The sequence below is a fragment of the Pantherophis guttatus genome, chromosome 1 (assembly GCF_059756535.1).
Source record: "Pantherophis guttatus breed Tessera chromosome 1, ASM5975653v1, whole genome shotgun sequence".
Taxonomy (NCBI): domain Eukaryota; kingdom Metazoa; phylum Chordata; class Lepidosauria; order Squamata; family Colubridae; genus Pantherophis; species Pantherophis guttatus.
In genome coordinates this window covers 189,640,697-189,784,875 of record NC_142063.1, presented here as the reverse complement: position 1 = coordinate 189,784,875, position 144,179 = coordinate 189,640,697, and the positions used below count along the sequence as shown (strand labels likewise).

At 37.6% G+C, this 144,179-nt stretch overlaps 4 protein-coding genes, 1 long non-coding RNA gene and 1 pseudogene across 6 annotated transcripts; all 6 read left to right on the top strand.

Moving 5' to 3' along the window:
- Window positions 1–14,784: 14,784 nt before the first annotated feature.
- On the top strand, window positions 14,785–55,236 carry RHAG (Rh associated glycoprotein). 2 transcript variants are annotated; one of them, XM_034432532.3, is made up of 10 exons: window positions 14,785–14,802; window positions 32,688–32,871; window positions 38,305–38,455; window positions 42,817–42,964; window positions 44,990–45,156; window positions 48,812–48,949; window positions 49,560–49,681; window positions 50,559–50,632; window positions 50,986–51,059; window positions 55,030–55,236. In XM_034432532.3, the coding sequence occupies exons 2-10, from the start codon at window positions 32,708–32,710 to the stop codon at window positions 55,108–55,110; spliced, it is 1,119 nt and encodes a 372-aa protein (XP_034288423.1). In that variant the 5' UTR covers window positions 14,785–14,802; window positions 32,688–32,707; the 3' UTR covers window positions 55,111–55,236. The 2 variants fall into 2 exon arrangements, with proteins under 2 accessions (XP_034288423.1, XP_034288422.1); XM_034432531.3 differs by lacking the exon at window positions 14,785–14,802 and adding an exon at window positions 25,417–25,611.
- A 5,939-nt stretch (window positions 55,237–61,175) lies between these two features.
- Window positions 61,176–66,315, top strand: LOC117674489 (cytochrome P450 2K6-like). Its single transcript, XM_087888062.1, has 5 exons — window positions 61,176–61,481; window positions 61,950–62,112; window positions 63,139–63,288; window positions 65,023–65,183; window positions 66,058–66,315. Exons 1-5 carry the CDS (start codon window positions 61,299–61,301, stop codon window positions 66,313–66,315), a joined length of 915 nt encoding a protein of 304 aa, XP_087744188.1. The 5' UTR covers window positions 61,176–61,298.
- Window positions 66,316–78,768: 12,453 nt separating this feature from the next.
- LOC148116701 (uncharacterized) lies at window positions 78,769–91,897 on the top strand. The gene is made up of 3 exons (XR_015731219.1): window positions 78,769–78,929; window positions 79,304–79,445; window positions 91,350–91,897. It is a non-coding gene; the product is annotated as an uncharacterized LOC148116701 (long non-coding RNA).
- Window positions 91,898–103,368: 11,471 nt separating this feature from the next.
- On the top strand, window positions 103,369–104,657 carry LOC148116700 (uncharacterized; annotated as a pseudogene).
- Window positions 104,658–109,079: 4,422 nt separating this feature from the next.
- Window positions 109,080–125,493, top strand: LOC148116699 (cytochrome P450 2K1-like). The gene is made up of 9 exons (XM_087882248.1): window positions 109,080–109,467; window positions 112,388–112,550; window positions 113,887–114,036; window positions 116,524–116,684; window positions 117,315–117,488; window positions 118,782–118,926; window positions 120,210–120,394; window positions 121,207–121,348; window positions 121,964–125,493. The coding sequence occupies exons 1-9, from the start codon at window positions 109,285–109,287 to the stop codon at window positions 122,149–122,151; spliced, it is 1,491 nt and encodes a 496-aa protein (XP_087738374.1). The 5' UTR covers window positions 109,080–109,284; the 3' UTR covers window positions 122,152–125,493.
- Window positions 125,494–128,559: 3,066 nt separating this feature from the next.
- Window positions 128,560–143,773, top strand: LOC117674515 (cytochrome P450 2K4-like). The gene is made up of 9 exons (XM_060689069.2): window positions 128,560–128,832; window positions 130,073–130,235; window positions 130,713–130,862; window positions 131,164–131,324; window positions 131,571–131,744; window positions 133,597–133,741; window positions 142,137–142,321; window positions 142,887–143,028; window positions 143,385–143,773. The coding sequence occupies exons 1-9, from the start codon at window positions 128,650–128,652 to the stop codon at window positions 143,570–143,572; spliced, it is 1,491 nt and encodes a 496-aa protein (XP_060545052.2). The 5' UTR covers window positions 128,560–128,649; the 3' UTR covers window positions 143,573–143,773.
- The last annotated feature ends 406 nt before the right edge of the window (window positions 143,774–144,179 follow it).

Sequence of the window (144,179 nt, the reverse complement as noted above, 5' to 3'; positions counted from 1 at the left end):
TGGGGCAGGGTGTGAGGAGGAGGAGAAAGAAAAACAAAAATCTTTGGGTGTTGGCCTGCATAGTGAAAGAACTATGACCCTATTTCTAAATTTAAAATCATTAAAACAATGTGTCATGCTGCAAATTCTCTTCCTCCTTACCCATCTTTTTATTTTATAAAAAGATTAACAGAATAACAGAGTTGGAAGGAACTTGGAGATCTTCTAGTCTAACCTCCTACTCAAGCAGGAGACCCTATACCAGTGATGGCTAACCTTTTTGCCATCGTGTGCCAGGAAGGGAGGGTGGGGGAGGTTCGAGTGCGTGCACATGCCCACATCCATAATTCTGTGTGCCCTGCCCTGCACATACATGCATGACTCCCCTCCCCGCCCCCTGCTCCTGGCACACAATGGCCCGGTAGGCCCATTTTTCTTTCTCACCTGGCTCCAGATCCTCTCTATGCATCTGGGGAGGGCAAAAACAGCCTTCCCCATCCCCTTGGAGGCCCAAAACGGCCTGTTTCCCAACTTCCGGTTGGACACGAAGTGACATTTTTTGTTGTCCCCAGCCTCCAGAGACTCTTAGAGAGGCTGAGCTGGCATGCCAGGTGACATGGCTCTGTGTGCCACCTGTGGCATGCGTGCCATAGGTTCGCCATCACAGCCCTATACCATTCCAGACAACTGTCCAATCTCTTCTTAAAAACCTCCAGTGATGGAGAGCACTCACAACTTTTTTTTTTTTTTTTTATTGAAAAAGTTTTCAAATACAAATTTTTCCCCCTTTTTCCCCCCCTCCCCCCCCTCCCTAACCCCCCCTCCCCACCCTTCCCCCCCTGTGACTTCTTCGTAACAAAAAAAAACCCTAATTCATAACAGATTACTTACTCCCTCCTCAAAATACTGACCTTTACTTACTAAAAGTATTATAAATCCCCCTTTATCCATACATTTCAGAGAAGAAGAAGAGAAAAAAACAAAAAAAAAAAACAAACACATTATACTATAACTATTATAAAATAACTTCTAATTTAGCATAATAGTGTTTTATATCTATACATTATTGCAACAATTCAAAACCACCTTCCACTTTAAAACTATACGATAAGTCCTACTTTAATAACATTTCAAAGCGTGCTCCCCATAAAATCTAATTTAACATTTATTCCACTCTATCCATTTCCTCCACTCCCCTAAATGTATCACTTAAAAATCCCTTTTCTTAAACTAATCAGTCTGTAGCTAGCTTATTCACCCACTGTCTTACAAATTTACCATACACAACAATTCTTGATATCTTTAATTCACTGCCCACACTACTTAAAAATATATATATATATATATTCCATTATATCTAAATAAAAAAAGAAAAGACAATAACTTTAAATTTATTGTCCATATAATATCTTCTTGAAGTCTTTCCACTGGATTGTTAAAACCAACATCCATAATAGGGTAACATAGCTTGCTGATGCAACAGTTTATTCAAGATCTCCAATCATATCTGCCCCCATCAGTAGTAAACATCTTCTTATATATATAAAAGTAAAAACAACCACCCGAGTGACATTATAATTATATTCCATATAATAATAATTGTGGGTTTCATCAGGATTATTAATTTCCATCATCGTATTGGGTAACAACCCGATCTTCTGCATGTCCTAATGTGATTCTCTTGCCTTATAATTCAAAATAATTATAATATATTTATCAACACAAAAAGAAGTTTCAAAGTAGATAATTCAAAACCATCAATTTGAGGCTCTTTCCATGTCCCAAAATTACGGCAATGCAGAGATCTGCCACTATCCTCAGGATGATATTGACCAATATGTCGCCTCCTCTATGTTTTCACATAATCATTCATATTTTAAAATCACTGGCTTCACTGTTGCTTGGGTTAGAAATTTCTATTTTTGTACAACCTATTTCTTTTTTTTTTGTTTTCTTTTTGTGGGTTTAACTTCCATCCTAACTTTTTGTGTCTCGCGTTTCTTTTTTATCCCTTGTATATCCTCTAATTGGTTTCCATGCTTGTCCTTGCCTTGATAAGTCATCACATTAAAATCAGATGGCACTTCTCTCAAATTTGTAGATAATCCAGCTGGGGTATCCGATAAATCCAAAGGCAATTTATCTGGTACAGTCTCTGTCTTTAGTTCCAGCTCCTTCTGCTTATCCTGTATTATATCTGAAGACGTTAAATTCATTTTCAACCTATTTTGATAAAATTCTTCTGCTCTTTCAACAGTATTTAACTGGTATCTTTCTCCTTGATATCTCAATATAATACCAACTGGGACGTCCCACCGGAATTGAATATTTCTCCTTTTTAACTCAGACACCAGAAAGCCAAATTTCTTCCTTTCCATTAATATCTTAGGTGGGAGTTCCTTGTAAATCCAAATCTTTCTTCCATACAATTGCAAATTAGAATTGAAGGAATTTTGCACAATTTTATTCCTAATTTCTTTATCTGAAAAATAGATTACCACATCTCTAGGCAATTGCCTTTGCTTGGCAGTCCAGGAGTTTATTCGATAAGCTCTGTCAATCCTACAAAACACTTCCTCAGGTTGAATCTTTAAAATCCCAGCTAGAAATTCAGAAGATATTTTCCTTAAGTCATCTCTATTATTTTCCTGCAAACCTCTAAGTCTTATTGCATATTCTGTGAAATTATATTGTATCTTTAGAACCTCTTTTTCAATCCTCTGTTGCAGATTTTCTACATTACCAGACTTTTGGTCAGCATCCATTTTAAATTTTTCTTCTGAACTATAATCCTGAATATTTAACAAATCATTTTCAATTTTTTGAATTCTATTGTCCAATTTGTCTTGAATTTCATCCATTTTTGACTCTAGTAAATTAGTATTTGTATCCAACCGAATCATGAATTCTGACACTTTTAAAATTTTTTGCTGCAAATAGTCAAACTTGGATTTCACCAATTCCTTAGTTTCCTGCTTAAATTTTTCAAGTTGCTGATTCACAATCTCATCCCTTCTTTCAATCTCCTCTAAGAGAAATTCTATTATATTAAAATCAGGTTTCTGGGACTGAAGAGTTAAAACTTGTTCCTTTAAATTCTTAGTGGGGGAATCCCCCCCACCTATTTGTTTGTCTGACTTCACAAGCCTCAGTGCCATGTTTCCGCCTAAGCAGGCTTTGTTAGAAGAAAAAAAAAAAAGAAAAAAAAACACAAGACAAAAGACTTCCAGCCAGCAACAATCAAGCCTCCAGGGGAAAAAGAGAAAAACAAAAACAGGAGCGGAGTTTTGTCTACAAATGTAGCCAGTGGTATTTATTCCGCTACATTATAATAATAAAAAACGGAAGAACTTTCCCTCTCAAACTCTTCTCCAGCCGCGGCAGACGCCATTTTAAAAAAAAACTTTTTTCCTCTTTCTCTTCCTCTATTCTCTTAAGTAATTTTTAAAAGATAAGTAAAATACTTGCGCTTCAGTATTACAGGTCCAGCTCACATTTTCTTTGAGTAATCTGTCAAATTCGCAGGCTTGCTTTTGACGCCTGGCTCTGCATTAGCAGAGGTCTCCCAAAGCCCGGAGCAGCGGCTGGGGATATGGGGCATCTCATCCGCTCCATCCCAAAAGTAAAAGAAAAACTTTTGGGACTCTGCAGAGAGTTCTACCCACCCCTGCCGGCTCTATCTCCGTTTCCTCATGGGAACGGAGTTTTTTCGAGCCGCCGTTCCGTTGTGAAGGCGGCTCTGACAGGCTGTGGAAGCTGACGATCCCGAAGGAACGTCTGGCGGCGGCCAGCAGCAAACAGGAAGTCCCGAGAGCACTCACAACTTTTGAAGGCAAAATGTTCCACTGCCTAATTGTCAGAAATCAGAAATTTTTTTCTTAGTTCTAGGTTAGATCTCTCTTTGAGAAGTTTCCATCCATAACCTCTTGTTCTGCTTTTGGGTATTTTAATTTAATTTAATTTAATTTAATTTAATTTAATTTAATTTAATTTAATTTAATTTAATTTAAATTAATTTAAATTTAAATTGGGTACTTTACTTTAAAAGAGGTTGACCCCCTCTTCTTTGTGGCAGTCCCTTAGATATTGGAAGACTGCTATCATGTCAGTCCCAGTCTTTCTCTTTGTTAGAATAGACATTCCCAATTTCTGCAGCTGTTCTTCATATGTTTTAGCCTACAATCCCCTTATCATCTTTGTGCTCTTCTCTGCACTCTTTCTAGGGTCTCAACATCTATTTGTATCATGGTGACCAAAACTGTATGCAATACAGTTGGTTTCACCAGTGCAACATAAAGTGGCACTAACATCTCATGTAACTTTGAATACAGAAGATAAAGATTACAAAAAGTAAACAAATATTGAAATAAAAAAAGAATTAATAAAAAACCTCCAAATGACTAAATGATACTTTATACTTTTTCAATTTCTCAAAATAATTCTGCTACCATCCAGGAGACAAAAGACAGAATACTTTTGCCTCCTTCTTCATCAAAAGGGGAATATCACAACCAGGCTATAGTAGATATAATTACAGTTAATCCTGGAGTATTTGATACTGTGCCGATTATTGTTAAATAGACTCAATAGAATTTCTTATTATATTAGAAAGGATGTTAAAATTTGTGGTTATCATTAGATTTGCCATTAGATGGCAGTAGCACTTCTCACTCAATGAGCAAAACATTACAAGGCATTGGTAGAATGCATGATTGTACACACTGACTGTTTCTCAAACTTGGCAACTTTAAGATACATAGACTTCATGCCCCTGAATTCCCTAAACAGTTGTTTGAAGAAGGTGGAGAAACACTGCCTAAACAGAGAAGCTCAACTGATGGAACTGAGCCAGGTATTCTGATCAAACTTAGCCTATGTCCTAATTTGAAAATGAGACAAAGTATTTGAGGGAGTGGAGACATTGGGAGAAAGCACAGCTGCACCTTCAGAGGAATTCTTATTGAGTCTGGCCAAGACAGATTAGTAAGAATATTTTTTAGTTTGAGGTTTTTAAAGTGTACATTTTCCCAAATCCACAAAATACCTTAGACAGCCAGGAAATTCCAAAGTTGTAGCTAAGTTGAGAATCAAAGCAATAGTGCAGAAAACAATCACAAACTATTCTCTATAATGATCAAGAAGACTACATGGATTTATCTATAAAATCACCCAGAACTTTAAAGAAGTTTTTTTCCACTGTGATATCATCAGCAAAATCATGTTGGCTTCCATAATAGCATAATTATGATTTGGCCAAATAAGAACAAGGAAAATATGATGGAAGGGGGAAAAATGTCAGAAGAATGGCATCAAGAAGTTTGACTCAGTTGGAATTAGTCAGAAAAGAGTTATTTGTTCCCTAACAAAGAAACTCATTTGCTCACTTCAACTTGGCTTTGAGAACCAATAAAGAATTTGTTGTGGAACTGGTGAAGCCCACACCAATCAACCAAAATAAATTTAAATAGGATTTTCCCTACATGGAAAAGGAGGTAGAGTTAGATGCTTGGTTACTGCAAATAATATTAGCCTACAACCTGGGATTTTGCATTCTAGAATAGCCAAACATAACACACCAGGGGAAATTTTGAATAGTTTGGAGAACCGGCAAATACCACCTCTAAGAGTGGGATGGGAATGGAGATTTTGCAATATCCTTCCCCTGCCACGCCCCCCAAGCCACGCCCACAGAACCGGTAGGGAAAATTTTTGAATTTCACTCCTGACTTACAATTATTGTCAATCACCTTTATTATCACTGGGAGAAAAGTGGCTAAGTTTCAAATCAAAACAATTTGTGGCATAACTTCCTTTTATTTCTAAATTACACAGGCATAGCAAGTGTTCTCTCAGAAAAGATATAAAAAGAAATAATTTATTTTACTGACAAATTTACTAACTTTAGGAGGAAGGTAGAACCAACAGCCAGCAATGTGCTGAAAACGGTAAGATAATATAAAAGTTGTTAATAGATATTGCTAAAGGTGTCTCCTTAAACCTGTTTTTTTCATAAAACTCAAGATCGTAATGTTTGAGGTATTTGGATAACATAGGCTCCAATCATATATAGCATTTAGGGCATTATCCCCAACTTCAGAAAGAGAATCAAATTACTCTTCTCTTGGCCTCCAAGGGTACCACTTTAATCAGAAAATTTGGACTTTCTAAAGCCTTGAAACAGATGTGCAGCAGAAGATGCCAAGGACATGAAGAATACTAATTGGAAGAAATTTTGTACCAGTTCTTCAGCACAAAGAAATGTTTTGAAAAGCAGGAAGTGGTAGAGAGCTATAAACAACTCTCAAATTACATTCTGGCAGGATTTTGAATTATTTGGAATGTTATGATGTCAATGCTAGAACTGAAGATTTGTTTTTAGCTTGGCATTCCTTTATTTTATCTGATTTATATCCCATTATACTCTAGGGGCTCATTTTAGCTTTGGGTAGTTTTTCTGTGAACCTTTCTGAGTTGTTGAGTTGAAATGTCCACCCATCTTTGAATCCGCAAAAAACTATAGAGCCATGAAATTTGCTGCTGCTCCATTGCCTCTGTTTTGAGTCCTTACCAAATAGTGCTATCTTAATTATGTAAGTAATAAGCAAATTGACTAATTGATTCCAGATGCCCTTCCTCTTTAATATGTGACAAACTGATCATAGTGCCTAAGCAGGAATGAGGTGGATTTGTCAGTAGGATTCTACTCACCATTTCCATATTCCTTCCTGGTCCTCTTCTTTTGTGCCTTATTTGGTTATAATCCCAGTTCAATAAAATAATACTTTAAAGAAACAGATAGGTGTCAGAGTCACACTCAAAAGCAGTACTTTTATCTAGAATGTACCTTCTTTTTTTTAATGTATGTAATAAATGCTGGCATACAGATGCTTGAGTGTTCTAGTAGAGACCATGTTTCCCCAAAAATAAGACCCTGCCTTACATTTTTTTGAACCCCAAAATAAGTGCTTGGCCTTATTTTCAGGAAGGTCTTATTACTGCGCATGTGGACTGTCTGCGCATGTGGTTAAATATTTTTGGGGAGGGCTTATTTCAGGGGGGGGGCTTATTTTAGTGCATGTGCTCAAAAGCTTGATTGGGCTTATTATCAGGGAATGTCTTATTTTCAGGGAAACAGGGTAGTTAGGGAATTGGTCCTATCATGTCATGTCAGTTCATTATTATGCCATTTAAATGTTCCACTATTAAATATCCTTACAAATAGTTTCACATGCAAGTGTCTAGCTCTTTAGTAAGAGACCATAATAGAACGAGAGCAAAGAAGGCTGTCTAATGGTCAGAGCACATTTGAGAGTTCACATCAACTTGGAACAGCCATTTAGAACCTCCCATCCATTTCTGATCATCTGACACTGCTACTAATGTAATGTATAGTATGGTAAAGCTTAATATAATTTACACATCCTGTGGCTCTTGGGGTTGCTTTTAGACAAATGAAGAATATAGAATTTTAACACTTTTCTAACTATTGACAACTTAAACTGTCTAACTAATAGGCTGGGGATAAGTTAGAGGCAACATTATGGGGATATGGCAGAAAAAGAAGATCCAAAACATATTTGTACCGTGGTTAGGTAAACATGCAAAAAGATCAATTTGATTCTCCTCCAAATGGATGGATTTCAACTCTGGAATTTTCTAGCCAACGTGGCCATTGCTAAGAATTCTAAATGTGGAAATTCACAAATTTGGAGAGAAATCTGAAGATGGTGCAAACTGGTTCAGAGGATAAATGAGACTAAACAAATAGAATGTTTATTATAAGCAGGCCATTTGTTTAAAAATGCATTGAGAGCTAGTTTGGCCTACTAGTTAAGGCACCAGGCTGGAAACCAAGAGACTGGGAGTTCTAGTGCTGCTTTATCACGAAAGCTGTCTGGGTGACCTTGGACCAGTCATTCTATCTCAGACCATAATGGCAGGCTCAGATAACAAGCCAGTTGGTCAATTTCTGTCACAACCAATAAAACTCTCTTGATTAGCGGGGGGGGGGGGAGGAAAAGGATTCTGCAGGTAAATGCTAAAAAGAAAAAAATAATCAATTTAAAAATGCATCATAAGTAACTTGCCAAAAAGCCACCCAAAGGTCAATGCTTATTTCAAATTTTATACAGGAATCTCTTCCACTGAAAAAATTGTGAGCTTATTAAATGTATTGTGTATATTAGAACAGATGAAGCAATATAACAGTATGTCTAAAATACAGACAGTGTGTGTCTGTTTAATTGATAGAAATGTGCATGTGGTTATTATACCTGAAACCATAATTAAATATGCAACCATGTATGTAATTTAAGTGCTATCAATATAGTATCCTTCAATAGCTGTTGATACTGGAGCTTTTTCTTGAAAAACAAACTTGTGTCTTAGAAACTTGGAGAGGGAAAATGAGGACATAAATTTAATCTCCTGCCAAATGGCATATTATTTATTTAATTTTAGGATTAGGTTTTAGTTATAGTTTTGAAATTCACTGTAAGCTCTGTCATGACTTAGCTAAACCTGTCTCCTTTATATTTAAACAATGTGGTGGGAAATCTTCCAACAATGCTAACAAAGAAGCTATAAAAATGTAGACCAAAATCTAGTCACAGAGAAAAGTGAGTTGTGGATAGTAAGTAAATATAAAGACTGTATTTTCTTTCAAATCCAAAGTAGATTCCATGTATTTTATCACGTTACAAATCACTGTTGGAATATTCTACGGAGATACTATATATTACTAATTTGTAATTTGCATTGCATCAAAAACACTCTAATGTTTTATTCTTTACACAGTACATGGTATGAAGGGTTTCTGTGCACCTGGCCCAGGTTGCTTACTCATTTTATTGGTAGCTGTAAAAGGGGATAAGTAGTAATATTGTTTTGTACTTTTGATTACACACATTTTAGTTTCCTGCAGAAAATCCTGTATGGCTTAATTTCTGAGACAATGACACCTTTGTATGAACTGAAATATTATATGTTCAGAATAGAATACTATTGTCATTTAGGACTTTTGTATCACGATGTGATTCCTATTACAGGCAATAATGAATATATTTAAGATTTGTTTTAGAAATGATTCCTAGTTCTGTACCAAGGAAAGAAAATAAAAGATCTTCTTGCTAGATATGTTTATAAAAACTGTTTATAAAATTGAAACAAGGAATCTCAAATATAATATTAGCTCTTGCAGTTTATAGAGGATAAGTAGCACCATACTAATATATTGTGGCAAAAGCTATAACCTGAAAAACTAACAACTTTTTGCTAACATGAGTTTTGGTGGACTGAGGAGTGTACTAGCACATGGGTCATCAGATTCCAAAATATGATTCGGCTTTTCAAATATCCCATATAATTTATTTTATCGCATAGAAATATAGTGCTGTTGAATGCTGGCAGCTCATTAAAGCATTCTATTCCCTCTGAAATAGTTTCTCATTTTTTTATTATTAAGATTATGTGTGCATGTGGGTATTTAATAAATCAAGAACTGAACAGTGAACTGAGTGACTTTTAAGAATTCTATAAAAGGCAGACAACCTTATTGAATTATGAGGAAACAAGACAATGCACCCAATCAGCATTCAATTTGGCAAATAATATCCCTGTCATGCGGAGGAAGTTGACTTAATGCCACAGGGGAAATTTTGATTTGTTTTGTGGCATATTTGTACATAGCCTTAATACAACTTTATCTTCTTATCATTTTATCATTACTTGCAGAAGCCCTCCCAAATAATACAATTGACTTGAGGAGAGAATTAATCTCATTCTGGGTGAAGTCACAATCCCAGATTTTAACCTGATGACACATCAGCAATATGTAGAATATCTCACACTCATTGTTGAACACAGTCATTTAAAAAATGAGAGGCAAAGTGTACATTCCTACACACCTAACATCACTTATATAACATGAACTGTAGTGCCTTTGGATTGGATATGGTTACTGATTAAGTATGCCTGAGATCTGGTAATGTTGCTTGGTTACTTTGGGCTGCCCATAGACCAGAATGTCCACAGAAGCTGGAAAGTCCATTAGAATAATAAAGAAAACATCACAATGCAATTTCTGCCTCTTAGGTCTATGTATGCAACTTCTCAATCCATATATAGAAGGCTTGGAGTTTGTGTTAATGTTGCAACGCACATTTTGCTGTTTCTTCCCCCTATGTCTTTGTGGATGCCAATGCCTGTATGTGTTGCAGTTCTTGAACTCTCAATAAAATTAGTTTTTCCTGAAATTTCAGTCACACAGAAAAACTTGCTCTGATTCAAGTGTCCTTTGTTCAGTCAATTAAAAAAACCACATTACTAATCAAGTATGTAAGGGTAACATTTTATTGGCTGTATTTAAAATCAAACCATGTTGTTTCTCAAACATTAAAAAAAGCCATAGACAAAAATGGTTCAATTCAGCTAAAATTACTTTAAGTTACAATCTAAAACTACTTATTTTTAATTCAACTCATATTAAATTGAAGTAAAATGTCAATGTGTCACTTTATTCTTTATTTAAATTATTTTTTTTACTTTTTGAATAATGTTCAAAGATGTTTACCTTTTACAATAGTAAGAAATTGAGTAAAATGGTGGCTGACAAAAACTCTTCTCTATTCAATGTTGTTTATATTGACTATAAAGCCTCAAAAGGAGACAGCACCTAACTGATTTAATTTGTGCTGATCTCAGAAGCATGGGTACATCTAGGAATGCTTTCTTCAAGGACTTTATTTTATTCCCAGTCTAGCCAGTTGCACTGGAATTCCCATATGGTTTCCACATGCAAGTATTTAGTAAGGCTAGAAACTAGGAGACTATGAATTCTAGTCCCACCTTAGGACAAAGCCAGTTGGGTGACCTTGGGCTAGTCACTCTCTCTCAACTGTAGGAAGAAGGCAAAGGCAAACCACTTCTGAAAAACCTCAATCAGAAAACTGCAGGGACTTGTCCAGACAGTCGGCAGGAGTCAACACTGACCTCAAGGCAAAAGCAAACAAACAAAAAAATTCCTCTGTCAACCTGGCTTAAGCTCTGGATCAGCAAAATTTGGGAAGTGCTGCAGTGGTGGGATTCAACCGGTTCGCAACACTTCAGCTGAACCGGTCGTTAAATTGCTCCATTGAGAAAAGAGGCAGTTTTCATTGAAACAACCTATCATTTCAAAGTACATTTCTTTTTACAAACTTTAGCTGTGACCAACAGAGTTGGGAAGGAATTTCTGTGTTCAGAGTTGCTTTCATCAGGGTGGCTTTTTTTTCCTTTGGCCTTCTGTAGAGAGATAAGAAAGACTGACAGCTGTTTAGTTCATTCACATTAATGTTTATGTGCACACACAAAGTTTGTGTTCTTTAAACCCATCCACAACTGTTTTTGGTGCCAGAGTCATTTGGGTCAAATTTATAGGAAGAGCAGGCCTGTCACTGAGAGTTTTCTGTTACAGACTTTAAGTCAGGGTTTTAAAATTACTCTAATTATTTCGCAGAGAATGAAAAATATTATCGCGGATTACATTCATCCAGACCAAAACAGATTTATCCCCAAAAGACAAATTAAAAACAATACAAGAACGATAATCAATACCCTCGAATATTATGAACAGAAACCGGACGAACAAATGGCATTACTTTTCCTTGATGCACAAAAGGCATTCGACAATCTCAATTGGACATTCTTAACATTACAATTAGAAAAAATGAGAGCAGGCAACAAATTCTTAAATATGGTTAAGACAATATACTCCAACCAAATGGCGAGAATATGGATAAATGGTGAGACAACGGATCAACTTCAAATATCTAAAGGGGTGAGCCAGGGTTGTCCCCTATCCCCCCTACTATTCATATTAGCATTAGAAGTATTATTGAACGAAATTAGGAAAGACAAAGAAATAAAAGGATTAAAAGTAAAGAATCAGGAATATAAATTACAGGCGTTCGCTGATGACGTGGTATTTATCCTAGAGTGACCAAAACAATCGGGAATGAAATTATTAAAGAAAATAGAACAATATGGAAAAGTAGCAGGATTGAAAATTGATGAACAAAAAACAAAACTACTAACGAAAAATTTGATGAAAACTCAGGAGAAAGAATTGGAAAACATATTAGAAATACAGACAACAACAAAAATAAGATACCTAGGAATCTGGCTCACCAACAAAGTATCAACACTCAAAGAAGACAACTATAATAAATTGACCAAACAAATTCAAAAGGACCTAGAGATATGGAGTAAACTACGATTATCACTTTTAGGTAAAATTGCCTCCATCAAAATGAATATTCTGCCGAAAATATTGTATCTATTTCAAGTAATACCAATAAACCCAGGGAAATCATACTTTAAAGATCTCGATAAAATGATATCAAAATACATCTGGCAAGGAAAAAGGGCAAGAATCAAATTGAAACATCTTCAAGACACCAGAGAGAGGGGTGGTCTAGGGTTACCGGACTGGCAAATTTATTACAATGCAGCATCAGTTACTTGGATAAAAGACTGGATAACATTAAAAAACAAACGTATGTTGGCACTAGAGGGATTCGACCTGTTGAAAGGATGGCATGCATTCTTATGGGAGGAGAAATTCAGGCAACATGAACATTTCAGAAGACACTTTATCAGAGAAGCACTTGCAAAAACTTGGACAGAAATAAGGAGAAACCACTACGACAAGGTCCCGAGGTGGATCTCAACCATGGAGGCCCAAATTTATCCAAACACAATGGACATAGATAAGATGAGAACATACAATGAAGTACTGAATAATGAAGAAGAACTGAAGACAAGAGAGGAACTGAAGGAACAGGGTACAGACATTGATTGGTGGCCATATTTACAAATCAAATCATGACACAAAATGGATATGAAAAAATTTGGAATCCAAAAAGAACAGAATGAATTGGACAAAATTCTATTGGGATCAGATGATAAATTAATAACCAAAATTTATAATTATTTACTAAAATACAAATTAGAGGAAGAGGTGGTAAAAGAGAATATGATCACGTAGGCAAAAAATTTCGGATACAATATTGAAATCGATAAATGGGAAAAAATGTGGAAAGTAAATACCAAACTGACAATGTCTGTACTCTACAAAGAAAATACATACAAAATGTTCTACAGATGGCATCTCCCCCCTGCATGTTTGGCAAAGATGTTCCCCAACACTACACAGGACTGTTGGAAATGTAGATCACATAAAGGGACATTCTATCACATGTGGTGGTCATGCCAAAAGGCAAAAAAATTTTGGAAAACGATTCAAAAACAGTTGGAAGAAATTACCATCCAGAGAGTGCCATTAAGACCAGAAACATACTTATTAGGAATACTAACCAATCATTATGAAAAGGAAATACAATATTTGATAATCCATATTCTGACAGCTGCAAGAATCATGTTCGCACAAATGTGGAAATTGGAAGATACGCCATTAGAGGATAAAATAATACAAAAAGTAATGGAATGTGCAGAGATGGACAGGCTTACCAAAGAAATACAGGATAAGGAAGACACAGAGTACTATCTAGTTTGGCAATGATGGTACGATTGGCTAGAGAAAAGGAAAACGAAATAAGAAATAATCAAATAGGACAGGAAGGGAATACCAACAAAGGAAACCAAAATTAAGAAATAATCTTAAAAGATCGTTATATAATGAAGGATGTAGATATATATATATAGAAATATAAAATACCGAAGTAATTTTCTTTTTTTCTTAAGGCTCAAGTTGTAAGACTTGATTTTAATGTATAGTTTGTTTATCTTGTGTATTGTACGTATGTATGTTTTTGTTTGTTTATCTTTAATAAATTTTTTTAAAAAAATCTATCCCCAATTCTGGGGCTTCCATATGTCCAAGGTACATTTCTGGTCACATGAAATAACTACAACTGATGTATAATATGGAAGTCCCAAGACTCTTATTAATCCATTCAATGTTATGCAGTATATACACTTTGAAGTTCTTTCTCTTTCTTTCTCTCTCTCTCTCTTTCCTCGTTCACTTGTTTGCTTACATATTTGCAGAGTTTTCTTGTGATCATAACTTCACATCTCTAGGCCCTTTATAAAACAAAATCTTAAAAAGCTAACATCATTATAACTCATAAAACAACTATAACATTTAAATGAGCTCCCTGCCCATTTGATAAGAAGAGTAGATGCTAGTCTCCAGTTGGAAAAGCCACATATTAACTCCTTTCCAAAGGGGGATTAAAGTCGGGGCAAGCTGGACCTTGGAGAGAACAATTCCGGGAAGTCACGACTCTACCAGTTAGTTGTTTTAGCCCCAACTCCTTTCACCTCATGAACCAAAGGAACCTGGAAGATCCCCTTTCAAGTAGGCCAGCCAGATTCAAATGGGAAGAAATAGGACCCCTTCATGAAAAAAGTGGGGGAAGATTTCATAATCTTCCACAAACTCTGAGCTTCTGCATCCTTCCTGTATGAATTTTCCATTTCTGACCTTATCCCTAGTCTGGTATTTCTTTCCTATTTTCTAACATGTTCCATCTTCATTGGCATATAGGCTAAATTCAAATTTCATAAAAGGAAAACTCTCCCATTATCATAGGTTTCAGATAGTTTCCAAGTCACAGTTCTTGCATTAATTTTTCTGCTCACTGCTTTTGGTAGGAACACCCTATAAGAAGTTTCCAATCATTTTTTTTCTTTCAGAATTACATCTATGGCAAGACTGTTTTCATCTTGGGTCCTGGAAAAAGAAGTTACAGAAAATGAAACTACACCTACCCAAATCCCATTCAATCTAGCCATTCTGGGTTATTCTCCTCACATGTCAAAGTAGGTGAAGTCTGTCTTAGAAGCAATGCCTTCTCTACTTCTGTGAAGTTTGTAGGAAGTGTAGGAAGAATGTTCTTATCAGTTCAGAGCAGTTCTCTAACAGTTATTCAGTCTATGCAGTAGGAGTAGTACTGACACAATCATCATGAACTTGTTGCAAATAGTCTCCTTTGCAGTAAATATCAGATGTATGTATTTAATATTTGTTTGAGAGGCAGGACAATCTTGTAGGCAGTTCTGAAAGTTCATTAGAACAATCTGGTTTCAAACTCTAAGTATCCACTGAAAGCTTCCAAGAATTAGGTGAACTAGACAGGTTTATTTTTATCTAGCTGTTATCTACATTATTTCTCTGAACATAGCTCCCCGTTTCCTCCCAGGAGATAAGAAAAATGCCTAAATCACTGATTTGACTTTCTTGAGATGGACCATTGATCCTGAAATACTACTACTGCTACTGTCGTACTTTGTTTCCTGAGAAGGGGTTCCTTCTCTAGATTAGAACTGAATATGGCCTACAGAAATCTGGGGATTTAATTTAATTATGACAATTTACACCAGATACCAATATATGTGTATCATGAATGCATTTCTGCTATTTTTCTATTTATGATGCCCACAAAGGCTGTTAACAGTCCCATAATACCAGGTTAAAAGCTGGTAGCAAGAAAAGAAATACTGTAGTAATGAAAGAAAACTTGTTTCTGTCTGAATTCAAACCAGCAAAATCTTGCTACTTGAACTCCCAAGACCCTCCTATGATAATGGGCTGCAGCAGTGATTAGGAGCCAAAGCTGGGAGAAAGCAAGAAAAGAACTTTAATTGTAAAGTTGGTTGCTGTGTTTGCATATAACTGCACTTTAATGCTTTAACTTGGTAAACACCATTACGTTTTTGAAAAATTATATCTAAGACAGAAAAGTAAATGGTTGTTTTGACAATATGTAACCATCTGTGTGAAGAAGAAAATGGAATCAAGCCATATGCATAACCAATTCAGTTAATCATCTGACAGGTGATGTGAACTTTATTTAATTTGGGTAGTTATTGACTCAGTGGTTCAGTGCATTTCTTCTGAATGGGGCAATCAATTTAACTGCTGAAAATAAAGCAGCTATGGAGGGCAATGATCAAGGATTGAAAGGAAGGGGTTGTCCCTGCTTAGTGACACTTGCCAATTGGAGCAGAGGCATTAACTAACATTTACCAGTTGTCATTTCTTCTCCCATCATTCAGTTTTGAGGCAAAGCAAGAAAGCCTCAGTTGCATTTGCTGCAGACTGGGGAAGCATTGAATATGTCATGCATTCCTGTTATCTTGAAAGGGTGAGTAGCTTCTGCTTATGCTGGGGCAAGCAAGAAATGCTGACCAGCCTACTGGGAGGACGGAACATGGAAACATCTCTGGAAACTGGAGTGAAAAGAAACTAAAACAGATTTTAACTCCAAAGTAGCTTTGGGATTTAGAGCTAGTTTGATGAAGTGATAGACCAGGAGTGGGGAAGTTTAGTCCTAGTTCTTCTTAATCATGGAAGCCAATGGGAAGTCTCTGGGCCAATCACTCTCTCTCAGCCCTAGGAAGAAGGCAAGGCCAACCAATTTCAAAAATGTTGCAGGGAAAAATCACATGAATTTGTCTATACAGTCACAAGGACTGATCTGAAGGGGCAGGGGTGGTGTTGCGTGGGGGTGGGAGGAGAAAACTTTGGAATTATTGCACAAATAGCAGCAGGAATGCCCTTGACCTAGTATGTTATTCAACTTCTACCAGCCTGTGGATTGATTGGCAGACAAAAGAAGTTTTGTTAACTATCTGAAGGATTACAACATGAATTCGGCTATTATATGCCACTCCCATGGCAGTTAGAAGCTTTGCAGTTTTATTGATCCTATTAAATGAGAAAAGCTGAAGCTGAGAGGCCCATGTAACTGGCAAGTCATTAAGGCTTCAGGTGAATCCAGACAGTCATGTCATACTTCAATTCTCCTTTAATTCATTTCATAAGAGTAATTTTATCTCTTCCAAAGCAGTAGAAACCTGGTTCATCAGTCAAAGATGAGAGGGTTTTTTTGTCATCCATCTACACTTGTTAGTTACTATTAGGTCTAGCAGAGATCACCCATCAGAATGGGGCTTAGCGGTTGGCTGTGTGAAATTGAAAGCCCATAGCGCAGTACCCTTCTTCATATAGACCTTGCATTAAAATTCAGTCATCCCATTCTGAGGTTAATATTATTATTTCCTACTCTCCTACTAATTAATGGTGCTGGTATAAATCTTTACTCTGGGAAGGTGGAGGAATACCAAAGGTCAGTTGAGAGAAGAGAACCCTCAACAATGTGTCTATGACAAATGTCAGGTTTTGCAAACATGTCCTTTCATTTCCTGAGGCTTTAATTCATTCCTACCAAGAATTTATATATAGCCTACACACAGATTCTCACTGCCTGTTTAGCTGCAAATAATTGTTTAGATATGGGTGTCTGTGAGAAAAACAATGTGTTATAATGCAAATTCCGTCCCTTTTGTCAGTGTGTTGCAACACTCCAGGCAAGTATGTAAGTGATGGAGTTTAAATTACGTTAAGTTGAACTTTTTGTCCTTTTGATGAAACATCCAGCTTCAGCACATGTTTCTGTGCCTAGACAATTAATATGACTAATAATGCAAATAGTGGATAGTTTGCTAATAAAGTTCCCCTTCCCTTTCTATTACCATCTGTGATCCATCTTTCTTGTATCTGAAATGAACAAGTATGCAAAGCATTGTATGATTCAGTGGGCAAAGAATTTTGGATATAACATAGTGCTTGCACAATGGGAAAACATGTGGGCAAAAGTTTTTAAATTTACACTAAATTATAATCTAAAAGATTTTTTAAATAAAATGATGTTGGTATCTAACACTGGATAAATTGTCAAGAATGTATAAAGATACTTATTTTTATTTATTTATTTATTTGATTTGATTTCTATACCGCCCTCCTCCTGAAGGACTTAGGGCGGTGCACAGCCAAACAATAAAATACATACATACAAAATTTAAAAAGCAAAACTAAAATCAAATTAAATAGTTTTGGCCCAGACAAATTAAAACCCCAATCAATTTAAAACCATTTAAAATTTAAATATATAAAATACTAAAAAATATTAAAAATTAAAGATTCTTTTATAAAAGAGGGAGAAAATTAGGCCAGGCCCGCCTGGTGAAATAATAAGGTCTTTAGAGCGCGGTGGAAGGTGCGCAGATCCGGGATCCTCCGTATCTCCGGGGAGAGCTCATTCCAGATAGTAGGTGCCCCCACAGAGAAGGCTCTCCCCCTAGGGGCCGCCAGTCGGCATTGTTTGGCCGACGGCACCCGGAGGAGCCCCTCTCTATGGGAGCGTACCGGCCGGTGGGAAGCTATTGTGGTAGTAGGCGGTCCCGCAACATTCCTTAAAAAGAATGTTGGAAATGTAATGGTAAAGAAGGAACATTTTGCCATTAATGGTGGACATGTGAGAAAGCAAAGAAATTTTGGAGTAGGATTCACATCTTAATACAGAAGATTCTTAAAGTGAATATAAAGGTAAAACCACAGATTTTTCTTTTAGGCTTAATGGATAAGGAACTTGAAAAAAAATAGGACTTCAATATTATATGTGTTGACATCAGCAAGAATACTTTATGCACAGAAATGGAAGGATACTTTGGTTCCCACAATGGTTGAATGGCTGCAAAACTTGATAGAGTGAGCAGAGATGGTTAAATTGACTGCTTTGATTAAAGAAAAGAATATAATTAATTTTGATTCTATTTGAAACCACTTTTGGACTTCGTGTTTGAGGTGGGGAAAAAAATGAAACTTTGATTTTAAGTTTTGCTAATTAGATAGGCTTGTTGTTATAGAATTGTAACAATAGTTGTTATAAAATTATGATTTGAAAAGTTAGAACAAGGAAAAAACACCAACAGTTTAAGAAGAAGAACAGAGGCCCTGTAGGCTTGGAACACAATCCAAATACAGGTAGTCCTCAAGTTATGACAGTTCACTTAGCGATGATTCAAAGTTATAACGCCCCAAAGTACTTATGACACAGTCCTGAAGTAAAAATGTTGCAGCACCATTTATTTATTTATATTTATTTATAATTTAATTTGTATACCGCCCTTCTCCCAGAAGGGACTCAGGGCGGTGAACAGCCAAAATTTAAAAAACATACAAATGCAAAAGTTAAGATAATTAAAAGAATTAAATCATTGGCTACCCAAATTTAAAACCCCAAATCCATAAAATTTAAAATCCCAATTAAAAAAAACCATTTAGGCTAGGCCGGCTTGATGAAATAAAAACGTCTTCAGGGCTTTACGGAAGGTCCGGAGGTCCGGGATCAATCGTATTCCAGGAGGCAGCTCATTCCACAGGGCGGGTCCCCCCACAGAGAAGGCTCGCCCCCTGGGGGCCGCCAGCCAACATTGCCTGACCGACGGCACCCCGAGGAGGCCCTCTCTGTGAGAGCGTATTGGCCGGTGGGAGGTTATCGGTAGCAGCAGGCGGTCTCGCAAATACCCTGGCCCTAAGCCATGGAGCGCTTTAAAGATGAGAACCAACACCTTAAAGCGCACCCGGAAGACCACCGGGAGACAATGCAGCTCGCGCAGGAGAGGTGTTACGTGGGAGCGTAACACGTGGCAGTTGTTCACCTTTACCATCGACTGCAGAGACACTGCAATATTCCCTCTGCCTATTCCCCTCCCTCCAGGGATCTACTGTGTTTCCCCGAAAATAAGACCCTGTCTTATATTTTTTGAACCCCAGTTTAAGAGCTTGGCCTTATTTTCGGGGAGGTCTTATTATTTTGGGGTGTGTGGAGCAAGACGGGGCTCCTCTTGCTGTCTTTCCTGATTTCCAGCTCTGCTTCCCTAACCCTAACCAGAAGAAATGGCGGGGACCAGCTGTGCATGCGGTTAAATATTTCCGGGGAGGGCTTATTTTCTGGGAGGGCTTATTTTAGTGCATGTGCTCAAAAGCCTGATTGGACTTATTATCAGGGGATGTCTTATTTTTGGGGAAACAGGATAACAGGCACTGGCACTGCTATGCTAACTCACCGGCTCTTCCCCACCCTGTTTCTGATCACTCACCTTCTGAAGATCCAGAGTTCCAGAACAGTCTGACCACTCTGTCTCTCTCCTCAAGCAAGTTGTCTCCTCTCCAGCCTCTCTGCCATGGGGTTGCCTGCTCCTGGTGCTCCAAAAGTGGGATGAGCATGCCCTGCCCAGTTTGACTGACTCCCCGAGGCTGCCTGTGCAGCACACCTGATCTGCTTTTGGAGCACCGGGGCAGTGATCACGCACTGCTTGAAGCCTTCCATCCCTTTGCAAAAGCTTTTGACACAGAACAGAGGCCCGAAGGAGTGCAATCTCCTGAAGGAGGCCTGAAGGAGCAGACAAAGAAACCATAGCAGAGAGGCTGGAGAGGAGATTGCTTGCTTGATCAAAATCTTCTAATGGTAAACGAATCTCCACAGGCCTAGTGCCTGTGGAGATCCAGTGGGGCAGGATAGGTAGGGGAAGCACAAGATATCTCAGTGGGTCAGGGAGGCCTTGGGGGTCAGAAGTACCATGGTCTTCCCTACCCTAAGACAGGTGAAAGGTGAGATGGAATTCATCTGGATGACCTGGAAAATTTACTAAATGGAGCATAACAACCATATCACAAAGATCCCTACAGAATACACACTTCAACAAGACATGCCCAGGGATGCTTTTCAGAGGAGTTGTAGTAAACCTATGTTCCAGCAAAGCAGTTGGGGAAACTATGAGAGAATGTTTCAAAATCATTAGACAGTTCCAGGGTGGCAAATTATTATAATTTTTTTGGCCTTTTAGATTTAGGGCATATTGTCACTGCACACTTAAGCTGCTAATATCCTGTACTCATGACAATTCAACTATAAGGAGGCTTAAAAAAATCTTGTATGGACTGAAATACTTTGCAACCAGACAGAAGCTCCAGGACCTTATTTATTTTGTTATACATAACTCTAGTTAAGAAGAGGCCATAAGTCATTGGTTCATCCAGTAGCACCTGCTTCAAGATAAAATTAAATTTAGCAAGAATATTGAGGAAGCCATTGCAATCTTCACCTTAGTTGGCCCAACCTTCAGCTGCCAGGCAGCTTTAGAGGTACACTCAAGTATCTGAAATACTGTTTTCAGGAACTGAGGTAGTGTTGTTTCTGACAACGTAGTTGGGGTATGGTTTTGAGCACCATATAAAACTGAGCCTATGACTCAGCTTCTAATAGTTTGATGGTGGTGGGCAACAACCTCTTTTCTTTTCAGTAGAATACAATAAAATACTAGCAGCACTTCTTTCTCAAAGTATGATTAAAAGTGCATATCAGATTCAGCTGAATCCCAAATAGTACTAGATGACTTTGGATTGATTTAGTGTTGGCATCAATCAAAGTGAGTCTTTGAAGAAGATTAATTTTCAGTTTTCCTGAAACTGCAGTAGTTGAATTTATGTAAACAAAGATGAAGGAAAGGAGATTTCTCTATATATGACAGAAGTATTGTATAGTTAGCTCACTTTTTATTAGTTTTGTTTCTTAACTGTTTGCTTGTAAAAGTGTAGCATGGCTGCTTAGCTAAGAAATACTGGCTATTCACATTCTACTTTCTATGCCAAAATATGTTTCACATCTGTTTTCCATTCACATCCTATTTTAATTCTATTAGGAAATAAATTAGGAAAACAGTCTTAACACTCCTTTTCATTACTCATCAATCTGTAACCTCTTTGCTTTTTTTTTTGTTTGTTTTTTTTTTCGAAAACACACAAGTTTCTTACTTATGATGTGGATGATTTGCCAAAGGACTCCCTTAAAAAAAAAACCATTTTGATAAGCTTTGAAATAACAGAATAGAATAACAGAATAACAGAGTTGGAAGAGACCTTGAGGTCTTCTAGTCCAATCCCTGCATGAGCAGGAATCCCTATATCATTTTGGATAAATGGCTGTCCCATCTTTTCTTAAAAACCTCCAGTGATGAAGTATCCATAACGATGTTGGTAGCAACAATTATATTGGCAGCAGCAAAACTGTCCTTTTCAGTGGAAGATTGCAAAATACAGCTGCAGCATTGCTAATCTCTCTTTATTACAACATAAAAAGAATATTTTGTTAATTCTGATTTTATTCCCTGTTCCTCATTCCTAGTGCTTTAGTCCATATTTGAAAACCATTAACAGATAGAAGAAATATGTACCATGGAAATTTTTTATATTATTTCATAAATATAAATCCTAAATGCCTTTCCATTCATTTTAAAAGGAACTGATTTTCCAGACTCTTTTTGCAACATTGATTAGTCATTAAAGAACAGGAAAGCTGACCCTCCAAATTATGTTCTAGGTCAAAAGGAAACACTGGAGTTGACCTTGAGACTTTACTGTTGTCATACTGACAACTACGCAACTTATATTTGGGGTATCTAGAGACTCATATGCAGTCAATTTAGACCTTAATTTAGTTTGTGTGTGTGTTTATGTGGGATGGTAGCAGAGGTGGTATTCAGCAGGTTCTGACCAGTTCTGGAGAACTGGTAGTGGAAATTTTGAGTAGTTCGGAGAACTGGTAAATGCCAAATCTGACTGGCCTCACCTCCATCTATTCTCTGCCTCCTGAGTCCCAGCTGATCGGGAAGAAATGGGGATTTTGCAGTAACCTTCCCCTGGAATGGAGAGGGAATAGAGATTTTACAGTATCCTTCTCCTGGAGTGGGGTGGGAATGGAGATTTTGCTGTATCCTTCCCCTGCCATGCCATCAAGCCACACCCACAGAACTGGTAGTAAAAAAAATTGAATCCCACCACTGGGTGGTAATGGTTCAAAAATGACTAACAATTCACAATTGTACTACACTTTGGTCATCCTAGCTCTGCTAAGAAATTTGTTATTCCTCCAGATTTTTGTGGGCAAGACCCTGAAAGCCTTTCACTGTGATAGTTCAACAAGTTCCTATGTTTTCAGGATCATTCAAACTGTTTCATAGATTTTTAAGAAAGATTATCTAACAAAGCTAGTAACTATCTTGTATTAAGAACAGCAGATATGGATCTCACACAACATACTGTTTTACATAAAACAGTAATTCTAGCGTTTACCATTATACTTTGAATATCCTTCTTATCTTCCCTGCAAATGAAACAAATTCAGCATTCAATGCACTTTGGGTCCCATCAATTAAGAAATAACATCTAGCAAGACCCAGGAATTGTGCCTTCTCTGTCACAGGACTTCTGCTCTGGAATAATATCCTCCCAGAGATCCACATGTCTCCTATTCTGCTGGTATTCAGGAAGCTATTGAAAACCTGTTCTAGGTCTTGGGAAGGTTGATGGTTGAGCCCTTGTTGATTTTTTTAAAAAAATTGTTTGCTTATATATCTATTTGTGAATGAATTATTGTTATTTTACTGTTTTGTTCTTTTTAATTGTAAGTCACGGTTATTAGGAATCAGTAGCCTCTAAATTGATTAAACAAATAACTACTTTTTAGTTCAAATTTGATAATCCTACCAGTTTTGGGGTCTCAGTCTAATATGATAACAGGTGCATATCAAATTCAGCTAAATTGCAAACCATTCTGCATGAGTTTGGATAGATTAGGTTCTAGCCTGAAATAATGAGTGTGTTTTGAAAACACATGTACCATGAATCTTTTTGAACCTACCTTAAATGATTTGGGACAGTACAGGAGAGCCAGGATGAGGAGTTCGCCATATATAACACAGGACTATTCTAAATTTAGTTTGCTTTTTATTCAATGTGACTTCCAGGAGTAAAAGTTTTTTTTTTGTTTTTTGTTTTAAAGTGGTGCTTGAATTGAATTGTAGAGCTCTGTGAAAGTATAGCACTGATTGCTTAAGATGGGAAATGGGAATATTTAAATCCTTCTTTTTCTACCATTTATTATATATTATATAAGAAAGAAAGAAAGAAAGAAAGAAAGAAAGAAAGAAAGAAAGAAAGAAAGAAAGAAAGAAAAAGAGGAAGAAAGAGAAATTTAGAGTGTGTGTCATTTCCAAAGCAATTTCTTTTCTTTGCTAACACTGAAATTATACAAGGGTCCTAACTTGGATCAACTTTTTATGCGGTATGCCATTTCATAATTAATCCTCCTCTATTCAAATAAAGAGGTCTTTATTTGAGCCCTCCCCACCCTTCCATATAAATACTGTTCTTGTATAGTACCACATTTGATCCATTAATCTAAACCTTGATTGCGTGAGCTAAGTCAGTTCTATGAAAAAAAATGAAAGTTGTCAGTATTTGTTTTAAAACAAAAGAATTTGAAATGCCTAGAATAAAAAAAAATTACTGTCTATTTATTTGAAATTAATTGTGAGATTACTTGATTTCTAGTTACTGTCTAGGCTGCTGATTCTAACTAAATTCAGACTTGTCAAATGAAGCAGCCTACAAAATAATGTGAGTTAAAGCAGGGTGCTATTCAAATTGAACAAATTGATGGGGGTCTTTGCTCAGCCATATTATAAATTTTTATTCATTTTAAAACATTCCACAAAATAACAGAATAACAGAGCTGAACGGAACCTTGGAGGTCTTCTAATCCAAACTCATGCTCAAGCAGGAAACCCTATACCATTTCAGGCAAATGGCTGCCCAGTCTCTTCTTAAAAATCTTCAGTGATGGAGCACCCACAAGTTCTGGAGGCAATTCATTCCACTAACTAACTAACTTTTCTTAAAAGCTTCTGTTTACAATTTCTGAAGGCACGTTTTTCCACTGATTAATTGTTCTAACTGTCAGGAAATTTCTCCTTAGTTCTAGGCTGCTTCTCTCCTTGATTAGTTTCCACCCATTGTTTCTTGTCCTGCCCTCAGGTGTTTTGGAGAGTAGCTTGACTCCCTCTTCTTTGTGGCAGCCCCTTAGATTTTGGAACACTGCTATCATGTCACCCCAGCCCTTCTTTTCACTAAACTAGACATACCTAATTCCTGCAAACATTCTTCATATGTTTTAGCCTCAAAATATTTTAAAAGAACTGGTTCAAATATCATTTCCACTGTAATAAATTTTATTTTATATTTAAGTGTATATTTCTGTACACTTGCATATTAGAAAATAAAAAAGGAAGCTTACACTTTTAAAAAAGTGTTATCTGTCTGTAGTAGAACATTTTTGTCTTATCTTTGAAAACATATGGTTGTGGACACAATGTGTAGCTTTAACACTATTGAAATACTTTTTGGAATTTGCACTTAGACACAAATTTATGTATTAATTTAATTTGTTATATATTTTAAACAAGATGTATGAGAAAGTATTCAAACATATGATATTAAAACAATACAAGTTAGAGTCATTTGATTTGTTTGAACATTTCCTTGCATTATATAGATATAAAAAATTCTATTCTGGAAAACTTTTGAAGGAATGGATATAAATCTTAAAGTTGAATAAGAAAAAAGTTTTCTAAGCAGGAACCATTTAGTAAACGTAAGTACCTCCTTCAGTAGGCTTGACGTTTTACAAGCAGGAGGTTATGCTATGTCATTATGATGCAACTCAGCTTAAAACAAACAGCAAGTTGTAGGAGTTGTCCTTATCATTCTTTGCCAAACTCCAGCAAGGATGCCCCGTTCAAATTCTTTCTCCACCAATATGCGGATCAGGTTCCCTGTTCTTGCCATTCTTTTACAAGTGATCATTATCATTTTATTTGGAATATTTGTGAGATATCAACCAGCGGACAGATGGAGCGAGCCATCAGTCAATATAGGATTGTATCCAAGTAAGTGGCTCCATTGGTTAATAAACTATAGCAATCTGGTAAAAGTTAGCTGCCTTTTGGGTTTTCCTAACTGTGCATAACTTAATTAGGAGCTTCTTGCACTCTCATTCATTGTATCCTTTGTACATCCTATACTTGGAGGCACAAATCTCATTCAAAAGCTAAAGTTTCCTTCTGAGGCAAGCACGTCATTCTGAATAAGCGGCACAGTGCAAAATAATGCTTACATGCAAATATGAAATACTCTAATGGGAAAATCTTGGTACAGATGTGATGCTTCTGCTAATTTTGTTGTTAGCTAACTAGCCACTTGACATATTCTTTCTGAATATGTCTTAACTTCCCATTTCTAGGAAGTTCATAGAATTTTATGAGTGGGTATGTGTTGGAATTTGAATTTCTCTGACATCTCATAGCCTGCCTTGGACTCCTATCTTCCACTTATTCAGAGACATCTGCTGACTTGCAGATTAAAATGACAAGGATATCTTGCCATGGAGTAAGTGTCCCATGTCCTTCTGGCACATTGGCCAGAATGGGGGACTTCTTTATTTCTGAAAATGTAAGATCCACAAATGAATTCTTACAAATTATATTGAAGGAGCTTTATGCTAACTATAGTCTGGCACCACGTCTATGTATTAATGTATGCCATTAGTCATTAAATATGGTAGGATAAATATTTACCTACATTTTTACTATTTAGGCTAATGTTCTAGGATGCTTTGTATATGTTTTTAAGATATTACTACTCAGATTTATTATTATTGTTGTCTTTGTTGAATGGGGATTCATTCTGTGAAGAAGGATGAACCTACTTATAATTGGTACAATTCTCTTTTGAATGGAAGGAACAGCACTTAAGCCATATGTAGGCAAACTGCCCTTTGAGTCAATCTATATGGCTATGTGGTTTGCTTGGCAGCAAGGCATAAATAGTTTGCCACTGTCGTCTTCTAAGACTATTTCTCAATTAAATATGAACAAAGTCTGACTCTGCTTAGTTTTTCAGCTAAAGTTGGCCAAGTAAACCAAAACATTAATGTAATTAGGACATTTATCCTGAACATGCTCCCATTGATCCAGGAACATACAAAAAACTAAATTACAACATTTTTAGAGGAAATGTTTTTCAATTCCCTCACCTTTATATGTGATATAGTAGCTTCAGACATCACCAGCCAACAATGGAATAATAAATCTTATTCCTCTAACATACTTAGATTGGGATTTAGGTTGCATTTTTTCTCAGAAGCTACCTTATATGAAATGAGACATTTTATGTATCAAACCCAGAATTATTTTTTCTGTTTGATAATGGTTTACCAGGATTTCAACTCAAACCCCTTTTTTAAAAATGTCTTGCTATTTATTCCTTCTAATTGAAGAAACCATAGATAGAAGATATGTTCTTCTGTTTTAAAATATATGTTCTGTCATTTCCACCTCCCTTCCATTCAATTGTATCTAGTTGTCAGACTGTCTGGACAAGTCTCTAAGTTTTGCAGTTCTCTAGGAAAGGTTTGCTATTCCTTTCTTCCCTGAGACAAAGTGACTAGTCCAAACTCTCTCAGCTGGCTTAGTGTCTAAGGCAAGACTAGAACTCACGGTCTCCCAGATTTTTAACCTGAAGTTTGAACCTCTACACCAAACTGGATACTAAATATAGACCTCCCAAATTCATATTTTTAAAATCATTGTTAAAAAAGTGGAAGTGTTATTTTTGCATTAATACATGCATGACTCTTCCAAGAAACAAATGACCTCAGATCCAGACAAGTTTCACTCTATGTGGTAATTATTGCTTAAGACTTGTCTTATCATCAAGACTTTATCTACAAACCATCTTGTAATTTCCTTAAATATTATTACATACATACATATATATTGATTTGATAATTTGATAATTTCTGAAATTCAGAAATTTGATAATTTTTGATAAAGAAAATGCTCTGTAAATTTTTGGTATTAAGGCATATTCTGCTTCCATTCATGGTTCTTTAAATCAAAGCCACTGCATCCATCTCCCTCTCTTTCTTTTTAAATATAATAAATGTTGCTTCCTTTTCTATGGTGTTTACAGTACATACAATACTTTTTGTATATGGTTAGATTGTCTAAACCAGAGGTCTCCAACCTTGGCAACTTTAAGACTCGTGGACTGCAACTCCCAGAATACTCAACAAAGCTGGCTGAGGAATTCTGGGAGTTGAAGTCCACGAGTCTTAAAATTGCCAAGGTTGGAGACCCCTGGTCTAAACTATTATCTAAATACTTTGCAATGCAGATAATTATTTCTAATTGCCATTGTGTGAAACTGTACACCTTAGTGAGAATTTGGTATGAGCCTGCAAGTCTTACAAATATGCAGTGAGGCACTGGAAGAAATGAGAAATTGTGAACAACTACCTGCCTTCAAAAAAATTTGAGCCCTCAAATTGTTAAAACAATCATCATAGTTAAAAAATGAAGAAAAAAAGAAAATGCCCAGTAATTTAAAACAAATTTTCTTCATTCAAATCTTTTAACTGATTCTTCAATGAATTTTATTGAAAGCAAGCCAGACTGATTTTTTTTCTTTTTGCCTCTCACCTTTTTTAAAAAAACCTCTCTTCAGTTAATTGCAAAAACATATGTAATACAGTGGCTACAATGAAGTTCATGCAAGGCTAAAAAGGATAAAATTAAGCTAAACAGTTAAATACAGGATGCAGGAAAAGGCCTCTTCAAAGACAAAACGTAAAAGCGGAGAAGTAGATGATATAAACTGATTTTGGAAGGTACTGTGGTAGACTTGACTGAGGAAAGCAGAAGTGGATGACTTGAGGATTTGAACAACCATCCCTGATAGAGCGGTGGAGAGTGATTGCAGATGCTTCCTCCTGGGCATCAGAATTGTGAAGTAGCATCTCTTCAAATTTGGAGACAAGTGGAATCTGGGAGAATGGTGATTCATAGAGATGCTTGAATATATTAGAGCAACTTGACAGAAGGAGATGTGGCTGGAAAAGAATAGTGGATATGAAGTTATTTTGTCAAGACCAAGCATAGGAAGAATAAAGAGGTTTGGTGGGGTTGGGATGCTGAGGATGAGAAGAAATGGAGTAAGTTAGGCATCCCTATATGTTACCTAAAAGTAGGAGGTGTAGGGAAGTAAGGAAATAGAGAGGAGAAATAGTATTGAGGTAGTGATGAAAAGATAATGTGGGAAGCAGAAATGTTATCCTAAAGAAGGGTGCATTGAAACTTGAGGCCAATCAATGCTTCCAACCTTCTAGATCTCATCTCGGCAACGAGGTAATGGGGATTTAGTGAACTCTGAATTCCAACTCTGCCTGATTTGATCGTATATACAACAGACGCCCGAATAGGTGAGGAGAGGATGTTATACTATCTAAAATGTGTTATTCTGGTTACCAGGCACTGAACCAGCCATGAGTTTAGGAAAAGGAAGGATGGATAAGTATCAGTTGTCCACACTGATCTGGGATAGGCTAAATTGTATGCTGCCTAGGGTCATTTCATGTGAGATAAGTGGCCTCATAAATTTACTAAATAAATACATAAAAATAGATATGTAAATAACTGGCTGTAAATTCTCACTCATAAGCTTAGCCTCAAGGAACAAGTTGAGGGTGTTGATATTGCACTGGGTTTATTGCTGCACAGCTTCATTCCTGCCTGAGCTGCTGAACCTCATCATAGGGCTGGCATTGAAGTGCCCACCCTATTGGTTTTGAGAGACATCTTGAGGGGTGAGTTCAGATGTGTCATGGCTATTACCATGTTTTCCCCAAAATAAGACATCCCCTGATAATAAGTCCAATCGGGCTTTTGAGCGCATGGCAATAAGGCCAAGAGCTTATTTCAGGGTTCAAAAAAATATAAGACAGGGTCTTATTTTTGGGGAAACACGGTATGAACTTACAAACCTTGTCTTCCATGATCATGGGCTCAGATGATGATGGGATAACATATTTCAGAGTAACTGAAATGTGACAGGAGACATTTTCCTCAATACCTTGTCATAATCAGATCATTCTCTGGTTAACTTGTCAGCCAGTGCCAATGACCTCCATAGGAAGGATGGACCCATTTGATTGGCCCACCCCAGGTGCATAATTGGGTGGGTTTGCAAAGGTTACTTGGGGATTATTTCAAGTTCTGCTCACTGTACCAAGGAAACACAGTGGTTTACCAGAGGTCCAGAATATGAAACTGCAGAAGAGATTATAAATCTGCAGCCTACATTGATGCTGATGAAGATGAATGTGACTGAACATGGGGAAGAGGTCAAATTCTAGTCTACATTATAGCAAGAAAAACAGTGGAGTGAGGTTTCTTTCCCCTTATTGTATTTAGTAAAATAGATTTGGCAGAAAATTAGGCCAAAAATTAAATACTGGACCACTGCTGTAATGAATTCATACAAAATCAAAAGGATGAAAGTGTTTATATTCATTCAGAGTTGGATGTTAGCTGGAGGAGAGCTGGCACAAGCCTTATTTAATGAGCTTATCTGGAATTGCTTTGACCCTATGGTTCCTAAAGGAATAGATAAGCTTAGTGTCCTTTTTGGGGTACCACTTCTAAATTACACCCCTACTTTCACCTGCTTAATGTAAACCTCCAGAAAAGTTACTTGAAACCGGGTTCAAGTAATACTTAATGCATTCTTGATCAAGATGATTGTGTCACCAGCCAGTAGTGCATTCCCTCCTCAAGAAGCTATTGTTCAAACCTATTTTTCTGAATAACCAGTAGCCAGTCTTGAATCTTCTTTTCTGAAGAAAATTTGTTGAGAACTTAGTGAGATTACAACTGCACAAAGCCCTGAATGAAATGGATTATGTATACCCTTTCAGTAGAGATTATGTTCTATGCATGGGATGGAAATCACATGGGTCAGCCATGATACTTGATTTTGGTGGGGCCACAATATTCCTTTTTGCAATCAGGGACTTCTTGGATTCATGGCCCCATGTACTCTACACAAGACTGCCTTTGAAGATCATTCAGCTTGTCCAGTTAGTTATGCATACATTCATTTTTGTAATACTACAGGAGTTGCATTGGTTGCTGATTAGCCTGGGGTACAATTCAAACTGCTGATTATAGTTTTTAAAGACCTATATGGTTCAAGGCCGGGATATCTCTGAGAGCACCTCAGAGATGGATTGAGGCTGTTTATGTAGTGAGAATGCTTGCTGAGGATCCCAGAATTGAAGGAATGTCCAGACTGCTTTATTCCTATGAAGCTTTTTGAAGAAAAGAGCGGCCCTTCGTTTGTCGTTATAGAAATGGCTAGTTTATACTATTATGGAAAAGTAAGAAATCGAGGTTCGATATTAATGCTTTATTCTATTGCAACAGAAGGAGTCAGAAGTCAACGCCTTTTTTTAATTTTTCCCTCTCTTCTTCACATCTCTTTTCCCCTCCTCTACTATTTGCTTTTGTATTTTTGTATTTTATTCTATAAAATAATAAAATGTTAAAATGAAAGAGTGGACTTTCAGAGGAGCATTTGTAGATAACATGAAAGGACACAGTACCTCAGAGATGCTCTGAGCTTAGATGTTGTTAGTTATTCCTTATATCTCTTTTCTTACTTGTATTGTAATTGTATTCTTTCTCTCTGCCTCTGCCTCTTTCTCTCTCTATATGTATGTTTGCATGTGTATAGAGTCACTCAGAGTCTTTGAATTGGAATAGCAAATAAATCAGAGTAATATAACACCATCTGCTGGCTCGAGTTATGATTTAATTACTCTTATGTAAGTCAAAGAGCAGGACGGGGGCATAGAATGGAGAGAAAAGAAGATAGCTCTGAGGATGTTTCAGATATTTCACTCAGAAATATATAAAGTATCTTCATTCTGTGTAGGAAGGGAAAGAAGGCAGGAATGATGTTTGAAATCAAGACAGCAGAAAGTTCTGGTAGCAGGAAGACTACTTATTATATATATATATATAAAAGCCACTGAAGGGAAGACAGATTTTGTGCAAAGAACTCCTGAGCATCAGTTAACAGCTTGGCCAATATGGAGCATGAGAAGCTGGGAGTTTTGGAGCATGAGAAGATGGACTCTCCCAGTGCTTTTTGAGGGTGTGAATGATGGCTTGGAGGGTCAAGAAGAGGAGAAGTTGAGAGAAGCAGTTTGAAGACTAGAAAGAAGGAGTCTGATGGGAGATGGAGAGGAGAAGTATTACCCAAGACTCTGTGTCAAGGCAATTACAGTGAGCTTATTTGCCAAGGGAGCAGTTATAGTTGGGCTGTTTAAACTTGTAATGACCTTTAAAAATATTTTGCACCTCTAAGGTGGTTCATTCAATAGCCCAATGTGTTTAAAGTTGTTTCTGTTACTCTTCATTGCCTGTTTGCTGTTTCTTAATAAAGTAAATAAAATTCTACCAGGTTCTCACTTGAAAGTGGCTTTTTTCCCTTATTCAATACCTCTAAAAGGCAGAGAAATTGCTCTTATTGCTCTTAAATTTCAGACAGCTAAGACCACCTACCCTCTTTCAGGATAATCCATTCCATTCTAAACACCCCCCCCCATTTGCTCCTGAAACTATCAGCACTTCATGGCCACTGAATGTAACTGCTTCTTATGAAAGATTTTTTAATGGATAAGGAAAGGCGCTTTGTGAACATTCGTGCTACATAAGCAACCTCCCTCCTTCCATCCCTCCCTCCCTCCCTCCCTCCCTCCCTCCCCCTTCCTTCCTTCCTTCCTTCCTTCCTTCCTTCCTTCCTTCCCTCCCTCCCTCCCTCCCTCCCTCCCTCCCTCCCTCCCTCCTTTCTTTCTTTCTTTCTTTCTTTCTTTCTTTCTTTCTTTCTTTCTTTCTTTCTTTCTTTTTCTTTTATGATAATGTTACCAGAAATAACTGTCCCTTTTCAAACTTAGAAAAAGTGGAATGAAGTTGCCAGGAGAAATTTATTTTAAGCCGCCCTGAGTCTCCGGAGAAAGGCGGCATATAAATTGAATTAATAATAATAAATAATAATAATAATAAATAAATAAAATTTACTGATGTTGCCTATCATAACATTTTTCTCAATATTTTTTCCCTAGTCTTTCAGGATGTTCATGTGATGATATTTATTGGGTTTGGTTTCCTGATGACCTTCCTGAAAAAATATGGCTTCAGCAGTGTTGGCATCAACTTGCTCATTGCTGCCTTGGGCCTTCAGTGGGGCATACTCTTACAAGGATTTTGGCACATGGCATCAAATAATGTCCATAATACCATTGAAAGGTAAGGAGCATACCCTGGGAAGCACAAGTGACTTGAATATTAAGATTGGTTACCAAGAGTTTCCTACAAGTAAATTTTTAATAGAATTCCCAGAAGTGTTGTGCTACAGACAGCACTGTGGTATAAATCATAGTGAGCTAGAGATGGTGAATGGTGTTAGATTCGCAAGTATATTTGTCTTAAAAACATTATGTCCCATATCAACTTCTTCAGATGTTCAGTCCTTCTAATGATTTTTAGACTTATTTCCTCCATCTGAGATAGAACCTGTGGTATCTAAAGAAATCTAGGAACCGTAGTTAAGGAACACATTCTCTAAAGAAATATTCCTTCTACTTCTTGGCTTTTAGCAAGGATAGGAACCTCTGACTCCACAGACATTACTGTATTGAATTATACAGTATCTTCTAGAAGCAAGGGTTACTGCAAGTTGTACTTATTTAATACCAGGAAGGCCTTAAAATTCACCACTTCTAATTTAAACACTAAGTAGGTAAACAAGCAAATAAACAAACAAAGAAACAATAAATATTTTCTAAAAAGCAACACTAGTATTATGTAGCATATTTTAAGCCTTTCATTGGTTTGGCTGAACTTCCTGAAATGTTGGTCCTTTTTAAATTTATTTTTGGAGTACAAATCTATCACTGCTAAAAGGACTGTCAATGATATATTTCCTGAAGGGGGTGCTATGTTCATTGAACTTCAACAATGTTTTTGCTAAAAGAAAAGCAAATCCATTGCCAGGAAAAAAAAATTTCTGAAACTGGAAATGCAGGGTCCAGCTAGTAATTTCATTGTTATGACTATCACATACATTAGCAATAGGCACTGGTATACACCAATTTCTTATCTTTGACTATTTCATGCACTTTTTAAAAGGAAGATATTGCTTTCTACATTTAGAGATAGTGTTGTGATCATCAATGTACTATTCATATTGTCCCATCATGTAAGAAAAAAACTTGCCTAATTTTCTAAATTAAAACCATCAGCCAAACCTTTCTGCATGTCCAGATAAGGGCATTCTTAGTTTACCAAAAACTTCTCCTGAAGTTAATTGTTGGAAGGTGGTACACATTATACAGTATTCTGCAATAAATTTCCGGTGAATAAAAAGAGTTGCAGACATTTCAGGACCTCACTTTTCTAAAAAGACAATGATAGAGAAACTTCTGCACCAGATTATTTGCAATTATTAAAAACCTGTTTCAATAAGGTATTAGAGTCGTCATCATTATTAAGCCAATATATGGTATTTTTAAATCTATATTCACTGGGTTTTTTTCAAGATGTTCAGGAGCATCTAGACATGATAACAGTTTTTTCCTGCTACTGTTCCATCTCACCTTTTTCCAAATTTTCCTTGTAATATCTTCTGCAGTATAGTATTAGCAATAGCACTTAGACTTACATACTGCTTCATATAGCGCTTTATAGCCCTCTCTAAGTGGTTTACAGAGTCAGCATATTGCCCCCAACAATTTGGGTCCTCATTTTACTAACCTCAAAAGGATGGAAAGCTGAGTCAACCTTGAGCCGGTAAGGATCAAACTCTTGGCAGTGGTCAGAGTCAGCCTGCAATACTGCATTCTAACCACTGCGCCATCATGGCTCTTGAAATGTAAATTCCAAGGCAAAGAAGCACTTTATAAGAGAAATGCAGAAAGAGAATAAAAAGAGAAAGAAAGCAGTTATGTACCTCTTATAATAGCTCATTTTGGTATCCAAACTTTCTTATGATCAAATTGCTCATTATTTGTTCAGAAGGTATTATTTACACATCATCTTATGGCTTTAATGCACCATCAGATAATGAATAGGAGCAAGAGTACTCATCCTAAGAATAAGATCCTATGCTCCTTACCCAGCAATGATACTGAGTCAACAACCGTTTTTAACTTGGATTCAGACCAGGAACTCCTTCATCTAGTTCCTGAGAAAGCTGACATCTAAGGCCAGCATCAGAAAATAAAGCAGTATAAAGCCAGCTAGAGTCCAGCAAGCTTGATTTAAGGAGCATCCTGCTGATTGAAGTCACAGTAGATATGTAGGATGCCACTTGAGCTTGGAAAAGTAACTAGGACAGTATTGACCCAGCAAGGTTTTCATGATTCTCTGTCTTAGAATACACAATTACAAAACTTTCCTGAAAGCAGAATTCATTTGTTAAGTTTTCATTTCATTTCATTTTATTAGATTTATATACCGCCCTACTCCCGAAGGACTCAGGGCAGTGAACAGTCAGAAAGATAAAACACATAAACTATAAAATTTAAAAGACAATATAAAAAATTGTTTTGGCCCAAAACAATTTAAAACACTCCTAATGTTTTAAAACCAATTTTAAAAAATTACAATTAAAAGGGAAGTTAGGCCAGGCCAGCCTGTTGAAATAAATAGGTCTTGAGGGCACGGCGGAAGGTGCATAAATCCGGGATCATCCGTATCTCCGGGGGGAGCTCATTCCAGATAGCAGGTGCCCCCACAGAGAAGGCTCTCCCCCTGGGGGCCACCAGTTGACACTGTTTGGCCGACGGCACTCTGAGGAGCCCCTCTCTATGTGAGCGTACTGGCCGGTGAGAGGCTACTGGTGGCAGAAGGCGGTCCCATAAGTACCCTGGTCCTAAGCCATGGAGCGCATTAAAGGTAACCAAAACCTTGAAGCGCACCCGGAAGACCACCGGGAGCCAGTGCAGCTCACGCAGGAGAGGTGTCACATGGGAATGCCACGTCGCTGGGAGTTTTAGCTCCTCTTTTCTTTCTTTCTACCTCCGGTTGAGTTTACTTGTATGTCAACCAGTGGTGGGATTCAATTTTTTTAACAACCGGTTCTGTGGGTGTGGCTTAGTTGGGGGTGTGGCTTGGTGGTCATGTGACCGGGTGGGCGTGGCTAGCTGGTCATGTGACCGGGTGGGCGTGGCTAGCTGGTCATGTGACCGGATGGGCATGGCTATCTGCCTAGGGACTATTCAGAGGGCTGAAAAAAGTCATTTCTGACTGGTCCTCGTACTTTTGACCGGTCCTCGCACTTATGACCATCCTCACATTTATGCCCATTGCGGCATTCTTAACAACTGTATCACTTATTTTTCTTCATCATAGTGACAAGCTAGAGCAAAAACGTAAAATGTGAGGACAGTCGTAAGTTCGAGGACTGGTCAAAAGTGCGAGGACCAATCAAAAATAACTTTTTCAGCCTTCTGAGTAGTCCATATGCACAAAAGGACTACCCAGAGGGCTGAAAAAAGTGATTTCTGACAGGTTCTCACACTTTTGACCGGTCTTCGCACTTATGACTGGTCATCATTTATGCCCATTGTAGCATTCTTAACGATCGTGTCACTCATTTCACAACTGCTTCTCTTCACCATGGTGACAAGATAGGGCAAAAACATAAAATGTTAGGACAGTCGTAAGTTTGAGGACTGGTCAAAAGTGTGAGGACCAGACAAAAATAACTTTTTCAGCCCTCTGAGTAGTCCATATGCATAAAAGGATACAGCAATAGAGAGGGATGAAGGAAGGGAAATTAGAGTAGGAGTGAGGGTAAGAGAGGGAGGAAGAGAGGAGGAGAAGGAAAAAGGAAGAGGAAGTAGGGAGGAGAAGAAGAGGGGAGGAAGAGAAAGTAAGAAGGAAAGAAAAGAGAGGGGTGGTAGGTTTGAGGAGAAAGATTGCTGTACAATAAAAAAGATGAAAGGGAAGAAAGCCAACCCCAAACAAATATAAAGATATTAAGATAAAGAATGAATTGTTAAACTTTAAAGAATAAAAGAGAACAAATATGAATAAATAGCAATAATTAGAAACACACATACAAACATACAATGTATTTTCTTTGAACAGAGTATTTGGCCGGTTCACAAATTTAAACAGTGTTTAGTCATTTCAATTAAATTTACAATATCTATATTTCCTTTTTGCCATATTTATTCCTCATCTATTTTTTAAAAAAACCAATATTACCCTTCATCCTCATCTCTAATCTTAATCAAATTCAATTTTTCCCTTCTATTCTATATTATACCCCTTCCCATTGTCATCTATTTTTATATCCATCCGCACATTGGTTAATTATGTAATACAGCTGTTTAATACAAATTCAACATTTCAATATAAATCAATTAGTTATATACCTATCTTTTTTGTATATTAATCAATATGAACATGAATATTCCAATTATTTTCATGCAATCCAATTTCTTACAAATCAATTAATTATATTTACCAATAATAATAAACCAAATAATTTCCCCTAAATATTCCTCCAAACCACAACTTAACCATTTCTGCTTTCAACACAATATACAATTAATAGTATCTCAATTATTACAATTCCCTAGTTAAATAGAGCTTTTTTTTCTTTTGTCTTTTAAAATCTTGAACTCTCCTCTTTTGCCCTAAATTTCCCATTGTTTGCACCTACCTTTTTTGGTGAGGAGAAAGAAAAAGAAATCTCTCTCCCTGCCTCATTTTGTCACGTTGCAGCAGAGCCTGCTTTACTTTCATTTTCCTTTTAGCTAGGGGAAAAAAATCTGCTTGAGCACTCTTTGCAGCAAGCAAAGAGCTTGCAAAACAAGAGCTTGCAAACGAGCCTGCAAAACAGCTGAGAGCGAATCAGCTGAGAGTCGGAGGCCGATCTAATCATGCTAATTAACCTATGCTGAAACTGAAAGAGGCTGTTTTTTTCTTGCTGTTTGCTTGCAAGTAGGTAAGTGCTGCGAGGCACAGGTCAAAGGGGGGCCCACCCTCCTTGCCACTTAGCCCCCCTGTCACCCCCCTTTACCTTTAGAGTTTCTCTTGCTGCCCCCCTTGCCATTTACCGCCCCCCTAAGGCATCCCACTGCCCCCCAGGGGGCGGTACCGCCCACTTTGGCAACCACTGGCTTAACTACTTAACAACCGGTTCTACCAAAGTAGAATCCCACCACTGGGTCTACCCATTTATATTTGCAGGTGTCGGTCTACTCATTTCTTTTTCTTTTAACACTGATCAGCTGTAGGGTGGCTCTTTGAAGCCCCGCGGCAGCTGCGAGGCCAATAAAATTATAAAAAAACACCGAACCGTTTGTTAAATTGCTGGCTCGCCCACCCCTCGCCCAGTGGTGTGGAGGGGCGGGGCAAGGGGTGGGGCGAGCCAGCAATTTAACAAACGGTTCGGCCAAACCCCCTAGAACTGGCAGAATCCCACCACTGATGTCAACCAATATATTCAGTCAATGAACAAGCAAAGATACAAAATTTATCACTTTGAGAAAATACGAATGGATTTAAAACAAATAAAAACAGTAATTCATGAAGCCAGGGTAACTATTTTAAATAAAAAACATGAATAAATAACATTTATTTTGCATCTTTATGTGCTTTATTAATAGTCGCTATCTGAATAGATATATAACCTATATGTTTTGATTTTTTTCATTAAATCAAAAGTATGATAACTGCAGACTTCAGCACAGCAGCTGTTCTGATCTCATTTGGAGCCATCCTGGGGAAAACAAGTCCAGTTCAGATGTTGATTTTAACAATATTTGAAATTACTATATTTGTATGCAATGAACATCTTGTGGTGAATGTGCTAAAGGTAGGAATTTTCTGGCTTCTATTTTACTATGATCTACATGTCATTTTATAAGGGGACCCTGTCTTCTAGGTCACTTTTTTATTTTTTGGTATGCTGGCTTTAAGACCTTCTCTGACAATGACTACCTTGTCTTTCTTGCTTTGGAAGAACATTTTGAATTGAGTGCTGCATTATATTTCCATGAAAAGGAAATGCTCAGTTCTGAGAAATTGTATGGGTCTTTTGTCTTTTTCCCCATGAGAAAAAAACAGCTTTAATGAAAAACAAACCCCACTGGGTGAAAATCAATCAGTAAGAGGGAGATGAAGATTAAAAGTCCACCAGGTCTATTCCACTCTGGATTAGGGATCATCAGACAGGTTTTTTTTTTAAAATATCCAAGATCTATTACCATACCATAATAGAATGCATTAAGAATGAATCAACATTTCTGCAGACTAAATTAAAGAAACAGATCTCTTCTTTAGAAATCTGCCCTCTCCATGCTCTTTCCAGCAAGAGAAGGCACTTCCAACAAATCCAAGAAATGGATGATTCTAGAACTTGTTAAGTAATTCCTAACCCATCTTCTCTCAGGGACAGCCAACCAATATGTCTCCCAGTTTATTTACGTATCAAATTTATATCATCTCACAAATGTGATCCTGTGCAGCATAGAATAAAACAAACAAAATAAATCTAAAACAACAATTTAAAACAATTCAACATAAATATAAATAAGACCATGGGAGCATCTTACGCACAATACAAACATTTCATGGTTGCCATTTGTCAGTTTCATCTATGAAAACCTTCCTGTTGGTTTTCCTGTTCTAAATGGAAATACTGCATTCAGAAGCAACCTGTGGCTGAACACACAAAGCTGTATACAAGCAGAATTTGATTGCCCTCTGCTTTCTCTGCTTTGTAAGTATCCAGAGGGCATTCAAATGACCACTTTTAAAACATAATGCAACAATAATGGTATTTAGAAGGAAATCCTGTCCCTACCGAGCCAGGACAAGAAAAAAAAATGCCAAACATATGTGGTTGCTTGAAGTAGAGGTGAAATTTATTTCTGAGAGCACAATATAGGAAGAGTACCAGATCAGCAATCGGAGGTAGATACCCTGAGTCCTCCCCAGGGGTGAAATCCAGCAGGTTCTGACAGGTTCTGGAGAACTGATAGCGGAAATTTTGAGCAGTTCGGGAGAACCGATAGCGGAAATTTTGAGTAGTTCGGAGAACCGGCAAATACCACCTCTGGCTGGCCCCAGAGTGGGGTGGGAATGGAGATTTTGCAATATCCTTCCCCCAGGAGTGAGGAGGGAATGGGGATTTTGTAGTATCCTTCCCCTGCCATACCTACCAAGCTACACCATGCCCACCAAGCCACACCCACAGAACTGGTAGTAAAAAAATGTGGATTTCACCACTGGTCCTCCCCCGTAAGTTCCTTATATAGGAAAACCTTGCCTTTGTTCTAGGCAGAACAAACCTGCCCATTCTAGGATCAGGTGCCTGCTGAGTTGTAGTTTTCCATTTATTTCCTGCTCAATTAGCATTATAGATAGAAATGGCAATCTCATGGAGGAAAGGATTTTTTTTTGTTTATTAATGAGTGCAATCTCTGGCATCCTGAAAGGAATGTTTACCTGAAACAGTCAAAGGCTGCTGCCTTTGATCCATTTCAACCTCTTTGTCAAGTTTTTTTACCTTTTGTTTTAGTATCATTTCTCATCCTTAGCTTTGTGGCTATGAGATTGGGACTGAGGAATAAGAGAAGACTGAATGTCAGGGAAGATTGGAGAACGGGACAAATGTTTGCAAAAGATGATGAACTGAACAAAAGCCAGAGACTTGGGATTAGAGCTCCAGACACCAAACACAGGCATCACATCTTTGCATCCATCTTTATTACCTTGCTGTGGCACAAGATCCCACTCCTAAAATTCACAACTTTCCATGACTACAGAGATCCTGGGAAAAACAAATTTGGGCAAATTGAAAGACACAGCATGGATTCCTTATTTGCCCAACAAATAATGAATTTCACTCCTGCAAGTTCAGGTGGTGATAACACCAAGACCACTCCCACCAGCACTGACTGGGCAAGCCACTAGAATATAAAATGTAAGCAAACCTCACTCCCACTAGCCAGGGGTGAAATCTAAAATTTTTTGCTACTGGTTCTCTGGGCATGGCTTAATTAGTGGGCGTGGCTTGGTGGTAAGGTGACTGGGTGGGCGTGGCTAAGTCAATGTCACTTCTTTGCCCTTTTTTAACCTACAAAACACAACACAACACAACTGGCTCAGTTGTGGGAGGGGGGAGAAAAAAGAAAAAAAGACACTTTTTTTCTTTTAAATGGGTCTGACAATCCAAGCTGAGTTGCCTGATTAGCAGGCAACTCAGCTGCGATCATCAGAGCTTGGATCCTCAGAGCCATTTAAAAGAAAAAAAAGGCTCTGATGATCACGGGGCTCAACTGGGCATGGGGGGCGGGGGAAGGGATTTTTGCTACCGGTTTTCCGAACTGCCTGCTGCCATCACTACCTACTCGTGCGAGCCGGTCCGAACCGGGAGCATTTCACCCCTGCTACTAGCACTGATGATGTTACCTAGTTTGGATAATGAAAGGTCTGCAAGACAACAACCAAGCTTAAAATTATCTGGCCAAGATTTATAATTACTAGAGGAGGTTTTTGTTGCATGTAGTGTTGTCTCAAGAAAAATAATCTGCAACAGAAAATAGTGCGTAATTTCCCCCTGAAACTGAATAAATTAATTGAATTGTTTCAACATGGTAAGCCCAATCAAATATTTCAAACATTTCAGTTTAATTTCAATTAATCTCCATCTGGTTTTTTTTCTCCTATTCAATCATATCTGATTCTTGGAGACTGCTTGGACAAGTCCATGCATTTTTCTTGGCAAGGTTTTTCAGAAGTGATTTGCCATTGCCTCCTTCCTAGACCTGAGAGAAAGTGACAGGCCCAAGTTTACCCAGCTAATTTTGTGCGCAAGCTGGGCTTAGAACTCATGTCCCCTCAATTTCTAGCCAAATTGGCTCTTCCAAGTCTGATATTTTCTGGATAGTTTATGCCCATTCAAAGCAGAAATAAAGGTTTGATCTTCAATTTTAACTGTTAGCTTTAACAATTTTTAACAGACAGAACACTGTCTGACAGATACACAGGTACAGATTAGGTGGAACTTGATTCAATAGCAGTAACTGTAAGAGGGATCTTGGAGTCCTAGTGGACTTAAATATGAGCCAGCAGTGTGCTGCAGCTGCCAAAAAAGCCAGTGCAATCCTAAACTGCATTAACAGAGGGATAGAATCAAGATCACATGCAGTGTTAATACCACTTTATAAGGCCTTGGTAAGGTCACAATTGGAATGTTGTGTCCAGTTTTGGTCACCATAATATAAAAAAGATGTTGGGACTCTGGAAACAGTGCAGAGAAGAACAACAAAGATGGTTAGACGCTGGAGGCTAAAACATAAGGAAGAATGGTTGCAGGAATTGGGTAAGTCTAGTCTAGTGAAAAGAAGGACTAAGGGTGACATGATAAAAATATTTCAGGGGCTGTCACAAAGAAGAGGGGGTCAACCTATTTTCCAAAGCACCAGAAGGCAAGACAAGAAACAATGCATTGGAAGTAACCAAGGAGAGAAGCAACCTAGAACTAAGGAGAAATTTCCTGACAGTTAGAACAATTAACCAGTGAAACACCTTGCCTTCAGAAGCTGTGAGTGCTCTATCACGTGAGGTTTTTAAGAAGAGATTGGACAGCCATTTGTCCAGAATGGTATAGGGTCTCCTTCAAGGTCCCTTCCAACTCTGTTATTCTGTTATTCATGTAAGGTATTCCAGTAATTTCAGTGACCTAAAGATGGCACTAATGCTCTATCATGAACCTATTACGTACCTTTAACATACCAGATCTGATAAAGAACCCCCCCCCATTTTACTTACTAGAGAAGTACATTGTAAACTGTACAGATATCATCTAATATCCCAAATCAGCCTCTTGGCATTAAGCATAGGTAAGAAAAAATTCTACATACCACTTTGCATAATTGCTCTGATACAGTGACACCACTGCTTCAGACACTGACATACAGATGCAAATACATATTTGTTTATTAAAATCCATGTATGCATATGTCTAGAGTCATTGACTGAGATGGATGGCTATAGAAATGGAACAAATAAGTAAATAAGTAAGTAAGTAAGTAAATAAAAAAATAAATATGTGCATTTACTTATTTATTTAAATTAAAATGTGCTGTTTGCTGTTCGTTTGGAAGGCAATGGTGGAATGGTGATTCATTGTAGCTAAGTGCTAAAGAAACTCATGCTAATATTTTGCAGGCCACAGATACTGGGGCATCCATGACTATTCATGCTTTCGGAGCTTATTTTGGGTTGGCTGTAGCCAGACTCCTCTACCGGCCGGGCTTGAAAAATGGACATCCTAAAGAAGGTTCTGTTTACCATTCAGACCTATTTGCTATGATTGGTGAGTGAGCACTTCATTGTTTGGTAAATTCCATGGAGCTGTTTTTAGCTAATTAATTAACTTGTTTTTAATAACATTTTAATAACTATCTTGAACTGATCAACAAATCACAAAATAAAAATGACTGCAATAGAAACAATCAAATATCAATTAATTAAAGGCAGAATGTACAGCCCTTTGTGTTGAAATGTTGGTAGAATGAAGTGAAGGGGGAAGGAAAGCCTCACATCCATCCATAGGCCTACTTCTTTGAAGTATTGCCTCATTGCAAGGGGGGGGTCATGTACCCCGTGTATTTGCGTATATAGGTTATGTTTTTCTGAACTTTACCTCTTTTTTTCCTAGTCAAACAGGTTCTTCATTCTAGATGCCTTTTGTCCTAAATGAGACATCGGCACTTAATAAGTGATCTCAAAGTAACTTTGACTCAGATTCATTATCATCTGGATGTTGTGTTAAAGTTTGAAAACATGACATGTAATGTAAGCAGCAAAATTTTCCCCAAAAGCTGTAAAAGTGAAATATTACTTAGACGGTTTATATTTACAGCAGGAACTCAAAGCTGTTTTTCCTCTCCATCTATATCTGCCCAATTTTAAATGATACAGGTAGTCCTCAGGTTATAATTGATCATTTACCGGTAGCAACCATTGAAATGTATCACCGGGGGCTATTTACAACCCAGATTCAAAGTTCCAATGGTTTGCCCCACAATCACATGATCGAACTTCAGGTGTTCAGCAATCAAGCTATATTTATGGCCAATTGTAGCATCCTGCAGTCACATACTGTAACTGTTGTACAGCAGTTTTGCTAAAAACTAACATTTACTTCCATTTTTTAGCAAAACTGCAGCCATAGTGAACCACTGGTTTGCTTAACCACCACAACATTTGTTTAACAACTGCAGCATTTGTTTTACAACTATGACATTCCCTTAATGATTGTCAAAAAAGAGGTCATAAAATTGGGTTGCTTGCAGAACCAAACGGTTTACAACCATCACAACTCACAATCATAATGGGCAAGCTCCATTACATAAATTGAGGACTATATGAACCTGTCATATTTGGCATAGTGGTTAAGGACCAGGCTAAAAGCCTGGAGTCTGTGAGTTCTTTTTTTTTTATAAAAAGATTTTTATTTTTTTAAAACAAACATTACATCATTTATCATTCAGTGTGTCATCTGGGTACAAATTTTGTGTCATCATAATATTTATATTTCTTTGCTTTTACATTTCAATTTAATATATCTCCTGTTAACACGTTTTCTTCCGGATTTATTTAATTTTGTACCACTTTTTGTCCATATTCATTTTCTATCCAATAATAAAATTGCCCCTATATATTGTAATATTCTGATTCTTCCTTCCCTTTAATTGCTAATGTTTATTCATTTCTGCACATTCTAATATTTTCCTAATTACCTCTCCCTCTGTAGGAATTTTTGCCGCTTTCCAGTTTTGTGCAAATACAATTCTCACTGCAGTTATTACATGAATAATCAAATATACATTTTCTTTATTAATTTTCTCAGGTAAAATACCCAACAGAAACAGCTCTGGTTTTAAATCAATACGTTGCTGAGTCATTTTCTCTAATCAAATCCAAATTTTTGCCCAATAATTTCTCACTTTTGCACATGTCCACCACATATGGTAATACGATCCTGGTGTCTGGTGACATTTCCAACACTTTGTTGATTTATCTTTAAACATTTTTGCCAATCTTTCTGGTGACATGTGCCATCTATAAAACATTTTATACAAATTCTCTTTGCATGCTGTTGCCATTGTTAACTTATAGTTTTTTTCCCATAGTTGCTGCCATTTATCTAACTCTATTGAGTCTGTCAGTTCTTATCCTGCCTTAAGCACAAAGCTAGCTGGGTGACCTTGAGCCAGACCCTCTCTCTGAGCCCTACTAAGCAGACGAGGGAAACCACTTCCAAAATTTTGCCATGACAACTGGTACAAAGCCAGGCAGTTGCCAGGAATCAAGACTAACGCATTTCCTTTTTCAGGTACTCTTTTCCTTTGGCTCTTTTGGCCCAGTTTTAACTCAGCCATTGCGAAATCAGCAGGGGAGCAACAGAAGGCAATCATGAACACATACTTCTCTTTAGCAGCATGCACCGTCACCACATTTGCTTTCTCTATTTTGGTTGAACACCGAGGCAAACTGGACATGGTAAGCATTGGCTTGAACTCCGGTGATAGACATCTACTTGAACTAACCAACATGCTTTACAGCATAATAATAGAGTTTCTCAAAAGATTGCTACATCTTATTAATCCAAGCCAAGCTGTTCCAACTTGAATTTTATAAAAGCACATAAGAACATATGTCTTCTACAAAAATACTGTGTGGCACACTAGGCACAAAAAGTAATTAGCTATATGTTAAGGATTTGCTAATGTGTTGATAGAGATCTGGGCACTTTGAAAATTATTTGGAGGAAGTGCTTCAGATCTTGCCTAAGCAGAGCATCTCTCTCCTGGACAGCCTGAAAAGAAATATGTCTGCTCTAAATGTGGCATTAATGATGCACTATTTGATAATTTGAATAATTAAAGCAGCACTTTTTCATAGCTCATGCAAGCTTGAAAAAAAAAGTGCACTTTAATGACTAGCAGGCAAGTATTGTGCTTCCATGTGGTTTAAAATATTTCTTCTGAAACTATCTTAGAGGTTTAAACTTCAGCTGGATAGACATCCTACATTACAAATATTACGATGAAATTCTGCAGGAGGTTATTTTAAAGATAAATTTAGAAACTCTGATTTAAACAGTTTCTTAAGTTTAAAAGTTTAAAAAGTTTCTTAGATGAGTCGTTATTTCTTGTTTGTGTCATTTTGCACAAGTCACATTTAAACAACTTTTCACTTTTCCCTCCCCCACTTACATCCCAAGCATAAGATAGCTTTCTAACTACATTTTCTCTCAGAACACTAATTTCTGAAAGTATCATCTTCAAAACAGACAGAAACATGAGCATTTGAGAAGTGCCTAAAAACAACAAAAACAAACAACACCTGCTTGAGCAAATAAGTTTCAGTCTGCACATTGGATCAGGATGTGCAATAAGAAATTATGATGACCAAATTCTTTAAGTATACTTACTGATGACAATTTTTTGCAAAATATTGCCATTGCCAATATGAATCTGCCCAATCCTTAAGATTGGTCTATGTCAATGATGGCTAACCTTTTTGCCATCGCATGCAGGAGAGGGGGGGCGGGGGCGGTTCGCATGTGCCCACACCCATAATTCTATGCGCCCTGCCCTGTGCATGCGCATGCAACCCCCCTCCCCCCTGCTCTTGGCACGCGATGGCTAGGAGTCTCTGGAGGCTGGGGACAGCAAAAAATGTCACTTCCTGTCTCACCAGGAGTTGGGAAATGGGCCGTTTCAGGCCTTCGGAGGGCCTCCGAGGGAGTGGGAAAGGCTGTTTCCCTACTTCTGGTGGGCCCAAAAGGTCCGAAAATCAGCTGGCCGGCACGCACATGCACGCCAGAGCTGAGCTGGCATGCCCACTGATATGGCTACATGTGCCACCTGTGGCACGCGTGCCATAGGTTCGCCATCATGTGTCTATGTGGATGCTTCTGTAATACATCACACACAGGGACTTCTTGGTGATGGCACCTTAATTCTTGATTGCTTTCTGAAGGAGGTTCAAGCAACTGTTTGCGCTCTTGTTTTGAGATTACTGAACTTCAATTGAAGGTAGTTGCTGCTGTTTTAATTTGTTATTTCTCATTTTATTTCTACTATATACCCTGTTTCCCCCAAAATAAGACATCCCCTGATAATAAGCCCAATCAGGCTTTTGAGCGCATAGCATTAAGGCCGAGCGCTTATTTCAGGGTTCAAAAAAATATAAGACAGGGTCTTATTTTTGGGGAAACACGGTATTTATTTATTTATTTATTTATTTATTTATTTATTTATTTATTTATTTATTATATTTATATACCGCCCTTCTCCCGAAGGACTCGGGGTGGTGAACAGCCAACAGATAAAACACAAATACAAAATTTAAAAACAGTATTAAAATCCAATTAAATTAATTTGGCCCACAATTAAAAGCACCCCTGTATTAAGACCCATAATTAAACAATTTAAAAATTAAAACAATTTAAAAGAGTTAGGCAAGCCCGGCTTGCTGGAATAAAAACGTCTTTAGGGAACGGCGAAAGATGCGAAGATCCGGGATCCGCCATATCTCCGGGGGCAGCTCATTCCAAAGGGTAGGTGCCCGCACAAAGAAGGCTCTCCCCCTGGGGGCTGCCAGTCGACATTGTTTGACCGACGGCACCCTGAGGAGCCCCTCTCTGTGGGAGCGTATTGGTCGGTGGGAGGCTATCGGTGGCAGAAGGCGGTCTCGTAAATACATTTGTTTTCTGTGCTATTTATTTCAAGTACTGTTTTATTGTTATTTTATGGTGATCCTTTTGTTTTCAAACCTCTTTGTAAAAGAATGAATTTACAGAATTTAAATAATCAAATAGAAAGTATTTAGCCATGCTTTCATTATTTCATAATGTAGTTGTCAGCTCTGCCTGATTTGGCTTGGTGCCTCACAGGCATCCTGCCATCAAAGGCTGGAAGTGTGTGTGTGTGGGGGGGAGAGGGGGGAGTCGGGGAAGAGGATGAAAGGGCAATAAATAAAACAGTGTGTATACGTGATGGGAAAACAGGAGGGGGGAATGACAGGTACAGTATCTCACAGCCAGGCACCCTGATAAATATTTGGATTACCCCCAAACTTCTCAGTGTTCTCAAAATGACTTGGCAAGCTCCAGTTAGCTAGAAATGCACTGGTCACAGGGGGAGAGATGGGCTGTGGTTGAATCTTTTTTTTGGTATCTTGCAAGCATGGCAGAATTCAGAGCTGGCTTGATTTTACAACCTACACTGTTAGTAAAAGAACCCTTTGCTTTAACCAAATGGAGTCAAGGGCCTTTTTTTCCCTAAGGAATCGGATTGGGGCAGGTCTGACAGTAGTACTCTTGTACTTCAATAGCAAGGATCATAATAGTGGCTACCCTGCAATTACATACAGTACATTTGATTGATTGATTCTATATCATCAAGTCAGGGTTGATTCTTAGCGACCATACAGATATCACAGACATATGAATATTTGATGTGTGATATCACACAGATATCACAGGGATAGGAATAGCAAAATTCCAATAACCATGGATTCCAAATCAACAGGATTGTTATCACAATGATATCACTTGGATAATGAGATTTTCCAATAGGGAAAGTAGAATTCTTGTTGATTCCACTGTTGTTTAGTGAGCGTTTCTTGCCATAGAGAATGAGAAACAATGAACAGGGTGAAATTGTTTCTTTATCCAACAATTAAAAGTACCACGACCCTACTTTTCATTACTTTAATTCTGTGCATATTTAACATATATGAAACTCCCAATTTCATTTATAAGAGTTAAATCAGAAAACAAATTATATAAGGTTGTTGAAACACTGCCAAGAAGAGAGCATGTATTCATAGATTTTAAACTAGTGGCAGGTCATATATTCTGTATAGATCAGTTCCAGGCTGCTTCTCTAATAAATGAAACTTGATCAGTAGAAATACAGATTTGTGGTTCTGGAGATCCATGGGTTGGTCTGGTGTTCTTATAAGGCAGTGTTCTTATATATCTTATTTCAAGGGTCATACATGGAGGCCATCATGAACTGCTGCACAATTCCTATGGTACAATCAGATCATTTAAAGCAAATTGATATCCTGTGCTTCAGCCAAAAATCCTTTCCCTTGGCGTTAGAGATCTCCTCTTACTGGTCATATTTTATGTCTCCCGCAGGTACACATTCAAAATGCCACCTTGGCAGGTGGTGTTGCTGTGGGTTCATGTGCTGACCTGGACATCCTGCCTGTTGGGGCTTTATTAATTGGTAGCATAGCAGGAGTCATCTCAGTTCTTGGATATAAGTATTTATCTGTGAGCATTTTTTGTAAAGAAAAGTAATTCTCTCTCCTCCAAGTTCCCAGGATCTGTCAGGTTTGTATCAGGGACAGAGACTCCCACACAGAGAAGGGCTACTTTCAAGACACACTTGAGAGATAGCTTCTTCAGCAAGGATTTTCTGCACCCTTGAGTGGGATAGTAAAAAACTATACTGAATAGGCTTTCTTAAAAGTACTCAGGCCTTGAGCTATATTGGCATTATGGGGAATAATTGCATTTGGAAATATATAAGTAGCCAGTGCAACTAGTAGCTTTGAATTGTAGTTATAAGTAATATTATACTATGCACTTTCAATCAGAAAGAAGTCTGTGGAAGACCTTGATTCATGTCTGTTTAAGTGAGACGGAGTGTTGGGTTTTAAGTCTATTCTATTAATCCAGTGAAAGCCAGAATACTTGCATCCCATCCCATCTGTTTGTAGGACAGTCTCAAATCAATGTTTAAAGAAACTGCATTGCAATATACTGTACATATATTTTATAAAACATGCTAGCTTGTGTAGAATGGAAAGTGAAAAAGAAGACAAGCCAGCTTTATTTTCTTTTAATGGTTATTACAAAATAATCTTTTGTTCTCTTCTAGCCATTGCTGGCCTCAAAGCTGAAAATTCAAGACACCTGTGGTGTCCATAATCTACATGGCTTACCTGGGTTATTGGGAGGCATTGCAAGTATCATTGCAGCTGCTGTGCAGGTTAACAGCAAGTAAGTTTTTTTAAAAAATTGTATTTACTGACATTTAACTGACTAGACAGATTTATAGACCACTTTGAGAGAGACATTCTCACCAAGTAGATTGCAAAAATATTTCATCTGGCAATATATTTTAAACAGTTTTTCTCTGCCAGTAAAACAATCTTTATAATAAGATTGATAGCGATGCCTTGGCAAAACCAAAGAACAAGGCTCAAAGTAATCAAGCTTTCCAACCACAAAAGAAGAAATAAGTTTGGTTGGTAACCTGTTTATTGTTTAAGCGGCCAGTCAGGGGTACTGGAATTTGACCAAGCCCAAGGCCAGTGTTCCCCAAATTTAGCAACTTTAAGATGAGTGGACTTCAACTCCCAGAATTCCCCAACTACAATGACTGTCTAGGGAATTCTGGAAATTGAGGTCCACTCATCTTAAAGTTGCTAAAGTTGGGAAGCATTGTTGTAAGTCATTAATCATTTAGTAACATCAGCACAGCAGTGTCTGTGAGTCCTTTGGGCAGGAGGGGAACTGAAACTATATGAGGTCTTGAGGAATAAAAAATGGTAGGAAGGGGAAAATAGAAATGAAAGAAAGTCCCTTGTGATTTGCATTCTTTTCCCATTCATCAACCTTGCATGTTCTTAGAGGATCATAAAACATTTGAATGGGTTGTTTTGCAAAACACACTGGCAGAAGGGTTAAAGCAGATGCACCTTCAAAGTCTTTCCTAGTAGTCTGCATGTGGTATACACTTCCACAGCTGTTTGTTGCTGGGTTAGGTAGAAGTGACTTTTGTGTGTACACATACATCTGAACAACCAGACATAGTCATCAAAGAAGTCTGCATGAGGTTTCCAGATGACAGAAAGCTCATTTGTTCTCTTTACAGTGTATCTGTTGGGATGCAGGCTGCTGCTCTAGGCTGCTCTGTTGCAATTGCTATAGTAGGAGGAGCATTTACAGGTCAGTAAAATAAAGACATCTCTAGGAAATGGTGAACTTCATGCAGATCACAACTTTTGTAGATGAATGGATGGATAAGATGCAGATTTATAGATTTATATCTTCAAAAAAACTAAACAAGAATTTGCAGAATTGTTCCTTCTTAGGTGTTTACTTAATGAAATAACATGCCATTATAACTAATGTATTGTTTTTAGAAAAAAAACCCCATTGCTTGGCTAGTGGAGAATCATTTGCAGGCCTAGAATACAATTGCTCCTCTGTTTTCAGTGTTGTATGCAATCTTTATGTCTCTTATTATAGAAAAAGGTCCTCACTGATAACCTTCAATGTGTTTCCTCTTCATGATACAGGATTAATAGTCAGCTTGCCTTTCCTGGGACAGCCACCTGATCAGAACTGCTATGATGACTCTGTATATTGGGAGGTAGGACACATTTCAAACAATAGAGAAGAACTGCATTGTGGCAACATATACACATTTTTCCCCACTAGGATGTCTGTTAGCTTCCGATTTTTATCACATAGAATCACATTTTATCTCCTGATTCTTAGAATTGATTCCAGATTTTGTTTTGCTGAATGGAGAATTGAAAAGATAAAGAGTTGCTTATGTTAGGATCGACTATAGTTCTATTCTTTTCACAGCTTTGCTAAGGTTATTCTGGGTTGAAAACAATGTGATGAGTCAATTTTTAAAAATGTTTTTACTGTCATGTCATGCTCATCCAGATTCCAACAGCACAGATGTGGTACTATAGATCTTCTTTAATCAATGCTTTTCTTTCTCCCTCTCTCTTTTTCTCTTTCTTCTAGAATATGTTTTTCCCCAATTCTATATGGGGCTGCCCTTGAAGACCACTCGGAGGCTTCAGCTGGTGCAGAATGCGGCCACGCAGGTAGTGATGGGCGTGTCCCGACACTCCCATGTTACACCTCTCCTGCGCGACTTGCATTGGTTGCCGGTTGCCCTCCGGGTGAGATTCAAGGTGCGGGTGATTACCCATAAAGCCCTACATGGCTTAGGCCCGGGATACTTGGCAGACTATCTGCAGCCAGCAACAGCTTCCCATCGCCCGGTGCACTCTCACAGGGAGGGCATACTCAGGGTGCCGTCGGTCAGACAGTGTCAGCTGGCGACCCCCAGGGAGAGAGCTTTCTCTGTAGGCGCACCCGCCCTTGGAATCAACTCCCTCTGGAGCTCCGGGTCGCTCCCGACATTCGCTCCTTCCGCCGTGGGCTGAAAATGTGGCTATTTCATCTAGCCCCCCTAGACTGATGGGGTTTTTAATAGAACTTAATGGGGTTTTATTTGATTTTTTGTCAATTTTATCATGGACTTTGTTTTGTTTATTGTTGTGAGCCGCCCTGAGTCCTGTGGAGATAGGGCGGCATATAAGTCCAATTAAATAAATAAATTTCATAGTCCTCTTATTATTTTCCTTACTATTCTGTCCCATTGTGCATTTCATGGTTGTTCCAACTGTTCCAACTCTTTCCCATTCTTATTTTTCTGTTTCTTTCAAAAACCCATTTCTTAATATACTTTTTCCATTTCTCACAAAACTATATTTCAAATCTTGTACATCATATTATTTACATACACACAGAGGCTTGAATAAATGAACACATTGGCTTCCCTACAACTACATTTCAAATGTATCATGAAGGGGGGAGGGGTGTTAAACTTTTCTTTCCCATATACCAACTGCTATGTCAGGTCCTGTTTCCCCAGTACTGCTACTAACCTCCTCAACTACAGAAACATCACATGAATGATGTGAGGAACAGGATATGGAGTTTGTTGTCTTTCAGTATTCTTGCTCTCCTTTTTTTCTGTACTTCCTCATTTGTGAACTTGCTGAATTCATCAACAGTGGCGCATGTGGCTTGATGCCATCTATCATCTAGTAATCGATGTGATTTTGCAGCATAAAATTCTGCTCTAGATGATGGCCAGCTATTTCTCTCTGGATAAAACAGACTTATGTCACCAGTAGTATGATACTATCAGGTTTTGGGATGAGATAAATTTTTGGCCTATTTTTTAATAAATATTTTAGAAATTGGGCTGTATTTTTATCAATACAGAGAAAATAGCTTAATTACACCTCCTGGAGGCTTAGCATAAGTATCTGCTGTTTAAATTGGTGTGTGTAAGCTTTAAAACACAACTTTTCAACAATGTGGTTTTGGGAAACCAAGGGGGATATAAACATGCAAAGAGGATCAGGATTGCCTAGTGCAATGGTTGTCTATCTCTTCTTGAGATGTTTCCAAAACTTGTTTAAGTTAATGTTTATTTCTAATGACAACCATGTTCCTACAGAGGGATACAAAAGGGAATAAAGGATGGAATAGCATTTATTTAATCAATTTGACAAATGATCAAAATATCAGAAACATAAGAGACAATTCTTCAGCTGTATCACGAATAATGGTGCAACTATGGCTACTTTGATATATTGATACAGTCATGGCCGTAAATGTTGGCACCCCTGAAATTTTCCCAGAAAATGAAGTATTTCTCACAGAAAAGTATTGCAGTAACACATGTTTTGCTATACACGTTTATTCCCTTTGTGTGTATTGGAACAAAACCAAAAAAGGGAGGAAAAAAAGCAAATTGGACATAATGTCACACAAAACTCCAAAAATGGGCTGGACAAAATCATTGGCACCCTTTCAAAATTGTGGATAAATAAGATTGTTTCAAGCATGTGATGCTCCTTTAAACTTACCTGGGGCAAGTAATAGGTGTGGGCAATATAAAACTCACACCTGAAAGCAGATAAAAAGGAGAGAAGTTCACTTAGTCTTTGCATTGTGTGTCTGTGTGTGCCACACTAAGCATGGACAACAGAAAGAGGAGAAGAGAACTGTCTGAGGACTTGAGAACCAAAATTGTGGAAAAACATCATCAATCTCAAGGTTACAAGTTCATCTCCAGAGATCTAGATTTGCTTTTATCCACAGTGCGCAACATTATCAAGAAGTTTGCAACCCATGGCACTGTAGCTAATCTCCCTGGGTGTGGACGGAAGAGAAAAATTGATGAAAGGTGCCAACGCAGGATAGTCCGGATGGTGGATAAGCAGCCCCAAACAGGTTCCAAAGCAATTCAAGCTGTCCTGCAGGCTCAGGGAGCATCAGTGTCAGCGCGAACTATCTGTCGACATTTAAATGAAATGAAACGCTATGGCAGGAGACCCAGGAGGACCCCACTGCTGACACAGAGACATAAAAAAGCAACACTACAGTTTGCCAACATGTACTTGAGTAAGCCAAAATCCTTCTGGGCAAATGTCTTGTGGACAGATGAGACCAAGATAGAGCTTTTTGGTAAAGCACATCATTCTACTGTTTACCGCAAACGGAATGAGGCCTACAAAGAAAAGAACACAGTACCTACAGTGAAATATGGTGGAGGTTCACTGATGTTTTGGGGTTGTTTTGCTGCCTCTGGCACTGGGTGCCTTGAATGTGTGCAAGGCATCATGAAATCTGAGGATTACCAACGGATTTTGGGTCGCACTGTAGAGCCCAGTGTCAGAAAGCTGGGTTTGCGTTGGAGATCTTGGGTCTTCCAGCAGGACAATGACCCCAAACATACGTCAAAAAGCACCCAGAAATGGATGGCAACAAAGTGCTGGAGAGTTCTGAAGTGGCCAGCAATGAGTCCAGATCCCAAACCCATTGAACACCTGTGGAGAGATCTTAAAATTGCTGTTGGGAAGAGGCGCCCTTCCAATAAGAGAGACCTGGAGCAGTTTGCAAAGAAAGAGTGGTCCAAAATTCCGGGTGAGAGGTATAAGAATATTGATGGTTATCAGAAGCGACTGATTTCAGTTATTTATTCCAAAGGGTGTGTAACCAAATATTAAGTAAAGGGTGCCAATGATTTTGTCCAGCCCATTTTTGGAGTTTTGTGTGACATTATGTCCAATTTGCTTTTTTTCCTCCCCTTTTTGGTTTTGTTCCATTACACACAAAGGGAATAAACATGTGTATAGCAAAACATGTGTTACTGCAATACTTTTCTGTGAGAAATACTTCATTTTCTGGAAAAATTTCAGGGGTGCCAACATTTACGGCCATGACTGTATATGAAATCAACAACCTGGTATAAAAGAGGTACAGTCCTACTGGGACATTTCCTCAACAAATTCACATTTGATTAATTTGGGCTTATAAAGTAGAACAATGCCAGTTCCCAATGGATTATGTCTAGAGATTTAGTAATGCAGAGAGAGAGAGAGAGAGAGGGAGAGGGAGGGAGGGAGGGAGGGAGGGAGGGAGACACTCAAAAGCCTCAGTTAAATTCAGTTGGGGTAAAATCAGGTCAGATAGTTAAATATCACCTACTTGCATAAATCTCTGTATGCTATTCCTTCTAGATTCCCATTCAAGGAGGAGCACCTCTGGGAAGCAATATAGATTATGAAGAGGATCCCAGCAAACTCACTGTAGAAGCATAGAAAGAATTATATATGTGCATTTTTTCCATATGATGTTTTCAATATCTGATAAAATATCCATCACATGTTATTTTTTTCTTTCTATTTTTATTACGTTGCTGAAAAATAAAGCCAGAAAAAACCTTTTATGGACTTTTTGCTGAATAACGAAAATGTGCTTGTGATTTATGGGTTTGATGATTATGGAAAGGAGAGAGTTATAATGTAACTTTAGAGACAGAGGATAAAGTCCAAATGCATCTATAAGTGCTGTAAAGAAGATTAGAACTTATTTTTTAAAATAACTTGTCTTTTTCTCTTATGTTTCTTTCCTTTCTCTTACTTTATTTTCTTTATTCTTCAAATGTTGTTATTTTGTAAAAAAAAAAAAACTTCAATAAAAATTTATTAAAAAATAAGAAAAGAGATAAAAAGCCAGAACAAACCACAATCCTATATTTTTTCAGGCAAACATTCTGAGAATTATTTTGCAGCTCACACTGCATAACTTACTTTATGTATATTGCACTAAAGTATTCATAGCTGGAGTGTAAAGTCCAGTGTTATTGCTAGAAAACTTTCTGCATCAACAGTCATTTCAAAACCTGACTTTTAATCCATAAAAGTTTTCAGACAGAGTTACAATATCCCTGAATAACAAGTGGTGGCACAGTGGTTAGAATACAGTATTGCAGGCTAATTCTGATGACTGCCGAACAGTTCGAATCTCACCAGGCTCAAGGTTGACTCAGCCTTCCATCCTTCCAAGGTGGGTAAAATGAGGACCCAGATTGTTGGGGGCAATATGCTGACTCTGTAAACTGCTTAGACACGGCTGTAAAGCACTGTGAAGTGGTATATAAGTCTAAGTGCTATTGCTATTTCTACTTACAACAGGTCCTCCCATTTTCAGCTGTTACAGTGTCTATGGTGGTTATGATTGTGATTTTCAACATTCTTTTTGAGGCATTCATGAGCAAAGTCAATTGCGAAGCCAACAAGAACTTGGAAGTTACAGTCATGAGAGTTTTTTGCTCATCCCTGCAAAGTCCTCCTTAATGATGGCAGTTGAAACTGCCAAAATTGCTGTTATTAAGTGACCCAGTCATGTGACACCAAACTTCTGGGCCCAACTGCCATTGTAAGTCAAGAACTACAGTATGACAGAAGCTTCAGCGTCACAGCTACATGGGAAGTGAGTGGAAGCAAAAACCTCTCAATTTTCCGCTATTGCTATCACAGTGAAATGAATTCCAAATATTTTTAGGCAAATCAATTATGCTACCCAGTGAAATGTAGGTAGGAGGAGAGAGAACAAAATTTCATTTCTATGATTCCTTGAAGGAACTTATGTCAGTTTTAATTGGTAGAGAGTTAGCAAGATTGTGGCATTTAATTGCCTTTAAAATTTAGAATTATGCTACCTGTATCAAGGAAGGAGAAGCTTGCATAAATATATTTGGACTTAGAGAAATAGCTTTTAAGAAGTTATGCAACAGAAAGCAAATACTGAAAGTTTGGGATGAACATAGTAAAAAAAATCACTTCATATTTATCACCTCTTGCCTGTTATTAAGCATTTGTTTTCATGGAGATGAAAAGTACAGAGAAATGACAGAGAAACATTAATTATTAATAAGATTAAAATGAATTATTTTGAGGCCCTTTCTTTGGAATGGGCAAAACTTATTATTTTCAAATAAGTATATTTTTAAAAGAATTGCAAAAAGCAAATACTTGAAGAATTGACTAAAGTTGAAAATCTCATAACATAAATCTTTGTTATGCCATAAGCTGTTCGTGAAATATAACTCAGCAAGTGAATAAGTTTAAGGCTGTATGTTTAAATGAATGTATATGTACTTCATAGTTTATATATGTATTTTATATAGATACATATTTTATATTAAAAGTCCTAAATGTTTAATGTGATTTGTAGCATTGGCACTGATATTTATATGTTACGTGGCTTCCCCCTTTTGTTGTTTGCTTTTTTCATTCATTTTTTGAAAATATTTCATAATAAATATTAAAGAAAAAAAAGTATGTGCATCAGACAGAGCTGAATCAAGCAACCATTCCCTGGGCTTTCTCTGACAGCCAGCTACACTGCCTTTCATAACTCAAATTAGTATTGAAATGGTACTGATTAGTACCATTTGCACTAAGGGTACAAATTAGTAATGTAAAGGTAGGTTATGATTACTATGGGTTCAAATAATGTGATATTTAACTTAGTGTGAATCAGGGGTGGGTTCTACTTACCTTTACTACTGGTTCGCAATGGGATCGCACGCGCATGCGCAGATCGCCGATGACAACATCCAGGTGGGCGGGGCCTCCCGCCATTTTTTTGCAAACCGGTCCAAACCGGGGGCAACCCACCACTGGTGTGAATTGTAAATTGAGACCAGGCTGTGTGTTTAATGCAACCTAAATGTAAGTTTCTGTGAGTATGTATGTAGTCAAGATTGAGGTTTTAGATTCTGCTAATTCTTGTGTGTGCAGAATGAAGAAAAAGAAGAATCCATCACAGGAAAAACATACAAATTTTTAAAAGAATAAGATTCTTATTATATAAAAGCAAAAAAAAATTAACTGAACAATATGAATGCTAAAATAAGTGCAGATATTGGAATGCCTGGATCTATGGTAGATTTTTTGTTTTTGTTTTGCTTTCCATAACTACTTGACTTTGTGTACTGTAAATTGTTGATTATTTTTATCCCTTATTTTAAGATTTCATTGACATGCATATAAACAATTATAATTACAATTTTAATTGCTTATTTCTGTTGAGCTGGAACCAATTACCTTATTTTCTATCGAAATATCACTTTGAATAATGTGAATTGAATAATGTGACCATTTCATATATTTATTAATTGCCACCAATTGAGACACATCTATATCTTTAATGCATTTTTATCTAGCTCTATTTTATCCATTTTAATGGATCCTTTAGTGGAAAAGGGCTGTCAGAACTTTTGCTGAGCAAACCAACTAACCTGAAGAATCTTTCTTTTTAAACTGAAGTATCAGTCATTATCCTGTTTTAAGACTGTACTATACCATTCTCTCTCCTCTTGCATCTGACCATATGCAAATGCTAAACTAACATATAAAGCCTTTTTTTCCTCACTCTTCAGAAAGAATGTTTTAAAAAGTTGAATAAGTGACTGAATTGATTGTAGCACACAGAAGCCCTCTGAACTCAGTTGGGTTAGGGATTTTAAGAGATACTGGAAAAATTTGTTCAGTTGGGTAAATAATCTTTTTGGAGGTCAAAAACAAGATGACAAGGAATCATAAGAGTCTAAATAAACTTAGAGGGACATTGAAAGCCTTCCCTAGAAGAATATATGGTGATATAATGAATGATGTTCTACTAGGGGGGAATTTTCAAAGTTTTTTTGCTATTATATCTTTCAAAAATCCTGAAAGATATGCAGGAATTGCTAACACCCCAGAAGACAAGCTCAGGATCCAAAAATGGGGAATTACCTGAGGATTACCTGGTTCCCGGCTTCAAAAAAGGAAGAAAAAAAACCCCTCAGACTACAGACCAATCATCCTAACGTCAATACCTGAGAAGATACTGGAACAGATAATCAAAAAACAGATCTGCGAACATCTAGAAACAAATAAAGTTATAACTAAAAGCCAACATGGGCCAGAAGACAAGCTCAGGGTTCAAAAAGATCTTGATAGACTTGAACAATGGGCCCTTTCCAACAAAATGAAATTTAATGTGGAGAGAAGCAAAGTTTTACACATAGGCAGGAAAAATCAAAGGCATGAGTACGGACTGGGCAAAGCCTGACTCAAAAACAGTAACTATAAAAGAGGCCTTGGATTCCTAGTAGACAATCACTTAAATATGAGCTAGCAGTGTGCAGCAGCAGCTCAAAAAAGCTAATGCAATCCTTGATTGTATAAACAGAAACAGAATCAAAATCATATGAAGTATTACTACTGCTTTATAAAGCTTTAGTAAGGCCACACCTGGAATACTGTATCCAGTTTTGGTTACCACATTACAAAAAGATTTTGAGACTTTGGAGAAAGTGCAAAAGAGAGCAAATAAGATGATTAAAGGCCTAGAGACAAAAACATATGAAGAACGGTTGCAAGATTTGGGTTTGGCTAGTCTAGAGAAAAGAAGGACTAGGGGGACATGATAGCAGTCTTCCAATATTTGAGGGGCTGCCACAAAGAAGAGTGGTTGACTTCTTTTCCAAAACACCAGAGGGCAAGACAAGAAACAATGGATGGAAACTAATCAAGGAGAGAAGCAATCTGGAATTAAGGAGAAACTTCCTAATGGTGAGAATAATTAACCAGGGGAACTGCTTGGTGTCAGAAGCTATGGGTGCTTCATCACTGGAGGTTTTTAAGAAGAGACTGGGCAGTCACTTGTCTGAAATGATATAGGGTCTCCTGCTTGAGCAGGGGGTTGGACTAGAAGACCTCCAAGGTCCCTTCTAACTCTATTCTGATTGATTGATTGATCCTTTAGACCTTGTTATTTTATTTGTGATGAGTTTTTTTTCAGTCTGTGATATTTTTTTCAGTCTGCAAAATATGGAGAGGTGTGATGAATTGTCCATAGATTTGAATAATGAAAGCAAGATTTTTGCAGAATGATAAAACAGTTCCACTCTCATCAAAATGAGCAGTAAAAGTGATATAAATAGTTTATTCTGTTGTTATGGGAGAATGAGTATCCAAAAGTCTTCCAATACCAGCAAAATTGCATTAATGCCAATTTAAAATATTTATACATTGCTTATGATGTAATGCATCCCAGTTTGATTTTTTAAAAAATACATTAAATATAGAATAAAATGCATCAAAGTAAAAGTACATAAAATGCAACAATAAATTAGTATTAAATGGCCAACTGGAGTTGAGAAAAATTCAAGGGTAGGCACATTTTAAAAATGTTTGAGGGAAAGTAAAAAAAAAAAAAAAGGATAGTGTTCCCTGGCATTCAGCATGTTTCTTTATATCAAATTATCTTGGTCATCTTTTTAACAAATAGATGTGTTTCCAAAGAAAGCAAAGAATTGCAGTCATCCACTATTTTTATATTAAGGAATATTTGTGGAGTTAATGCATGGCCCAGAGGCCATTACATAGATATCTGTAACTGGACAATTTCCTCTATTATTCCATTCTAATAATTCTGTGGTAAATTGAAGTCTAAACCTATGGAGAGCAATTAAGTTGGGCCACCAATGAGATCCACATATATCTTCCTCTCAGCAGATACTACACTGACAATCTCTTGTGTAGGCCAAGGGATCTGTTTTGGATAAACCAAATAGCCTCTAAACATATAAGAAGTAAAATTGAATTGTTACTGGATAACACAGAAGTTTATGTGAAAATGTATAGTCACACATACAGGGGTGTCAAACTCAAGGCCTGGGGGCCGGATTAGATCTAGCCCACGGAGCTGCCCTGGAAACAGTGAAGGACTGGCCTGCAGTGCCTCTGGCAGCAAAAATGGAGCTTGGGAAGGCTCTGTGCTGCTCTCCCGAGCTCCATTTTCGCTGGCAGAGGGTTGCAGGAGGCCGTTGCAGCTGAAAACAGAGTTGGGAGCCTGTTTTCGCTAGCAAAATGCTTGGGCCTCCACAGGCGTCCCCGATATGAGTGATGTTGAGCTGGCCACACCCACCCTGGCCACCCCTCCCACCCCCCCAAAGGTCAAACACAACCCTGATGCAGCCCTCAATGAAATCGAGTTTGACACCCCTGCTGTGGAGCATGAGATTGTCTATGTATCTACTGTAAGAATAAATCAAACAAAGTTAAATTCAGAAGAAAGGACTTTCAAATGGCTCAAGTAAAAGAACATTTTCCCCATGTCTTTGTTTGGATTTACTGGTGAGGACAAATCTCTGTGCATGTTTAGTTCTGTACCTGTAAAGAGTTCAGTGGGAAAAATGCTCAGAAAATTCTGTATGTATTCAAAGTACCTTACTAACTACAGTTTAATGATTACCAAGGATGATTTTGAAATATTTGGTCTTCCTTTCTAACATTAAGGGGCCTGTTCTTACAAGTAATCTTCATTTTCAGATAGGTTTAAGAGTTTAATCCTTCTGTCCTTGGACCATTATAGTTGGCAGACACTCTCCTTGATTGTATTGTGTGGCAAATTTTTTATTAGAACCACAAAAGAAGGTACCAATTAAAAAGAAATGGATTGGATTGTTTCTGTTTCAATACTGTTCCTATGTACACTTATGATTATGCTTCTTTTCAAAATGGGCAATCCCTGGAAGAAGAGCTCCAAAGATTTTCCACCAGGACCCAGGCCTTTGCCTGTTGTTGGAAATCTCCACATAATGGATCTGAAAAAACCTTACCAGACAATGTTAGAGGTATTTTTTTTTTTATCCTTTCCATTGAAGGGCAAAACTGCAGCATTCTGTAACCTTCATAAGCCATGGAAATGAAAGCTTGCTCCAACGAAAGAGAAGTGGGAGAAGAATGGAATGCTCTTATTAAACCAAATGGCTCATGCCATTCTCTCCAGATATCACCTAGGTCAATGACAGGAAACTTGTGTCTATCAGTTTCTTGATAATTAAATAAGTAGTGACCACAGTCAGCCTGGCCAGTGGAACAACATTCATCTCTAAAACAAACACTGAGGCACTGCCTTGTATTCTCATAATATTTTATTTGTATTTTTGTAGGTGTTGTATAATTTTATCTTTTTAATATTGTGGGCCACCCAGAGTTACCCTCTGATGAGATAGGCAGCCAATAATAATTAATAATAATTAATTTAGAACATATTCTTAATACAAAATATCTCTGTCTCTCTCATACTTTCTTTTTTCCAGCTATCAAAACAGTATGGACCCATATTCAAAATCCAACTGGGACTCCAGAAAATGGTGGTGCTAACAGGATATGAGACCATAACGGAAGCTCTGGTGAATAAGGCTGATGTGTTTGCTGAGAGGCCTCCTATCCCCATATTTGATGAGTTTTCAAAGGGGTTTGGTGAGGACCTTCATTTCATGTCAATACAATTTGCAAACATACAATGGAGACTCTGTGCGAACATCACCACAGGAGCAATAAGAATTAGAATTGACTGAAATTGGGAAAACGTACAAAGTGTGGGACTGGTATTCATAACACAGAAAGTGACCTCAATGGCTCTCTCAGTCTCTGCTGTATGCTTAAGAAAGAATTTAGAATGCTTTGTAGAACAATGAAAATTCCAATCAGAGATTGAGAGATTCTAAGATGAAAATAACACCAAAATGACAACCAAACAATCAGCTTGTATTAATTATCTGTAAGGGAGCATTCAGTACCCTAATATAGAGGCTGCTTGAGTCAAGGACAGCCACTTTAGAACTCTTAGATAAGTCTCAATATCTCAAATATTGAGTTGAAAGTGACCTCAATCCGTATTTCTTACAAGCACTAGTTACAAAAAACAAAGCGAAATATGGCTCTGCTAAGATTTAATGCTGTTTGTTAGATATTCTGGAATGATATCGCATATTCAATAGAATAAACAATTGAATAAACATTGTATATTGTGGAATGAATGATCACATGGGGTGGATTTTTTAAAGATATATTTCTTTACTTTCTTTAAAAAATGACTAGCCAGTTCTCTGAATTGGAATGGTCTCTGTAATCACTCTGTTAAGTGGATTTCTTCCTCAAACTCTTCCTCTAATGATTATGAGAATATTGGGGGGGCAGAGATATTTATCTTTTTGCCATGCATGATTTAGATCAGTGTTTCCTAAACAAGCCGACTTTTGGATGTTTGGATTTCATCTCACAGAATTGGATGGGGAATTCTGGGAGATGAAGTCCATATAGTTTAACATTGCCAAGGCTGAGAAATACTCAGCCTTGATATAGGCAAACTCTAAGGCAACAAGACTTGGAAATTAACTAAGTATTTAAGAAATGTTCCTTGGGTTTTGGATGATCCAGAGGGATGATGGTAGGGAGTGCATTTCGTCACCATCAGTTGAAATTTTGCATATTTTTGTTTTTCAGGAATAATTTTTTCCCATGGTGAGAACTGGAGAGTGATGAGGCGATTTATGTTAACCACCTTACGGGACTATGGGATGGGTAAGAGGTCTATGGAAAGCAGAATAGCTGAAGAGTGCAGTTTCGTGGTAAAGAAGTTTGAATCTTACAAAGGTGCATTGGTGTTTCTTCTGGAGTTCAAAAACTTATCTATCTTATGTTATCTTGAATGGGTTGAGGTTCCTGCATGACATACTCCAAACTTCCAAATCATAGCTCTTTTTAAATAGTTTTTATTTAAAACAGTTTAAAAGATAATAAAAACTCAAATCAGAAAAAAAATAGAAAATAGGAAAAACACAAAGTGCGAAGAGTAAAGGAGAGAATGAGAGAGCAGAGAAGAAAAAGAAAAGAAAAGAGATAGAAAAAAAGAATATTGAAAGAAGTGACTCCTATCTTCCTTACAACAATTGCGGCAAAATTAATAGCTTCCTACCCCTGTAACAAGGGTGTCAAACTCAATTTCATTGAGGGCCGCATCAGGGTTGTGTTTGACCTTGGGTGTGTGTGTGTGTGGCCACGATGGACATGGCCAGCTGGACATCACTTATGTGGTGGGTGCCTGTGGTGGCCTGAGCACTCTGCCAGCGAAAACAGGCTCCTGAGCTCCATTTTCAGCTGCAACAGCCTCCTGCAACCCTCTGCCAGCAAAAACAGAGCTCGCGAGGGCTGCATGTGGCCCTCCTGAGCTCCGTTTTTGGTGGCAGAGGCACCATGGGCTGGTCCTTTGCTGTTTCCAGGGCAGCCCCGCAGGCTAGATCTAAGTACCCTGCAGGCCGAATTTGGCCCCTAGGTTTTGAGTTTGACACCCCTGTCCTGTAAGATTGTATAATGATTCACTTCTTCCCATAACTTGCCCCTTCTTATCCACTCACAAAACTCATTATGATTTCTGTCCAAATATCAGTAAAATGTCCATAAAGAGTTTCCAGAAGTTTATAAAAATATTGTTTTTAACCCTGATCAAACAAGTCAACTAAACAAGTCAATATTCAAACAAAACAAGTCAATATTCTCATCTTTTGCTTCTAAGAGTCTTAGTTTTAAATTCAAGTTGCTATCATAGGATTGAATCTCAATTTAATCTTTCTGCCATTTCAAAATATCTTTCAAGATTTTAGAAACCCTCTTTTGTAAATTTAAAACTAAACCCTTGCTCTTTTAATTTTTTGTTCATCATTTTGTTCCACTGTATCATCTCTATCTTATAAACTTCCATTTTTTCATTTTCCAGGATTTCTTCATTATGTAGGATTTCTATCTCCTCTTTCTTCTCTTTTCTTTTTCCTTCCTGAAACATTGGTCACTTCTAGTGGCTTATTTCTATGTCCACAGAGTCTCAAGATTCATTCTTCAACTGTTTTCTGTTAATTAAACAATTTGTACTCTTACAAAGGTATTGTTTTGTTTTCTCAGTTTTTTATAAAAAAAAACTTAACAAAAATCTTAATTTTCCAAATTCATCTGGTCTTTTACATCATTTAAAACTTTGTCTGAAGGTTGTCTGCAGTTGTTTGAAGATTGAATAATTGTAATTGAACTATTTTTTGTTGTTAATTTGAGAGAAGTTTCTCTGCCCATCCAGGCAGCTTCATCAGTCAGAGGAAGCCAGTTAGGCAAAGAGTCATTAGAATGTACCAACTCCTGCCTCACTAAACTCAGGGATTTCCTCTCCAAAGAGTGTTGCAATATGAAGATTCACCTCTTTATCCGTTCACATCAACCAATTTATAAGACAATGAACTCAACAAGTCATTGCAACAATAGATTGATGCTAGAATCAAGACAATGAAATATGTTAATTTTATTTTTATTATATTTTGATGAAATTCCACATTTGATGTCTAGGAAAACCATTTGAATTCAGAAGAATTATGACTGCAGCTGTTGGCAATATCATAGTATCCATTTTACTTGGGAAGCGATATGACTATGAAGATCCAAAATTTATTAAATTGTTGAGCTTGGCAACAGAAAATAACAGGCTTATGGGAAGCCCTTCAATGCAGGTAATTAACATTCATTTCAAAAGTATTAACAGCTCATATATTGTATAGGAAAGGCAATGTGCCTTATTCAGGATTCACTGCAAAAACATTTAAAAGTTTTAACAAATTGGCCCAGGCTTCCTGGAAGCCCTACAATGCAGGTAATGATTATTCATTTGTAAAGTATTAAGAGCTCATTTATTGTATAGGAAAGGCAGTGTGAATTATTCAGGATTTACTGCAAAATCCAGAATCTAATGACTAATATTGAAAACCTTTTTTTTTTTAAATGATGCAGTCTTCCCATAATTCTTTCACTGAGTATACAAGTATGTATGGAGGCATGTCAAATGTATAGATACTACATCTTGCTTGCAGTGGAAACATGGTACAATTTTGATTCTATTTCCCAGGCAACTTACTAGAAAATAATAAGAAAGAAAAATGTGGTTCAATCACTAAGACCAAATGGATGAACAATGTATAAGTTAATGAGAGCAATACCATATCAGCAATTATATACCACTCCATAGTGCTTTACTCTGGGCAGTTTACAATATCAAGCACATTGCTCCCAACAATCTGAGCCCTCATTTTACTGACCTTAGAAGGATGGAAGACTAAGCCAACCTTGAGCCCTGTCAGGATCAAACTCCAGGCTATGGGCAGAGTTAGACTGCAATACTGCATTCTAACCGCTGTATCATCATGGCTACATATATCTATGGCAGGCCTTCCATAATTCTCCACCAAAGAAATTAAAAAGCCCATATCTATCTACATTGTAGTTGTTTGTATTATTATGTTTTCTATTGTAATATATGAGAGACATCATTTGGGAGGCCTATCAGAATCTATATTCTAGATATGTGACTTCTTTTTTTATATGTTTCAGCTATGTAACCTAATTCCTATGCTTGGCTATTTTTTTGCCACTCGTAAGAAAGTCCGGAATAACAGAAAGGAATTGTATGCTTTCATCAATGAAAACTTCATCCAATGTTTCAACAATCTGGATGAAAATGACACAAGAAACTTTATTGATTCATATCTCGTACAACAGCAACAGGTAATGAAATGTGCTAGAAATGGCAGCTTGAAGTTTCCATCAAATTGCAGAAATAAATTTGTAAATGGAAACACATGTACTTGACAAGAATATTTATCATAGAAGACAACAAACTTAGCAAATTGACAATGGTTTCCAAAAATTGAGCAAGTATTCATTTTGCCTGATTTTTAGCACTCAAATTTTGAAAAGTTTGTATTATGGTCACTAATCAGGACTACTGCAGTTACCAATCACCACTTAGCCTAATCTTTTTAGTACTTGATGACCCCAGTATAATAGTAGTCTAGAACTCACAATTTCCTACTTCTTACCTGATGCCATAACCACTACACCAAACTGGTTCTCTACCTACACTTACATATACCTTGTGTAATAATTTATTTACATATATACATAACATACAATCCAGATATAGAAACTGATAGTCATTCAGTCATTCACTGACCTGACTCATTCATTCATTGAGGAATGGAATGAATCTTTTCCAATGATAGTTATGAGATTGAAGGTAATAAAAAATAAGAAATGTGCGGAAATTTAAATTCCTAGGTCCGTGATGGCGTACCTATGGCACGAGTGCCTGAAGTGGCATGCAGAGCCATGTCGCCTGGCATGTGAGGCATCGCCCATTACTTTTCCGGGTTTCTGGCGCGCATGCACACACGCCGATCAGCTGGCATTTGTGCGTATGGCAGTGCCAGAAACTGGAAGAGATGGTCTTCCGTTTTCTGGCATGAGCACGCACACTGGCCAGCTGATCGGCATGTGTGCATATATGGCAGTAACCAGAAGACTTCCTGGGAGGTGCGCATGCATGCACCTGAAGCCGGAAGTACCTTATCCGGTGCGTGGATGCCCCCTAGGCAGCTCCTCTTCCTGGTCGCAGCCCTGACAAATATGCGCATGCGTGGGTGTGTGCATGAATTTGTTCTTGAACATTCTGGCAATTCTTGTTGGGGGTAATGCCACCTGTAAAACATCTTATACAAATTTTCCTTATATGCTGTTGACATTGTCATTTTGTAATTTTGCAGCCACAGTTTTTGCAATTTCTCTAAATCAATTCCATAACCAAAATTCCCCCCCCATGCAATAATTTTTTCTTTAACTTATTCTTCTTCCAACTTTACCTCTAATAAATAACCATACAATTTTTTAATTACATAGTCATCAGAACCTATTAAAATTTTATCTAAGTTAGTCAAATTATTATAAATACCCTCTGCCTTAGAATCTTTATCATATCTAGACTGTATTTGCATATAAGAAAACCAATTCATCTTTAAACCTTGTTCCTCCAATTCTTGCTTTGATTTGAGTGCACCCTTTTCATTCAATAATTCACTATATCTAACAATTTGTTCCCTTCTAAATATTATAGAGTATGAAAATGCTTCAATCATCAATAACCAGACTGGAATTTTTAAATAGTGTTGTTTTTTAATCTTCTCCCAGTTTAATAACAAAGCTTCATGTATATAATGTCTTCTAAAGTACCCCTGTGTTTTTGTTCCCTTGTACCATAGAAAAGCATGCCATCCCAACAACAAGTCATGTCCTTCTAAAGTCAATAATCTAATATTTCATAACATTATCCATTCTTTAATCCACATCAAACTTATCGCTTGATAATAAAGTTCCCAATTAGGCAAACCAAAACCTCCTCTTATTCTAGCATCTTGCAACAATTTCAATTTTATCCTCGTCTTTTTACCCTGCCAAATATATTTTAATATTATTTTATTCAAATCTTCAAAATAATCTTTTCCCAATCTAATTGGAATTGTCTGGAACAGATATAGAATTCTAGGTAATATATTCATTTTAATTGTCGATATTCTCCCAATCAATGATAATTGTAAATTTTCCCATTTTTTTTTAAATTTGATTTATATGCCGCCCTTCTCCGAAGACTCAGGGCGGCTTACAATGTGCTCAGCAATAGCCTTCATCCTTTTGTATATTTATACAAAGTCAGCTTATTGCCCCCACAGCTGGGTCCTCAATTTACCTACCTTAGAAAGGATGGAAGGCTGAGTCAACCTTGAGCCTTGGCGAGATTCGAACCCTGCAGTAATTGCAGGCAGCTGGTCTTAATAACCAGCTTAATAACAGGGTGCCTTAAACCCCTGTACTACCAAGGCTCTTGGTATTTTGCCAAATCTACCAAGGCTCTTGGTATTTTGCCAAATCTGTCCCAATTTGTTGTTTGAGTTTATTATAAGTATTCTCTTTAAGTGTGCAACATCTAGCTGTCAAATATATCCCCAAAAATTTAACCTTGTTTGCGACATGCATCTTTGATATTTCCACCAATTCCTCTTTTTGTTTTATTAGCATATTTTTTGTCAAAATCTTCATTTTGTCTTTATTAATTTTCAAACCTGCTACTTTCCCATATTCTCTTATTTTATCTATCTATGCAATTATTGAATCTAAAGGATCTTCAAGGATAAAAACCAGGTCATCTGCAAACACTTGCAATTTATATTCTTCCTTTTGAATTTTCATTCCTTTTATCTCTTTTTCTTCTCTAATATTTCTATTTAGCGCTTCTAATGTTAATACAAACAACAGAGGAGACAGTGGGCAGCCTTGTCTCGTTCCTTTTTTTATCTTGATAAACTCTGTCAGTTCTCCATTTATCATTACTTTTGCTGTTTGTTTGTAGTATATGCCTTCTATTGCTTGAATAAATTTTCTATCGAAGTCCATCTGCTCCAATTGAAGTAACATAAATTGCCAGTTGACATTATCAAAAGCTTTCTGAGCATCTAGAAATATCAAAGCCATTTTCTTTTCAGGATGTGCCTCATAGTATTCCAAAGTGTCCAGAATTATCCTTATGTTGTCTCTAATCTGTCTTTTTGGCAGAAACCCATTTTGATCAGAATGTATAAAATTGTTTAAATATCTTTTAAGTCTTTCTGCCAATATTGAAGCAAAAATTTTATAAGCAGAATTTAGCAGGGAAATAGGCCTATAATTTTTTATTTGTTGTGGGTCTAGGTCCTCTTTTGGAACAAGTGTAATATATGCTTCTGTCCATGACTTGGGTATTTTCCTCTTTAACATAACTTCATTCATAACTTCTAGCAATGGGAGACTCAACGACTCCTGTAATGTCTTATAATATTCCACTGGCAGTCCGTCTGGGCCTGGTGCCTTCCCCATCTTTTGTTTTTTGAGTGCTTCAGTTAATTCCATCATTGTTATATTTCCTTCTAACATCATTTTCACGTCTTTAGGGATCTGAGGTAAATTCACCTTTTGCAAGTATTGTTTTAACATTTTCCTCCTGTATATTTTCTTGTTCATACAGTTTTCTATAGTAATCTTGTATAATCTCTTTTTTCTCTTTATTCCCAAATCTAATTTGTCCTTGGTCATATATTAGTTGTGTTATTTTTCTTGATTCTCTCTCTTTTTTCAGTTTATATGCTAACCATCTACCTGGTTTATTGGCATCTTCAAAATAGTTCTGTTTAGCACTTCTGATTTTTTGTGCTAAATCTTCTCTTTCTATTAATCCCATTTTATGCTTAGTTGTATCCATTTTTATTTTAATATCTTTCTTTTGTGGAAATTTCTGAAGCTCCTTTTCAAGTTTCTTATAGTCATCCTCTAGTATTTTATAGACTTGTCTTTTCTTAATATTTCTTTTCCTTGTATAGTCTATTATCAGACCTCTTGTATAAGCTTTCATTGTGTCCCAAAATTTTTTCATCGATTTTTCATTTTTCATTTTCTGTTTTCTTTAAAAAAGAAAGCCAATTCTTTCTCCATTTTCTGCACAAATTCTTTTTCTTTCAATATTGTATTATTTAGAGTCCATCTAGATCTTATCCTTTGTCCTTTCCACATCACGGTCACTGGATTATGATCCAGTGTATTTGCTTCTATTTCAATTTCTTCTATTTTAGAAGTCAATTCCATTGTCGTCCATATCATGTCTAATCTAGACCATGATGAATGTCTATCAGAATAAAAGGTATATTGCTTACTTTTTGCATTTCTTTCTCTCCATGCATCTTTTAAATTTATTTCCTCTATCATTTTAAAAAAAACTTTTGGAAGTATCTTTCTAGTATGCTTTATTGTCTTATGTGTATTATAATCTAATTTCTCATCTACTGTACCATTAAAGTCCCCCATCATATAAATATTGTCATAGTCCAATTCAATTATTTTCTTATGTAGTTTTCTGTATAAGTCATCTTGGTTGTTATTTGGAGCATATATTGCTATTAAAAGTATTTTCATATTATTATCTATTATTTCCACCATCAAAATTCTTCCCTCATCATCTGTGTATATTTGCTCAGCTGGAATTGTGTTTCTAATGTATAAGACAACTCCCCTTTTCCCCTTCATTGTGGTAATGAAATAAATTTTCCCTAATTTTGGCTGTACCAGTACCTGTTCATATTGCTTTTTAATATGCACTTCTTGCAAACAGATTATATCAAACTTTAATTTCTCTAATTTATGAAATACCTTTTTTCTTTTAATGGTTGAATTAAGTCCATTTATATTTATTGTAATCAATTTTTTCTCTTCTATGTTCATACTTTATATGAGGGGTTTGCTGCTCTAGTTGATCTTGGTTCATGTTGTTCTTTATGTTCCACAATACCCCCTACTGCTCCTTCTGCTTTTTCAATCGTTGCTATGTCTTCTTCTTGGATTTGAATCAGTGGTTCTGTCATTCTAATTTCCATTCCTTTCTCTCTGAGAAATTCTGCATAAAATGCTTTAGATTTATCCATTGAATCTATTCTATATCTTTGCTGCTGCCACGTAAACACTAATCCTTCTGGTATCAGCCATCTGTAATTCACACCTTTTTGAAGCAGTATTTTAGTCAGGAATTGATATTCTCTCCTCATCTCCCTCACTCTTCTTGGTATTTGCTTCAGAACCACAGTTTCTTTCTCCTTATACTTCAGTGTTTTTTCTCTTGCGATCTGCAAAATCTGTGCTTTAATCGATTTCTTGGTAAACCTTATATGGACTTCTCATGATAATTTATTTTGCATTGCATATCTTGTGTAGACTCGAAATATCTCATCTCTGCCATCCATCATCTTTTCTTTGGTAATTTCTAATGCTTCTGCTAGAATTTCTATCATCACTTCTGCCAGGTTTTCTCCCTTCTCTTCTTCTATATTTTGAAATCTGAGATAAAATTCTGCTTTATCCATCTCCCATCCGACTAATCCATTCTTGTCTCGTTCCACTTCATCCAGTCTAGCATCAATATCTCTGATTTTTTTTTCTCTCTTTGCTCCTCCTTTTCCTCAATTTTTTGGAGTCTATCTTCATATTTCAACATCATTTGTTGTATGCTCTCCACTTTCTCATCTGTCTTCTCTGTTCTTTGTTCAATCTTCTGAACTACTTGTAATATCATCTGTAATGTTGTCTCCTTTTCCTTTTCCTTCTCCCTTTCCTTCTCCTTCTCCTGTTGTAACAGTGTCTGTATGGATCACTGTCCTCCAGATGGAGATGAAGAGGGCATAATTGTAGAAGAGCCAACAGCCGTTACTTTTCTACTCATTCTGTGAAGTAGTCGCAGAGGCTTTAAACAGAGAAAGAAAAAAGAAAAAGGAAAAAGAAAAAAGAGAAAGAAAAAAAAATATATTCTTCAGGTTCTTCTATACCTTAATCCAATTGTGCAAATATTACTTCAAGTATTAATAAAATACTCAAAATCAAATCAAAATAAAAAAAGAAGAAAAACGAAAAATCAATAGAAAGCAAAAAAATAATAATAAAAATCTTCAGGCACTTGTATACCTTAATCCAATTCAGTTCAATAAAAAATATCAGTCTTCTTAACAATCTCTATATATTTATGTAAAAAGCAAATTACACATAAAAACAAAAAAAGAGGAAAAATTAAAAATCCATCAACTCATAGTCCAATTAAAAAATACTTACACAGGGGAGGAGTACAGAGAGCTATCGCTTGAAAAATATAAAAAAAAGAAAAAATAGAATAAAAAAAAGAAAAGATATTCAAATAAAAATCACTTCTATATAAAATTCAAAGATTTTTTAAATTTGAGTTCCAAGTGTTATTTACTGTTCTCTTTCAAAGTCACTGGAAATTCCTTCTCATTCAACAGGCTCCTGCCTCTGATAGTCCCCCAAAGAACATCTGAATAAACAATTCTACAGATAGTTTTAAATGTTCTTTTGATGTTCTTCCAACTATCTTATCTATGAGAGGGCTCCAAGTCCTTGAATTGCAACACAATATAGCACAGTTGTTACTTCTTAAACCAACAGAGATACAAAATTTCCAATCCACTAGATGGCAGTGTTACATACTCTCCTCCTTCCCCTGCTGTATTCAATAGACTTTAAAAATCAAATTAGCCAAAAAGGAGAAAAAATAATAAGGCAAAGTGAAGATACAACAAAGTCAAAGTGAATTGTGATAAAAAGGCACTAAAAATTTTAAAATGAGATAAACAAGTCTCCGGTCCAATCCAATCCAGTCCAGGTTAAAAATCCACAAATGCATTAAGACAAAAATAGTGCTATCCCAGTCTCCCATAAGTCTCAGAACAAACAACACAAAATGTCTGACAAGCCTAAAGTGGTGATTTGAGATATCACCCCACTATGGCCATTTAACAACTTGATCTACATAGGAAAAAACCCTGACTACAAAAGTATTTGTATCAAAAGTAGACAAAAGAAAAAAGCCCAGAACCGAGTAGATGAGATTCTACTGAGCTGGAGCTACAAAAAAACCTTGGCTACGTAGGGAAAACCTGGCTAGAAGAAAAACACACATAAACCCTACGAAGAAGTAAGAAAATTGATACTGTGCCTTTACAGGGAGGATATGGGTGTGGCCTACTGATGACAGCTAACGAGCTAGAAATGGATCTATTTAGGTCTCCCACCTAGCACTGAGAGCTTGCTAGGTGTTAGAAAAGAAAAAAGCCCAGAACTGAGTAGATGAGATTCTACTGAGCTGGAGCTACAAAAAAACCTTGGCTACGTAGGGAAAACCTGGCTAGAAGAAAAACACACATAAACCCCACGAAGAAGTAAGAAAATTGATACTGTGCCTTTACAGGGAGGATATGGGTGTGGCCTACTGATGACAGCTAACGAGCTAGAAATGGATCTATTTAGGTCTCCCACCTAGCACTGAGAGCTTGCTAGGTGTTAGAAAAGAAAAAAGCCCAGAACTGAGTAGATGAGATTCTACTGAGCTGGAGCTACAAAAAAACCTTGGCTACGTAGGGAAAACCTGGCTAGAAGAAAAACATATATATATATATATATTTTGATTCATAGGTATAAATGTGCGATATTTTTGCAATCAGGGTTTTTTCCTATGTTGAAAGATGTTAAAATGGCCATGGTGGGATGAAATCTCTATTCATCGCTTTCAGGCCTGTCAGAAATTTTATGTTGTTTCTTCTGTGACTTATGGGAGACTGGGATAGCACTATTTCGGCCTTCTTGGGCCTCTTCAGCCAGACACACCCATATTTTGTGACTCCTCCCTGTAGAGGTCAAATATTTATTTCTTTTGATTCATAGGTATAAATGTGCGATATTTTTGCAATCAGGGTTTTTTCCTATGTTGAAAGATGTTAAAATGGCCATGGTGGGATGAAATCTCTATTCATCGCTTTCAGGCCTGTCAGAAATTTTATGTTGTTTCTTCTGTGACTTATGGGAGACTGGGATAGCACTATTTTGGCCTTCTTGGGCCTCTTCAGCCAGACACACCCATATTTTGTGACTCCTCCCTGTAGAGGTCAAATATTTATTTCTTTTGATTCATAGGTATAAATGTGCGATATTTTTGCAATCAGGGTTTTTTCCTATGTTGAAAGATGTTAAAATGGCCATGGTGGGATGAAATCTCTATTCATCGCTTTCAGGCCTGTCAGAAATTTTATGTTGTTTCTTCTGTGACTTATGGGAGACTGGGATAGCACTATTTCGGCCTTCTTGGGCCTCTTCAGCCAGACACACCCATATTTTGTGACTCCTCCCTGTAGAGGTCAAATATTTATTTCTTTTGATTCATAGGTATAAATGTGCGATATTTTTGCAATCAGGGTTTTTTCCTATGTTGAAAGATGTTAAAATGGCCACGGCCGTCACATGCTCTTCTAACGACAGCCGTGAATCCAGGAGGACACCCAGGTTGCGAGCCCTATCCGTGGGGGCCAATGATTCGCCCCCAATAGTCAGCGATGGCACTAGCTGACTATATCGGGACGTCGGAAACCACAGCCACTCGGTCTTGGATGGGTTGAGCCTGAGCCTGTTCCTCCCCATCCAGATCCGTACGGCCTCCAGGCACTGGGACATCATTTCAAGGGCATCGTTGGGGTGGTCCGGGGTGGAGATGTACAGCTGGGTGTCATCTGCGTACTGATGGTACTTCACCCCAAAACCACGGATGATCTCGCCCAGCGGCTTTACATAAATGTTGAACAAAAGGGGCGAGAGGACCGATCCCTGCGGCACCCCACATATGAGGGGCCTCGGGGTCGACCTCTGCCCCCCTGTTAACACAGACTGCGACCGGTCAGAGAGAAAGGAGGAGAACCACCTTAGTACGGTGCCTCCCACTCCCAACCCCTCCAACCGGTGCAGCATGATACCATGGTCGATGGTATCAAAAGCCTCTGAGAGATCTAACAGGACCAGGACAGAGGAGCAGCCCCTGTCCCAAGCCCTCCAGAGATCATCAACCAATGCGACCAATGCCATTTCCGTGCTGTACCCAGGCCTGAAACCCGACTGGAACGGATCCAGATATGACGCTTCATCCAGGTACTGGGGAAGCTGTCCCGCAACCACACTCTCAACAACCTTCGCCACAAAACGAAGGTTGGAGACTGGACGATAATTAGCCAATATTGCCGGGTCCAGGGAAGGCTTCTTGAGGAGGGGCCTCACCACCGCCTCCTTAAGGGCGGCGGGGAAGACACCCTCACCCAATGAAGCATTTATAATCCCCTGGAGCCAGCCTCGCGTCACCTCCCGGGAAGCCAGCACTAACCAGGAGGGACACGGGTCCAACAAACATGTGGTCGCGTTCAATCTACCCAGAATCCTGTCCACGTCATCTGGGGTCACAGGATCAAACTCATCCCAGATAACAGTCTCAAGACCTGCCTCCGTCACTCTCGCTGGATCTACCCAGTCAGAGTCCAGACCTTCCCGAATCTGAGTGATTTTGTCATACAGATACTGAACAAAGTCCTCGGCTCTTCCCTCCAAGGGGTCCTCCCGCGTTTCCTGGTGGAGCAGGGAGCGGGTCACCCTAAACAGGGTGGCCGGGCGATTATCTGATGACGCAATAAGAGCAGCAAAATGCGTACATTTTGCTGCTTTTATCGCCACTAGGTAAGTCCTAATATGGGATCTTACCAGTGTCCGGTCCGATTCAGAAAGACTAGCTCTCCAACTACTCTCTAGGCGTCTTTTCTGGCGCTTCATCTCCCTCAGCTCCTCGGTAAACCAAGGAGCCAGGCGAGATCCGCGCCGGGTCAGAGGCCGCAAAGGCACGACTCTATCCAGGGCCCCAGCGGCCGCCCTATCCCAGGCAGCCACTAGGTCTCCAGTCGAGGCGTGAGCCAGAACCTCAGGAATTGGCCCAAGCTCCGTCTGGAACCTATCGGGTTCCATCAGGCACCTGGGGCTGTACCATCTTATCGGTTCCGCCTCTCTGCAGCGGGGTGCCGCGGTACGAAGGTCAAGGCGAAGGAGAGAGTGATCCGACCATGACAAGGGCTCAATGACTACATCCCCTATCTCAAGATCACTCAACCACTGTCCAGAGACAAAAACCAAGTCCAGTGTGTTTCCCCCCATGTGCGTAGGGTCATGAATTAGCTGGGTCAGGTCCATGGCCGTCCTGGAAGCCATGAACTCCCGAGCCACCTCAGACATCTCACCCACGGACCGCAGGTTGAAATCCCCCATGACCATAAGTCTGAGGGTATCAACCGCCACTGCGGCGATAACGTTGAGTAGCTCAGGCAGGGTTGCTGCCATGTGGCAGGGAGCCAGGTACGTGATCAGCAAGCCCATCTGAACCCCATGGCCCCACTTCACAAGGAGGGACTCACAACCAGCTGTCTGAGGTACAGTGGTCTCCCTGGGCCTAAGGCCTTCTCTAATAATAACCGCTACTCCCCCGCCCCTCCCCTGTGACCTCGGCTGATGGAATGCGTGGAAGCCTGGTGGGCACATTTCTACCAGAGGGACCCCTCCCTCTGGGCCCAACCAGGTCTCCGTAATACCCGCCAGGTCCGCTCCCCCCTCCTGAACAAGATCACAGATGAGGGGGGCTTTATTTACTACGGACCTGGCGTTGCACAACATCAGACGAAGGCCCGGGCCATGAGGATCTGTGCAACCTGGTAAACCGGTGGAGCCTTGGGGGCCGGAGCACCCTACTGCTTGGAGACAGCGGGTGCGTGCTCCCTTAACATGATATGGCCCCTGCTCCCGCCATATCTACCCCTCCCACTCACAGTACTGATGGTAAAAACACAGTCCGAACAAACTCGACCCCCTCCATTGCCCCCGGGTCCCCCACCCGCCCCGCTGCGCATCGTGGCCAGGCCCGACCCTCCCCTTGGTGCGTTATCCCCCAAACCCACGACCCTAATTCCAATACCACCCCCCTCCCCCTCCCCAAACCCCTTAAAAGATTAGACATAGACAATTTTAAAAAAACCCGCAACCCCCTCTTTGCGACATGCCACCTCTCGGGGTTCCAAAGCCCGTCATCGAGGTAGGCCCTTGATAGAGTGGAGGGCCAAGCCTGCGAGAGGGGGGAGTCTCGCAGACCAAGAAGCTCCACTGCTGAGTACAGTTTGGTCATAGTGGATCGCCATGACCATATCCTGAGGGTCCTTAAAAAGGACAGGGAAGAAGATAGAGAAGTGGGGAATCTCACACATAATTCACAGGACCAAGTCCACTGTCCCCTCACAACAGAGGACACAGTCACAATCCACAACGACCACAATCCAAGGGGGAAAATCGATCCAACCACCCTCTCACGGTGATTAGGTCAGCTGGTCCGCCCCCATTTGTGGTGAGGTGGCAGCAATAGAGTCAGTACATCCAAACAGTGTCCAGGGATCAGGTCCAAAAAACCGCCCTCTCACGGCGGTTGGTCCGATGATCGGGTCCCCACGCTGGTAAAGTGCTTATGTGTGAACACATCCCGATTCAGCCCTCAGGAGGCCCCAATACCAGGCCACCCTCTCACGGTGGCCAACTGGTGTCCAGGCCCCTTAGCCGAAGGGATGCAGCCATGAGCCGACCTCCATTTTCCATAGCCCTCTCCACAGTCAGGGGGTTCAGCTGGTAGTGAGAACATAGCGAAAGTGAGTCCCACAGGCTAAAGTTGGTCCGAGTGGGCCCGGTCTTGAAAGGGAGCGCTGGAGGAGAGACAAATGGGGCGGAAGTGGGGCAGTTGTTTCAAGTCCTCAACCCCCGCACAACCCCAGTTTGAGGCCACCTGAGGCCTGGGAAAAAGTCACACCAGGTCCTTTTCGCCCCAGCCATGGTTGCAGGTCTCCCGGTCTTATTTAGTTCTCGTTGGTTCGTTGCCCCCTCAACTCCTAAACTCTGACTCTAGCTCCAAGGGGGGGGGTCGCCAACACCCTCTGACCGCCAGGCAGCCTCCACCGCCATCGCCATCGCCGCTGCGCCATCGTCGCCAGACTAAAAAAGCCTGGCGACGCCCCAGAGATCTTCGGGGGTGCCCGGCACGTCTTGTAACTCTTTGGGTAACCCCCCCGGGCTTAAGAACTTATTGCGCAGCTGCGCCCCGGCGCAACGCCGCCCCGGCGCTTGGATGGCCTCCGGCTTCGGAAAACGCTGCCGACGCCCAGCTGATCAGCCCGGCGCTCCCGACATCGCGCTGTCCTCTCTGCTCAGTCACGGAGGAGAAAAAACCCTCTCCGTGCTGGCAGAAAGCTCCCCTGACCAGTCCTGGGGGGTCATAGCTCTTCAAAACGACCCCAAAGGACCCAAAAGGTAGGTCGGCGCCCCATCCTCAAATCGCAGTCCCAGCGGGCGCCGCCATCTTGGGCATGTGCAGAGAATGATATGCTGATGTTGTTCCCTTAAACTTGCCCCATGCAACTACAGAGGATGTTACCTTTAAGAGCTATTTCATTCCAAAGTGATGTATCTGTATTGTTCTCTTTCTAGTCCTAGCTAGTTACATTCATTCCATTTATTACAGTACAACAATAAATGATATTCAAAAGCTTTCGTAAATCACTTGCCACAGACACTATTAATTTTAGAAATATAGTAATTTGGCATATTTGTTTTTTATTTCAAACTCTATGGAGGCACAAGCTTGCATATAGATAGAGTAGGGTGTATGTTGCGGGGGAGAGCTATATTAATCTATGATAGCCAAAAAAAATCAGAGTTTATATCACCATAAAGATCAAATAGGAGTGCAAGTTATTTTAAAGAATAATTAAGTGATGATGTTTCTCACATATCCTAATACATTCTCAGAGAATATGTATTCAAAGTGAAGCCTTTTCGTTTTGCCATCCTCATGTAACATATGAGAATATGCTATGTAAGGAATATCTGCAGGAATGAAGATTCTTAAATTTTAATGTTCGGAAAGTTTCCTTGGATTAGGAAGTTGTCCATTGCAGGTATTTCATTCTCTGTACATATAGTAGATGGGAACACAGGGAGAATGAGAGAGTACATGGATTAAATAAGTGTACCTCAGTGTACCTTCCTAAAACTAAGAACTATGGAACTCAGTGGCATTTACTACTAAGGAAGCAAATGTAGATTTTTGTGCTTGCAGTCCAGCACAAATGCCTATAATAAATCCATTTTATTGTTGCAAGTAGAAACAACGACCCAAGGAAGTTCAACAATTCAAAAATACAGTTCAGATTAGGTGATTGGGGAGAATAGTGCCTCTAAGTACCACATTGAGAATTTCAGGATTATAGAATAACTTGGTGCATTATGTAGCAGCTTTATTTCTAAATTATCCATTGCTTTCTCTTTATAGGGCACACATGTGATTCCCTTGCTGACTTCTGTGCTCTGTGATGAATCTCAGTGGGAGAGACCTCATGACTTCTACCCTGAACATTTTCTCAACGCTGAAGGAAAATTTGTAAAAAGAAATGCATTCATGCCTTTCTCTGCAGGTAGCCATTTTTAAAAACAAATATTGAATCAAATAATAGTTAGCTTTTCTCCCTGATTAAAATCTCCCAAAGAGGCTAATAGTGCAAGAATTAATGCACAATACCATTAGGTTTTATTCTGGTCCAAGAGCTCCCTGCTACATACTGGCTCAGATGCCACCCAGGATAACAAAGTCTGTGGTAGATGTTGAAGTTCCTGGCTATCTGGTGAAAAATGGGCTACAGGACTCTGGACTATTGGCTGAGCAACCAGGGTCAACAGGTGCAGAACTAATGGAAAAAAAGATGTTTACCCATCACAAATACACAGTGATTGAAAACAAAGAATAATGATCTGTTATTACAGATCAAGTCCAACAAGAAGAGGATATATGAAACAAATGCACCAGTTCTGGAAAGAATAACATCCAGAATCAGACCTGAAAGTAGCATGGGTTGACTACAAAATGGCATTTGACTCTCTGCCATTGGATAATCATGCCTATAAATTACAGGAGTCAGTAGAAACATCAGAAAGTTTGTGGAATGATTGATGGCATAATGGAAGACACAACTGCAGGTCAATGATGGGAGACTGGGAGAGGTTAATATTAAAACAGGAATATTTCAAGGAGATTTATTACTACCATTACTATTTGTCATTGTATTGTTTTCTCTGTCAACAATACTGAATAACTCAGGTCATGGCTATCAAACATCAAAAACATCTGACAGACTATTCTACCTTATTTACATAAACAATCTGAAACAGTATGGAAAAACTCCATCTGAAATAGAATCGCTGCTCAACACTGTCTGTATATATAATCAAGATATTGCAATGGAGTTTGGATTGGATAAATGTCCCACACTATCAAACAAGGAAAAATAGTGAAAACTGAAGGAATTAAGATGCCCCACAAAAATAACATTAAGATTTTGGATTAAAATGATCACTACAAATACCTGTGTATCCTTCAAGCTGACAACATCAAGCACACTGAAGTCAAGAAAAAGATTAGAGGTGAATACATCAAGAGTGTGAAGAAGATCTTAAAGTCCAAACTCAATGGAGGAAATACCATTAAGGCAATCAACACCTGGGCAATTCCAGTCATTAGATACACAGCTGGAATAGTGGACTGGACTTAAGCAGAAGTAAAAGCAATGGTTGGAAGACCAGAAAAATAATGACAATGAATCATGCCCTTCATCCTCACAGCAACATCCTCACTGACCAGTTCGTTCTCACAGGGAGGGACTACTCAGGGTACCGTCAGTCAAATTATGTCGACTGGCGACTCCCAGGGGGAGGGCCTTCTCTGTGAGGGCTCCAACCCTTTGGAATGAACTGCCCCCGGAGATACGGAATATTCCTGATCTCTGTGCTTTCCACCGTGCCCTCAAGACCCTGATGTTCCAACAGGCAGGGCTAAACATACAAACATGTGAATGATTTTTTAAATGTTATCTAATTCTGGGTTTTATTTAATTGACCAAACCAAGTAATAATTTTAATTAGCAATTTTATGATGTTTGTGTGTCTATATTTTTCTTGACTGTACACCGCCTTGAGTCCTACGGGAGAAAGGCGGTATAGAAATATAATAAATAAATAAATAAATAAATAAACATTGACAGACTCTACCTATCATGGCAAATAGGTGAGAGTGGAATGTTGCAAGTACATCAGATGGCTGAAGAAGAAAAAAGGACTTTGGAAGAATATTTGAAAGACAATAAATAAGATGCACTGAAGTTAGTATGCCAGGAAGGCTTAATGACTACTGAAGAGACCAAACTGGCCTACAAGAAAGACCAAACGAGGAACAGAATGGAGGCATGGGAAGACATGGCTAGTACATTAAAAAATAGCAGTAAAAGCTGATAATAACAAGACCTGGCAATGGCTAAGAGCAGGCAAGTTGAAGAAAGGGACCGAGGAACTAATTCTGGCTGCACAAACCAAGCCTTAAAGACAAATGCATACAAAGCCAGAATTGAGAACACAGCAACAGACAGTAAGTGCCACCTCTGCAAAGAAACTGAAGAAACAGTGGACCACCTGGTAAGCTGCTGCAAGAAGATTGCATAGATTGACTACAAAAGCAGGCATGACAAAGTAGCAGCAATGGTGCATTGGAAGATCTGCAAGAAATTTCATTTGCCTGCAAGCAAGAACTGGTGGGACCATAAAATAAGAAAGTCATAAAAAATGAAGAAGTTAAATTGCCCTGGAATTTTAGAATTCAAACAGACAGGCACCTGTCACATAACGCCTCAGACTTAACAATTGTCAATAAGAAAGACAAAAAAGTCTGGATAGAGGATGCGGCAGTGCCTGGAGACAGCAGAAGAGAAGAGAAAGAACTGGAGAAGATAACAAAATACAAAGACTTAGAAACAGAAATAGAACAACTGTGGCAAAAGAAAGCAAAAGTAGTACCAATAGTAACAGGGGCCTTGGGTGCAATCCCAAAACAACTGGAGCATGACTTGAACACCATTGGCATTGACAAATTCATCATCAGTCAATTTCAAAAGGCAGCTTTACTGGAAACAGCTTCCATCCTGCAATGATATATGTAACACCATCAAACATCAGATCTGCCTATTCCAGGTCCTTGTTAAGGACTCGATAGATCAGGGGTGTCAAACTGGCGACCCACAGGCGAGATGCGTCATGTGCAGGCCACACCCACCCCGGCTCTGTGGAAAAACATTGTGAAACATCACTTGATGGCAACAGGACACAGCGAGTTTGACACCCGTGCGATAGATAGACAAAAATGCCAAACCCAGTCTGAACATCAGACTAACTGCAAATAATAATAATAATAATAATAATAATAATAATAATAATAATACCCCTCCGAGGGAGCTCTACCTTGTCATGGTGGAGGGGTTTGCATGCTCTAGTGATCCTAAGGGCTATGCTGAACAGGTGCAACCATATCAGACCGACCTTAGGTGAAGGGCCAGACAAAATTTGCTCCACAACCATTCAAACATGGTGAATACGAAAAAAATGAAATTTATGCCAGCTGAACCGTTGCCCGATTAACAAGGGTTCCGTTGGATGCTATGGCTCCTGGGCATTCTACGCAAAATGAGTTACAGGGCTCAGCTCCCCCTGCTTGGCAACCAGGGCATGGAGCTGACAAGCTACTGGAAGAAAAACCCAAAAAGCGAAAAATCTGGACTAGGGAAGAAAACACCTCTATTATGGAAGCTTACTATCAGTCTGAGCCAGCAAAATGTGGATTTCAAAAATGAATGTACCAGATTTGGAAGATGAACCATATGGACTGTGACACCAGTGAACAAAGCTTAATGGACCAACGACATGTAATCCTAAACCACAAATTTTTCACTACAGAAGAATTAATAGCAATAGAAGAGAAAGCAATTAATGGTCTAAGTACATCAACAAAAAAGAGTAACATCAAGAATGATTTGCAGACTCAAAAGCAAATTGAGGAAGAAAGGGAGGAAGAGGATACTGAAATGGATGAAGATAAAGAACAAGGAAGCACTAAAGAACAAACACCAACAGATAGTGCTCAATTAGCTGGAAAAATAAAGCATCAAATGGAAGATGCTGAAAGAACACGTTTGCCAAAGCTGAACCAAGTGAACCGGAAAGAATTGAGAAATGTACTAAAAAAGGTCAATGAGGCTGTGCAAACTATTCGAACCACTACATTAGCCGAAACAAACCAACTGATGTATGCAGCAGCCGTCATAACCACCAAAGAACTGGGGTTGAAAATACAAAAGAACCAAAGAGGCAAGAAGGGGAAGCCTAAGTGGAAAATTCGGTTAGAATTGAAGATCAAAAAAGTACGTGGAGATTTGAGCAACTTGAAGAACCTAAGGCAAGGTCAGCTAAAGAACAAGCAGGTCAAAAGCAGCCTGGAAACAAGATACGATCTGAGGAATAAGGAGATTGCGGTAGTAATTGAAGAGTTGAAGCAGAGGGTTGTTGCCATCGCTGAAAAGATTAAAAGGTATGAAAACCGAGTAACTCAGTTCAAGGAAAACTCACAGTTCAGAGCAAATCAGCACCAGTTTTATAAGAGCTTAGAAAATGGAGACAGAGTAACAACAAATGAAAAGCCTGATAAAGAGAAAGCTCTGAAATTCTGGAAGAATTTGTGGGAAAACAACAAGAAGCACAATAGAAATGCAAAATGGATCAAACAGGTTGAGAACTCTATTAAACTCTATTATTTATGTCTCCATAAAATGGAAGACATAAAAATAACAAAAGCAATGGTGCAAAGACAGTCAAGAAAAGTGAAGAACTGGAGTGCACCTGGACCGGATGAGCTGCATGGCTTCTGGTTAAAGGTACTTACAAGTGTGCACAAAAGATTGGCAACCCAGATGAACCAGATCCTAAAAACACCTAAAAATGATGAATGGATGACAACTGTAAGGACATTTTTGATCCAAAAAGATAAAGGAAAAGGAAAGGACCCTGGAAACTATAGGCCAATCACCTGTTTGCCAACAACATACTTACTGGTATCATTGCAAACCAAATCTATGGATACCTGGAAAGAAATAACTTGCTTCCTGTAGAACAGAAAGGGTGTTGCAAAAACTCAAGAGGAACAAAGGATCAATTGCTGATTGACAAGCTAATCCTAAAGAGCTCAAAGAAAAGACGAACCAACCTGTTCATGGCTTGGATAGACTATAAGAAAGCGTTTGATTCAGTTCCCCATAGTTGGATCAAGAAATGCCTGGAAATCTTAGGCATCAGCAGCAACATACAAAAATTCATGGAATCTTCAATGAACCTCTGGAAAACGAAACTTATGGCTAATGAAGAACTGGGTAAAGTTGAAATTAAATGAGGCATTTTCCAGGGCGATTCTCTTTCACCCCTACTTTTTATACTCTTAATGCTACCACTGACAATCATTTTGAAGAAGATGAACTGTGGATACGAACTTGCAAAGAAAGGACTGAAAATCTCGCACCTGATGTACATGGATGATTTGAAGCTGTTTGGTAAAACAAAAGCTGAACTGAATTTATTAATTGAAAACACAAAAGAATTCAGCCAAGACATCGCTATGCAGTTTGGAATTGACAAATGTGCAACAATAGCAACCAAAGCAGGCAAGATCATAGAAGAGGATGGAATAGTACTAGAGAATGAAGAAATGATAAAGGCAGTAAAATCAGAAGAAGGCTACAAGTACTTAGGGATTTTAGAAGCCTCTGACTTAATGCATAATAAAGTCAAGGAATTAACTTTAGCCAAGTACATTTGGCGAATTCGTAAGATATAAATGTCCAAATTGAGTGGAGGAAACATTATAAAAGCCATAAATACCTGGGCTATACCTGTGATTAGATATTCTGCAGGAATAATTGACTGGACCCAGATGGAGTTAGACAATTTGGACAGAAAAATGAGGAAGCTTATGACAATGAATCATGCCTTGCACCCTAAAAGTGATGTTGACCAATTATATTTACCAAGAGAAGAGGGTGGTTGAGGACTCCTACAAGTAAAGCAGACTGGAAGAAGAAAAATGCAGCTTGAATGATTACATCCAGAAAAGTGAAGAACCAATAATTAAGGAAGTAAATAAAGGAGGCTTTTTAAAGACAACTAAAACAAAAGCAGAATATAAGAAAGAAGTAATTGAGCAGCAAGCTGAAAATTGGAAACACAAAGCTCTGCATGGCCAATACTTGAAAAGTATTGAAGGCAAAGCTGACCAGAAACTAACTTGGAACTGGTTAAGATCAGGAGTACTGAAAAAAGAAACAGAAAGCTTTATTTTGGCAGCTCAAGAACAAGCCCTAGCCACAAACTGCATGAAGGCAAATATTCAACGTGTTACCACCAACAGCAAATGCCGCCTCTGCAATGAGAAAAATGAGACAGTCGACCACCTGATCAGTGGATGCAGCAAAATTTCACAAACTGACTACCTACAATGCCATGACCGTGTTGCTAAGATAATTCACTGGAAATTGTGCCAGAAGTTTGGATTTGAGTACAGCAAAAACCACTGGGAACATCAGGTTGGGAAAGTTTTAGAGAATGAGAAATTCAAAATCTTGTGGGACTTTAGGATTCAGACTGACAGGCACTTGGTCCATAACACACCTGACATAACAATAGTTGAAAAGAAAAAAGTATGGTTCATTGACATTGCAATACCTAGTGATGTATGGATTGAAGATAAGCAGCAAGAAAAAATCACAAAGTACCGGGACTTGCAAATTGAAGTTGAGTGACTGTGGAAAAAGAAATTGTGTGTTGTCCCGATTGTAATTGGAGCCCTTGGAGCAATACCCAAAGGGCTACCCTGCTATTTAGAAATTCTAAATTTGCCGGACTTGAACATTTTGACTCTACAAAAAACCACCTTACTCAGAACAGCTTACATCCTCCGACGATACCTTAACAGTTCCTAGGTCCTTGGTTAGGACTCGAGCTGCTGAGCTATTAACCAGCCTCAAAGGCTGTGAATCTCACTAAAGATTAAATAATAATAATAATAATAATAATAATAATAATAATAATAATAATAATAATAATGATAAAGAAATGATAAAGGCAGTAAAATCAGAAGAAGGCTACAAGTACTTGGGAATTTTAGAAGCCTCTGACTTAATGCATAATAAAGTCAAGGAATTAACTTCAGCCAAGTACATTCGGCGAATTCGTAAGATATTAATGTCCAAATTGAGTGGAAGAAACATCATAAAAGCCATAAATACCTGGGCTATACCTGTGATTAGATACTCTGCAGGAATAATTGATTGGACCCAGATGGAGTTAGACAATTTGGACAGAAAAACAAGGAAGCTTATGACAATGAATCATGCCTTGCACCCTAAAAGTGATGTTGACCGATTATATTTACCAAGAGAAGAGGGTGGTTGAGGACTCCTACAAGTAAAGCAGACTGGAAGAAGAAAAATGCAGCTTGAATGATTACATCCAGAAAAGTGAAGAACCAATGATTAAGGAAGTAAATAAAGGAGGCCTTTTAAAGACAACTAAAACAAAAGCAGAATATAAGAAAGAAGTAATTGAGCAGCGAGCTGAAAATTGGAAACACAAAGCTCTGCATGGCCAATACTTGAAAAGTATTGAAGGCAAAGCTGACCAGAAACTAACTTGGAACTGGTTAAGATCAGGAGTACTGAAAAAAGAAACTGAAAGCTTTATTTTGGCAGCTCAAGAACAAGCCCTAGCCACAAACTGTATGAAGGCAAAAATTCAACATGTTACCACCAACAGCAAATGCCACCTCTGCAATGAGAAAGATGAGACAGTCGACCACCTGATCAGTGGGTGCAGCAAAATTTCACAAACTGACTACCTACAACGCCATGACCGTGTTGCTAAAATCATTCACTGGAAATTGTGCCAGAAGTTTGGATTTGAGTACAGCAAAAACCACTGGGAACATCAGGTTGAGAAAGTTTTAGAGAATGAGAAACTCAAGATCTTGTGGGACTTTAGGATTCAGACTGACAGGCACTTGGTCCACAACACACCTGACATAACAATAGTTGAAAAGAAAAAAGTATGGTTCATTGACATTGCAATACCTGGTGATGCACGAATTGAAGATAAGCAGCAAGAAAAAACCACAAAGTACCGGGACTTACAAATTGAAGTTGAGCGACTGTGGAAAAAGAAATCGTGTGTTGTCCCGATTGTAATTGGAGCCCTCGGAGCAATACCCAAAGGGCTACCCCGCTATTTAGAAATCCTAAATTTGCCGGACTTGAACATTTTGACTCTACAAAAAACCACCTTACTCGGAACAGCTTACATCCTCCGACGATACCTTAACAGTTCCTAGGTCCTTGGTTAGGACTCGAGCTGCTGAACTATTAACCAGCCTCAAAGGCTATGAATCTCACTAAAGATTAACCAATAATAATAATAATAATAATAATAATAATAATAATAATAATAATAATAATAATAATAATAAACTGTTCCAACATCTGAACAAACTGACCAACCAGTGGATGAAACCAACATACAGGATGAAATTCCTCCTGTGCAACAACTCGAAAGTGTAGAGCTAAGTGATCTAGCAAAAATGCTGAAAGAAAAGATTGAAAACCACATCAAAGAAATATAGAAAGAAAAAGACTACCTACCATTTGCGAAGTGCATAGCAAACGAGTGAAAGGTCTACTAACTGCCGTGAAAATCATTTTAACGTCCATCCCATCCAGCACACCGTATGAAACCAACCAACTAATGTATAGCACAGCCGCCATTATAACTGCAGAACTGGGTTATAAAATGCCAAAAAAGAAACCCACTGGAACACCAAAGTGGAAAATTCGACTTGAAAATAAAATAAAAAAACCTATGAGGGGATGTGAGCAATCTGAAGTACTTGAAAGAAGGAAAACTAAATAACAAAAAGCTGAAAAATAGTTTACACAATAAATACAACCTGGAGGAAAAACAATAATGGAAATCATGGAAGAACTAAAACAACGTGTAATAGCAACAGCAAAGAAAATTGAAAGATACGAAGGATGAATTAAACAATATCGTGAAAATGTCCAGTTCAGAAGAAACCAACACCACTTCTACCAGTCCCTTGATGAAAATCGAATCCAAACTAATGTTCACCCATGTAAAGAACAAACTTTGAACTTTTGGAAAGAACTGTGGGAAAACCCAGTGGAACACAACAAAACTGCCTCCTGGATCAAAGACATTCATCAACAAACAACACGAAAGAAAATGAAAAATATTGCAATAACAACTGACATGGTTGCAAAACAAGCAAAGAAGGTCAAGAACTGGAGTGCACCTGGCATGAATGAACTGCATGGATATTGCAGTAAAATACCTGACCAGCCTCCATTATCTCATGGCCACTCAATTTGATCAAATGCTTCAAAATGCAGCAAGCGAAGAATGGTTAACAGCTGGTTGAACATATTTGATAATGAAAGATCCAGAAAAGGACACAGAGCCAAGCAACTATTGCCCAATTAGTTGTCTGCCAACAACATTCAAACTTTTTACAAGAATACTGGCAAATTCAGTATTCAATCATCCGATGGAAAACAATTTGTATCCAGTAGAACAAAAAGGAAATTATAAAAAATCAAGAGGAACAAAAGATCAGCTGCTCATTGACAAAATGGTACTAAAAAATACAAAACGAAGAAAAAAAATTAAATATGGCATGGATTGATTACAAGAAGGCATTTGACTCATTATCCCACAGCTAGATTAACACCTGTCTGGAAAACTTTGGAATCAGCAAAAATATTTATACATTTTTGAAAGCAAATATGCAAAAATATGCAGTTCTAACAGCAAATGGGGAGAACATTGGTGAAGTCAACATCAGATGAGGAATCTTCCAGGGGGACTCACTTTCACCACTACTGTTCAACATCCCATTAATTCCATTGACAATAATCCTACGAAACACAAAACTGGGATACCAAATCTTAGTTGGTATCCAACATGGCAAGATAAACCATCTACTATACATGGATGACTTAAAAATGTATGTGAAAAGCCCCACTGAACTTAAATAAATACTCAACACAGTTCATCTGTTCAGCAGCGTCATCAAAATGAACTTTGGACTTGAAAAATGTGCTATATTATCCACGCAGCAAGGAAAAATGAAAAAAATAGAAGGAATAGAACTGGGAAATGGAAACATAGTAAAAGCATTAGCAAAGGATGATGGTTACAAATACCTAGGCATATTGGAAGCAGATAACATCTTGAATGGAAAAGTCAAAGAGTCAATGCAAAAGGAATACATCAGGAGGGTCCGCAAAATATTAAAATCAAAGCTGAATGCTGGAAACATAATTAGAGGCATTAATACATGGGCAGTTCCAGTGATATGCTACTCAGCTGGAATCATAAACTGGACTTTGACTGAACTGGAAAACTTGGACCAGAAAACGCAAAGTGACATCGACAGGTTATACCTGCCAAGAAAAATAGGGGGCAGAACAGGGGTGAAATCTAAAATTTGTTACTACTGGTTCTGTGGACGTGGCTTGGTGGGGGGTGGGTAATGTGACTGGGTGGGTGTGGCCGCCTTTTTTTTTTTTTACTTTTAAAAGCATTTTTTTCTACAACCTTAGGAAGTTGCAGAAAAAAATGCTTTTAGAAGCCTCTGACGATCAGGCAAGTCAGCTGGGGTCGCCAGAGGCTTTTAAAGGCATTTTTTCCCCCCTACAACCTCTTTGGCTGAAGAGGTTGCAGAAAAAAATGCTTTTAGAAGCTTCTGACGATCAGGCAACTCAGCTGGGATCGCCAGAGGCTTTTATAGGCATTTTTTTTTCTACAGCCTCTTTGGCCGAAGGGGTTGCAGAAAAAAATGCTTTGAAAAGCCTCTGATGATCCCAGCTGAGCCGTGCAATCATCAGAGGCTTTTTTTTTACTTTTAAAAGCATTTTTTCGGCCGAAGACGTTGTAGAAAAAATGCTTTTAAAAGTAAAAAAAAACAGCCTCTGATGATTGCGCGGCTCAGCTGGGCATGGGGGGGTGCAGGGATTTTTGCTACCAGTTCTCCTAACCACCTGCCGCCATCGCTACCGGATCGGGCGATCCGATCCGAACTGGGAACATTTCACCCCTAGGGCAGAGGACATTGCAAATTCATCAAACTGTAGAAGAAGAAAAACAAAGGTTGAAAGATTATGTGAACCAAAGTACAGAAAAATTGCTGCATGCTGTGAAAACAGAGAACATTATAAAAACAACAGAAACAAAAGCAGAATATAAGGATAAACAACTGGATGACAGATTAAATAGATGGAAAACCAAAGTTTTGCATAGACATCACTTGAAAAACATTGAAGGAAAATGTGATGACAACTTTACATGGGCATGGCTTAAGATGGGAACCAACAAGAAAGAAACAGAAGGTTTAATACTCGCTCCTCAAGAACAAGCACTACAAACTATTGCCATGAAAGCAAAGATACAAAAATCCACCGACAATCCAAACTGCCGACTTTGCAACAACAAAGTCGAAACTGTTTCACATTTAATATATGAATGCAGCAAAATCGCACAAACTGATTACAAAGCTAGACACGACCGAGTTGCTAAATTAATCCACTGGTCATTATGTAAAACATACGACTTTCCTGTATCCAAAAAGTCATGGGAACATAGAGTGGAAAAAGTTATAGAAAATGAGAAGGTGAAGATCTTGTGGGACTTTCGAATACAGACGGATCATCACTTGAAACACAACACGCCAGATATCACAGTTGTTGAAAACTGAAACGTACAATTTATTGACATCATGGTACCAGGAGATGCCAGAGTCGAAGAAAAAGAACTGGATCATGAAATATCATGACCTGGCCATTGAAACTACATGGCTATGGATGAAACATGTAACAGTGATACCCATTGTCATTGGGGCACTTGATACCATGTCCAAGAATTTTATAAGATACATCAACAAACTGCAGCTTCCTGCAACAACACCAGTGGAACTGCAAAAAACTGTGCTACTTGGAACATCGTACATCTTAAGAAGGTACTTGGTTGATACCTAGGATGCTGGCAACAACCTGTATCAACCATTAGCACCAGTCAATGGTATTTGTGATGCATTTTTGAATGTTTAGTTGACTGAGTTACATGTTTAATGAATAAAGTAAATAATAATAATAATAATAACAACACCATTAGTAGTAGTAGTAATAATTTTATCAATTTATTTATTGAATTATTGACACACTTCTGATATCCATTATTATAAGGGTGCCCTTAGTGGCAGCTGATCAGCATTATTTTTCTGTATGATTAGTCAGTAAGATCTCAATTTTATAGTGAACTCTCAAACCAATGTATCACAAGAAGGTAGAATAAAATGTTATTAACAAAATTAATAATCCTGTTCCTTGTTACAGGTCAAAGAATATGTCCAGGTGAGACCCTTGCCAAAACAGAAATATTCATGTTCTTTGCTAGTCTTCTGCAGAGATTCACCCTCCAGCCAGCTCCTGGAATATCAAAAGAAGACCTGGACATGACCCGTGAAGTTGGGCTTACCACACCTCCCAAGACTTACATATTATGTGCTCTACCACATTCTTAAGAGTAGGAACGTTTAGTGTTTCATTAATCTGAATTGTTCAGCTGCATCTATCTCCTTTGGAGCATTTTGGTGGCCTTTATTTATGCCTTCTCTGAAACATTAAAGGTAGCACATATCATTCTGATCAGTCCCATCAAATCAGTGGGGCAAAGGATACATTAAAATGGGCTGTTAGTTATTGTATCAATCACTATAAAGAAAAATCAACAAAGTGGTCCAATTATTTTGACCAATGATTACATTAAACTTGAAATCCCCTCTCTTTCTTTCCATGTAGCATGGCTGTAGTGTAAGAATGTGATCTGTGTAAGTACTGTAGAAACAGGCAATGGGGAAACAATAAATGGGAACCAGCCTCAATTCCTCTTTTTGATTATGACTTATTCATTGTTGTTATATTTTCCCACTTCACCAAAGTTTAATTATGAAGCTTAGAGAGTAATGTGTTCCCCACATACCAGAACAGATTATTTTGGGTTTGAGGTAGTTCTGTAAACAGGACTGTTCCCTGCTTCTCTTGCTAAATCATCTGTGAAGTGAAATGATGGCTATCAAGGGGAACACTTTGAACAGAAGGACAACTGTGGAGACACTTTTTTTTTAAGTTTTATTAACATAAACAAACATAAAACACAAATACATGTAAACACTTATACATTAACAAAGAGTCAATCGACTAACTTCTAGAAAACCTTCGCATCGGTGATTAATGTCCATTTAACCAATTTTCCTTAATCATACTATTTACAAATTCACTTGCTTATACCTTGATATATTCATTGAAGTTCAGCAGTATCTTTCTACAAACATATTAACCATTTATTTATACAATCCTACGGCTCATCTCATGTATCTATTTCTGCAATTCTTGAGTTATGTTCTCCTAATGTCCTATGTTGTTGGCCCTATCCTTCTTTCTAACCATGTGTACCATTTTTGCCAAACTAAATAAAAGTCAGTGTTCTCTTTATCTTGGAGCTCTTTTGTGAGCCTATCCATCTCTGCGCATTCATTTATTTTTATTATTATTTTTTCTTCTGTTGGTATTATCTCGGATTTCCAATTCTGAGCGTACACTATACGTGCCGCTGTCAATATGTGGATGGTAAGATATTTTATCTCCTTGGTACACTGTGGTGTAGTCATTCCAAATAGAAAGAGTTCTGGTTTCATTTCTACACTTTGCCTCGTTGTTTCTTCGATTATTCTCTTAATCTCTTGCCAGTAGCGTTGTGCCTTCCTGCAAGACCACCAGAGATGGTAATATGTCCCCATTTGTGTCTTGCACTTCCAACACATTGGTGATGTGTTTGGAAACATTTTAGCCAAACGTGCCAGAGGAAGGTGCCATCTATAAAATATCTTGTATAAATTTTCTTTGTATGGAATCGACAGTGTCATCTTATAATTTTCTGCCCATAGCTTGTCCCATCTATCCAACTCTATATTGTGACCTATATTTCTTGCCCAGCTTACCATGTTTTCTTTCACTGTTTCCTCCTCTAATTTATACCTTATTAAATATCCATAAATTTTAGATATTATTTTCTCATCTGTGCCTTTTAAAATTTTATCTAGTTCACTTGGTTGGCTTTGAAAATCATAATGTCTCCGGTCTGCTGTATATTTTGACTCAATTTGAAGGTATGGCCACCAATCAATCATAATGCCTCGTCTTTCCAGTTCTTGTCTCGTAAGTAGGTCTCCCTCACTACTCAACAATTCTTGATATTTCCGCATCTTTCCTATTTCTATAGTGTTTGGATAAATTAGCGCCTCCATAGGCGACAACCATCGTGGGATTTTACTATAGTGTTGCCTTCTGATATCTTGCCATGTTTTATATAGTGCACCTCTTATTACATGTCTCTGGAAGTACGGATGTTGCTTGTCTGTGCCTTCCCACAGAAAGGCATGCCAACCTCGACTCAGATCAAATCCCTCCAAGTATAGCGTTCTCCTATTTGATAGATCTATCCATTCTCTGATCCAATTCAATGCCGCCGCCTTGTAATATAGCTCCCAGTCTGGTAGACCTAGGCCTCCCTTCTCCTTTGTGTCCTGTAAGCATCTTATTTTAATTCTAGCTTTCTTTCCTTGCCAGATGTATTTCATTATTGTCTTATTGAGATCCTTAAAGAAATCTTTTCCCGGACCAATTGGTATCACTTGGAAGAGATATAGGAGTCTTGGTAATATGTTCATCTTTACAGACGCTATTCTGCCAAGAAATGATAGTTGTACCTTATTCCATCTTTCCAAGTCTTTTCTAATTTGCTTCATCAATTTAATGTAATTGTCCTCTCTAATAGTTGTTGCTTTTGTAGTAAGCCAAATTCCCAAATATTTTACTTTCTTCGCAATTTGCATTCCTAATTCTTCTTCTAATTTTTCCTCTTGTGTCATTGTCATATTTTTGGTCAAGACTTTGGTTTTTTGTTTATTGATCTTAAGCCCCGCCACTTTGCCATACTCCTCTATCTTCTCTAATAATTTGACTCCCGCTACTTCCGGTTGTTCCACTATGAAGACCACATCATCCGCGAAAGCCTGTAGTTTATACTCCTCATTCCTTATCTTCAGTCCTTTTATTTCTTCTTCCTTTCTTACTTCCTTTAGAAGGACTTCCAGTGAGATTATAAACAGTAGAGGCGATATCGGGCATCCTTGTCTTACCCCCTTTTGGATGCTTATTTTTTCGGTCATATCTCCATTAATTATAATTCTTGCTGTCTGGGAAGAATATATTTTCTTAATCATTTTCAGGAATTTGTCGCCGAAATTCATAATCTGCAGTTGTGCTATAAGGAATTTCCAGTTCAAATTGTCGAACGCCTTTTGCGCGTCGAGAAAGATTAGCGCTACCTGATTATTGATGTTTTGCTCGTAGTATTCGAGAACGTTTATTATTGTCCTCATGTTGTTTTTTATTTGTCTCCTTGGGACAAAACCATTTTGGTCGGGGTGTATATAATTATGTATAATTGTTTTCAGCCTCTGTGCTATAATTGTCGTGAATAGTTTATAATCTACATTTAACAGCGAGATGGGTCTATAATTTTGGACTTTAGTCGGATCCGTATCTTCTTTGGGGATGAGTGAGATAATTGTTTCGGCCCAAGATTTAGGTGTTTCTGCTTCCAGCAGTGCCTCATTGAGAACTTGTAGTAGTAGTTCGTCTATTGCAGACTGGCAGTTTTTATAAAATTCCGTTGGAATTCCATCCGGACCTGGGACTTTGTTGTTCTTCTGTTTCTTTCGGGCTTCCATCAACTCCATCATTGTTATTGGTTTATTCAGTATTTCTCTGTGGGATTCTTCTAATTTCTGGATATTTGCTTTTTGTAGGTATTCCATAATATCTTGGTCTTGAGTTTCTTCTTGTGTGTAGAGGTTTTGATAGAATTCCCTTACTATATGTTTTTTATCTAAATTCATACTATATAGTTGTCCTGTTTCATCCTGCAATTGGTATATTATTCTTTTTTCCCTCTCTTTCTTCAGTCTGTATGCCAGCCAGCGACCTGTTTTGTTTGCATATTCAAAGTATTTCTGCTTGACCATTTTCATTTTCTGTACGATTTCTGCTTGTGAAATTAAGTTCAACTCATGTTTAGTACGATTCAATTTTTCCCTTGTTGTTTTGTCGTCAGGCTGTTTCTGTAATTGTGACTCATATATGTTGAGTTCTTCCATTAATTTTTTCCTCTTTTGTTGTTTATCTTTATTTTTTTTTTGCTGTGTATGCTATTGTGAGGCCTCTTATATAGGCCTTAGTAGTGTCCCACAGATTCTGTACTGAAGTCTGCTCCTTTGTGTTTATTTGATAAAATATTCTAAGTTCGTTCTCCATCATCTGCACATAATCCCTATCTTTTATTATTCCGGTGTCCATCTTCCACCTCTTCTGCTTTCGCTGTCCTCTCCATGTTATTTTTATAGGATTATGGTCGGCCCATGTATTCGGTATAATTTCAATGTCTTGTAGATCCTTCCTGAGGTCTGGCGTCATCCAGGCCATGTCAATCCGAGACCATGACTGGTGTGGGTTTGAGTAGAAGGTATATTGTTTGGTTTGTTTGTTGGCTTCTCTCCATCCATCATGTAATTGCAATTCTTCTGTCATATCCTTAAATGTATCTGGTAAGATTCTTTTTCGAGTCTTACTTTGTTTATTACTTCGATAGTCATCTTGTATATTCACGATTGCGTTGAAGTCTCCGACAACACAGATATTTTCGTACTCCAAATCTTTAATTGTATCATGTAGTTTCTTGTAAAATTCTCTCTGGTTTCCATTAGGTGCATAGATAGAAGCTAGCAATATTTTCCTTGTTTCTGTTTGTATTTCAGTTATTAAAATACGTCCTTCCGAATCTGTATATATCTGTTTAGCTTTTAAATGGTTTTTGACATAAGTTGCCACTCCTCTCTTCTTATTATCTCCTAGGGATGTGAATAATTTTCCTAATTTTTGATTCTCCAACAATATTTGTTGCTGTCTTTTAATGTGTACTTCTTGTAAAGTTATCACATCTAAGTCCAATTTTTGCAATTTCGTAAATATATATTTCCTTTTCCTTGGGGAGCTGAGTCCGTTTATATTAATTGATATAATTTTTATTTCTCCTTCCATCTCTATCGAGTTTATCTATTTGTGATTTTCAACTTTGCTGTGTTTCTGGTAACTCTTTGAGTCTTTTCCCTCGCTCCCTCTCTCTCCATTCTTTCTCTCTCCAATCTTTTTGCCTCTTCCTGATCTTTTTCTTCCTTCTCCATCCGCCGTGTCCCGGGTTCCGCTTCTCTCCTTGTCTCCTGTTCCTCTTCCATTGTAAAGTGCTGGTCAAAGAATTCTTGAGCCTTTTCCAGATTATCAATCTTGTACTTTCTTTCATCCCAGGAGATAAGTAGGCCTTCCGGTAGTAGCCAGCGGAATTTTATTTTAAATTTATTTAGCTGGGTGGTCAGGAAATTATAATTTCTTCTTTGATCTCTCGTTCTTCTTGGTATTTGTTTGAGAGTTATGATTTCTCTTCCCTTATGCATGATTGTCTCTTCCCTCATCTTCCTGTAGATCTCTTCCTTAATAGATTTTTTCGTGAATCTTATGTGAATTTCTTTGGGTAATTTGTTTCTTCTTGCGTAGTTCGTGTACACCCTATATATTTCATCCATTCCGTTTCGCAGTTCATCCTTATCCACCTGGGTTGCCTTTGCCAGTATCTCAATCATTATTTCACTTAGATCCTCATCCTTCTGCTCTTCTACATTTTGAAACCGTAAGTAGAATGATGCCTTTTCCATTTCCAGATAGGTTAACGCGTCCTCAGTTTCCTTATTAAATGCCCCTTGATCTTGTTCCATTCTTTCCATTCTGTTGGTCGCATATTCTACTCTTTCTTCCACCTTTTGGATCCTCTGCTCGTTTTCTGTTATGTTTTGCTGAATTTGTTCTATCTTCTCATCCATATTTTTGATGTTATCTTTAATTTCACTCACATCTGACCTCAATTCTTCATGATTTTTCTTGGTCTCTTCATGATTATGTGCCATGGTTTCCTGCATTCTGTTCATGCCTTCCTGGATCATTGCTAATGCGGAGTGGATGTTCTGTAGGGCAGGACTCATCTTCTCCTTTTCTGTGGTTTCAATTACTTTCTGTTGAGCTGGTGAGGTCATAAGTATCATTTGGCCCGATGGTGTTTTCTTACTTATTTTAGCTGTTGTCGTTATACTTGTGGTCGCCATTATTATCTCTTTTTTTATTCTTTCCCAGATTTTCATATACTGGTCAATATTTCAGGGTCTGTTTTAAAATTTCACCCAAATTTATTTTTCTCTTTTTTCCAGGCTCCTTTGTACTTATAAATCAATCAGCATGGGAAGCTAAGTGGGAGGGTCGAGGGAAAAGTGTAACGTTCTAGCAATCCATCAGCTAATTCTCCCTGGTATTAAGTATTTGAGTAAGTGGTATATTAGTAAGTAGGGAGTAAGTGCAATATGATTTCTCTCAGAAGGTAAAGGGATGTAGTTAATATAAATGTATCTAATATACTATGGACTAAATCTTTAATACTAACTATATATAGATCAAATTAATATATCACTTAATCTATTAATATACACTTCTTATAAATAAAGTCATACTATGCAATCAAATGTCAAACGTAGATTCCTTCAGCAATTGTCTAAATATTTATCTTACTTATCTAATTTATCCAATTTATTTTAATTTATATAACATACGTATATGAATATACTTTTGTAATTATAATATAGCTATGATAAGTATAATATAATCCGGATCTTTGATTCTAGTTGTATTAAGACAAATTAACAAATCATTGAGATTCTAACTATATAAAGACAAATTAATAGAAATTATATTTAGCTATAATAAAATCTATATCTCTGATTCTACGTATATAAATATATAAAAACAAATTAATAAGGCAATAATTCACTTAATGGGTACAAGATAAGTATAAGGTAATGTTATGCAGTCATATAAGTATAGATTTCCAAAGCAGTGAGTATATATACACCAAATATTACTTCTTAGTCACTGTTAGTAATTAGTAGTTGGTCTTGGTAGTATCTTATGTTCTGGCAATCTTTATATCAAATATCCAATTATAGTTCAAGTCCACTTCCTTTCAACTGTCAATAGTTTCAATATAATATGTCCATGTATTATCCACTTGTTCCGTAATCCTCAGTTCAAGTCCTCACCGGGATAAGCCGTGGCAGAAACAAAAATTATAAATCCAATGTATTTCACGTCCGATCGTACTTTTTCCTCCCTTTACTTTACTTTTTGTCCAATACACACCGATCGTGCGCCAAAAGTATCAAGCGTCTGCTTCCCCAAATAACACAATCCAATAGTCCCGTTGCTTTATTATCCAATTATCCAATTAACTCGATCAATAAACTTGATCCTGTTAAGGAAGCCTTTGTCTGGATTGTCCAGTAAGTATCGGCAACAATGTTATAAGTTCTAAGTTGACTGTGTTCTCCCTGCCGTTGCTCAATATGGCTTCACCGTCCTTTCTTCTATGGATATCCGGGGCTCTAAAAGTCCTCCCGTTAAGTCTTTTAAGTTTTCAGAGACCTTCGCTCTCCCAGCTTTTTGTTATGAAGCTCTGGTTATCAATCACACACTTCGTTCAACCGTATTCCCTCTGGATTCTTTCGGATTCCACTGACTACCAGATTACGCGCTGTCACTTTCAATATGGATTCCTCCCCTTCACTCCACTTATCAGTCGCCGCTTCTCTTTCTCCTCTTTTACTCAAGGGTTCCTTCCGCCCGCTTTCTCCCAACCGTTAGAAAATGCAGATATACCTTTTCAATCTTTAATCCTCACTTCTGTTTTCACCGATGCTTTTCTTTTTCAATCTTCGCTTCCCTCTTAACAGCTGTCAGCGTTTCTGGCCAGCCGGGTGGCTGGTTCTTCCTCGTTCCGAGTTAGAGGAGTTATCCTGAACCTTCGGGGGGATTGCCGCCCTCCCCGAGGTCCTCAGAAATTTCCCCTTCTTCTACCGACCTCTACGGGGTCGGTAGCGCCGAAATCAGCGCCCGCAGCGAGGATATTAGGGGCTTTGGAAACGGAGCACCGTTCCTTTTGCCCCTAACACGTTGACGTCGCCGGCGGAAGTTCCAACTGTGGAGACACTTTCATTCATCCTGAAAGATAATAAGAACATCTCCAGATCAAATCAGTAGCTTGCACAGGAATGTAGTTTTCACATGTTCCCTATTCATATGTGTACATCAACATTTATGTACATGTTGCCAAATGGATACAGGAATAAAGATATAGTGCACAAATTGCAGATTCATATACTGTATTTTAGAGAAGCAGGCAATAAGAACTTGAAACTGGGGGAAATGACTCCAAAAACACTCATGTCAAATAATATATGAGAATCATGCCTTCCATTTAAAAAAGGAAAGGGGCATTAGTAGAGTCCACGAGTTTATCATTACCTTCTTTCTGATGTTGCCCAGTATCTCATTTATTGAATTAACACTACACATCGGAAAACATCAGAAGGTTTTTGTCTTTGAAAGAAATAGAATGGTCTTATGTTATCTTAAAACATTATTGGTTTGTTAGTCCTAAAGTTTCATGGATCAGAGCCCACTTCACTAGATCCATGGAGTATAGTCCTGAGGATATGGGATCTATCATTTACAGAAAAGCCCTGCTCATAATCACTCATGCCCTACTTGCTTCTTCTTTGGATCTCTGCAATGCCCTACTCTATATTAAATTGTGCTTGAAGACCACCTAAAAACTTTAATTGGGCCAGAATACAGAAGTTTGAGAGTCCCAGAGTTCTTCATTGTTACACTACTACTGCATGAGTTTCTTTCTGGGGGCAATTCAAAGTGCTGATTATAAATTTTAAAGCCCTAGATGGCACAGAAGCTGGTTGAGGTACTGCCCCTTCATGGTGAAGTCTACCTGCCTAGCTAGATTTTATAAAGTAGGCTAGGTCCGCACTGTTAAATATTGCCATCTGCTGAGACTTCCTAAGTGAGCCTTTTCCAACTGTCTTAGATTCAGATGGCCCATACCTCCCTTGTTTTCTAGAAGGCCTTGAAGATTTGGCTTTTCCCTCACACATTGGGTCAGAATGGGAGATCAGCCAAACTATTTTTTCTTGAGATGATACTCTTATGGAACCTATGTCCCAAAGGTGCTTTTTTCAAGAGGCAACTGGACTTTCTTGTTTTTCTTTGAAGATGTTTCACTTCTCATCCAAGAAGCTTCTTCAGCTCTGCCTGGATGGTGGGGAATGGAAGGCTTTATATTCCTTGCAGATAGCTGGTCATTTGCATCCTTTTAGAGAGTCTTTGAGGCCACTTGGAGATTTATCAGTGTCCTCAGGATCACCTGAGTAGTGCAAATATGTGTGGAGCCTTCTTGTCTGCAGGATGTTTTCTGCCCTGCGCCTGTCTTCAACAGTGAAGGGATACAGGGCAGAAAACATCCTGCAGACAAGAAGGCTCCACACATATTTGCACTGCTTTATGTCAGTGGTGACATTTTTTTAGTACCAGTTCTATGGGCGTGGCTTGGTGGGCGTGGTGTGGCTTGGTGAGCGTGGCTTGGTGGCATGGCAGGGGAAGGATACTGCAAAATCTCCATTCCCATCCCACTCCAGGGGAAGGATACTGCAAAATCCCTATTCCCTCCCCACTCCTGGGGGAAGGATATTGCAAAATCTCCATTCCAGGAATGGGTTCTACTTACCTTTACTACTGGTTCGCAGCGTTTTGGTGATGTTGGGGTCAGTGGGAGGAGCCTCCCGCCAGTTTTACTACCGGTTTTATAGAACCGGTGCTAACCGGGGGCAACCCACCACTGCTCCATTCCCACCCCACTCTGGGGCCAGCCAGAGATGGTATTTGCCAGTTCTCCAAACTACTCAAAATTTCCACTACCGGTTCTCCAGAACCTGTCAGAACCTGCTGGATTTCACCCCTGCTTTATGTGCTCCAGTACTTGCTTGTTAGTTACCTTTGCTGTCCAAGGAACACATAGGAGCCTTCTCCAGCATCACAGCTGAAACAAGTTGATTTTCTTCCTGACTTGCTTTTTCAAGTTCCAACTTTCCAACCATAGATTGCTACTGGGAACACGATAGAGTTCCATTTGATTACCAGGCTGATGTCAGGCAGCAAAATACTTTTTTGGAAATTAAAAAAAATACCATTTACAAATCTGGGATCCTTTTGTTCACTGAAGTTTCTGTACTCATTTCAGAATGCAGTTAAGTCTTGTCATTTTACAATGGCTGGGATATATTTTTGCTGATTCCATCTCCACATTGATTGGTTTCTCTTTGGTGTTCTGTTGCCATCATGATTTGGTAGGGATCTTGCAAATGTCATTGGAGAATTTCCTCCATTCCTTTTTTAGTTATTTTTACTTAGGCTTCCTTTTTTATATATATACTGTTCATATGTGTTCTCAAATGTAATCTATACAAAAATGTATTCAATTTTTTAAAAAAAATATCTGGGAGATAAAGATTTCCTCTAGCTGAGTTAGTCATAGATAGCTGGACTAACAAAGGAGAGAATTAAAATTATTTATAAATAAGAACTTGCCATCTCTAAACTTTTTCTTATCAGTGTAGTACTTCAAAAGACAACCATGCGTGCAAACATCTATAGATAAACAAAATCAGCTGTTTTCCAAATATGAGTTTGATCTTCCTTGCTTGCATTCCCAGTCTCCAAAGATGAATGTTACACATTTTATAAATTATGTATCTTTTCCTAGACAAAACCTCTTTACCGCAGTGATGGCTGAGAGGAAAGAGTATATTAATTGTTTGCTAACAATGTTTGGTTAGGCAATAATAGAGCATTTTGCAACAGCGGAGCTGTTGTAATCTTTGGTCAGCCTTGGCTCTTCATTATGTCCATTTTTAAGCTCCTGATTAGATATGGAGTTTGTTGTTTCTGTTAAAGCATCAAACTGTTAGAGATATTTTCTGTGTGTGTTTGAATAATGCTTGTTGCACACTTAGTTTTTTCTGCTTATTTTGTAGAATAAAATGCAACCCAGAAAAGTACCTAAAATGCAAAATCAACTATAAATTAATATTCAGTGGTCATCTGAATATTAATGTATACAATTTATGTTGTGTTTTAGGTACTTACCAGAATGTCTTCTGATAAGAGAAAGCTTGTTAGTGCTAATTGACCTCCAGTCTGTCTCTTTATGAACTGCAAACAACTTTTTTCCTTATTAACATCTTAAAATGTATGCCCCTTCTGTCATCAGACCTCATTTAAATGGATATACATGTAACATGTGTGACTGCATGGAGCTGATTTACTGTGCAAAAGAGGGGTTCCTTTTATCCTGTCCAATCAACTTTTCCCTTGCATTTTCTTTGATGTGTTAGCTATAAAATGGAATGTAAACTACGGATTTGGGTTCCCTCTTTGAATGAGAGGAGTCCCTTTTATCAGAATATTCTAATAAATTGTAATTAAATGATCTTCCAGTCTTGGTCTGTCTCATTGGAAAATATGCATGCCAAGGCACAAGTCTAAAAACCACATTTGGCCTTTGAATGAAAGAATTGCAATCAGCCACCAGTTTTATATTAAATAATGTTTGTAAATATGTGTAACTGGGCAGTTTCCTCTACAGCCCCACATCTGATACATCTACGCTAATTCTGTTTAGGAGATTATGGAAATTGAAGTCGGACTTCCGGTTGGCTCCGCGCGCTTCAAGAGGCTCCTCCGTGAGCACCCAATCCCCGGCACTGTAAAAGCCTCCAGAACAGCAAAAAACAGTTGTCTGGAGGCTGGAAACCCTCTCCCCGGGCAAAGGGGAGAAAGGAGAGCCGACAGGCGGAAGTAGAGCCCCCCAAGTGCCCTAGGAGAAATTCTGGGGCGCGAAGGGTGAGAGCTCCCTAGAAGCCTGTCAATCCGCTCCGGACCTGGGTCGACTCTGCTAATTAGCAGAGTAAGAAGCTGCGACCAATTCTGCTAAATACAAATGAGGGGAACTATGACATCCTGAATTGCTGCAGGCAGAACAAGCCAGGAGAAGTCAGACTGCAAATATTTAACTTAACTCCAATGTTTATTGCCTCCTTTGGAAGTAACAATTTAGTAAATTTGCAACAAAATGGCGATTGAAGCTTGAAAAGGGCGTGGAAAGTGAAAGTTAAAGAAAAGTTTCATTTCGCTGGAAGCCTCTTGCCTGAAAAGAGCTTTTGTAATGAGAGAAGGAGGATTTTAAGACATCAATTTAAGATTGGGGAAAACTTTTGACTTTGATGAACTTTTCCTTTTGGCTTCTGATAAAATATAAAGATTAATTTAACCTAAACTGAGAATGGCCTCAAAACCTGTAAAGACTGTTTCCACTAAAGGAACTGGGAGTGCTGGAAGTTCCCCAGCTCACACTTTTAAAATGCAAGCCATTGCACCCCCAACAGACCCACAGACTTTAATGATTGAAATGATACAAGAAGCCCTAATAGCTACACAGACTAAACTTGCCACTGTGATTAACGAAAAAATTAATGAAACTAATGAAAAAATACAGGCTGTTTCAGAGGACATTTCAATTCAGAATCAGGAAATTAGGGAAGATATATTACTGGCATTTAAAGGTCTGGCAGGCAATATTGAAATATTGGATAACAAAGTTGAAGAAATTAAACAATCTACAGAAATTTTGGATAATAAAGTAGCAGAGACTCAAAATAGAACTGAAAGGGCTGAAGCTGATGTAATCATGATTCAATACAGGGATATGGAATTTGCTTTAAGAATAAGAGGGGTGAAGGAAAACAAACAAGAAAATTTGAAAGAAATTATGTCAGAGGCATTGGCACAGATGCTAGGGGAGAAGAAAGTGGAGTTAGGCTGGCAGATTGACAAGATATATCGTGTCAATTCGTGAGTGGCCAGACAGAAACATCTACCAAGAGGCATTGTAATATATTTTACTACAAGGAGATTACGCAATGAAATTTTACAGGCTACCTTCAAAAACAAGCTTCAGGTGGAAGGTCAGGAGGTGATGACAATGAAAGAAATTCCTCCCAAAATGTTGAGAGCTAGAAGGGATTATGCCTTTCTGGTGGATGAACTGAAAAAGCGTGAGATACAGTATAGATGGGAAGTGCCAGCCGGCTTAGTGTGACATATTCGGGAGAGAGATATCGCCTTAATACAATATGGAAAGCAAGAGATTTTTATGTCAATGTGTTAAAGGCTGGGACATCCAAATCACTAGAAGGAAAAAGAAAGAAGGAAGTAATGGAAGGAGAGAAAGAAGAGCTGATGACAGTAGTCCAGGGGGGAGTTTCAACGAATTAAGAAGAATTGTTACAGATTGCTGTTCAAGATTTGGATTTAATTGATATATCAGAAGAACCGAAGGATCAAAGACAGACTAGAGCAGCAACAGCTAAACGTAAGGAAGAATTAAGACAGCAACAACTTCAGATGGCAACTCAAGAAACAACCAAAACAGAAGCTGTGGGAGGAGCCAGACCTAAAGGTCAAATGAGGCAAGACCATCAGAAAGTGCTCCAGATACTTCAGAGGCCCAGAGATGGGAACTAGATTTTTAACCTGGAATGTCAACGGTTTGAATTCGCCACAGAAGAGGAGGAAAATATTTCACTATCTTAAACAATTTAAGAATGATGTAATTTGTTTACAAGAGACTCATATTAGGATACAAGATCAAAAATATTTGATAAATACAAGATTAGGTACACATTATGTAGCAGCAGCACCAGAGAAGAAAAACGGTATAGTCATATATTTGAAAAGAGACTTAATTGCTAAATTAATTGAAACAGATGATCAAGGAAGATTTTTAGCGATTGAACTTTTAATAAAAGGAGAAAAATTACTGGTAATTGGAGTATATCCCCGAACCAACAACAGGAAAATTTTTATAATCTTCTACATTCAAAGTTGATACAATGGGGATACAAGACTTGTATCCTATTGGGTGACTGGAATGGTGTTTTGGACGTAAAAAAGGATAAGAAGGGACCTAAGCAAAATGTTTTAACAAGAGCAAGATTGCCCAAGTCATTTTTGGAGATGATGGACGATTGGGAGTTGAGGGATATTTGGCGTGAAAGAAACCCAGAAGAAAAAGATTTTACTTTCTTTTCGGATAGACACCAATCCTTTTCAAGGATTGATTTTATACTAATTACTAATGATCTTTTTTCTAGGGTGAAGAATACGAAGATTTGTTCAAGAACATTGACAGACCATAGTCTAGTTTGGCTGGAACTGGAGTATGGGAAAGGGCCTAGGAGGTCCTGGAGGTTAAATGATAATCTGTTTAGATATGAAGAAAATGTAAAAGAGTGTAAAAAATTTATGAAGGAATTTTTTGTTATGAATATGCAAAAGGGTACATCTATGGAAATGGTATGGGATGCAAGTAAAGCATATATGCGAGGCATTTTGATATATTTGAATAATAAATATAGAAAAAAACAGGGGGGAAAAAGAAAAGAATTAGAAGAAGAGATTAGAAAACAGGAACGAGCTTTGATAGCTAATTCAACAGATAAGAAAATTAAAGAGGCAATTAATTTACTGAAAGGTCAATTTAATATGTTAATAGCAGATCAAGTGACAACTAACTTACAATATGCTAAACATAATATGCTAAACGCTAATAAACCAGGTAGGTGGTTAGCATATATGTTAAGGAAAAAGCAGAAATTAAGGACTATAGAGAAAATAAAACACAAGGGTAAAGAGGTTTATGAGCAAGAATTGATTAAAAAAAACTTTTTTAGAGTTTTATTCAAGACTGTATGCCGGTGAGAAAATTCAAGATATAGATAGATATTTGCAGAAAGAGAACATCTACATAACTTCAAAAGAGCAGAGGGATAGTTTAAATCAATTGATAACTTCCGAGGAAATTTTGTTTGCAATTAAGCAGTTGAAAGTGGGTAAAGCTCCTGGGACGGATGGTTTGACAGCTGTTTATTATAAAAGCTTACAGGAGGAAATGGTGGAACCCACTGAAGGAATTATTCAATAATATACAACAGTGAGGAGAGGTACCTCCAACTTGGAAGACAGCCTTTATTTCCTTGATCCTAAAAGAGGGTCAGGATCATACAGATCCAAAAAACTATAGGCCGATTTCACTTTTAAATACAGATTATAAGATTTTTGCTAAAATATTAGCAAATAGATTAATGACAGTTATGCAGCAAATGATTCATCATGATCAAACTGGTTTTATAAATGGTAGACAAATGAAAAGTAATGTAAGGCAAGTTGTTAACTTACTAGAGTATTTGGGAAGGAACAACCAGGTCCCTGCAGTGCTAGTATTTTTGGATGCTGAGAAAGCCTTTGATAGATTGAATTGGCATTTTTTTATTAAAACTAATAGAAAGGATGCAACTTGGAGAACATTTTATACAATCTATTAAGGCAATATATCAAAAACAAACAGCGCAAATAATAATCAATGGTGGTTTAACAGGTATTTTTAATATAGAAAAAGGAACAAGGCAAGGCTGTCCCCTGTCTCCATTATTGTTTATTTTGACGTTGGAAATTTTACTAAGTAAAATACGTGGGATGGATACAATAAAGGGAATTAAAATTAGACAGCATGAGTATAAGCTATGGGCATTTGCGGATGACCTGGTTGTTACCTTAGCCCAACCATCACAATCGATTACAGCCTTGATGGATATAATTAACTTATATGGACAAGTATCTGGTTTTAAAATAAATACAGCTAAAACAAAGATAATAGCTAAAAATATGACTAGAAGCCAAAAAGAAGAGATAGAAAGGGTAACAGGATTTGAGATAGTTAAGAAGGTTAAATATTTAGGGGTTTATATCATGACCACAAATATGAAATTATATCAGCACAATTATGAACCGTTATGGCAAAAAATACAGAAAGAGATGGAAAATTGGAAAAAACTACAATTGTCTTTGCTGGGAAGGATAGCTGCAGTAAAAATGAATGTTTTACCAAGGTTTTTATTTCTTTTTCAAATGATACCTATACTTAAAAAAGATGAAAATTTGAAGGAATGGCAGAAGGGCATAAACAAATTTGTTTGGGCAGGGAAAAAACCGTGAGTAAATCAAAAGATAATGCAAGATACATGAGAAAGAGGAGGTCTTAAAATGCCCAATGTAAGACTGTACTACGAAGCCGCTGCCCTCTCAGCAATTACTGATTGGATAAATTTAACGGAGGAAAGGATATTAAATATTGAAGGATATGGTCTGGTCTACGGCTGGCATGCTTATTTATTGTATGATAAGAAAGTAGATAAGACTTTTAAAAGTCATATATTAAGAAATGCTCTGTTACGTGTCTGGAAAAAGTATCAATATAAATTAAATGATAAGTTACCAATATGGACAATACCCAGACACGCGATAGAGAATATAAATTTGGAGCAAAAGCAAGATAAGACTACATACAAAGAACTCCTTTATAAAGAAGGAGTCAGACTACAATTAAAACCTATGTAGCAACTAAGAGAAGAAGGAATAATTAGAACTTGGTTTCAATATGGGCAGCTGCCGGCCAGATGGAGAGAAGATCAAAAAATTGATATTTTGCAACAGGATGAGAATTTGATAAAACAAATAAGAGACAAAAGTCAAATGCATATAAAAAGGTTGTATAATGTGTTAGTGGAAATAGATTCAGAAACAGAGCTAGTCAAGGACTGTATGATAAAATGGGCACAAAATGTAGGAGAACCAATAATGATGGAAACATGGGAAAAGATATGGGTTAGAAATGTAAGATTTATACAAGCTCAAAACTTAAGAGAGAACTTTTATAAAATGTTTTATAGATGGCATTTAGATCCAAAAAAACTAGCCTGTATGTATCCAAATTTACAACCTAAGTGTTGGCGATGTGGATGTGAAGATGCTACGTATTTTCATATATGGTGGACATGTAAAAAAATTAAGGCTTTTTGGATAAAAATATGGTGGATTATGCAAAATATTTTAAAGAAAAAGATTAAATTTACACCACAGTTTTTTTTGTTGGGAATAGTTACGGATTGTATTGTAATAGAAACTAAGTTGGTTTTGAATTTAATAACAGCTGCCAGGTTACTGGTGGCACAGTATTGGAAGAAGGAAGATCCACCTACTATTGAGGAATGGACACTAAAAGTCGTGCATTTGGCAGAGATGGCAAAAATTTCAGCATATCTTAAAGACCATTCAAATGAAAGATACATAACGGAATGGAGAAGATGGACTGACTATATTCAAAACAAGTATCAGACTAAGAAGATTCATATAGCTTATGAGTGAAACATTTTTAACTTTTAGCTTATGTTTATAGTGTTTTGAGTTATAAGGAGTTAAAGACCTAGAAAAAATTTGAAGTCAACAATTTGTTAACATATTTTAGTTTTATGTTTGTGGATGCTATACCCTGTGCTTGTTCTGGGAAGTCAAGGGAGGGGGGTGGGGGGAAGGGCTGAGGGGGGAAGGGCGGGGGGGGGAAATGTTTGTATTTCTTATAAAACTTTTCAATAAAAAAAAAGAAATTGAAGTCTAAACCTATGGAAAGTGACTAGGTTGGGCCACCAATGAGATCCACAGATAACTTCCTCTCAATAGACACTAGACTGGCAACCTCTTGTCTAGGCCAAGGGATTGTTTTTGCATAAACAAAGTACCCTCTAAACATGTTAGAAGCAAAACTGAGTCATTACTGGATAACTCTGAAGTTGGTCTGAAAATATATAGCCAGACATAGAGCATGAGAGTCCCTGCATGTATAAGAAAAAAAAATAAGAGAAAGATAAATGCAGAGGACACACGACCCTCAAGTAAAAGAGCATTTTCCCCCTCATCCCTTTTTTGGGACTTAACTGGTTTGGAGAAACCTCAATGTGTTCACAGTTCCATACCTGTAAAGAGTTAAATGGAGGAATGCCAGGAAAATTCTGGTATTTTTCAAAAATATCTTATTATCTATAATTTAATCATTAACAAGGATGACTGTGAGATACTCGGTCTGCCTTTCTAACATAAAGGGGTCCATTCCTTCACTTAATCTTAGCTTTCAGCCTGAGTCAAGAATTTAATGCTTCGATCCTATTTGGACCTTTTCAGTTGGCAGACACTCTCCTTGATTGTATTGTGTGGCAAACTTTTTATTAGAACCACAAAAGTATTTGCCAATTAAAAAGAAATGGATTGGATTGTTTCTGGTTCAATACTGTTCTTATCTACACTTATGATTATGCTCCTTTTCAAAATGGGCAACCCCTGGAAGAAGAGCTCCAAAGATTTTCCACCAGGACCCAAGCCTTTGCCTATTGTTGGAAACCTTCATATAATGGATCTGAAGAAACCTTACCAGACAATGTTAAAGGTAACTTTTCCATCTTTCTGTTGCAGGGCAAAATTGCAGCATTCTGTGACTTTTGTAAGCGAGGGAAATGACAACTTGCTCTGACGGAAGTCACGGAATGCTCTTATTAAATCAAATGGTTCATTCATTCCCGACAAATAAAAGAATGTCCTATTCATTCTTTTTTTTTCTAATCTAATCCCTGAAGCTAGATAGATCTTGATAGGCAGCAATGAAATATATTACTGTAGAATGGATAGTTTTGAGATGAAAGCTTTGAAATGTGTGCAATAATGTTCAGTTCATGTTCAAACAAAAACATGGTATAATTTTCAGTAAATAATTCTATATATACATATAAATAATGTGTAAATACATTATATTAGAAATACCATGTTTTAGGGGTAAATTTAAACAAAAATGCATTTCTTTCAGAAAGGTACACAAAAATTAATTGCACCTCAAAAGTATATTTGGACAAGGAATAGATTGGAATGGAATGGAATGGAATGGAATGGAATGGAATGGAATAGAATAGAATAGAATAGAATAGAATAGAATAGAATAGAATAGAATAGAATAGAATAGAATAGAATAGAATAGAATAGAATAGAATATCAGAGTTGGAAAGGATCTTGGAGGTCTTCTAGACCAAGCCCCTGATTAGGCAGGAAACCCTATACCATTTCAGACAAATGGTTGTCCAATCTTTTCTTAAAAACATCTGTTTACAATTTCTGGAGGCACGTTTTTCCACTGATTAATTGTTCTAACTGTCAGGAAATTTTTCCTTAGTTCTAGGCTGCTTCTCTCTTTGATTAGTTTCCACCAATTGCTTCTTGTCCTGCCCTCAGGTGCTTTGGAGGATAGTGTGACTCCCTCTTCTTTGTGGCAGCCCCTGAGATATTGGAACACTGCTATCATGTCACCTCTAGTCCTTCTTTTCATCAAACTAGACATACCCAGTTCCTGCAGCCATTCTTCATATGTTTTAGCCTCCAGTCCCCTAATCATCTTTGTTGCTCTTCTCTACAGTCTTTCTAGAGTCTCAACATTTTTTTTACATCGTGGTGACCAAAACTGGATGCAGTATTCCAAGTGTGGCCTTACCAAAGCATTATAAAATGGTATTAACACTTCACGTGATCTTGATTCTATCCCTCTGTTTATGCAGCCTAGAACTGTGTTGGCTTTTTTGGCAGCTGCAGCACACTGCTGGCTCATATTTAAATGGTTGTCCACTAGGACTCCAAGATCTCTTCACAGTTACTACTATTGAACGAGGTACATATACTGTATCTGTGCATTTTGTTTTTCTTACCTAAATATAGAACCTTACTTTTTTCATCATTGAATTTCATTCTGTTATATAGCGCACAACGTTCAATTCTGTCAAGTTCCTTCTGTATCTTAAGCCTATCTTTAAAATTGATTAACTGAGGGAAACCGAAATGGATCCATTTATTAAATGTTCAGAGGATTCAAAGAATTTCATGAATGAAAGCAAGTGATCAAATGCCTTCTAAAAAAGATGGGTGGGTAACAAAAGGGGACAGCGCCTATTCCTACTAGAATTCAGTCACAACTTTGGAAACTCATCCAATACCTAAAACTCCCCAGTCCTCTATATCCTTGGCTTTCTCATACTCTCTCTAGCAGGGGTCCCCAACCCCGGGCTGCGGCCCACTACTGTTGCCATACAAGTATTGGGCAAGCAGGTGCACATGCAGCTCCACTTGCACAGGTGGCAGATGCTTGCACTTGTGCACGAAGCTCCATTTGTGTGAGCAGCGGGCACTCATGCTCACATGCAAAGTTTCATTTGTATGAGTGATGGGTGCTCAGATTCCTGTGCGAACCTCCATTTACACACGGGCCTGCCAATCACCTGGAACCATTTCCTCTTCCCCCCACCAGTCCACCAAGCTGGAGAGGTTTGGGACTGCTTCTCATAATCCCCCTCCCTCCACCTCTTTCTCCCTCCATTTATCTCTTTTCACAGAGAATTCTACTTCCATCATCTCTTCTCAATCATTCTCCACAAACTTCTTGGCCTCACTCTCCCATATCTTGCTTTCCAAATCAATGATCTTTTGGAAGCAGATATCTCTGTGTCCTGTGGGCTAGTGGGAAACTTTTGTCACAGACATTATATGAAAAAACTGCAGGGGAAAGTTTGAGGGTATTGAAGCATTGTTTCAACACCTACTGCCTACACATACCGTCCCTGCACCTACCTATCAAACCTGCACCTATACCTACCATAGTACTGTCTTATGTCTAAAGATATTTACCCATGTTGTAGGGCTCATCTTTTTTATTACCTTTTCCTATTGGTATCTTATGATTATATTACTTTGTTGCTTTTCATGTACACTGAGAACTTAAGCACTGGAGACAAATTCCTTGTGTATCCAATCACCCTTGACCAATAAAGTATTGTATTGCATTGCATTGCATTGCATTGCATTGCATTGCATTGCATTGCATTGCATTGCATTGCATTGCATTGCATTGCATTCCATTCCATTCCATTCCATTCCATTCCATTCCATTCCATTCCATTCCATTCCATTCCATTCCATTCCTGCTAGAAAGAAATGATTATGATGCTATGATCCATGAATATTCTGGTTCAAACACATTCTTAATAACTTATTTTCATTTCATTTCAAAATACAGTTCTTCTATTGTGTATTACTGAAATCTACCATAGAATCTGCAGCAAAGTCTTATTGCTTGGCCTGTACATTTCATAAATGGTCTTTTTTTCTTAGATAAATATTAAATAAATAAATATTTCTTAGATAAATAGATAAATAGTTTTATTATTGTAAACTTGTATTTTTATCTATGATATGTAAGTTATATTCTCATTGTGCTTTATAAAGGGTCACTTTTTTTGATCACAGCTATCTGTCTCATACTTTCTTTTTTCCAGCTATCAAAGCAGTATGGACCCGTGTTTAAAATCCAACTGGGAGTTCAGAAAATAGTGGTGCTAATAGGATATGAGACCATAAAGGAAGCTCTGGTGAATAAGGCTGATGTGTTTGCTGAGAGGGCCCCTGTCCCCATATTTGAGGAGTTTTCAGGGGGTTTTGGTGAGGACCCTTATTTCATGTCAATACAATTTGGAAACATGTGACTGTACAATGGAGCATTTGTAACAAAGGTATCACAGGAGCAGAATAAATTATAATTGATTGAAACTGAATTGACTGAAACTGGTTTTTAATTTAGAAATAACTAAACTTTTTCCAAAATAATAACTGAAAGAGATATAAGGGAACATAGGGAAAAATGAAAGGTGTTTTTTAAACACCTTTAAAAATAATAATAAGTGTACATACCGTAGCAACAGAAAAAGGAAAAACCATGTCAGAAACTAAAAATAGGAAGCAACGACAGAAAAATAATAGAATAACAGAGTTGGAGGGGACCTTGAAGGTCTTCTAGTCTAAACCCCTGCCTAGGCAGGAAATCCTACACCACTTCAGACAAATGGTTATCCAATATCTAGTGTTCTGGAGACAAGTATAGTATAGCTCTTGCTAAGATTTACTGTTGTTAGTTAGATAATTCTGTATATTCTGGAATAAACAATACACTAGGGTGGGTTTTTCAAAAATATATTTCTTTGCTATCTTTAATATGTCACTAGTCAGTTTTCTGCATTGGGATGATCTTTGTAATCATTCTGTAAAATGGGACCACAGACATTTTCCTCTAACAATTATCAGGATATTTGGGGGCAGAATTACTTGGCTCTCTCCCATGGATGCCTTAGATCAGTGTTTCCATACACACCAACTTTAAGACATGCGTATTTATTTATTTATTTTATTTATTTTATTTAATTTATATGCCGCCCTATCTCCATAGGACTCAGGGCAGCTCACAACAATAAAATATCCAATAAAAGCATGTTAAAATACATATTAACCCCCCCAGTCCAGGCTGAACAACCATGTCTTTAAGTTGCGGCGGAAGGTTAGGAGGTCGGGGCCAATCGGAGCCCCAGAGGAAGTTGGTTCCAGAGGGTGGGAACAGAGAAAGCTCTGCCTCTAGGGGTCGCCAGTCGACACTGTCTAGCCGACGGCACCCTGAGTAGGCCCTCCCTGTGAGAATGCACCGGGCGATGGGGAGCTGTTGCTGGTTGCAGATGGTCCGACAAATATCCTGGACCTAAGCCATGTAGGGCTTTACAGGTCATCATCACTATTTCAACTTACAGAATTGGCTGGGGAATTCTAGGAATTGAAGTACACACAAAGTTGAAAAGGTTGAGAAACTCTGACTTACACAAACACTAAGGTAACAATATTAGAAAACTGAACTGAATGTTTAAGAAATGTTCCTTGGGTTGGAAGAGCCAACTGGTAGGGAGTACCTTTCTTCACAATTGGTTGACATTTTGCATATTCTTTGGTTTTTCAGGAGTAACTTTATCCCATGGTGAGAACTGGAGGGTGATGAGGCGTTTCATGTTAACCACATTACGGGACTATGGGATGGGTAAGAGGTCTATGGAAAGCAAAATAGCTGAAGAATGCAGTTTCCTGGTAAAGAAGTTTGAATCTTATAAAGGTGAGTTGGTGTTTCTTCTGGGACTCAAGAATTTATCTATCTTATGTTATCTTGAAGGGTTTGAGATTTCTTCATGACATATTCCAGACTTCCAGAACTTTAGTTCTTTTTAAATAGTTTTTATTGAACGGTATTCAAAATGCTGAAAAATAATAAAAACTCAAATCAGAAAATAAAATAAAATAAAATAGAAAAAACACAAAGAGGAGAGAGAAAAGGATCAAAGAGAGACAATCTCTCAAGAAGAATATAAAAGAAAAGAAAACAAAGATAGAAAAAATATTATTTAAGGAAGGGGCTCATTTCTTGCAACAAATACAGGATTTTTTTGGGGTGAATGTTCAGACTTTAATAATATAATCATGATTTCTTTCATGTCTATTAATTCTTAAGTAGATAACTCCTTCCATTGGACTTTTTTTACATTTTAAAAAATAACATAAAAATTCCATTTTCAATTAAACAGTGTGTTGTCTGGGTACAAACAGTTTTAGGAAATAATAATAACAATGTTTACAACCATATTCATTACATTAGTATTGATGATGATGATGATGATGATGATGATAACAACAACAACAACAATAATGTTTACTTAACCATTTTAACATACCTTCCTTATATCATTGATCCTTTCCATATATTTCCCTGTTTCTAGCTCCTGTTTTTGTCAGCTAACCATTGATAAAATAGGTCCCAGGTCAAAAAGTATCCAGTTTCTTTCTTTTCCTTAATTGTAAGTGTTAGCCTATCCATGTCTGCACGTTCTAGTATTTTTTAAATCACATTTTCATCCGTTGGGATCTCTTCACTTTTCCATTGTTGTGCAAATACAATTCTAGCTGCAGTCAGTACATGAAAAATCAAATATGCATTCCCTTTATTATATTTATCCAGTAAAATGCCAACAAGTATATTCCTGGATTCAAATCAATATGTTGTTTTATCATTTTTTCCAACCATGTATGTATTTTTGTCCAATATTTTTTTTGCTTTTGGGCATGTCCACAATGTATGATTGCTAATCTTGAGGGCAGAAAATGCCATCTATAAAACATTTTATAAAGATTTTCTTTGTAGGCAGTAAACATTGTTAATTTATAATTTCTATCCCATAGTTTCTGCCATTTATCTAACTCAATTGGATAGCCAAAGTTTTTAGCCCATACTATCATTGTCTCTTTTATTTGTTCATCTTCCATCTTAATACTTAACAAATAGCTATATATTTTCTTTATTAATTTTTCATCTGTCTCTGTTAATAACTGATTTAATTCTGTTAATTCTTTATAAAAAAAACATACATTTTAGCATCCTTCTCATATCTGGATTGTATCTGCACATGTGACCACCAAATTATCTCAATCCCTTGACCACTCAATTCCTGTTTAGTTTTAAGTTCCCCCTTTTCATTGAAAATATCTTTATATCTAGTGATATTCTCCATATCAATAACATTTGGATAAATCAGTGCCTCCATTGTGGAGAGCCAGACCAGTATTTTCAAATAGTGTTGTTCTTTAATTTTCTCCCATACTAATAACAGTGCATTCCTGATATAATGTCTTTGGAAATAGTTATGTATTTTGTTTATTCCATATCATAAAAAAGCATGTCAAACCCAGTTGGAGATCATGTCCCTCCAAGGTCAATAGTCTTTTGTTCCGCAAACCAATCCATTCTTTCACTCAAGTAAGTATCGAAGCCTGGTAGTACAATTCCTAATCTGGCAGTCCAAAACCCCCTCTGTTTTTAGAATCTTGCAACATTTTCAAACTTATTCTTGCTTTTTCCCCTTGCCGAATATATTGTAATATTGTTTTGTTTAATTCTTCAAAATATTTTTCCCAGTTTTATTGGTATTGTTTGAAATAAATATAATAATCTCAGCAAAATATTCATTTTCATAGTAGCTATTCTTCCCATCAATGACAATTGCAGATTTTTCTACTTCTCCAAGTCCGTTTTAATTTGTTGTGCCAATTTATAATAATTACCTTCTTTAATAGTTATACACCTTGCCATTAGTTGAATTCCTAAATATTTAACTTTCTTGACTATCTGAATGCCTATCTTCCTTGTTAGTTCTTTTTTCTCTAAATCTGTAATATTTTTAACTAATATTTTAGTTTTTTCTTTATTTATTTTCAGCCCTGCAACTTCACCATATTAACAAACACAGAAAAATTAAATACAGGAAAATTAATAGTGCCTCACTCCCCATGAGATTATATAATGGTTCACCTCTTCCCATAACTATCCCTCCTTATCCATTCACAAATCCAAAACTCATTGTGATTTCTGTCCAAATGTCAGCAAAAGGTCCATAAATGTTTTGAGAAGTTTTTTTTTAAAAAAACAATATTTTAACTCTGATCAAAGAAGCCAACTGATGCTAGAATTAAGGCAATGAAAATACAATGTTAGAATTTATGATAGTTTTATATTGTATTAACATTTTCATGAAAGTCCATATTTGTTGTCTAGGAAAACCATTTGAATTCAGAAGAATCATGACTGCAGCTGTTGCCAATATCATAGTATCCATCTTATTTGGGAAGCGATATGACTATGAAGATCCACGTTTTATTAAATTATTGAGCTTGGCAGCAGAAACTGCCATGCTTATGGGAAGCCCAGCAGTGCAGGTAATGATTATTCATCTGAAAAGCATTAGGAGCTCATTTAATGGATAGGCAAGACAGTGTGCATTTTTCAGGATTCATTGCAAAATCCAGAATCTAATGTAATATCGAAAAACTTAGTGATGGTTCAAAATGTTTTTTTTAAAAGGGACACAATATTTCTATTGTTCTTCCATTTGAGTATACAAGTATGTATGGAGGTATATCAAATATTCTATATCAAAAGTTTCTTGCAATGGGAACTTGGTGCAACTCTGGTTCCATTTTCCAGTCAATTTACAGAAGAAGTACAAGAAAGACTAGAATCTAATTCAAATGTGTTTCAATTACTAAGAACTAATAGATGAAAATTTTATATGTTAATGAGAGCAACACAATATTAACTAGACCTGTCTATGACAGGACCTCCAAAATTCCCCACCAAATTTTTAGTGGAAAAATTTCCTGGACATGGCATATTGCAAGCTCTATCTTTAAGGAAACTGAAAGGAAGTCTATCTCTAAATTGTAATTGCTCTATATTATTAAGTCTTCTGGTATAATATATAAACAGATATCATTTGTAAAGTCTATCCAAAATGATATTCTAGGTATGTGACTTCTTTATTATCTCTGTTATTTTGTATCTTACAGCTGTATAACATGTTTCCCATGTTTGGCTTCCTTTTTGGCGCTCGTAAGAAAATCCTGAAGAACGGAAGGGAATTTAATGCTTTTGTCAATGAAAACTTCATCCAATGTCTCAATAATCTGGATGAGAATGATACAAGAAACTTTATTGATTCATATCTTGTACAACAGCAACAGGTAATGAAATGTGCAGAAATGGCAGCTTGAAGTTTTCCATAAAATTTTGCAAATGCAAGTACCCACAATTGGCAAGAATCCTTATTACAGGAAAAAGCAAATCTAACAAATTGGCAAGGGTCTTCAAATATTGAGCAATCATTCACTTTGCCTAGTGTTTAGTACTCTTATTTAAAAGTTTTATATTATAGTCACTAACCAGTTTTATTGTAGTCACTGATCACCACTTAGCCTAATCTTCCAAGCAATTGAGAACTCTAGGAAAATAAGAATCCATAAGAATCTTTTTATTTCTTGTAGATTATAATGTTGGGACCCCCATAATGAATTCTTCCTGTGTATGGATATAAATAAAGAAAAATTTGCTTTGAATGCCTTCAAGTTGGCACACATTTGAGGAGCATTATATTTAATTATGATGAAGGGGTTTTTTTTTATTCTTAGAAAATTTGCACAAAAAAGAGATAGTTGTATATATTGATAATTACATATACCCCAATAAGAGCATTATTGGGGTAGTTACAGTACATCAATTGCATAGAAAGTAATACACTGTATTTCAGGAAAAAATATGTTCAAAGACTGTTACAATAACAACTACTAATTATTGTAGTAGGGTTTCTTTAAAAACTGATTTAAAACACAATAAATAAATTATGAATATAAATCATATTATGAATATAAACATCGGCCAGATTTAGATTAAGAACTCTCATGTGAATAATTATTTATAAAATGTGTAGCAATCCCAAAGTGGGGATGATAGTATCAAATAGGATTTAAACTAGAACATTTTAGGACTCAAAAAGCACCTGTATTGAGAATGCATATTTGTAGAGTCCTGTGAAGATTCTGTCAATAGGTAATATTCATTAAATCTCAATGACCAGCAGACAGGATTAGCTACTGTTATTCAGGTCTAAACCTTGGCTGATAGAAAGTTCACCAGCAAACACAAGTGATTGTAAAACCAGACTGACCTGACTTTGGAACATTTTCAGAATGGTTGAAAAACTGGTAAAAGTCAGAATGTTTTGACTCAAAATGGTCTACTTCAAAGCTTAAAACATTTTGCATGCTACTAGTGCAGGCCATTTAAATACCTTTTGGACAAGTCAGATTTCCACTGAGGAAGAGTGGAAATTTGGCTTTAAAAAAAAATATTTGGACAGAAATATTGCTGATTTCTTTAGGTGCAACTAGAGATTGCTTTAGAGAAGGCTGCACTTCTTTGTCCAGGAGTGCATCCTTTTAAAACCAATTTTAAAAGCAGGTTCTTTTTTTTAACTCTAGGAAAGGAAGATCCAGTACAATGGGTATTTCCACCATAAAAATCTAGAAGAGTCCGTGACAAATCTATTCTTGGCTGCTGTTGAAACAATCTCAAGCACTCTATTTTGGGCCTTTACTCTAATGATGAAGTACCCTTTAATTCAGAGTAAGTGCTTTACATTATTTCAGTATCTTGATTTCAGGTATATAGTGTTAAATGTGGAGTAACTAAGATAAGTGACAATGGCTTTGAATAATACCTGAGTGAAGGAGGCAAAAAAGTCAAAGAATTCAATTTCCAATCTTGTGTTCTGACTTGAATCATGCAGAAACATAAATGGAGAACCTGTCTTAAAGGAACTGCTTCTTTCCCATCCCTCTCTATGCTCCAGAGCATGTTTTGGACATCAAATCCAAAGAATGGTGTAGCTCTAGAATTTAGTGAATACATGTTATTAGTTACTACCGTAGAAAACTATGATGGTGTGAGACATTGGAGTCAATTATATTACTTACAATATGTTAAAGCCCAGTAAAGACCAACTAATACTCCAGGCAGGGCACAACAAAGTCATATCCACACAAACCCAAGCCAGAATGATTAAAATCTCCAGCAAACAATAACAATCCTCATAGGTACTCAGTGGCTTAAGTTACCTTGGAACACCAATGCCTGCTGAAACAGGACTGCTTTTGTCCTGGCCAGCTCAGACTCAGAAGATGAAGAGGCATTACAGGAGGGTCATCAGCCCTTACAGGAGGGATTCAGCAACTCTTTTTCTGTTGCAAAGCCCTTTTAGTAATGAAATAAGACTTAGCTTTGTGTCTGTGATTTCCATAGGCCGAGATAGGACAACTTTGACAATTTTATGAAATGTCAGTAGGTTAGGTGGCATTTGTAGCTCCAAAGGAGATTCTTCCATATTGTAGGGTCTGCCTCTCAGAAGGCCTGCTACCTGGTTCACCCTCCAGGAAATCTATTCAAGAGGGGAACCAGCAACAGACTGTCTCTTCACAACCACACTGGATAGTCAGGTTGAATTCTGCCAGGGTGTTGTTCGATATATCACAGTTTTTTTCCTTCTTTTTACAACCTTCTAGTCACTTGCTTCGAGGTGGGATCAGGGCGACTGAATGGAGCTGAGTGTTCAGTGGCTGAATGCCCTTCTTGATGCCTACACAGAGTTCACAGCAGATATTTTCTCTTTGCACCCTGATAGAAAAACATCTGTTATTGCCTAGGATTGAACTGTCAACCATCGAGAGTGGGAGGTGTCTTCACCTCTCTGCATGTATCTTCTTTAATTTGAACTAGTGAATGTACTATTCCTCTTCGATTTCCAGAGAAAATTTGCATCTCTTGCCATTGCAATTTAATATTGCCAAGAGTTAGCACCATAATGAACGCAATGAGATTATCTTACTGGATGTTATTATTTATTATCTCAGAAAAGGTCCAAGAAGAAATAACAAATGTTGTTGGCTATGCTCAACCAAGAGCCGAACACCGAACAAAAATGCCATACACAGATGCTGTAGTCCATGAAGTTCAAAGATATGCTGATGTTGTTCCCTTAAACATGCCCCATGCAACTACAGTGGATGTTACCTTTAAGGACTATTTCATTCCGAAGGTGATGTATCTGTATTGTTCTCTTTCTAGTCCTAGCTAGTTACATTCAGTCCATTTATTACAGTACAACAATAAAGGATCTTCAAAAGCTTTTCTATTACAGATTCTATTAATTTTAGGACTATAGTAATTTGGCATATTTGATTTTATTCATACTGTATGGAGGCACAAGCTTGCATACAGATAGAGTAGGGTGTATGTTACATGGGAGAGCTATATTAATCTATGACAGCAAAAAAAGTCAGAGTTTATATCACCATAATGATCAAATAGGAGTGCAAGTTATTCTTAAGAATAGTTACCATAAGTGATGATGTTTCTCATAGATCCTAATACATTTTCAGAGAATACTGTATGTATTGACCCTTTTCATTTTACCATCTACAAGTAACATATGAGAAACTGCTGTGTAAGGACTCCTTTATCCATGAAGAATAAGCACTGGGATGAAGACTTTGAAGTCAATGTTTGAAAAGTTTCCTTGGATTAAGAAGCTTTCTACTGCATATTAGCACCCTAAGACTAAGAACTATGGAGCTCAGTGCTGTTTACGATCCAGTAAACATCTGAAGGTTTTTTTTCTCTGTTTGCAGTGCAGCAGAAAAGTTTTTTATAAGTCCATTTTATGGTTGCAAACAGAAACAAAGGCACAATGTAGTTCAACAATTCAAAAATCTCTCTACACAGTCCAGAGTAGGTGATTGGGCAGATTAGTGCCCTGTATACCACATTGGAGATTTTAGGATTATACAATAACTTGGTACATTATATACCATCTTGATTTTTAAATCACCCATTGCTTTCTCTTTATAGGGCACCCATGTCATTCCCTTGCTGACGTCTGTGCTCCGTGATGAATCTCAGTGGGAGAGACCTCATGACTTCTACCCTGAGCATTTTCTCAACACTGAAGGAACATTTGTAAAAAGAAATGCATTCATGCCTTTCTCTGCTGGTAGCATCTTATTTTAAATTATATTAAAATGATGTTCAGCTTTTCTCCTTGATTAAAATCTCCCAAAGTGGCTAGTAGGAGTAAAAGTTAATAGCAAGAGTTTTTTAGCTGTTATTTTTCCACTCCTAACTTAGAAATTTTCTGTGAGGAAGGTGATAATAATAGTATTAATAATAATTTATTAAATTTATATGCTCACAGTTTAGAAAACAAATAAATCCACAGGCATTAAAGGATCTAGCATGTACATGTGAACATTTCTGCTTTTAATTTCATTGGCAGGGCATCCTAATATTTTTTAAATAAATAATCACTCTGGGAAACAGAAATATTTACACCTGCTGTTTCAGCACTGCAATGCGATTTATGATATACTTCAGTTTTGCAGATCAATGATAGGGGTATTTTCAGTGGCAGTCTTTCAGAATTTGCATTATTCTTCGATCTCATTAGCCAACATGATCTTGCTACATTCTAACCTCTCTTCTTGGGTTGGAATTGTTATTCTGAATTTTACAGTGAACTCTCAAACCAATATGTCATGAGAAGGTGAAATAAAATATTGCTAGCAAAACTAATAAACCCAAATCCTCTGTTCTCTACTCCTTGTTATAGGTCAGAGAGTATGTCCAGGTGAGACCCTTGCCAAAACAGAAATATTCATGTTCTTTGCTAGTCTTCTGCAGAGATTCACCCTCCAGCCAGCTCCTGGAATATCAAAAGAAGACCTGGACATGACCCGTGAAGTTGGGCTTACCACACCTCCGAAGACTTACATATTATGTGCTCTACCACATTTCTAAAAACGAAGGATATTCAGAGACTCATGAGTCTGTATCTGTCTCTCTTGGAGCCTTTTTTCCCCCTGCAACATCTAGTTTTGGATATGGTCTTTATATATGCTGTCTCTTAAATGTTAAGAATACCACATATCTGAGTCCCATAAGATGTAGTAGATAAAATTCATAGTAGCAAACATCAAAATTTATTTTTTAATTGGAATGTATGATCATCAATTTCCAAGAAGAAAAGCCAGTTCCCAAATGAGTAATACTATGAGTAGCAGACAAAGAATACATCAGAATTGGCTCTTAGTTGTTATATCAATCACTACACAGGGACAATAAAAAAAATGCCCTCTTGTTTTTGTATAATTTACACTTGTCTTTAAAGCATTAAAAAGCTTGTTTGCAGCTAAATCTATGTGTTCAGATGAAAAGCAGTGAAGATCTGATTTGGACAAAGCATTTAAGTCCCAGCTATATAGACAAAATATATTTTACTTTTTATTGGGTAAGGTATGAACATTTATTTCCAAGAAGAAAACTGGTTCCCAAATGTTCAAGAAAATTGGACTCATTCCCAATATTGACTCCTCTCATTCATTATATGAAATATATTGGCTATTTATGACTACATTTTCCTATCTTTTGTATGACCAACTTTTATTATGATGGTTTAACTATAAATTTCTCCCAACACAACTGACAGAAGAGCTCAAAGAAAATCTGCAAATTTTAAAAGGACAAGTTTGGAAATTTTTCCTCATGAACATTAACAAGGTTGAGAAATTCTTGAGAAAAAGAGAAGCTTGTAACTACTTGACAAACATTCTAGAGAAGAAAAACATTTTATTTCATGAAGACAAGCTGGAAGGAGTGACTTAAACTTAATGAGTCAATTGGAATTAGGATGGATTTTTATCAGTTTGATATTTGTAATTGTATCTTAATCTAAAATTTGTATTTTTTCCTTTATATATAATGCTTAGCTAATTCTTCTAAGTCTTTAAACCAAATGATCTCATACTATCTTAAAACCTTTCTGGTTTGTTAGTCACAAGGATTTCATAGATCAGAGCCCACTTCCCCAGGTCACCTAGAATCTTTAACTGAGCAAGAACACAGCAGCACACACAGGCCCCAAAGTTCTTTCTTGTTACATTACTGCTGTGTGAGTTTCTTTCTAGGGCAATTCAAGATGCTGATTGTCACTTTTAAAGCCCTAGATGGCATAGAACCAAGTTATTTGAGGGACTCATGGATTGTATATACCAGGGGTGTCAAACTCAAAGCCTGGGGGCTGGATCCAGCCCATGGGGTGCTTAGATCTGGTCTATGGGGCCGCCCTGGAAATAGCAAAGGACTGGCCCGCAGTGCTTCTGCCAGTGAAAATGGAGCTCATGAGGGCTGTGTGCAGCCCTTCCAAATTCCGTTTTTGCTGGCAGAGGATTGTAGGATACTGTCACAGCTGAAAATGTAGCTTGGGAGCCTGTTAATCGCTGGCAGAGCTCTCAGGCCACCACAGGCGCCACTGACATGAGTGACATCGAGCTGGCCATGCCCCCCCACCCCCCGAGGTCAAACACAACCCTGATGCAACCGTCAAGAAAATCAAGTTTGACATCCTTGGTATATATAATCCAGCTGGATTATATAGATGGATTCATTCTAGGTTCACCTATTAAACACTGTCTTCTGGTCAGACCTCATAAGTGAACCTTTTCCTGCCTGAAATATGGAGGGCCTATATGTCTCTTCTTTCCATAAGGTCTTGAAGACCTAGTTTTTCTCTAGACATTGGGTCAGAGAAGGCAAACCAAGCCCCACCCTTTTTTTTTTTAGAGGAACCTAGGTTTGTGATACAGTTTTAATTTTTTGGGTTACATTCCCTTCCCCCCCAAAAAAACCCTAACATGTACAATTACAAAATATTCAGGTTTGAATGTACAACATTCTGAATATTTTTTTCCTTTTAAAGTTTTTTATTTTTATACAACTCATTGCATGACTGGTTAGATATCTGGGTATCATACATTTAAATACAAATCAACGTAACAATATTATTCCTAATAATTACATTTCATTTTCATTTCTAATTTTACTAACACATAACTTCTACTATCATCCTTCAGTTCTAAACCTTCTCATAGTTCTTCCATATGTTATATCATCTTAATATCTATTTTTACTATTTCCCCCCTCTTATTTCTACTTCTCTTTTAGCCTCTCCCCCTCCCTTCACCTATCACTCTAGAGTGAATGTCAAGCCTGAATTTTATTGGGGTGTGGGATTGTTTGTATCCTTGGGGATTCTGACATGAATTCAGTTTGACACAGTTTGGAGTTAAAGGAGGGGGAGAGCGAGGAGGATAGAGCCTTCAGCCAAAACAGCATAGCTAATGGATGAGTCAAGTACATTCCAATGGCCGGCCGACCGGTGGAAGAGGAGAGAAGTCGCCAGGCAACTGGCTCTCATCTTGGTTGGACAATGTGACAATTTGTTTTGGAAAATGAAAAAACTATTACTTATATTGGGGTGGAAAGCACGGAAACTTTCAGTACTGGCTTTCCACTAGTAGTGCCAAGATGATGTATCTAAATAAATTTGTTCTTTGAGGAAATGCAATGCCATGGAATTCAATTTGTAATGGGTGCATTACTTGGAGCCTGACATACAAGAGCCATGGTGGCACAGTGGTTAGAATGCAGTAGTGCAGGCTAACTCACTGTTCACTCCAGGAGTTCAATTCTGAGAGGCTCAAGGTTGACTCAGCCTTCCATCCTTTTGAGGTCGGTTAAAATGAGAGGCCAGATTGTGGGACAATATGCTAACTCTGTAAATCACTTAGAGAGGGCTGTAAAGCATCATGAAGCAGTATGTAAGTCTAAGTGCTATTGCTATTGCTGCAGAGCTCCGCTAGAAGAATTATTCACAGACACCTGGGTTAAAAGAAGGAGGTGTTAATATTATTTATAAGCAAACAATAGATATCTCTAAGATGTTCTAATTTTATAATTAGTGTATTACTTCAAAAGACAACCACTTATACAATCACCCACAGATAAAATCAGTTGCTTTTCAGATATGACTTCTATCTTTCTTGCTTTGCATCTCCAGCTTCTAAATATGCAAGTTACACATTTTACAATCTTTTCCTAGATAAAACCTTTTTACAGCAATGGCTGAGAGGAAAGAATTTGTCAGGTGTTGTTAAACATGTTTAGTTAGTCAGTAATGGAGTCCTATGCAACAACAGAGCAGTGATCTTTGCTCAACCTTGGCTTCTTTCTTAATGTATCTTGTTCGTGATTAAGCCCCTGATGTTTCTAATTAAAGTAGTAGCCTCTTGGAGGTATTGTGTATGTATGTGCTTGTGTTTAATGCTTGTCCACACATTGTTTTTCTGAGTCTTAAGTAGGATTATAATCATAATCAATACAGTGATTAACTATTCCGAGTGGGAGTGTTAAATGACAAAGGATCCTGAAGTCCAGAAGTACTTTTCCACTAATAGGATTTCAGATCATTCATGATTTTAAGTAAAGAAAACTAAAGAAGAAAAACTGGAAGAACTATGACTGCTACTATAATTATAGCAAATGTCCAGTCCCAGGCCAAGCACACAGAGGTACACTGAGAGGCGGTTGCAAAATTAACTGATAAATTTTGTGAAGTAAAGAAGCAAACAGCAAAGGAAATGTGACCACAAATGGACATGTGTGCACAAGGTCACCCCCCCCAAACACACACCCAGTAGAGAAACAAGTCCCCTAAAGTTCAGCAGTCTTCATTTCATTTTCATTTTCATTTCATTTATTGAATTTGTATACCGCCCTACTCCCGAAGGACTCAGGGCAGTGAACAGCCACAGAATAGAACACATAAATACAAAATTTAAAAACAGAATAAAACCGAATTAAACAATTTGGCCGAGACAAATTTAAAACACCCAATAATTTTAAAAACAAATTAAAATTTACATTTTAAAGGGGAAAGATTTAGGCCAGGCTGGCTTGATAGAATAAAAAAGTCTTGAGAGCACGACGGAAGGTGCGCAGATCTGGGATCCCCTGTATCTCCAGGGGGAGCTCATTCCAGATAGTAGGTGCCCCCACAGAGAAGGCTCTCCCCCTGGGGGCTGCCAGTTGACATTGCTTGGCCGATGGCACCCGGAGGAACCCCTCTCTATGGGAACGTACCGGCCGGTGGGAGGCTATTGGTGGTAGCAGGTGGTCCCGTAAATAACCAGGTCCTAAGCCATGGAGCGCTCTAAATCTTGTAATAAGAATTCCAATTCAGAACATCAGACACAACAGTGGAATTCCAAAAGTCCAAACATTGCAAAAGGGTCATCAGCTGGCAGATCTAGAGTAAAAGTCATGAGGTTTCAAACCAGGAACGAAGGTGCACTGAATGGATGAATGAAGCCAGTCATTCACAGAGAGGTTTAAGCTTGCTGTTTCTTGATAGTCAATTAATAATTATTTCTTAAATAGAAGAGGAATCCTGCAGTGTGACTCTGTTCTGCTCTGCTCTTTATAGGGTGAGTCCTGAGGATGAGGATAGCTCAGACTCCTCATCTTCAGGGACTTATGGCAGCTGTGCCTACTGCTTACTAGACAGCCCAACCTCATCTGTATGTAACTCCTCAGGCCATGGTTTGAGCCACTAGAGGACTTATCTCCTCATTGTCTCTTGTGAGTCTGACAACAAGCCATGACAGCAAGATAGGAAATAAAAGGGAATTACGCTAAGATTAAGGGATTCAAAAGATTTAGGGAAATGGTGCAAGTTGCTTCCAGATTTAGATTTTTCATGCAAGCCTTTCTCAATTCATGTCTGAATACTACATTATTCATAATTGTACCCATTATAGCTGTTCGGTGAAAGTGAAGAGAACACCCCAGTACTGAAAAGATAGTGAAGAAAATTGATTGATAAAGAAAAGAACAGCAGTCTCCTCCTGGCTACTGTTATTGATGAAAACGTTTGGGTAATCATCATAATAAAACAACCTGTTTAGGCTACTACATAAGCCAGGAATTAGTAGTGAGGCTTTTTAGAAGGAGAGGGGGAGGGGGAAGGAGAGAGAGAAGTTATCATTTTTAAAATTTATTTATTTTATTTATTTATTTGTCAAGCATATATAAGGTAAGAGATAAAAGTATAAACATAATTATGAATACGTGAAATGGATATGAATAAAAAGGGAAATTAGGACAGGGATGGTAGGCACGTTGGTGCGCTTATGCACACCCCTTACAGACCTCTTAGGAATGGGGTGAGGTCAACAGTAGTAAAAAAAAAAATAGTAAAAAACCCAATTTTGCTGAACAAGCAACAAGGCAGGACTTTGACCACAACCCATGAACCATAGGATTCTATCAGTCAACCTGCTAGGCAATTTGGCTCTTAGCTGCTCATGTGATTTTTATTGTGCCAGCTGGTCATATATCTGAACTGAAGCCCTGAGGACTTAGCCCCTGATCTTCCAGTTCCAAATTCTAAGTGAATTCAATGCTTGCTAAACCTAGAAAAGGGAATCAAAATCTTCAATTGGCTTCCAGGTATTTTTTTTTTTTTAAGCTGAGACAGATACATCATCATTCATACCCTATCTGCTATGTTTCTCTCAGTGGATGTGGGCATGCCTTTTCATCCATATGAGATAATGGAAACAAATCTTGAAAGCTACAGAAAACTTCCAAATTATAGGAGCGGTTCAATAATCAATAAAGAGAAGTGAAATGTTTCCTTTGTTGATATAGTCAAGCAAAGCATGACAGTCATGTTTTGGAATACGTTAGCCTTAGGCCTTGGGTTTTGTGAAGCTATGACAACCTTCAGATTTCCATATCAGTTCATATCATATCAGTTATATTTTCTGATTTAAGGTTCTCTTGACATTTCATGGGAGATATTTGAAGTTGAGGTTGAGATCCATCTGAAGGGCAAAATAAGCAGCTGGTAGACAAAGTGATGCCTATGGTGATTCTGGAGAAGAGAGTCAAATGTCTTATCCAGAACAGCTGGGAAGTAAAGCCATGGCCTAGAGAATTGCATGGTCAAGAAACTGAAGCCTTGGGACACTAGACATGACACCTGAAAATTTACTTGGATCAAAATCAGTATTAATGCATTTTCACAAATCTTCCACAAGTTGAAGTTCAATAATTATGCAAATGGATTCACAATGTTTTCTTTACTCAGCAAATAAATAATGTTAACAATCCTGGACATTGGTTTACTTAGGGCCCAAATGACTAGACAAACTTTTTTATTTGGAGATTAAGATATCATCCATTTCAATTACAAAGTAATCTCATTCAAATAAAGGAAAACAAACTACATCAAACAGGAAAGTTAATGATTCACTGGAATCATATTTATATTATCTCCATGGTACTGCAACACTTTCTAGTATTTGTGCAGGCATTATATTGTGCAGGAACTATATTTGATCAAATAGTATTGCATTTTCCATTTTAAATACTACAGAAAGTATTTACTGAAAGAAAATGGATTGGACTCAACTTGTTTCTGTATCACTCTTCTTTATTTTTCTGACTGTATTCCTTTTGAAAACGAACAGTTTCTGGAATAACAACTCCCAAAATCTTCCACCAAGACCAAGAATTTTACCCTTTCTTGGAAATCTCCACATTATGGATATGAAAAGACCACACAGAACAATGCTAAAGGTAATGCACTGAAATTATGACTGAAAGCAACTAAACCGACAAGACAAAATTGGGTCAAGAGATTTTGGAGATATTCTGATTTTATGTTATTGTTTAATATGATTGTAACTGTGCTGTACTGTATTATGCATAGAATTACAAGATCTTGGCAAGCTTAGTTATCCCTTTTGTGGACATAATCCTATCAATGGACAGATAAATTGAGAGATGTTTTTAGTTGTTTTTTAAGGGGTGGGTGGGATTAATATCTTTTTCTCGGGTCAATGTTTGTGAATTGCAAGAGGTGATAGAATAAGGTTGCTCCACTGCCTTTCAATGTATTAAAATTTACTTGGTTCCTACATTAGGAATACTATGATTTGAAAGCAGAGATCTCTGGGAGGGAATGGGTAGGAAACACATTAAAATATATTCATGGCCATTAGAAATGAACAAATGCAGCAACAAATAGTCAACATTCTTCTTTTTCCCCATGTTGATTATTAGCAAAAGACTTTTCCATGGTAATTTGACTGGAAAGTTTCATCATGTCTGTTAAAAGTTCAGCAAACTCAGGAAGATGCAAGGTATTGAGATATTATGGAGATGGTGGAGCACAATGCTGCTCTGTGCTGCTGATTGATCCATTTGATAGTTATAAATTTAGCCTATTAAATGTTTGAAATAAACACAGACTCTTTATGCTTCTCTATTTTGTCCTTGGATTGCTGATTCAGTAAAGTATCTGAATCAGGAAGATGTTGATGGAACACGACAAAGAGCATTTTCTATTTTGAGCCCACACTTCAATTGATGTTTCCATTACAATTAAATAAGTAATTGTACTTACTGTACTTCATTGGTAAGGAACGGAATGGCTTTTTGCTCTTCCAATTATGGGCCATGTGGAAAATTTTCTTTCAGACTAAAAGTTGGAATGTTAACCATGATGACTGCTGATGTATTTGGGTTTGTGCTGATATCTCAGTTTCTGGAAGAGCACCAGGAATAATGATTCTCTCAGGCAGTAAAGGATCACATTATTCCAGTCCCTCCCTTTCCCACTATCTTAATAAGATAAGTTGCTATCTTATCTACCTAAAAAGTGTAGCACACAAGATGCTTTCAAACAATAAAAACAACAACAACATGATTTTATTCTTATATCTGTGAAACATGATTTGCATCTGATGTCTGTTACTGTGCATAAAGGGGTTTTCATGGTGATCTTCTCTTTTTTCCTCCTTGTGTTCAATTCTAGTTGTCAAAAGTATATGGCCCAGTCTTTAGGATTCAACTGGGATGCCAGAAAATAGTGGTATTGGCTGGATACAAAACAGTGAAGGAAGCTCTTGTGAATCACGCTGATGCATTTGCAGAGAGGCCAAATATCCATCTTTCTGATGAAATTCATGAGGGCTTTGGTAAGCTTTTCTCATTCTATATATCAGGCAGTATACCTTGTCAATATCTGTCCAGAGCTGTGAAAATAAAAAAAGTTAGTATGGAGATGGCATAGGAGATTTGTGTTGGAGAACATAGGAGACAAAAATAGAAACTAAGGCCTGACTGCCCTAAGATAGGACTGAAAAGGAGAAAAAGAGAATTGAAATCAATTCTGCAAAGTTTTAACCTATACTTTTCCTGATTTCTTTCAACCACCCTTGGACAATTTGGTTGCCACACTGGATGGTTGGAGAAACAGAGTTTGTAAATAAGGGACTGTTTGTAATTTTCTGGGTTAACAGAAAAGCTTCACATGAAACTTCATATGCATTTCCCACACTAACTTTCTGACTCTGTACTATGCAAAAACAAGCGCCATGAACATTCTCTTCATTATAATGGCAGAATTTTTCAGTAGTGCAAATATGTCTTTTAGTTTTGCACTTTCTCTTTAGGTATCCTTTTTTCTCATGGGGAGAATTGGAAAGTGATGCGCCGCTTTACTTTATCTGCACTACGGGACTATGGAATGGGCAAGAGGAGTATAGAGGATAAAATAATTGAAGAGTGCAGGATCCTGATAAAGACATTTGAATCTTATGAAGGTGAGTTGATGTTTCCTTCTAATGATTCACCTGGAGCTATACGTTCAGAGATTTATTGCAGAAAAGTTAACAGTCTACCTCTAGAGCTACCAATGAAGTTCCTCAAATCCTATTTAATATTTGCCCAATATCTCCATGTACTCCAGCACTGGCTATCAGTTTCCTAGAAAAATGTACTTTGCCTAAGGTGGGAAGACTTTGCCATTGAAGTGTCTTTTAAAAGTGTCTTTTAAAGTGATGTTCTTTCATAAATGTAAATTATTTTTAATAACTTTGTTTAATTGTAATATTTGCTATATAGGACAACCATTTGAGAATGCAGCAATTATGAATTCTGCTGTTGGCAATATCATAGTGTCCTTTATACTTGGCAAGCGATATCAGTATGAAGACCCCACATTTCAAAGACTAATAAACTTAATCAATGAAAATGTCCGGCTTGCAGGAAGCCCTTCTGTTTTGGTAAATTATTTTTCAATTTTAAAAGGAGTTCATTGTGTGTTCACTATGTTATCTTTAATGTAGTGTGGGATTTATAATAAATATTCCATGTGTTTTAAGGTACACTATGACAGAAAAAGCCCCAATGTCTTATATACTATATGCAACTATTTCCCACTATGAAATATGAATAGTTTTAGTAAAAATGCCTACATTGCCCACATGAAAATTATTCATGACTCTTTTTATCCTTTTTGTATTTTTCAGTTCTATAATATGTTCCCCCTGTTTGGCTTTCTTTTTGGTGCTCGTAACATACTTCTGAATAACAAAAAGGAATTGTTTGGTTTCATAAAGACCACTTTCATAGAACACCTCAAAGTTCTGGATGAAAATGATCAGAGGAGCTTTATTGATTCATTCCTTGTCCGACAGGCAGAGGTAAGGAAGTGTTTCATGCCAGGAATTCCAAGTTGTGTGTGTGTGGGGGGGGGGGCGGCTTGGTACTCTCTGAGCTAGGTTGTTTTTTTGCAGCTTTTTCATCACCCAAACTTGGTAACTAGATAATTAGCACTGATTATGTTACCTAGTTTGGGTAATGAAACTTCTGAAAGGAAAACAACCAATCTCAAACAGCACCAAGGACCCCTCATTTGAAACTTGAGCTACAGATGTTCTTTATTGTTAATTCCAAATGAGTTTTTCATATCATATTCATACCTTTAAAGCAGGAAATAAAAACTCATTTTTAACTGACAATTGAAACTTCTAAACTGAAAACCAAGGGACTTTCCTTTAAAAAAAGTCCCAAATAGTACATTTTGAGGGTTATATTAAAGTGCTACATGTAGTATAAATCATCTGTTGCAAGGCATTTGTTTAAAGTATTAATTTCCTCAATTTAAATGAAGCCCATCTAAACAAATCTGTTGCTGCTGCTGCGCCTCCTCTTTCTCCTCCTCCTCCTCCTCCTAATAATAATAATTATAATAATGATTTATATTGTTATTGTTTCTGGATTGCTTATTTGTACCCTATGAATATCATTAAGTGTTGTACCTTATGATTCTTGATGAATGAATCTTGTCTTTTTATGTACACTGAGAGCATATGCACCAAAGACAAATTCCTTGTGTATCCAATCACACTTGGCCAATAAAGAATTCTAATTTTAATTCTAATTCTAATTCTAATAATAATAATTCTAATAATAATAATAATAATAATAATAATAATAATATAAAAAAAATTGGCACAATCATCTCAGTTGCGCTATCTGTTGCTATACCTTTACTGAGATACAATGAAAATGAGATATGTTTTAAAAATAATTACCTCCCAAATCATGTCTTTTTTTCAAGACATCTTTTGGAAAGCAACAAGTAGTTGTAAAGGTCTTAGTTAATGAAAGTCCTGTTTAGGCACAGATACATTGCCAGGCAATTATAAAATAATGATTTTTGATCATGTAGGAGCTCAATGGGGGGGGGTGAATGTCTTTTGAAAACAGTGCTGAACATTTGGCTTGTTTTTCATGTTTGAAGAAGCTTCAATATGATGGAGAGATTCAAACAGCCCCCCACCCAATGCTTATCAGAGATATTTTCCCTCTCTAGGAGTATTTCATTTATTTACTTACTGAGTTTCTGAGGCTTCAAAACATAGGGAAAGGAAGGAAGGAAGGAGAGATCTTCCTTGGCATCTCTGATGAAACATGCTTTCTTTAGCCAATACTCAGGTGTCAGCATCAGTAATTATTCTGTCAATTGATTGGAAGAGTTTCCATCCTAGAACCTTGCCACTCTAATATCTCCAATTCTTAGAAATGAGGTGGATGCTGGTTGCTTGTCCTCTTTGCTTATTTATTTTGAGATAACTGGACTGAAAGCAAAAATTCATTGATTTACCTTTGTAAACTAGTCTTGGGATTTTTAGCAAAAAGAGGAAGAAAATGAAGATTCCTCCTTACCTGGGGGGTTGTAATAGAAGACCTTCAAGGTACTTTCCAACCCTATATTTTATGAAAATATGAATTTCTAGAAGATTTTTAATAGAATATCATGCTCATTATTTCAATTTCTATGAACATCTTAATCACAAATCATAGGGAGCTCAGTACTTTATGGTGTTTAGAGCTACCATTCCCACAATCCTTTTTATTGATTTAGAAAGCTAGGGACTGAAATCCAAAATTCTGAGAGATGCTCTTATTGTTCAGTGTTCTCCAGCTTTCTGCTATTTAGTTGATGTGAATATACCGAATATGCTTAGATAGACTATTTATATATTGCAGGAGAAGAGAAACAAAGCAGAAAGGTATTTTCATAATGAAAACCTAACTGCTGTTGTGAATAACCTATTTGCTGCTGGGATGGATACGACTTCAACCACATTGCGCTGGGCCATACTACTAATGATGAAATATCCTGACATTCAAAGTAAGCACTTTTCATTTGGTTGGATATCAATATTCAAATATTTGGTTAAATTAAAGTATAATGCAATGAAACATGTGATCTACAAAAGTAAAATTTTATGGCTGACCATTGTTGTTAAACAAGGAGTAATGTGTTGAACGGTGTGGAATTTCTTTGCACAGTTCCTTTGTTTGTTTGTTTGTTTGTTTGTTTGTTTGTTTGTTTGTTTATTTATTTATTATTTATTTATTTATTTATTTATTAGTTCAATTTATATGCCGCCCTTCTCCGGAGACTCAGGGCGGCTTACAATGCGTTAAGCAATAGCCTTCATACTTTTGTATATACCTGCTTAGTAGGGCTTTTGGGGGCCCCCTAAGCAGTGTTCTTTTTTATACAAAGTCAGTTTATTGCCCCCACAATCCGGGTCCTCATTTTACCTAACTCGAAAGGATGGAAGGCTGAGTCAACCTTGAGCCTGGTGAGATTCGAACTTGCAGTAATTGCAGGCAACTGGTGCTAATTAAGAGCACTTTAGTCTGCTGTGCTACAAAGGCTCTTGTTGTCTATTGACATCCTTTGTTACTTGGAACATTCATTTAGCTAGGCCAGTGATAGAGAACCTATGACACACATGTCAAAGGTGATATGCCATGAAGTTTTGGATGACATACCAACGTTTACCAACACCTGAGAACTATTCTTGAAAGCATGCCCCATTCTTGAGACTTCCGGCGGTGACGTCATCGTGTTAGGGGCGAAAGGAACGGCTCTCCGTTCTCCAAGTCCCTAATATCGCCGATCTAGGAGCCGATTTAGGCACTATTGACCTCGGATAGGTCAATAGAAAAAAGGGGAAATTCCGAGGACCTCGGGGAGGACAGCAATCCCCCCGAAGGTTCAGGAAACCCCCCTTAATCCTGATCGGGGAAAAACCAGCCACCCGGCTGGCCAGAAACGTTGACAGCTGACTAAGAGGGAAGCGAAAATCAAATAAAGAAGACTTCGGTGGAAAGATCGGGAAAGAAAAAAAGTTCAAAAGGTATATTTACAACCCATAACGGGAAATTTGAAGGCGGAAGAAGTTAAAACTCCAACTAAGAAGCTAGATAGCGGCGACTGAGAAATAAGCGGAGACAGCTTCCATTTTGACAGTGACAGCGCACAATTTAGCAGCCGGTGAAAGCGGAGGAAATTTAGGAGGAGAAAGCGAGCCCAGATAAGCTTTGGATTTCGAATATACAGCCACAGAGGAGAGACGGAATTTAAGGAGAGAAAGGGGGTTAATTTGACAGACTTTGTGGAAGCGATAACGAGACATTTTACAAGCATTTGATATTGGAAGAGAGAGCGCCAGGAAAACTTTGTTTAAAGTGGAGATCAGTGTCTTTTGGAGATAAACTAAATTAGTTTAAGCAGAATATTTTTCTTGGGACTCTTGGACTTTTGGACCTCGGAGATTTAGAGGTTTGGACCTAAGCTTTGGGATTTGGATTATTCTACCTTTTACTCCTTTTCTCTCCCTGCTGAAAGGTGGACACTTGGGGGTTTTTTCTTGAAGCTTTGGTGGACATTGGACACTCAATCTAAAAATATTTGGACATTGGATATTGGACTTTGAACTTTGGACCTTGAACAATAAATAAGAAATAAGAAAGATACAAATTTGGGAAGAAGAGAGAGAGAAGAGAGTGATCCAGAAGAAAAAAAAAAAGAAGAAGAAGAAGAGAGTGATCCAGAAAAAAAAAAAAGAAGAATCAACTGTAAAGTATAATTAATTGTATTAAAAGCTGATAACAAATTAGTGATTAAGAACTATAGAAGGCATTAATATTAAATGTATTGTTTGTGAAATCTATATAATCTTATATATTATATAATATATACTATATATATAAAACTGTTAATTTAATTTTATATTTACTCTTAATATATAACTATATTTATCTTAGTGCTATATTTTATCGTGGTAGTTAAATATTATATCTCTCTATATGTCTAGCTTTGAAAACAATATCAGACAGATTAATTGATTTTAAGATTGAAATTAAGGCAATTGATTTGATAAATACTAATTAATAGTACTTAACAATTAATTTAAATAAGATTGTAAATAACCAAATATAAGGATAGTTAACTGATGAATTGCTGAAGTATTAGACTTTTCCCTCGCTCCCCCCCTTATATTCTACCCCTATGCTTAGAGAGTAATACAGACTAGACAGTTATTATGAATTGAAGATCTCTGTAAAATATCGAAAAAGGGAAAATAGAACTTATAGATAAATTTACATACAGATAGTGATAGTGTGACAGGGGAACCTATCCTAGTTGCTTATTTTCTTGGGATTACCGGGACTATTGAAAGCCACTAACCATACAAAAATCCCAAAAGAAATAGAACAACCTAAATAGAAATCAGTATATGAGATTCTGGGAGAAGATATTAAAAGAAATACAAATGGCAACTACAAGCTCAACAACAATCTCTAAGTTAAGTAAGAAAATACCATCAAGCCAGATGATACTTACGGCCTCCCCAATACAACAAAAAACAGCTGAAACCATGGAAAAGGATAAAGCAGCTCCCACCCTTAGTATGCCAAACATTCATTCCATATTAACGACGATCCAGGAAGGAATGAATAAAATGCAAGAGACTATGGCCTATAACCACGAGGAGACAAGGAAAAATCATGAGGAATTAAGGATGGATGTGGGAGAGATAAAGGATAATATTAGGAACATGGACGAGAAGATAGGAAAGATACAACATAAAATGGAGGAAAATGAACAGAGGATTTGTAAGGTGGAGGAGAGAATAGAATATACAAATAAGAAAATGGAGAGGATGGAATATGACCAAGCAGCTACAAATAAGGACCTAGAGGACACGGTATCATATCTTGAGATGGAGAAGGCATCCTTCTACTTAAGGTTCCAGAATGTAGAAGAGCAAAAGGAGGAGGACTTAGGAGAAATCATGACTGAGATACTCTCTGAAGTGACCCAGAGGAACAAGGAAGAGATTCGAAGTGGAATAGACGAAATCTATAGAGTCCACACGAACTACGCCCGGAGAAATAAACTGCCAAAGGAAATACATATCAGATTTACAAAAAAATCCTTAAAAGAAGAGATCTATAGGAAGATGAGAGAGGATACAGCTATGTATAAGGGAAGAGAAATTTTAACCCTCAAACAGATACCAAAAAGGACGAGGGACCAAAGAAGGAACTACAACTTCCTAACGGCACAATTAAATAAATTTAAAATAAAGTTCCGCTGGCTAATACCGGAGGGTTTACTAATTTCCTGGGAAGACAAAAAATATAGAATTGATAACGTAGGAAAAGCACAGGATTTCTTTGATCAACACTTCGCGCTGGAGGAGGAGCAAGAGAGCAGAAAAGAAGAGGGTCCTAAGAGGCAAGAGGAAAGGCGGACAGAGAAAGAAGGAAGAGACCAAGAAGAGGGGAGAAGATTGGAAAGAGAAAGAATGGAGAGAGAGGGAGCGAGGGAAAAGACGCAAATGATACTTAGAAACAACAAAAGATTGCAACCAACGGATAAATAAATAAAGAGAGATGGAAAAAGAGCTAAAACTCATCTCAATCAACATAAACGGACTTAATTCACCAGCAAAAAGAAAACACACATTCACAAAACTTCAAAAATTAGAAATGGATATTATAACACTCCAAGAGGTACATATTAAAAGACAGCATCAAAAACTATTGGATAATCAAAGATTAGGAAGACTATATGCAGCGCTTGGAGACCAAAAAAAGAGAGGAGTCGTAATATATGTGAAGAAATACCTAAAAACAAAACAAATATATGCAGACACAGAAGGACGTTTCTTAATAATAGAAATACAAACAGAATCCAAAACAATACTATTAATATCTATATATGCACCCAACGCAGATCAAAATGATTTTTTCAAAAAGCTACACAATATAATTAAAGACCTGGAGTACGAAGCTATCTGTATGGTAGGAGACTTCAACGCAATCACGGACATAGAAAAAGATTACCGAAGTACCAAACAAAGTAAAACCAGAAAGAAAACTCTACCGGAATCCTTCAAGGATATGATCAATGAACTACACCTGCATGTTGTATGGAGAGAGGCAAACATGCAAACGAAACAATACACATATTATTCAAACCCACACCAGTCATGGTCTAGGATCGACATGGCCTGGATGACTTCAGACCTCAGAGAGGAGGTAAAAGATATCGAAATAGCAGCGAACACCTGGGCAGATCATAACCCCATTAGAATAATATGGAAGGGACATCGAAAGCAAAGGAGGTGGATGATGGACACGGGAACAATAAAGGATAAGGAATATATACAGATGATCGAGAAAGAGGTTAAAATGTTCCTACAAATAAATACTAAAGAACAGACATCACTTCAAAATCTTTGGGACACAATTAAAGCATATATAAGAGGTCTTACAATCGCGTATATGGCAAAAAAAAACAAAGAGAAACTTCAGTCAAGGAATAAGTTGTTAGAAGAACTCAGAACATATGAATTAGAATTGCAGAAGGACCCCCAAAACAAAACAATAAAAGCAAAATTAAACCTTACTAAACACAGAATCAACCTGACTACCCAGACAGAAATCGTACAGAAAATTAAATTAGCAAAGCAGAAACACTTTGAGCATGCAAACAAAACAGGGCGCTGGTTAGCGTATAAATTGAAAAAAGAAAAAGAAAGGAGAACAATATTTCAATTGCAAGACGAAACAGGACAAATATATCATACTAATCTAGACAAAAAACGTATAGTTAAAGATTTCTTCCAAAGTCTTTACAAGGGAGAAGAGATTCGGGAGGAAGACATTAAGGAATACTTATGTAAAACAAACATCGTAAAATTAGAGAAGTCCCACAGAGAAGCATTAAATAGACCAATTACGATGTCTGAGCTGGTGGAAGCAAGGAAAAAGCAAAAAAACAACAAAGTCCCAGGCCCGGATGGGATACCAACGGAGTTTTATAAGAACTGTCAAAATGCAATGGATGAACTGCTACTCCTGGTTCTCAACGATGCATTATTAGAGGCAGAAATTCCCAAATCCTGGACTGAAACCATCATTACACTTATCCCTAAAGAAGACACAGACCCCACACAAATTAAAAATTATAGGCCGATTTCACTGCTTAACGTAGATTATAAACTCTTCATGTTGGTCATAACGCAAAGATTGAAAGCAATTATTCATAAATACATACATACGGATCAGAACGGTTTTGTCCCAAGAAGACAGATCAAAAATAACATAAGAACAATTATTAACGTCCTGGAACATTACGAGAAAAGAAACGATAAACAAGCAGCCCTACTTTTCTTAGACGCACAAAAGGCCTTTGATAATTTAAACTGGAACTTTCTCATATCGCAATTAGAAATTATGGACTTCGGTGCTAAATTTTTACAAATGATTAGAAAAATATATTCCCACCAAACGGCCAAAATTATGATCAATGGAGATATGACTGAAAACCTAGATATACAAAAAGGAGTGAGACAAGGCTGCCCCTTATCCCCACTATTGTTCATAATCTCTTTGGAAATATTATTAAACGAAGTCAGGAAAGACCCCGAAATAAAAGGTTTGAGAATACGGAAAGAGGAGTACAAATTGCAAGCTTTTGCTGATGACGTGGTGTTTATAATGGAGCAACCGGAAACAACAGGAGCCAAACTTTTAGCGAGGATAGAGGAATATGGAAGAGTTGCAGGGCTTAAAATTAACAAACAAAAAACTAAAGTATTAACAAAGAACTTGACAAAGGTACAAGAGATACAACTAGAAGACAAATTAGGAATACAAATTGTAAAGAGAATAAAGTATTTAGGAATCTGGCTTACTGCCAAAGCAATAACAATCAGAGAAGACAATTACAATAAATTAATGAAACAAATTAGAAAAGACCTGGAAACGTGGAATAAATTACAACTGTCATTCCTAGGGAAAATTGCATCCATAAAAATGAACATACTCCCTAGATTACTCTACCTTTTCCAAGTAGCCCCAATCTGGCCAGGAAAGAATTTCTTTAAGGACCTCACTAAAATAACAACAAAATTTATTTGGAATGGGAAAAGGGCCAGAATTAAAATAAAATGTATGCAAGATACCCGAGAAAAAGGAGGCCTGGGCCTACCGGACTGGGAGCTATACTATAAAGCAGCGTCGCTAAACTGGATAAGGGACTGGATAGATCTTAAGAATAAAAGAATGTTATCACTAGAAGGCTTTGATCTACAACGCGGATGGCATGCCTTTCTCTGGGAGGGAAAGGATAAGCACCATGGGTATTTTCAGCAACATATCATTAGAGAAGCATTGTACAAATCATGGCAAGAGGTTAGGAAACACTACACCAAGATCCCACGATGGCTATCGACAATGGAAGCACAAATATACCCCAATGCCATGGATATAGCGAAAATGAGGACTTATAAAGAACTACTGAACAGTGAAGGAGAATTACAAACAAGACAAGAATTACAACATCAGGGTATAGACATTGATTGGTGGCCATACATGCAAATAGAATCAAGATACAAAACGGATCGGGCACAATTCGGATTTCAAAATGAACCAAATGAATTGGATAAAATATTACAAAGTCCAGATGAGAAAATGATTACCAAAATTTATAAGTACCTACTACAATACAAATTGGAAGAGGAGGTTGTCAAAGAAAGCATGATAACATGGGCCCAAAACATAGGATATACTATTGAATTAGATAAGTGGGAGAATTTGTGGAAGATAAACTATAAGATGACACTGTCCATACCCTACAAAGAAAACCTTTATAAAATGTTTTACCGATGGCACCTCCCACCGGCGCGTCTAGCCAAGATGTTCCCAAATACATCTTCGATGTGTTGGAAATGTAAATCACAGAAAGGGACATACTACCATCTCTGGTGGCTATGCCGAAGGGCAAAACAATACTGGCAACAAATTAAAACAATGATTGAAGAAATTACGAAACAAAAACTTGAAATGAGACCGGAAACCTTTTTATTGGGAATCATCACAGCAAATTATACCAAAGAAATAAAATATCTAATCATTCATATCCTCACAGCAGCACGTATACTCTTTGCCCAACATTGGAAATCTGAACAGTTACCTACAGAAGACAAAATAATAGCTAAAATTACAGAATGTGCAGAATTAGATAAGCTTACAAAAGAAATACAAGAGAAGGATGATACTGATTATTATTTAGTATGGCAAAAATGGTACGGCTGGCTGGAGGCAAAAATAGGAACACAAAGATAGTTTATGACTAATCAATAGAAATGTATAGAAGTAAATAAGGAATCAATTATATATATATATATATATATAACCGTGTAAATAGATGATTATAGACATCAATATAAATACAAAAATGGAAAATACTCCACCGTTATAGTAACTTCTAAGAGTCAGTCATTGGACTGAATCGATGTTTGTTAGTTTTGTATGTTATTTTATGTATTTATGTTGGTTTTGTTTACTATTAATAAAAATTGAAAAAAAAAAAAAAAAAAGAAAGCATGCCCCATTCTTACAAAAGATGCAGAGGCTGTGGAGACAAGTGAGAATAAGGACCTGCTCTTGCATGGCCTCCAGAGCCTCTGAAATCATGTGAGAACAGGGCATGCTTTTGTGTGATTTGGGGAGTCTGCAGAAGAGCTACTTCAAGAATAAAGGACTCATGAAATTCAAACTGTCCTGAGTAGGGCACAGGAGACTGTCAACAGAAAAAAAAAATCCCACCATATGAATGTAAATGCTGCACAGCAAATCCTGAGGTACTGGGCAATGAGGACAATTGTGCCATTCCCCAATCCCCATGCACCTTAGTGAACAGTATGAGTGGCCTGTTCGAGTATCAATGGTCGGATTCAACTAATTTAACAACGGGTTCTTTCTAATGATTGTGTTGGCGTGGCTGGGCGGCTATCATGTGACTGAGTGGGTGTAGCCCACTCAATGTCACTCACGACAAGGTGGGTTGGCACAGGCAGGTCGAAGCAGCGGTGGCAATAGCCAGAGCCTTAGATTTATCTTTGTGCAGCAACAGCAACCATAATTCTCTGATACCTCATTTCTTGCTGGGTTTAATTGCCCGACAGTCAGAGTTTTTAAAAAAGATTTTTGCAGCAAGAAATGGCGGGTGGCTACTTCCGACTTTTGTTGGTGCAGGTGGGCATGACTCCGCCCTGAGACACTGGCCTGCAGCCTCCACCTCTTTGCCGCCGCAAATGGCCTGCTGCTGCCGTTTCTTTGCTTGCATGAATGGCCTGCCACCTCTTTGCCGGTTTGAACGGCTGCAAAATTAAAACATTAACAAACATCTTATAATTGTTTTACTTTCCTAGATAAGGTCTATGAAGAAATTTCAAGAATCATTGGGTCTGCTCAGCCAAGGATTGAACATCGAGCAAAGATGCCTTATACTGATGCGGTTATCCATGAAGCTCAAAGGTTTGCTGATATTGTTCCAGCAAATGTAGCACGAGCAACTACAGTAGATATAACCTTCAAAGGCTTTTTCATTCCAAAGGTGATTAGTCTCATATAAGTGCTTTGTTCATTCAGTGTTGGTTAGTGTATCCCTCTTAATTATTATGTCCAACCAGATCATCCTCTGCAGTTGATTGTGAACTGACAGCAAACAGCACTCCTTACTAGCACTGATGATGGGTAATGAAACGTCTGCAAGAAAACAAGCAAGCTCAGAGAGCCCCCAAGGACCACTCACTATTATAAGTCCTTCATTCCGAAGCTACTCAACCCATAATCACCCCCAAGAAATTAAATTACTGTAGGTTTTTTTTAGGGAGGAGCAGCTCTTCTAGAGCTCACATGGATAATCCCCCAATTTCTCCTTCCTCCAAAGAAATTTTCTATCTGCCAAACCTGACTCCTAGCTGGCAGGTCCACTGTTGTGCTGTCTCTGCAAAGCTATTCATAGAGACATCTAACTGGTCATAACAATTCACCTGGAAGGTGTTCCATTCCCATCACATTGGGAAATTCATGTATTTGGAATGGCTTTTTAAGCTTTCATATTAACAAGTAAACCAAAGAGGAGTGCTAATTGTTTAATAATTCATTAATACCTGCAGGGCACGCACATCGTTCCCTTGCTGACTTCTGTGCTCCATGATGAATCCCAGTGGGAGAAACCTCATGAATTCTACCCTGAGCATTTTCTTGACTCTGAAGGAAAATTTGTGAAGAGGGATGCATTCATGCCTTTCTCTGCAGGTAACATCTTCTATCATAGTTATATATAACGAATGAGAGTTTCAACAACAGATTCTTCCTTTTACAACATTATTTGTAAAGAAATCACCAGAATAATCCACTCAACATTCTAAAAATGGCAAAAACTATAACGGCAAACTATTTTCAGGGATTCAGTGTAGAAGAAATGTACTGGAGGTTCATTTTTTAAAAACTACATTATTTCTATACGATTAATCTCTATTGTAAAATTTTGGATTAGTTCATTTTCATGCATGTGATTTGTCATCTCTGAGCCACCATTTCATGGCAAGAACTGCAAAATGTTATTGAAGAACCACTGAAACCAGTTTCCATGTTTTTGTTCATTGTTACAGGTCGGAGAATCTGCTTAGGTGAGACCCTTGCCAAAATGGAGCTCTTTCTGTTCTTTACCAGCCTCTTGCAGAGATTCACTTTCCAGACACCCCCTGGAATATCGAAAGAAGACCTGGACTTGACACCAGCAATTGGGTTTACAGCTCCTCCTATGCCTTATAAATTGTGTGCTCTGCCTCGTTCATAACATGAATCATAATGTTAGTTTCTAGAGTCCTTCACTTCCATATGTGTATTTGTGACTTTTTCAATCTTCTCTTCTAGCCAGTTTCTTGGTGGAAACGTGCCATGATTATTCATACATTTTAAAGCTTACATGCCGCTTTTCAAAGCACAAAAAAAGTGTGATTTTGAGATAAAAGGTAGATTAAAAATGGATTTTAGTTTTTGTGACATTCCCTGTATATAATAAGCAATAGCTAACATTAACAGTAGAAGAATAACAGGAGTCAGTAGAAACAGCTTTGTGCAAAGATCAGTGGCACAATGGAAAACACAGTTGCTGGTCAAAGGTCATAGATTGGGAGAGATTAATATCAAGATAGACATTTTTCAAGGAGACTCGCCATCACCGCTACTGTTTTTTATTGCACTAATTCCTCTGTCAACACCACTGAATAACTCAGGCCATGGCTATCAAACATAAAAAACATCTGCTAGAATATGCCATCTCCTTTAGATGGATGATCTGAAACTGTATGGAAAAACACCATCTGAAATAAAATTGTTGCTCAAGACTGTCCATATATACAGCCAATATATTGCAATGGGGTTTCGACTGAACAGATGTACTA

Bases quoted from the DNA above. Each gene is read 5' to 3' on its own strand.
- LOC117674489 (XM_087888062.1), top strand. From the start codon at position 61,299: ATGGATTGGATTGTTTCTGTTTCAATACTGTTCCTATGTACACTTATG. The intron at 62,113-63,138 runs GTGAGGACCTTC...TTTGTTTTTCAG, and splicing joins TGAGTTTTCAAAGGGGTTTG to GAATAATTTTTTCCCATGGT. The intron at 63,289-65,022 runs GTGCATTGGTGT...TTTGATGTCTAG, and splicing joins GAAGTTTGAATCTTACAAAG to GAAAACCATTTGAATTCAGA.
- LOC117674515 (XM_060689069.2), top strand. From the start codon at position 128,650: ATGGATTGGACTCAACTTGTTTCTGTATCACTCTTCTTTATTTTTCTG. The intron at 128,833-130,072 runs GTAATGCACTGA...GTTCAATTCTAG, and splicing joins CACACAGAACAATGCTAAAG to TTGTCAAAAGTATATGGCCC. The intron at 130,236-130,712 runs GTAAGCTTTTCT...CTTTCTCTTTAG, and splicing joins TGAAATTCATGAGGGCTTTG to GTATCCTTTTTTCTCATGGG.
- RHAG (XM_034432531.3), top strand. From the start codon at position 25,452: ATGCCCCGTTCAAATTCTTTCTCCACCAATATGCGGATCAGGTTCCCT. The intron at 25,612-32,687 runs GTAAGTGGCTCC...TTTTTTCCCTAG, and splicing joins CAATATAGGATTGTATCCAA to TCTTTCAGGATGTTCATGTG. The intron at 45,157-48,811 runs GTAAGCATTGGC...TGTCTCCCGCAG, and splicing joins ACCGAGGCAAACTGGACATG to GTACACATTCAAAATGCCAC.
- LOC148116699 (XM_087882248.1), top strand. From the start codon at position 109,285: ATGGATTGGATTGTTTCTGGTTCAATACTGTTCTTATCTACACTTATG. The intron at 109,468-112,387 runs GTAACTTTTCCA...TCTTTTTTCCAG, and splicing joins CTTACCAGACAATGTTAAAG to CTATCAAAGCAGTATGGACC. The intron at 117,489-118,781 runs GTAATGAAATGT...TTTTAACTCTAG, and splicing joins ATCTTGTACAACAGCAACAG to GAAAGGAAGATCCAGTACAA.